We start from the raw sequence: 142,973 nt of genomic DNA, 5'->3' as shown, positions 1-142,973 counted from the left end.
GAAGAAAGGAGGCATTCGGATGTGTGTGGATCTCCGAGAGCCAAACAAGGCTGTCATTACAGACTGCTTCCCAATTCCACACATCGATGAGCTGTTGTCCACTCTGCGTGGAGCCGCAGTGTTTTCAACTATTGATCTGGGGAGTGCCTACCACCAGGTGCCTCTACATGAGGAAAGTAGGGACCTGACTGCTTTCATTACCCATGATGGACTCTTCCGCTACTGCCGGGTGCCCTATGGTCTCTCCTCTGCACCATCAGCATTCCAAAAGATGATGGCTACCATCCTGAAAGGTCTGCCAGGTGTGCAGAATTATCTGGATGACATAATTATTTACGGAGAAAACAGCTCTGTGCACAATGTTCGTCTGAAGCAAGTCCTTCACCGCCTGCAAGAGGCTGGCCTACGGCTGAATGAAGACAAGTGCTGCTTTAATCAGTCAAGTCTACGCTTCCTGGGCCACGTGGTGTCTGCAGAAGGCATCACTCCTGATAAAGAGCACATTGAAGCTGTTCTGAATGCCCCATCTCCGACAGATGCTGCTACCCTTCTACAAAATCTGAACCAATGCGGGCCTGTATCAGGAAAGACACTGACTTTCACTGGACGAGTGAGGCACAGAAAAGCTTTGAGGAAATTAAACTGCTGCTGGTGAACAGTACTGCCCTTGCTTTATTCGACCCTTCCCTGCATACAGTTGTGTCTACTGATGCCTCAGATTACGGATTGGGAGCTGTGTTCACCCAGATTCATCCTGATGGCGTGGAACGTACAGTATCTTTTGCCTCCCGGGCTCTCACCACAGTGGAACGCAAATACTCCACTGTAGAAAAGGAAGCACTGGGATGTGTTTGGGCAGTGGAAAAGTGGTGCACATACTTGTGGGGCCGAAAATTCACCCTGTGTACTGACCACCAAGCCCTCACAACGCTGCTGACTACTAAGGGCATTGGTCGAGCTGGAATGCGTATTGCGCGTTGGTCTGCCAGGCTCTTGACCTATGATTACCATGTGATCTACCGCCCAGGATCGGACAACTACACTGCTGACTGCCTGTCCCGTCTTCCCCTTCCTGGTGCTACTGATCCTTCCCTGGATGCTGAGCCAGAAATGGTCGCATACATCACTGATGCTCTGACTGCTTTGCCCATTACTGACTTTGAGGCTGCTGCTGCCTCTTGCCCGGAGATTTCTGCACTACGCGATCAGATTGCTCGTGGCTGGCCACACAAGACGAACATGGTGAGTCCACAAGTTGCCCCATACTTCCCCATACATCATGAACCATCAGTGGAAGACTCACTGGTGCTTCGGGGAACACGTCTGGTCGTGCCACTCACACTGCGTGCTACACTTGTGGCTCTTGCACATGAGACACATCAAGGAGTGGTGCGAACAAAGCAACGGCTGAGAGAATACTACTGGTGGCCAAAAATGGATGACCTTGTTCACTCTACGATCCAGTCATGTCAGCCATGCCAGTCCCATGACAAGACTGCAATGCCACGCCTAGGGGTTCTATGGGATGACGTGAAGAAGAAAAAGAGAAAGTGAGAGTTACGGCATGCGATGATGTGAAGCGATGCTAACAAAGAATTGTCAATTGAAATAGAATTCATGTTTACAGTGTCTTCATTCTAACCGTCCACCCTTACAACGTCCAACATGAACTGTTATTTGTAGGAGCCCTGAATGGATTTATGGGTATTTTGTAGGTCTTATGATGGTTTAAACACTGTGTTGTTGTTGTTTGTGTGATCACATACATGAGGGAATAAGTGGGTCAAATGGATGTGGACGTGAATGTTAATACAGGTGAAGTAGGGTCTCCTGCTCACCTGTGTGAAGGGGGGGGGTGAGCGGGGTCGCTGTTATTTTCTTGACTGAACGCTTTTTCCGCTCTAATCACTCTTATCGCTACACTACCTTCTGTGATCACTTCCATTATGAGTTTGTGCAGTTTCATGAGTTGTTCTTTTTGTTAATGAAGAGTTAAACGTATTCTTTAGTTGTGCAGTGATTTTTTCCTTGAAGCGCGTCTGACAAAGGAAGGCCCCGGCGTCAGCCTCTCAGAGACTCTTTGGTTTTTGAAGTCACTACCAGTTGTGTTTCTGAGGATTCATTTTATTCTTTAACAATTACAACGCCCTGAACTGAAAATGTGAATAAAGCTCAAACCTGAATATTTCATAAGAATCCCAGCACACATGAAGTGCAACAGGAATCAAAACAAGAAGCCAGATTTAATATTTAAACACGTGTCCTGACACCAGTGATCCTGGACATGAGGGTCAGACCGGGTGGATTAGAACTTCTACTTCACACCTGATGGGCTCTGAAACTGGTGTTCAGATCCTTCTACTGACAGCAGGTGGCGCTACATGCATGACCGCTCACCTGCTTCTTCTCTGGAAGACGGATCAGAACACACATGAATCAGGACTGTGTGTTTGTGTGCCTGTACCCTAAATAAGGGTGCATAATACTAACAAAAGCGGAAAAATATTTTCTAATAGAGGAATCTTTAATCTTCATAAAGCTTTGTTTTCTCAATTATACACTCTCACATTAAATCATTGACACATTTAAACCACACCATTGTTTAATTTTACCTGATTTTCAGTCAGTCTTGTGTGAACAAGCCTTCATTGGAAGCAATTTTCTTTTTTCATTGCGTCAATAAACCAAATATATCATGCATCAGCTGAACCCACAAATTTAAAAAATAAAAAATGGTATATCATTCTAACTGTACAAAGCACATGTTGGCTCTCTCCAAGTAAACATTTTGTAAATTGATGATGGAAATGGCCACAGAGATGGGAGCTTTGAGTGGAGGACAGAGAGGAGTACTAATTTTTCAGATTATTGCAACACAGAAGCTCACAAATACACTCAATTTCATTTTTAAATGAATGTTTATTTCATGATCTCTGGCTTTTAAAGGTTTCTACCCCACATGCATCCTTGGACAAGACACTGAACCCCAGATCATCCATCCATCCATCCATGGATCCATCAATCCATCTACTCATTTATCCTTCAACTGGTTTGTGGAGGGAACAGTATGAACAGTAAGGCCCAGGCTTCTCTCTCGCCATACACCTCCTCTAGGTCTTTCCCAGGCCAGCTGAGAGACATACTCTCTCATAGAGACATAGGCTTCCCCCCCAGCAGGATATGAACAGAACACCTCCCTGGAAACGTCCAGCAGGCATCTGAAACAGATACCAAGGTCACCTCAACTGGCCCCACTTGATGTGGAGGAACAGTTCTATGCCAAGCTCTTCTCTGGGGACTGAGCTCCTTACCTTATCTGTGAGGGTACAGCTAGCCAAATGGGCTCATTTGCTCATTTAGAATTTTTCAATCCAATCCAATAATAAATATTTTTAATCAGTCAAGTTTTAATTACAACAGGTGATGGCATGGATGCGTGAGGTCCTTGCAGACATTTGTTGCTTTCCTGAAGCACTTGGTGGTGTCGAACTGCTCCAGCACTGGGGGGTTTGGGCTCATTTAAAGCCCCACAGCTGAACCAGGGATTTTATCAAGTTAATGATGAGACTGTCGGACTGTCCAGCATTCAGAGAAAGGTTGTTCTCTGGGCAGCAGTCTACCAGGTTTTGTATCACTGCTCTATAGGACGAGTTGTTGCAGTTGGTCAGCCCAATCACATTGTGTAATCTGCAAATCTCACTGTGGTGTCCATGTCAGAAATGCTGGAACAGTCCTGGATGAACAGTGAGTACAGGATAGGGTATTTGATAATTCATGTGTGTGGAAGCGCACTTCCGGATGCTGTCAGCCAAAAGAATGCGTATATGGTATCACGTGGCTATTGTTTAAAAATCCGCAATGTAGTGAAGCCGTGTATCTTGAAGCACAAATACGCGAGAGATTACTGTAAATTATAAACATGCTTCATACTAATCAACACATGGTTTCTATTCTTTGTGGCCTAGACTACCATAACAGTAGTGAAATCTATGTTTAGCAATGTGGTTTCTCAGTACTGGACATGGCCAAAGTAAAAGAAATATTGAAATAGACCATAAAAATAAATTAAAATATGTCATTTAAGTCTCCAGTGTGCACACTTTTATACAACAAGCACAGCAGAGGCAACAACGATAGCAGTAACGCTGGAGATGATTACTCATTTCCAGAGCTGCTTCAGTGTCATCACGCATTTTGGTAGAAACTTGTTCGGTTATTTGCTTTGTTGCAACTAGTGTTAGTCGATCTGCATGGAATTTTTCAGTAACTTTGCTGGGATTTGATAGTGTCACATTCACATTTTCTTTTCCCTGGAGTTTTTTAATTTCACTAAGAATCCAAAGCTTAAGTTGTTGGAGCTCTTCGTGCTTCTCATTGTGTAAAAATCCTGTAAAATCCTTGCAAGGATCTCCTTCAAACATTGCATTCTCCAAAGGTCGTTTTTTTCTATGTAGCCATGTTCTATTGACAAATTCTTTGACCACATTGAGTCTTTTCTTCACATCTTTTCTCATCTCATGACCCCTGTGCATCATTTGAGCAATCTCTTTCTGGTCCATTTTAGTGTTCTTCCAGATGTCTTGAAAACTATCTGTATTTGATATTTGCGTTCCGGTAAAGTTATCTTGGTCTGCCATCAACCTGGACAGTGTTGCACATTTGATATCTGCCAATTTCCACTGATGTTCAAATTCTTCAGTCTGACTCATGGCATCTGAATATGTAATGTCTTTCTTACATTCAACCTCTTTAACTTTGTATTCAACATTTAGCTGCTGCTGCCATTCTTTTCCCTCAGTTTTAGTTTGTAATATTTGGTCAGCCTTTGTGATTATGCACATCGTCTGTCCTTTTGGAATAGCCTCTGGTAAAATATTAACTTGTTTCTTGATAGCAGAACCCATCAGATCAAAAACCATGTCATTGGCTCTACATAGAACATTTTCTGCTTGTATTTCATTCACTTTTCTATTTTTTGGTTTTTCTATAAAGAACATTTCATTCTTTTGAATTTCTATATCTTGTCTCAAACTGGTCATGTCTGATGAACTCCTGACACATTCTTTTTCTCCCTTACACACAGTGTAATCAGTCATGTTTTGTGTCTGTTCATCATGTCCTCTCATGTTTTTTGCAGAAACAGTACAAAGAAATAGTATGTCTTCAGCTCGATATATTAAATTGTCCATTTTGTTTTCAATATCGCCCCACAGTTTTTCATTCACTTCTAGGAATTTTACTTGAACAGTTTCTAGGAATTTAAATTTTGTCAAGAGGTGATTTTTTCTTGTCTTCCAATGAGAGCTTTCTCTTTCTACGATGTACTGTTTTTGTAAAAGCATTTTTCTATTGGCAAAATCACACTTCATTGGAGTGACTTTTTCCCTCCATATCCAGATGTTGTTCATGGCAGCCTCAATCTCTTCTATTTTTATGTGGAGGGACCTAATTAGATTAACACCAGTTTTCAGTTCTTGCTTGAAGAGCTGCATCTCATCCATTAGTTTTCTTTCTTTCTGTTTTAAAGTAAACATATTCTTGAAATTTTGAACATTGTTTTTTTGTCTAAATACTTGACGAATTACATGTTTCATGTTCATTTTTTCTATATTTTTCAAATAAAACAAACCACATTTTTGTTGTTCTACACTAACCAGGTCAGTATTTGCAATTTTTGAAGTTATCACTTTCTCATGTACTAGCTGACCTTGACAAAACATGTCTGTCTGTTTCTTGATGTCAGACGTAATCTGTTCCAGGTCAGTTTTTTGCTGATTCATCGTTCCATTTCCTCTTTCCAGATTAATTGGTTCTTGCTTTAACAAAGCATTTTGTCTTTCACAGTTCTGTCTTTCAATTTCCAACTTTTCCTTCCACTTCTTTTCCAAGTATTTTCTCTGGATGTCCATGTCTGACAGATCGTCCTGCAGTCTTTCCATCAGTCTATCGGAACTCGATCTCCGGTCTCTGTCTCCAACAAAGTCTTTCAACGCCTTCTCCAGGTCAACGCATAATCTCCCTACATCTTTGTTATGATGCTCAACCTTGTCTATTTTCTTAATTGTCCTGTACATCTTTTCACTCACATTTTTAAGACACTGTTTCTGATTAGACACGTCTACTGTCTTTCTCATCAACTGACCTTTCCTCCTCTTCAACTCAAACAGTCTTCCTTGCATTTTATATTTCTCATTCTTCAATGTTTCTCTTTCTTTTTCAAAGATCAATTGTGTCTCATTGAAATGTTCTCTTTCTCTGCTGAATTTCTGTGAGGCTGCTTCGGCCTCTTCTATCGTCTTCTCAAAGTCCACCAGTAAAATACCCAATGTTTGATTTAGACTTCTAAAGTTGTCTTCCTTCACTTGTTGATCTTTTCTATGTAAGGCAATCCAATTCTTGGCATTTTTAAGATTGTCCCTTTCTCTTTCAATTTGATGGCTCAGATTGCCAATATTTGTTTTCTCTGTCTTTATGTCCTGAAACAAGCCATTTGTCAGGTCTTTCAATGTTACAAGCTCAGTCTTTGTCGTTTCCAGCATGTGTCTTTGCGCCTGAACTTGACTAAATACGTCTTCGGTGTTGGTCTTCTCTGTCTTGATCATATCGAGCAGGCCACTTGCATGTTGCTGTGTTCTTAGTAACTCGGTGTTTGTCATTTCCAACTTCTGCATTTCCTCTTTTACACCTGCTTTAGCTTGATTTAACAAGTCAGTCTGTTTGTGGATGTCGGACATCATCTGTTCCAAGTCACACTTATGCTGCATCACCATCTCATTACCTCTATCCACATCCGCTCGATCTTGTTTCAACATAGCTTTCAGTTGTTCAACATTGTTTCTTTCAATTTCCAACTTTTCCTTCCACTTGTTTTCCAAGTATTTTCTCTGGATGTCCATGTCTGACAGATCGTCCTGCAGTCTTTCCATCAGTCTATCGGAACTCGATCTCCGGTCTCTGTCTCCAACAAAGTCTTTCAACGCCTTCTCCAGGTCAACGCATAATCTCCCTACATCTTTGTTATAATGCTCAACCTTTTCTATTTTCTTAATTGTCCTGTACATCTTTTCACTCACATTTTTAAGACACTGTTTCTGATTAGACACGTCTACTGTCTTTCTCATCAACTGACCTTTCCTCCTCTTCAACTCAAACAGTCTTCCTTGCATTTTATATTTCTCATTCTTCAATGTTTCTCTTTCTTTTTCAAAGATCAATTGTGTCTCATTGAAATGTTCTCTTTCTCTGCTGAATTTCTGTGAGGCTGCTTCGGCCTCTTCTATCGTCTTCTCAAAGTCCACCAGTAAAATACCCAATGTTTGATTTAGACTTCTAAAGTTGTCTTCCTTCACTTGTTGATCTTTTCTATGTAAGGCAATCCAATTCTTGGCATTTTTAAGATTGTACCTTTCTCTTTCAATTTGATGGCTCAGATTGTCAATATTTGTTTTCTCTGTCTTTATGTCCTGAAACAAGCCATTTGTCAGGTCTTTCAATGTTACAAGCTCAGTCTTTGTCGTTTCCAGCATGTGTCTTTGCGCCTGAACTTGACTAAATACGTCTTCGGTGTTGGTCTTCTCTGTCTTGATCATATCGAGCAGGCCACTTGCATGTTGCTGTGTTCTTAGTAACTCGGTGTTTGTCATTTCCAACTTCTGCATTTCCTCTTTTACAACTGCTTTAGCTTGATTTAACAAGTCAGTCTGTTTGTGGATGTCGGACATCATCTGTTCCAAGTCACACTTATGCTGGATCACCATCTCATTACCTCTATCCACATCCGCTCGATCTTGTTTCAACATAGCTTTCAGTTGTTCAACATTGTTTCTTTCAATTTCCAACTTTTCCTTCCACTTCTTTTCCAAGTATTTTCTCTGGATGTCCATGTCTGACAGATCGTCCTGCAGTCTTTCCATCAGTCTATCGGAACTCGATCTCCGTTCTCTGTCTCCAACAAAGTCTTTCAACGCCTTCTCCAGGTCAACGCATAATCTCCCTACATCTTTGTTATAATGCTCAACCTTGTCTATTTTCTTAATTGTCCTGTACATCTTTTCACTCACATTTTTAAGACACTGTTTCTGATTAGACACGTCTACTGTCTTTCTCATCAACTGACCTTTCCTCCTCTTCAACTCAAACAGTCTTCCTTGCATTTTATATTTCTCATTCTTCAATGTTTCTCTTTCTTTTTCAAAGATCAATTGTGTCTCATTGAAATGTTCTCTTTCTCTGCTGAATTTCTGTGAGGCTGCTTCAGCCTCTTCTATCGTCTTCTCAAAGTCCACCAGTAAAATACCCAATGTTTGATTTAGACTTCTAAAGTTGTCTTCCTTCACTTGTTGATCTTTTCTATGTAAGGCAATCCAATTCTTGGCATTTTTAAGATTGTCCCTTTCTCTTTCAATTTGATGGCTCAGATTGTCAATATTTGTTTTCTCTGTCTTTATGTCCTGAAACAAGCCATTTGTCAGGTCTTTCAATGTTACAAGCTCAGTCTTTGTCGTTTCCAGCATGTGTCTTTGCGCCTGAACTTGACTAAATACGTCTTCGGTGTTGGTCTTCTCTGTCTTGATCATATCGAGCAGGCCACTTGCATGTTGCTGTGTTCTTAGTAACTCGGTGTTTGTCATTTCCAACTTCTGCATTTCCTCTTTTACACCTGCTTTAGCTTGATTTAACAAGTCAGTCTGTTTGTGGATGTCGGACATCATCTGTTCCAAGTCACACTTATGCTGCATCACCATCTCATTACCTCTATCCACATCCGCTCGATCTTGTTTCAACATAGCTTTCAGTTGTTCAACATTGTTTCTTTCAATTTCCAACTTTTCCTTCCACTTGTTTTCCAAGTATTTTCTCTGGATGTCCATGTCTGACAGATCGTCCTGCAGTCTTTCCATCAGTCTATCGGAACTCGATCTCCGGTCTCTGTCTCCAACAAAGTCTTTCAACGCCTTCTCCAGGTCAACGCATAATCTCCCTACATCTTTGTTATAATGCTCAACCTTTTCTATTTTCTTAATTGTCCTGTACATCTTTTCACTCACATTTTTAAGACACTGTTTCTGATTAGACACGTCTACTGTCTTTCTCATCAACTGACCTTTCCTCCTCTTCAACTCAAACAGTCTTCCTTGCATTTTATATTTCTCATTCTTCAATGTTTCTCTTTCTTTTTCAAAGATCAATTGTGTCTCATTGAAATGTTCTCTTTCTCTGCTGAATTTCTGTGAGGCTGCTTCGGCCTCTTCTATCGTCTTCTCAAAGTCCACCAGTAAAATACCCAATGTTTGATTTAGACTTCTAAAGTTGTCTTCCTTCACTTGTTGATCTTTTCTATGTAAGGCAATCCAATTCTTGGCATTTTTAAGATTGTACCTTTCTCTTTCAATTTGATGGCTCAGATTGTCAATATTTGTTTTCTCTGTCTTTATGTCCTGAAACAAGCCATTTGTCAGGTCTTTCAATGTTACAAGCTCAGTCTTTGTCGTTTCCAGCATGTGTCTTTGCGCCTGAACTTGACTAAATACGTCTTCGGTGTTGGTCTTCTCTGTCTTGATCATATCGAGCAGGCCACTTGCATGTTGCTGTGTTCTTAGTAACTCGGTGTTTGTCATTTCCAACTTCTGCATTTCCTCTTTTACAACTGCTTTAGCTTGATTTAACAAGTCAGTCTGTTTGTGGATGTCGGACATCATCTGTTCCAAGTCACACTTATGCTGGATCACCATCTCATTACCTCTATCCACATCCGCTCGATCTTGTTTCAACATAGCTTTCAGTTGTTCAACATTGTTTCTTTCAATTTCCAACTTTTCCTTCCACTTCTTTTCCAAGTATTTTCTCTGGATGTCCATGTCTGACAGATCGTCCTGCAGTCTTTCCATCAGTCTATCGGAACTCGATCTCCGTTCTCTGTCTCCAACAAAGTCTTTCAACGCCTTCTCCAGGTCAACGCATAATCTCCCTACATCTTTGTTATAATGCTCAACCTTGTCTATTTTCTTAATTGTCCTGTACATCTTTTCACTCACATTTTTAAGACACTGTTTCTGATTAGACACGTCTACTGTCTTTCTCATCAACTGACCTTTCCTCCTCTTCAACTCAAACAGTCTTCCTTGCATTTTATATTTCTCATTCTTCAATGTTTCTCTTTCTTTTTCAAAGATCAATTGTGTCTCATTGAAATGTTCTCTTTCTCTGCTGAATTTCTGTGAGGCTGCTTCAGCCTCTTCTATCGTCTTCTCAAAGTCCACCAGTAAAATACCCAATGTTTGATTTAGACTTCTAAAGTTGTCTTCCTTCACTTGTTGATCTTTTCTATGTAAGGCAATCCAATTCTTGGCATTTTTAAGATTGTCCCTTTCTCTTTCAATTTGATGGCTCAGATTGTCAATATTTGTTTTCTCTGTCTTTATGTCCTGAAACAAGCCATTTGTCAGGTCTTTCAATGTTACAAGCTCAGTCTTTGTCGTTTCCAGCATGTGTCTTTGCGCCTGAACTTGACTAAATACGTCTTCGGTGTTGGTCTTCTCTGTCTTGATCATATCGAGCAGGCCACTTGCATGTTGCTGTGTTCTTAGTAACTCGGTGTTTGTCATTTCCAACTTCTGCATTTCCTCTTTTACACCTGCTTTAGCTTGATTTAACAAGTCAGTCTGTTTGTGGATGTCGGACATCATCTGTTCCAAGTCACACTTATGCTGCATCACCATCTCATTACCTCTATCCACATCCGCTCGATCTTGTTTCAACATAGCTTTCAGTTGTTCAACATTGTTTCTTTCAATTTCCAACTTTTCCTTCCACTTCTTTTCCAAGTATTTTCTCTGGATGTCCATGTCTGACAGATCGTCCTGCAGTCTTTCCATCAGTCTATCGGAACTCGATCTCCGGTCTCTGTCTCCAACAAAGTCTTTCAACGCCTTCTCCAGGTCAACGCATAATCTCCCTACATCTTTGTTATAATGCTCAACCTTGTCTATTTTCTTAATTGTCCTGTACATCTTTTCACTCACATTTTTAAGACACTGTTTCTGATTAGACACGTCTTCTGTCTTTCTCATCAACTGACCTTTCCTCCTCTTCAACTCAAACAGTCTTCCTTGCATTTTATATTTCTCATTCTTCAATGTTTCTCTTTCTTTTTCAAAGATCAATTGTGTCTCATTGAAATGTTCTCTTTCTCTGCTGAATTTCTGTGAGGCTGCTTCGGCCTCTTCTATCGTCTTCTCAAAGTCCACCAGTAAAATACCCAATGTTTGATTTAGACTTCTAAAGTTGTCTTCCTTCACTTGTTGATCTTTTCTATGTAAGGCAATCCAATTCTTGGCATTTTTAAGATTGTCCCTTTCTCTTTCAATTTGATGGCTCAGATTGTCAATATTTGTTTTCTCTGTCTTTATGTCCTGAAACAAGCCATTTGTCAGGTCTTTCAATGTTACAAGCTCAGTCTTTGTCGTTTCCAGCATGTGTCTTTGCGCCTGAACTTGACTAAATACGTCTTCGGTGTTGGTCTTCTCTGTCTTGATCATATCGAGCAGGCCACTTGCATGTTGCTGTGTTCTTAGTAACTCGGTGTTTGTCATTTCCAACTTCTGCATTTCCTCTTTTACACCTGCTTTAGCTTGATTTAACAAGTCAGTCTGTTTGTGGATGTCGGACATCATCTGTTCCAAGTCACACTTATGCTGCATCACCATCTCAGAACCTCTATCCACATCCGCTCGATCTTGTTTCAACATAGCGTTCAGTTGTTCAACATTGTTTCTTTCAATTTCCAACTTTTCCTTCCACTTCTTTTCCAAGTATTTTCTCTGGATGTCCATGTCTGACAGATCGTCCTGCAGTCTTTCCATCAGTCTATCGGAACTCGATCTCCGGTCTCTGTCTCCAACAAAGTCTTTCAACGCCTTCTCCAGGTCAACGCATAATCTCCCTACATCTTTGTTATAATGCTCAACCTTGTCTATTTTCTTAATTGTCCTGTACATCTTTTCACTCACATTTTTAAGACACTGTTTCTGATTAGACACGTCTACTGTCTTTCTCATCAACTGACCTTTCCTCCTCTTCAACTCAAACAGTCTTCCTTGCATTTTATATTTCTCATTCTTCAATGTTTCTCTTTCTTTTTCAAAGATCAATTGTGTCTCATTGAAATGTTCTCTTTCTCTGCTGAATTTCTGTGAGGCTGCTTCGGCCTCTTCTATCGTCTTCTCAAAGTCCACCAGAAAAATACCCAATGTTTGATTTAGACTTCTAAAGTTGTCTTCCTTCACTTGTTGATCTTTTCTATGTAAGGCAATCCAATTCTTGGCATTTTTAAGATTGTCCCTTTCTCTTTCAATTTGATGGCTCAGATTGTCAATATTTGTTTTCTCTGTCTTTATGTCCTGAAACAAGCCATTTGTCAGGTCTTTCAATGTTACAAGCTCAGTCTTTGTCGTTTCCAGCATGTGTCTTTGCGCCTGAACTTGACTAAATACGTCTTCGGTGTTGGTCTTCTCTGTCTTGATCATATCGAGCAGGCCACTTGCATGTTGCTGTGTTCTTAGTAACTCGGTGTTTGTCATTTCCAACTTCTGCATTTCCTCTTTTACACCTGCTTTAGCTTGATTTAACAAGTCAGTCTGTTTGTGGATGTCGGACATCATCTGTTCCAAGTCACACTTATGCTGGATCACCATCTCATTACCTCTATCCACATCCGCTCGATCTTGTTTCAACATAGCGTTCAGTTGTTCAACATTGTTTCTTTCAATTTCCAACTTTTCCTTCCACTTCTTTTCCAAGTATTTTCTCTGGATGTCCATGTCTGACAGATCGTCCTGCAGTCTTTCCATCAGTCTATCGGAACTCGATCTCCGGTCTCTGTCTCCAACAAAGTCTTTCAACGCCTTCTCCAGGTCAACGCATAATCTCCCTACATCTTTGTTATGATGCTCAACCTTGTCTATTTTCTTAATTGTCCTGTACATCTTTTCACTCACATTTTTAAGACACTGTTTCTGATTAGACACGTCTACTGTCTTTCTCATCAACTGACCTTTCCTCCTCTTCAACTCAAACAGTCTTCCTTGCATTTTATATTTCTCATTCTTCAATGTTTCTCTTTCTTTTTCAAAGATCAATTGTGTCTCATTGAAATGTTCTCTTTCTCTGCTGAATTTCTGTGAGGCTGCTTCGGCCTCTTCTATCGTCTTCTCAAAGTCCACCAGTAAAATACCCAATGTTTGATTTAGACTTCTAAAGTTGTCTTCCTTCACTTGTTGATCTTTTCTATGTAAGGCAATCCAATTCTTGGCATTTTTAAGATTGTCCCTTTCTCTTTCAATTTGATGGCTCAGATTGCCAATATTTGTTTTCTCTGTCTTTATGTCCTGAAACAAGCCATTTGTCAGGTCGTTCAATGTTACAAGCTCAGTCTTTGTCGTTTCCAGCATGTGTCTTTGCACCTGAACTTGACTAAATACGTCTTCGGTGTTGGTCTTCTCTGTCTTGATCATATCGAGCAGGCCACTTGCATGTTGCTGTGTTCTTAGTAACTCGGTGTTTGTCATTTCCAACTTCTGCATTTCCTCTTTTACACCTGCTTTAGCTTGATTTAACAAGTCAGTCTGTTTGTGGATGTCGGACATCATCTGTTCCAAGTCACACTTATGCTGCATCACCATCTCATTACCTCTATCCACATCCGCTCGATCTTGTTTCAACATAGCGTTCAGTTGTTCAACATTGTTTCTTTCAATTTCCAACTTTTCCTTCCACTTCTTTTCCAAGTATTTTCTCTGGATGTCCATGTCTGACAGATCGTCCTGCAGTCTTTCCATCAGTCTATCGGAACTCGATCTCCGGTCTCTGTCTCCAACAAAGTCTTTCAACGCCTTCTCCAGGTCAACGCATAATCTCCCTACATCTTTGTTATGATGCTCAACCTTGTCTATTTTCTTAATTGTCCTGTACATCTTTTCACTCACATTTTTAAGACACTGTTTCTGATTAGACACGTCTACTGTCTTTCTCATCAACTGACCTTTCCTCCTCTTCAACTCAAACAGTCTTCCTTGCATTTTATATTTCTCATTCTTCAATGTTTCTCTTTCTTTTTCAAAGATCAATTGTGTCTCATTGAAATGTTCTCTTTCTCTGCTGAATTTCTGTGAGGCTGCTTCGGCCTCTTCTATCGTCTTCTCAAAGTCCACCAGTAAAATACCCAATGTTTGATTTAGACTTCTAAAGTTGTCTTCCTTCACTTGTTGATCTTTTCTATGTAAGGCAATCCAATTCTTGGCATTTTTAAGATTGTCCCTTTCTCTTTCAATTTGATGGCTCAGATTGTCAATATTTGTTTTCTCTGTCTTTATGTCCTGAAACAAGCCATTTGTCAGGTCTTTCAATGTTACAAGCTCAGTCTTTGTCGTTTCCAGCATGTGTCTTTGCGCCTGAACTTGACTAAATACGTCTTCGGTGTTGGTCTTCTCTGTCTTGATCATATCGAGCAGGCCACTTGCATGTTGCTGTGTTCTTAGTAACTCGGTGTTTGTCATTTCCAACTTCTGCATTGCCTCTTTTACACCTGTTTTAGCTTGATTTAACAAGTCAGTCTGTTTGTGGATGTCGGTCATCATCTGTTCCAAGTCACACTTATGCTGGATCACCATCTCATTACCTCTATCCACATCCGCTCGATCTTGTTTCAACATAGCGTTCAGTTGTTCAACATTGTTTCTTTCAATTTCCAACTTTTCCTTCCACTTCTTTTCCAAGTATTTTCTCTGGATGTCCATGTCTGACAGATCGTCCTGCAGTCTTTCCATCAGTCTATCGGAAATCGATCTCCGTTCTCTGTCTCCAACAAAGTCTTTCAACGCCTTCTCCAGGTCAACGCATAATCTCCCTACATCTTTGTTATAATGCTCAACCTTGTCTATTTTCTTAATTGTCCTGTACATCTTTTCACTCACATTTTTAAGACACTGTTTCTGATTAGACACGTCTTCTGTCTTTCTCATCAACTGACCTTTCCTCCTCTTCAACTCAAACAGTCTTCCTTGCATTTTATATTTCTCATTCTTCAATGTTTCTCTTTCTTTTTCAAAGATCAATTGTGTCTCATTGAAATGTTCTCTTTCTCTGCTGAATTTCTGTGAGGCTGCTTCGGCCTCTTCTATCGTCTTCTCAAAGTCCACCAGTAAAATACCCAATGTTTGATTTAGACTTCTAAAGTTGTCTTCCTTCACTTGTTGATCTTTTCTATGTAAGGCAATCCAATTCTTGGCATTTTTAAGATTGTCCCTTTCTCTTTCAATTTGATGGCTCAGATTGCCAATATTTGTTTTCTCTGTCTTTATGTCCTGAAACAAGCCATTTGTCAGGTCGTTCAATGTTACAAGCTCAGTCTTTGTCGTTTCCAGCATGTGTCTTTGCACCTGAACTTGACTAAATACGTCTTCGGTGTTGGTCTTCTCTGTCTTGATCATATCGAGCAGGCCACTTGCATGTTGCTGTGTTCTTAGTAACTCGGTGTTTGTCATTTCCAACTTCTGCATTTCCTCTTTTACAACTGCTTTAGCTTGATTTAACAAGTCAGTCTGTTTGTGGATGTCAGACATCATCTGTTCCAAGTCACACTTATGCTGCATCACCATCTCAGAACCTCTATCCACATCCGCTCGATCTTGTTTCAACATAGCGTTCAGTTGTTCAACATTGTTTCTTTCAATTTCCAACTTTTCCTTCCACTTCTTTTCCAAGTATTTTCTCTGGATGTCCATGTCTGACAGATCGTCCTGCAGTCTTTCCATCAGTCTATCGGAACTCGATCTCCGGTCTCTGTCTCCAACAAAGTCTTTCAACGCCTTCTCCAGGTCAACGCATAATCTCCCTACATCTTTGTTATAATGCTCAACCTTGTCTATTTTCTTAATTGTCCTGTACATCTTTTCACTCACATTTTTAAGACACTGTTTCTGATTAGACACGTCTTCTGTCTTTCTCATCAACTGACCTTTCCTCCTCTTCAACTCAAACAGTCTTCCTTGCATTTTATATTTCTCATTCTTCAATGTTTCTCTTTCTTTTTCAAAGATCAATTGTGTCTCATTGAAATGTTCTCTTTCTCTGCTGAATTTCTGTGAGGCTGCTTCGGCCTCTTCTATCGTCTTCTCAAAGTCCACCAGTAAAATACCCAATGTTTGATTTAGACTTCTAAAGTTGTCTTCCTTCACTTGTTGATCTTTTCTATGTAAGGCAATCCAATTCTTGGCATTTTTAAGATTGTCCCTTTCTCTTTCAATTTGATGGCTCAGATTGCCAATATTTGTTTTCTCTGTCTTTATGTCCTGAAACAAGCCATTTGTCAGGTCTTTCAATGTTACAAGCTCAGTCTTTGTCGTTTCCAGCATGTGTCTTTGCACCTGAACTTGACTAAATACGTCTTCGGTGTTGGTCTTCTCTGTCTTGATCATATCGAGCAGGCCACTTGCATGTTGCTGTGTTCTTAGTAACTCGGTGTTTGTCATTTCCAACTTCTGCATTTCCTCTTTTACAACTGCTTTAGCTTGATTTAACAAGTCAGTCTGTTTGTGGATGTCGGACATCATCTGTTCCAAGTCACACTTATGCTGCATCACCATCTCAGAACCTCTATCCACATCCGCTCGATCTTGTTTCAACATAGCTTTCAGTTTTTCAACATTGTTTCTTTCAATTTCCAACTTTTCCTTCCACTTCTTTTCCAAGTATTTTCTCTGGATGTCCATGTCTGACAGATCGTCCTGCAGTCTTTCCATCAGTCTATCGGAACTCGATCTCCGGTCTCTGTCTCCAACAAAGTCTTTCAACGCCTTCTCCAGGTCAACGCATAATCTCCCTACATCTTTGTTATAATGCTCAACCTTGTCTATTTTCTTAATTGTCCTGTACATCTTTTCACTCACATTTTTAAGACACTGTTTCTGATTAGACACGTCTTCTGTCTTTCTCATCAACTGACCTTTCCTCCTCTTCAACTCAAACAGTCTTCCTTGCATTTTATATTTCTCATTCTTCAATGTTTCTCTTTCTTTTTCAAAGATCAATTGTGTCTCATTGAAATGTTCTCTTTCTCTGCTGAATTTCTGTGAGGCTGCTTCGGCCTCTTCTATCGTCTTCTCAAAGTCCACCAGTAAAATACCCAATGTTTGATTTAGACTTCTAAAGTTGTCTTCCTTCACTTGTTGATCTTTTCTATGTAAGGCAATCCAATTCTTGGCATTTTTAAGATTGTCCCTTTCTCTTTCAATTTGATGGCTCAGATTGTCAATATTTGTTTTCTCTGTCTTTATGTCCTGAAACAAGCCATTTGTCAGGTCTTTCAATGTTACAAGCTCAGTCTTTGTCGTTTCCAGCATGTGTCTTTGCGCCTGAACTTGACTAAATACGTCTTCGGTGTTGGTCTTCTCTGTCTTGATCATATCGAGCAGGCCACTTGCATGTTGCTGTGTTCTTAGTAACTCGGTGTTTGTCATTTCCAACTTCTGCATTTCCTCTTTTACACCTGCTTTAGCTTGATTTAACAAGTCAGTCTGTTTGTGGATGTCGGACATCATCTGTTCCAAGTCACACTTATGCTGCATCACCATCTCATTACCTCTATCCACATCCGCTCGATCTTGTTTCAACATAGCTTTCAGTTGTTCAACATTGTTTCTTTCAATTTCCAACTTTTCCTTCCACTTCTTTTCCAAGTATTTTCTCTGGATGTCCATGTCTGACAGATCGTCCTGCAGTCTTTCCATCAGTCTATCGGAACTCGATCTCCGGTCTCTGTCTCCAACAAAGTCTTTCAACGCCTTCTCCAGGTCAACGCATAATCTCCCTACATCTTTGTTATAATGCTCAACCTTGTCTATTTTCTTAATTGTCCTGTACATCTTTTCACTCACATTTTTAAGACACTGTTTCTGATTAGACACGTCTTCTGTCTTTCTCATCAACTGACCTTTCCTCCTCTTCAACTCAAACAGTCTTCCTTGCATTTTATATTTCTCATTCTTCAATGTTTCTCTTTCTTTTTCAAAGATCAATTGTGTCTCATTGAAATGTTCTCTTTCTCTGCTGAATTTCTGTGAGGCTGCTTCGGCCTCTTCTATCGTCTTCTCAAAGTCCACCAGTAAAATACCCAATGTTTGATTTAGACTTCTAAAGTTGTCTTCCTTCACTTGTTGATCTTTTCTATGTAAGGCAATCCAATTCTTGGCATTTTTAAGATTGTCCCTTTCTCTTTCAATTTGATGGCTCAGATTGTCAATATTTGTTTTCTCTGTCTTTATGTCCTGAAACAAGCCATTTGTCAGGTCTTTCAATGTTACAAGCTCAGTCTTTGTCGTTTCCAGCATGTGTCTTTGCGCCTGAACTTGACTAAATACGTCTTCGGTGTTGGTCTTCTCTGTCTTGATCATATCGAGCAGGCCACTTGCATGTTGCTGTGTTCTTAGTAACTCGGTGTTTGTCATTTCCAACTTCTGCATTTCCTCTTTTACACCTGCTTTAGCTTGATTTAACAAGTCAGTCTGTTTGTGGATGTCGGACATCATCTGTTCCAAGTCACACTTATGCTGCATCACCATCTCATTACCTCTATCCACATCCGCTCGATCTTGTTTCAACATAGCGTTCAGTTGTTCAACATTGTTTCTTTCAATTTCCAACTTTTCCTTCCACTTCTTTTCCAAGTATTTTCTCTGGATGTCCATGTCTGACAGATCGTCCTGCAGTCTTTCCATCAGTCTATCGGAACTCGATCTCCGGTCTCTGTCTCCAACAAAGTCTTTCAACGCCTTCTCCAGGTCAACGCATAATCTCCCTACATCTTTGTTATAATGCTCAACCTTGTCTATTTTCTTAATTGTCCTGTACATCTTTTCACTCACATTTTTAAGACACTGTTTCTGATTAGACACGTCTACTGTCTTTCTCATCAACTGACCTTTCCTCCTCTTCAACTCAAACAGTCTTCCTTGCATTTTATATTTCTCATTCTTCAATGTTTCTCTTTCTTTTTCAAAGATCAATTGTGTCTCATTGAAATGTTCTCTTTCTCTGCTGAATTTCTGTGAGGCTGCTTCGGCCTCTTCTATCGTCTTCTCAAAGTCCACCAGTAAAATACCCAATGTTTGATTTAGACTTCTAAAGTTGTCTTCCTTCACTTGTTGATCTTTTCTATGTAAGGCAATCCAATTCTTGGCATTTTTAAGATTGTCCCTTTCTCTTTCAATTTGATGGCTCAGATTGTCAATATTTGTTTTCTCTGTCTTTATGTCCTGAAACAAGCCATTTGTCAGGTCTTTCAATGTTACAAGCTCAGTCTTTGTCGTTTCCAGCATGTGTCTTTGCGCCTGAACTTGACTAAATACGTCTTCGGTGTTGGTCTTCTCTGTCTTGATCATATCGAGCAGGCCACTTGCATGTTGCTGTGTTCTTAGTAACTCGGTGTTTGTCATTTCCAACTTCTGCATTTCCTCTTTTACACCTGCTTTAGCTTGATTTAACAAGTCAGTCTGTTTGTGGATGTCGGACATCATCTGTTCCAAGTCACACTTATGCTGCATCACCATCTCATTACCTCTATCCACATCCGCTCGATCTTGTTTCAACATAGCTTTCAGTTGTTCAACATTGTTTCTTTCAATTTCCAACTTTTCCTTCCACTTCTTTTCCAAGTATTTTCTCTGGATGTCCATGTCTGACAGATCGTCCTGCAGTCTTTCCATCAGTCTATCGGAACTCGATCTCCGGTCTCTGTCTCCAACAAAGTCTTTCAACGCCTTCTCCAGGTCAACGCATAATCTCCCTACATCTTTGTTATAATGCTCAACCTTGTCTATTTTCTTAATTGTCCTGTACATCTTTTCACTCACATTTTTAAGACACTGTTTCTGATTAGACACGTCTTCTGTCTTTCTCATCAACTGACCTTTCCTCCTCTTCAACTCAAACAGTCTTCCTTGCATTTTATATTTCTCATTCTTCAATGTTTCTCTTTCTTTTTCAAAGATCAATTGTGTCTCATTGAAATGTTCTCTTTCTCTGCTGAATTTCTGTGAGGCTGCTTCGGCCTCTTCTATCGTCTTCTCAAAGTCCACCAGTAAAATACCCAATGTTTGATTTAGACTTCTAAAGTTGTCTTCCTTCACTTGTTGATCTTTTCTATGTAAGGCAATCCAATTCTTGGCATTTTTAAGATTGTCCCTTTCTCTTTCAATTTGATGGCTCAGATTGTCAATATTTGTTTTCTCTGTCTTTATGTCCTGAAACAAGCCATTTGTCAGGTCTTTCAATGTTACAAGCTCAGTCTTTGTCGTTTCCAGCATGTGTCTTTGCGCCTGAACTTGACTAAATACGTCTTCGGTGTTGGTCTTCTCTGTCTTGATCATATCGAGCAGGCCACTTGCATGTTGCTGTGTTCTTAGTAACTCGGTGTTTGTCATTTCCAACTTCTGCATTTCCTCTTTTACACCTGCTTTAGCTTGATTTAACAAGTCAGTCTGTTTGTGGATGTCGGACATCATCTGTTCCAAGTCACACTTATGCTGCATCACCATCTCATTACCTCTATCCACATCCGCTCGATCTTGTTTCAACATAGCGTTCAGTTGTTCAACATTGTTTCTTTCAATTTCCAACTTTTCCTTCCACTTCTTTTCCAAGTATTTTCTCTGGATGTCCATGTCTGACAGATCGTCCTGCAGTCTTTCCATCAGTCTATCGGAACTCGATCTCCGGTCTCTGTCTCCAACAAAGTCTTTCAACGCCTTCTCCAGGTCAACGCATAATCTCCCTACATCTTTGTTATAATGCTCAACCTTGTCTATTTTCTTAATTGTCCTGTACATCTTTTCACTCACATTTTTAAGACACTGTTTCTGATTAGACACGTCTACTGTCTTTCTCATCAACTGACCTTTCCTCCTCTTCAACTCAAACAGTCTTCCTTGCATTTTATATTTCTCATTCTTCAATGTTTCTCTTTCTTTTTCAAAGATCAATTGTGTCTCATTGAAATGTTCTCTTTCTCTGCTGAATTTCTGTGAGGCTGCTTCGGCCTCTTCTATCGTCTTCTCAAAGTCCACCAGTAAAATACCCAATGTTTGATTTAGACTTCTAAAGTTGTCTTCCTTCACTTGTTGATCTTTTCTATGTAAGGCAATCCAATTCTTGGCATTTTTAAGATTGTCCCTTTCTCTTTCAATTTGATGGCTCAGATTGTCAATATTTGTTTTCTCTGTCTTTATGTCCTGAAACAAGCCATTTGTCAGGTCTTTCAATGTTACAAGCTCAGTCTTTGTCGTTTCCAACATGTGTCTTTGCGCCTGAACTTGACTAAATACGTCTTCGGTGTTGGTCTTCTCTGTCTTGATCATATCGAGCAGGCCACTTGCATGTTGCTGTGTTCTTAGTAACTCGGTGTTTGTCATTTCCAACTTCTGCATTTCCTCTTTTACACCTGCTTTAGCTTGATTTAACAAGTCAGTCTGTTTGTGGATGTCGGACATCATCTGTTCCAAGTCACACTTATGCTGCATCACCATCTCAGAACCTCTATCCACATCCGCTCGATCTTGTTTCAACATAGCGTTCAGTTGTTCAACATTGTTTCTTTCAATTTCCAACTTTTCCTTCCACTTCTTTTCCAAGTATTTTCTCTGGATGTCCATGTCTGACAGATCGTCCTGCAGTCTTTCCATCAGTCTATCGGAACTCGATCTCCGGTCTCTGTCTCCAACAAAGTCTTTCAACGCCTTCTCCAGGTCAACGCATAATCTCCCTACATCTTTGTTATGATGCTCAACCTTGTCTATTTTCTTAATTGTCCTGTACATCTTTTCACTCACATTTTTAAGACACTGTTTCTGATTAGACACGTCTACTGTCTTTCTCATCAACTGACCTTTCCTCCTCTTCAACTCAAACAGTCTTCCTTGCATTTTATATTTCTCATTCTTCAATGTTTCTCTTTCTTTTTCAAAGATCAATTGTGTCTCATTGAAATGTTCTCTTTCTCTGCTGAATTTCTGTGAGGCTGCTTCGGCCTCTTCTATCGTCTTCTCAAAGTCCACCAGTAAAATACCCAATGTTTGATTTAGACTTCTAAAGTTGTCTTCCTTCACTTGTTGATCTTTTCTATGTAAGGCAATCCAATTCTTGGCATTTTTAAGATTGTCCCTTTCTCTTTCAATTTGATGGCTCAGATTGTCAATATTTGTTTTCTCTGTCTTTATGTCCTGAAACAAGCCATTTGTCAGGTCTTTCAATGTTACAAGCTCAGTCTTTGTCGTTTCCAGCATGTGTCTTTGCGCCTGAACTTGACTAAATACGTCTTCGGTGTTGGTCTTCTCTGTCTTGATCATATCGAGCAGGCCACTTGCATGTTGCTGTGTTCTTAGTAACTCGGTGTTTGTCATTTCCAACTTCTGCATTTCCTCTTTTACACCTGCTTTAGCTTGATTTAACAAGTCAGTCTGTTTGTGGATGTCGGACATCATCTGTTCCAAGTCACACTTATGCTGCATCACCATCTCATTACCTCTATCCACATCCGCTCGATCTTGTTTCAACATAGCTTTCAGTTGTTCAACATTGTTTCTTTCAATTTCCAACTTTTCCTTCCACTTCTTTTCCAAGTAATTTCTCTGGATGTCCATGTCTGACAGATCGTCCTGCAGTCTTTCCATCAGTCTATCGGAACTCGATCTCCGTTCTCTGTCTCCAACAAAGTCTTTCAACGCCTTCTCCAGGTCAACGCATAATCTCCCTACATCTTTGTTATGATGCTCAACCTTGTCTATTTTCTTAATTGTCCTGTACATCTTTTCACTCACATTTTTAAGACACTGTTTCTGATTAGACACGTCTACTGTCTTTCTCATCAACTGACCTTTCCTCCTCTTCAACTCAAACAGTCTTCCTTGCATTTTATATTTCTCATTCTTCAATGTTTCTCTTTCTTTTTCAAAGATCAATTGTGTCTCATTGAAATGTTCTCTTTCTCTGCTGAATTTCTGTGAGGCTGCTTCGGCCTCTTCTATCGTCTTCTCAAAGTCCACCAGTAAAATACCCAATGTTTGATTTAGACTTCTAAAGTTGTCTTCCTTCACTTGTTGATCTTTTCTATGTAAGGCAATCCAATTCTTGGCATTTTTAAGATTGTCCCTTTCTCTTTCAATTTGATGGCTCAGATTGTCAATATTTGTTTTCTCTGTCTTTATGTCCTGAAACAAGCCATTTGTCAGGTCTTTCAATGTTACAAGCTCAGTCTTTGTCGTTTCCAGCATGTGTCTTTGCGCCTGAACTTGACTAAATACGTCTTCGGTGTTGGTCTTCTCTGTCTTGATCATATCGAGCAGGCCACTTGCATGTTGCTGTGTTCTTAGTAACTCGGTGTTTGTCATTTCCAACTTCTGCATTTCCTCTTTTACACCTGCTTTAGCTTGATTTAACAAGTCAGTCTGTTTGTGGATGTCGGACATCATCTGTTCCAAGTCACACTTATGCTGCATCACCATCTCATTACCTCTATCCACATCCGCTCGATCTTGTTTCAACATAGCTTTCAGTTGTTCAACATTGTTTCTTTCAATTTCCAACTTTTCCTTCCACTTCTTTTCCAAGTATTTTCTCTGGATGTCCATGTCTGACAGATCGTCCTGCAGTCTTTCCATCAGTCTATCGGAACTCGATCTCCGGTCTCTGTCTCCAACAAAGTCTTTCAACGCCTTCTCCAGGTCAACGCATAATCTCCCTACATCTTTGTTATAATGCTCAACCTTGTCTATTTTCTTAATTGTCCTGTACATCTTTTCACTCACATTTTTAAGACACTGTTTCTGATTAGACACGTCTTCTGTCTTTCTCATCAACTGACCTTTCCTCCTCTTCAACTCAAACAGTCTTCCTTGCATTTTATATTTCTCATTCTTCAATGTTTCTCTTTCTTTTTCAAAGATCAATTGTGTCTCATTGAAATGTTCTCTTTCTCTGCTGAATTTCTGTGAGGCTGCTTCGGCCTCTTCTATCGTCTTCTCAAAGTCCACCAGTAAAATACCCAATGTTTGATTTAGACTTCTAAAGTTGTCTTCCTTCACTTGTTGATCTTTTCTATGTAAGGCAATCCAATTCTTGGCATTTTTAAGATTGTCCCTTTCTCTTTCAATTTGATGGCTCAGATTGTCAATACTTGTTTTCTCTGTCTTTATGTCCTGAAACAAGCCATTTGTCAGGTCTTTCAATGTTACAGGCTCCGTCTTTGTGGTTATGTACATGCATTTTTGCTGTTTATGTTTCATTGTGTATCTTTGTATTAACTGACTTTGATTTTGAATTGCAGTCCTCACCTTCTTCAGTTTGAGTTTAATTTCATTGATCTTGGCATATGTTGTATATAAATCCTTCTTTTGTTCCAGTTTTTTCATGTTTCGTGTTTTCCAATCCAAGTTTCTGTGCCATATAATTTCCATTTGTCTCTGGATGACAGCGTTTGAGAGATATTCATTTATTTTTTTAAATAGTTCAATGTAAGCCATATTTTCTTCATTTTCCATACGTCCCATCATTGTTCTTACAGAAGTGTTTAACGGAGTAAGTACTTTTATCGTTTGCTCCAAACTGTCCATTTTGTGTTTTATGTCATCAGATATGCTTTTTGCCACTTGTTTCATTTTTATTCTCACATTTTCTATGTTTTTAAATCCCATTAAAAGTTTTTTTTTTCTTATCATTAGCTCGTAGCTTTCACTTTCTATTTTATTCCTTTGTTTCAAAAGCATTTGTCTTTCATTTTCAAAGTTAGTTTTTATTAACATAAGTTCATCTTTCCATGCACTGATGCTATTCATGGCAGTTTCAGTCTCTTCTTTTTTTATGATAAGTTCCTTCCTTAGATTTTCCATTTTTTGTTTTTCAACCAGCACATTTTCATTAGTGGTTTTACGTTCACATTCATATATTTTTAGCCGTTTTCCCTTGGATCCTTTTTCTTTCTGTTTTAAGTACAGTTTTAAAATATTTTCTGTTTTTTTAGTATCAGATTGTGTTTTAAATATGTCATTTTTCTGCAATCTGTTTGTCAAATATTCATTCTCTCTCACCTGCTCATCATATTCTTCTTTCACTTTCAACATAACTACTTTTATCTCTTCATTTGTGGGTAATTTTTCCGTCATTTCACATATCAAATTCACCCCCCCCTTATTTTTATTCTCTACCTCTTTCTCACTCATGAGTAGGTCTGTTGGTTTTTCCGTGATTGTCTTTGTATCTGGTAATTCCATTTTTTTCTGTTTTATGATGCTCAGCTTGACTTTTTCATCGATCTCCTCCCAGATATTTGTAAGTGTCTCGTGTCTTCGAGTACCTTTGTAGAGTATCTTCTGAATGTCTCTTGCTTTTTCTTCCAACTCAAATTTCAAAATTTCGATGTCTCTTCTTTCTTTTCTTATAGCATCTAGCTTTATTTCAAGTTCCTGATTTTTTTTGTGTATGGTGTCCCACATGTAGACCATTGAATCCCTCTGAATCTCAGCTTTTGACGTAATCTTTTCAAAGTCCATCCACAACATATATTTTATTCGACTCATGTTTTCTCTGACTGAACTGCTCTCAGACTTTACTGCCTTTAGCTCCTGCATCTGTTTACCTAAATACGCATGTAGATTTTCTAGAAGTCCCACTCCTCCTCTAATTATTTCAAAATGTGAAAGGATTTTTTCTGTTATGCTCTGAAGATTTGCATTTAAATTACTGTTTTCAAATATATGTGTTCTTTCCTTTTCCTTCATTTTCTTCATTTCTTTTTTGGTCACATGCACTTGGTTATCAGAATCTGATGTCTGGTTTCGGCTACCTCCCCACAGGGAAGTTTCATGTAGGTATGTCTCAGCTTGTCGTTCTATTACTTTCCCTTGGTCACATTTTATTATCTGTTTTGTCATTTCAGTGTCTTCATTGGCTGTCTTCTCTTTCATTTGACCCCTGATCACTTTCTTCTGTTTAACTACATGGTTTTTGGAATCCAAACTACCCATTATTAGGTTAATGTAATCATTCTGTGTTTCATTTTCTGATTTAAGTCTGCTCATTTCATTTTCCATTTCTTCAATTTCTTTGCCTGTTCTGTTTTCTGTCTTTGTATTCCATTCAACATTGCTGTTCACTCTCTCAGTATTGTCAGATAATATATCACTTTGTTGCCCAATTTGTGTTTTACAGTTTTGAACTTCTAAGTGTTTTTTCGTGGACTTCATAGTAATATTGTCTATTTTTCCATTTCTCTTTCTAGTCTTAGACACTTCTTCTATGGCGTGTTTAACATTTGCCTTCTCCTGCGTACTAGTTTCAGTTTGTTGCTTCATTTTTGTTTTTAAAATATCTAATTCATCTCTCTCTCTTTCAATTTTCATTAGTTTCTGATCCAGTTTTCTTTGCTGTTTTTTAGCTGCAGTTTTCATCCATTTTATTTTTCGTAGTTTATCTTCCAGAATAACTTCTCTTTGGGTGATTACCTCTTTCACCATTTTCAAATGCTCTCGGAAATGCTTCATATCTCTTAGCATTCTTTTAATTTTGCTATCTTCATATTTGTACTTTTTGTCCATTTTACATTGTTCAGCCATGTTTTTGAGGTGTAGTTTTATTAACTGAAAGATTTCTTGTGTTCTATAAATTTCTAGTATGCAAAAATCAACACCTCTTCTTACATTTTTACAGAAACATCCATCCATATCTACGTCTTCTGACTGCAGTCTCTTCTTTTGCTTCTGGACATTGGTTTCTATTGAATCATGATTGAAATCTTTGGTGTTTGAAATAAAAATATCTTTGTATTCTACTTCCTTCAATAGTCCAGTCAGTCTGCCCTCCAGATTTTTAGGATCCTTTATTGTATTTTTTAAATCGATTTCAGTCTCTGGTCTGTGATTCTGCAGAAAATTGATTTCAAAAATGTGTCTTTCAATCTCTTGACATGTCTGCTCCATGTGTTTCTTAAGAGACATTATTTGCTGACTTATTTTCTCCTCCTCCTTTACAGTTGACAGCAGGCGTTGCACTCTTACATTTTCTTTCATATTTGCTTCCATTTCTGTTGAATCATCATTTGCTAATACTTCTTTATGAATTTCTGTCTGTATCTGAAATGACACATCCCTTTTTTCCTTAATATCCTGTAAAAAAACGAGTTGTTTCTTGTGTAGAAACTCTTGTTCTTTCATTATATCACTTTGTGGCTGGTCCTTTAATGTTACACGGTGTTGCTTGATTTCTGTTCCTCCAATGTGAGAGAAAACGTCTGACCCTTGAGTTTTGTCCCCTTGTTTTTCTTTTGGTGGTTCTTGATGCCGACTTGACTTCACATAAAGAGAACATTTAATTGCAGACTTTGTCGTAATCCATTGGCTGAGCAAAGCTTTCGTGGATCCTAGCTTATCCTTTACAAAAACAGACAAATTAAAATCATTACAAGTAGAAGCTAAAAACAATGCCCATCCAAACACTTACCCATACTTGCCACAATTTTTTTATTCATGATTTTAAAAACTGCCCAATGATTTGAAATATAAAAAGAGAAAATTATCTTTCAAACATGAGTACTTATTCAGAGAATTAGGTTCCTGCGGAGTAGCAGAAGTATTATTCAGTTTCTAACTAATAACAGGCATACAGTGAAATGCTGTTAGATGCATTTTTTGCATTGAGAAAATGTTTCTATTTTAAGGTAGAGTGATTGCCGCTTCAGTAGAAAATCCTGTAAATGTACAAGTTGGTTCAGCAATTTGGTGGTACCTGTACTGTTAGTCCTCTACTCATACATGTGAGTCTGGTATGAGTATGGACAAGTTGGGAGGGATGGTGGAGATCCATCTGCTAGAACAAACTGGTGACAGCGAGGGGCAGAGGTCAGCTCAGCCCCCCGGCCAGTCGAATAAAAGTGAGAATTTGTTTTTATTCTAAGCCAATGGAAAAAAGTGTAGAGTATGTAATTACCATTCCCACCCGACCATTTCCTCATGTGGTCGGTAACTAGTATCACAGTATTTCACTTCACCTGCTATTGTCTTGCCATTGAAAGCATTCTTATGTTTCAACTGGACAACTTAATACTTCACATGAATGTGATTCAAGTAATGTGTCAAATATGAATAGAAGTCACACTGTGTCAGGTGTAAGCTGTATTTTAGAACTTAAGTCATAAAATGAAAAGAAATTCTATGGAATTGAATGTTGGACTATGAAAATAACAATGAAGGACTTATGTATTCATTTTGCTTTGCTTAAAAAGTTATTTTTGTCACTTCTCAACATAGATTAAGATTAATCTGTTTTGTTACTTTGTAAATGTTGGTGATGGGGAGAGCTTCATGTTGGATGTCTCTTCCAGTCTACCAGTTCTCTTCTCTGACCAGTTATTTCTCCCAGGCCATCCTATTCTGATGCCTAAATCAAGCCCTCATTAGAGAGGGCTTTGGGACAAGGAAACTGTCTCTGTAGGCTCTTTGTAGGACAAGTACTTTCCCACTATCTTAGGGTGATCACGACACAACATGTCACACAGCCAATCGCTTGCTGTCTCTCTCTCTCTACCATCAGACAAACTACTCACAAACTGCACACAGCAATTGGCCAGCTGCCTTACTGTCTCCAGCAAAAGAGATGCCCTTACCACACACAGTATAGCCACAAATACCCCAGGAAATCAATCAGAACAACAGAAGAAAAGAGCAATCCTCATCAAGTCTTTAACGTTCCACACAGGTCACTTCTTCTTCTTTTCCTTTCGGCTTTTCCCTTCAGGGGTCGCCACAGCGAATCAATTTCCTCCATCTAGCCCTGTCCTTTGAATCCTCTTCTCTCACACCAACTATCTTCATGTCTTCCCTCATTACATCCATAAATCTCCTCTTTGGTCTTCCTCTGGGCCTCCTGCCTGGCAGTTCAAAACTCAGCATCCTTCTACCAATATATTCACTATCTCTCCTCTGGACATGTCCAAACCATCTCAGTCTGGCCTCTCTGACTTTATCTCCAGAACCTCTAACATGTGCTGTCCCTCTGATGTACTCATTCCTGATCCTATCCTTCCTGGTCACTCCCAGAGAGAACCTCAGCATCTTCATCTCTGCTACCTCCAGCTCTTTCTCCTGTCTTTTCTTCAGTGACACTGTCTCTAGACCAAACAACATCTCTGGTCTCACCACAGTTTTGTACACCTTTCCTTTCATTTTAGCTGAAACTCTTCTATCACACATCACACCTGACACTTTCCTCCACCCGTTCCATCCTGCCTGGACACGCTTCTTCACCTCTTTTCCACACTCTCCATTGCTCTGGACTGTTGACCCTAAGTACTTATAATCCTCCACCTTCTTGATCTCTTCTCCCTCTAACCTCACTCTTCCACTTGGGTCCCTCTCATTCACACACATGTACTCTGTCTTACTGCGGCTAACCCTCATTCCTCTCCTTTCCAGGACAAACCTCCACCTCTCTAGCTTCTCCTCCACCTGTTCCCTGCTCTCACTACAGATCACAATGTCATCTGCAAACATCATAGTCCATGGTGATTCCTGTCTAACCTCGTCTGTCAGCCTGTCCATCACCATAGCAACAAGAAGGGGCTCAGAGCTGATCCCTGATGCAGTCCCACCTCCACTTTGTACTCCTCTGTCACACCTACAGCACACCTCACCACTGTCTTACAGTCCTCATACATGTCCTGCACCGCTCTAACATACTTCTCTGCCACTCCAGACTTCCTCATACAATACCACAGTTCCTCTCTGGGCACCCTGTCATAAGCTTTCTCCAGATCTACAAAAACACAATGCAGCTCCCTCTGGCCTTCTCTGTACTTCTCTATCAACATCCTCAGAGCAAATACTGCATCTGTAGTACTCTTTTTTGGCATGAAACCATACTGCTGCTCACAAATGCTCACTTCTGCCCTTGGTCTAGCTTCCACTACTCTCTCCCATAATTTCATTGCATGGCTCATCAGCTTTATTCCTCTGTAGTTGCCACAACTCTGCACATCTCCCTTGTTCTTAAAAATGGGCACCAGCACACTTCTCCTCCATTCCTCAGGCATCTTCTCACTATCTAAGATCCTGTTGAACAACCCAGTCAGAAATTCTACTGCCACCTCTCCTAGACACTTCCATACCTCTACAGGTATATCATCAGGACCAACTGCCTTTCCAGTCTTCATCCTCTTCAATGCCCTCCTCACTTCATCCTGACTAATCTTTGCTACATCCTGGTCCACAACAGTCACCTCTTCTAGTCTTTGTTCTCTCTCATTTTCCACGTTCATCAACTCTTCAAAGTACTCTTTCCATCTTCCCATCACACTACTGGCACCTGTCAATAGACTTCCATCCCTATCCTTAATCACCCTAACCTGCTGCACGTCCTTCCCATCTCTGTCTCTCTGTCTTGCCAACCGGTATAGATCAGTCTCTCCCTCCTTACTGTCCAACCTAGCATACAAGTCATCATAAGCTTCTTGTTTGGCCTTTGCTACCTCTACCTTCACCTTACGCTGCATCTCCCTGTACTCCTGTCTACTCTCCTCAGTCCTCTCAGTGTCCCACTTCCTCTTAGCTAACCTCTTTCTCTGTATGCACTCCTGTACCTCCTCATTCCACCACCAAGTCTCCTTATCTACTCTCCTTCCAGATGACACACCAAGTACTCTCCTACCTGTCTCCCTGATCACATTAGCTGTAGTTGTCCAGTCATCTGGAAGCACCTCCTGACCACCCAGAGCCTGTCTTAACTCCTTCCTAAAAGTCATGCAACACTCTTCCTTTTTCAGCTTCCACCATTTCGTCTTCTGCTCTGCCTTTGCCCTCTTGATCTTTCTCACCACCAGAGTCATCCTACACACCACCATCCTATGCTGTTTGGCTACACTCTCACCTACCACTACTTTACAGTCACTGATCTCCTTCAGGTTACACCGTCTACACAAGCTGTAGTCTACCTGTGTACTCCTACCTCCACTCTTATAGGTCACCCTATGTTCCTGCCTCGCCTGGAAGAAAGTATTCACTACAGCCATTTCCATCCTTTTTGCAAAGTCAACTACCATCTGTCCTTCTGTGTTCCTCTCCTGGATACCAAACCTGCCCATCACATCCTCATCACCTCTGTTTCCTGCACCAACATGTCCATTGAAGTCTGCTCCAATGACAACTCTCTCACTTCTAGGCATGCTCTGCATCACCTCATCAAAGTCCGACCAGAATTTCTCCTTCTCCTCCAGCTCACATCCTACCTGTGGAGCATACCCACTAACAACAATGAACATCACACCTTCTATTTCTAGCTTCAGACTCATCACTCTATCCGATACTCTTTTTACCTCCAGGACATTCCTAACAAACTCCTCCTTCAAGATAACTCCTACTCCATTTCTCTTCCCATCTATACCATGATAGAACAACTTGAACCCTGCTCCTAAACTTCTAGCCTTGCTACCTTTCCACCTGGTCTCCTGGACACACAGTATGCCTACCTTCCTTCTCTGCATCATGTCAACCAACTCTCTACCTTTTCCTGTCATAGTTCCAACATTCAACGTCCCTACTCTTAGTCCTATACTCTTGGTGTTCCTCTTCTCTTTCTTCGAGCGAACGCACTCATCCTTGGCTTTGAACCAGGATTGATAGTCAGAGCTGATTTATTGCCCCATTTTTAGAAATCTTGTTCATGTTCTGCTCTTTTCGGTGTTGCTGCCTTTGGACCTAGAAGACCTCTGCTTTGTTTGCTGAACTGTTTAGAGTCCTTCTCCTGCCAAGCCAAGTGAATCTTGCAAACTCCTTTGTTCCACTTCCTGTGTTTTCCTCCGCCTGTCTCTGTGCCAAGCTCTGCTCGTTTTTATAACTCCTGGATTTTTGCCTCAACCCTGATTGTTCCTCTGGTGCTCTCAACCCTGTAACTGTCATTGACTGTCATTCTGTTGTTAGTCCACAGCCCTTCTCAGTGACACACACACACACAATCTGCCATTACCAGAGGGTTCGGGAAGCATTTCCAGCATCACCAAACAGAAGCATCTCCATTACAAACTGTATTTAACTTGTTTCAAGAGATTTCAACAAATGCCCATTGACACAGTTTTATCCATAGTGGAATTTGTCTTTGCTCCAATTCATCAGTCTATTCCAATAAAAATCCATGTTCTGACAGGTAAATGCTTTCTCATCATTGACATGAAGTCAAATAATTTTGATCTGTGGAACTCAGATTAGGACTCCCCACCAGCGATTGAGAACTGAAGAAGATTCTTGGATGAGACATGTAATTTCTGAAACTTTCCTGCAAGTCCAGAGTACTTTATCCAACTCAGACATACAAAGGGACCCAGTTTAAGCATCGTTGAATACCATCAAAATATCTCTGCTCACTTTTTGATGCTCTAGTTCCTAATCATCCCTTCATAAAAACTGAATTTGTGCTTTTATACATTGATAAATCATTTTGCAAATTTGTAGTATTTGGTTACCTGCTGTTTTCAAAGATTAAATTTATAAACGTCTTTTCTGGGGTAATAAAATACATTGAATTAAAAAAATGCACACATAAAGATTTAGTATTAATTTACGCTCTTTGTAGTTTAAAAATTAATATTAATAAAATGACTTCTCAGCTGATAAAGTGTATTAATGACTCAAGTTCTACAAGAAAATGCAAAAAATGGGATTAAATTTACTTACCATGTGTTTTTTTATTTCTTCCTTATTTTCGTTCATCGTCCTTTGGCCCCTGAACATCTCTTGCTGGGTGTTCTTCATCTCTGCAGCAGCTTTTTCAATGTTTGTTTTAATCTTATCCATAGTTACAATTGCAGTTATGGTATTTTTTAATATTTCTTTTTGTTCTAACTCTCTTTGTTGTGACTTTAGCTTCAGTATTTTCATCTCATCCCACTCAGACACAGGTGCTCGGCCATCCAACTGCACCTGTGTCTGTTTCTTGGTTTGGAAATTCATGACCTTGTTTTGGTCCACAGCATCCCTGCTTCTCATCTCTGGATGTTCGATCACTGTACACAGCATCTTCCTGATTTCTTTTATTTCTAGGCTCACACTCCTCATGTCAGTGTTCACTTTGCTGACTTCTTCACTTTTATTTCCTCTGTGCTGTAATATTTCCCCAGTTTTGTCGGCGTACTGAAAAATGTTCTTTTCATCAATCCTCTCTGCCATGACGTTCTTTACCTGCTCTGGCCTCCGCGCCTTGGTCGTCTGTTTCTGATGTATATTTTGTTTACTATGTTTAATCTCAATCATCATCTTGCCAATTGCTTCTTTATGGCCCCTGCTCAGTCCGGTCAATTCTAACACGTCATGTTTCATCAGCTCATTCTCAGTTTTCATCACTTCCATCTCTTTGGTTGTCCTCAGTAAAGAGCTATCCAGCTCCTGCTTTTGCCTCTGAATATTTTCCATTATGCTCTTCATTGTAGCCGTCTCTGCTTCATTTAACTGCCAGTCTCTTCCCATGCTTTCTGTCTTTGTCTGCATTTTGGCAGTAATTCTATCTTTTCCCTCTCTCTGAGCCTGGACTTCATCTTGGGTTTCCTTCTGATTAATAGTTTCTGTTTGGCCAGTCTCTGGCTTTGGTTCATGTCTATTGGTCAAAGTCACCTCCAGTGGTTGTTCCCCATCTTCCAGGACATTCCACAGTTTCTCACCTTGAAAAGGTTTTAGTTTAATGTTGACAAAGGTTTTTTTTTCTTCCTCACCTTTTCTGGTTTCAGGCTGTGGAATGCCAACATTCTGTACTGCAGTTTGAGTGTTTAACCACCTCTGCATCCTGCCCATGTTGAAATTCATATTGTGTTTAATGAGCTCAATTTGGCCCCTGTGGTTTATAATAACTTCTTCATTTCTCCTTATTTGTGACATGATTTTTCCCATTTGCTCGTTTGTCTGCTTAGTTTCAAGCATAATATTCTTATTTTTGCTCATTATAGTCATCAAACTATCAGTCATCAGCTTCTCCACTATCCTCTGCATTTGCTGTGTATGCTCTATTTGTATCTCAATGTCTTGTGATTTTATCTTATCACATTTCTGTTGATGTTTAATAATCAATCTGTCTCGTCTTCTAAGAGCGTCCATATCTTGGTTTATTTCAGCAAACATTTTCTGAGGTTGATATTCTTCTTGTGTGGCTTTGTTTTTATTCTCTAGTTTTTCAGTCACATCCTCTAACTGGAATGTCATTCTTTGTAAGTATGGGTGCTGCTTATTTGTTGTAGCTGTCAGTATGTCCGTATCCTCCTTTTGCTGCTGTGTCTTTCTCTTTATGTACTTAATTTCATCTCTGGCTCTCTGTGTTACTCCCTGCAGTTTTTCAATTTCAATCATTATTTGATACATCAAATGTCTTTGCTTTTTAACTATGTCTCTTTTCTTCTTCATATCCTTTGTTTCCTTGTCTTTTAATTGCTTTGTGCTCTCCATTGTCCAGGTTTGTTCTGTTTGGGTCTTCTTGCAGTTCTTGTTTTGGCAGTGTTGGTCATGAAAAGGTACCGTTTTGTCACTTCCCCATCTTATACTGCAGGTGGTGCTAAAACCAGAGAAACAAACAAATAACAGTCCAAACATAACCAACCTACACATCTACATGACTTCTCTGCTGTCCTCGTAAGCTGGTATGGGGTTATGTTAACATAAACTTAAAATAAACTTACCCAATCTGGATTTTTTTTCAGATACCTGAAAAACACCTGACACCTGAAATGTTTTAAAATATGTCACCTTTTAACTTGTTAACTGTAAATATTTCAATGAAATAGAATGTAACCTAATTTAACAATTATTATTAGCAGCAGTATTTCTAGTATTTTTGGTATTTAAAAGGATTTATTTTATATGCACTGTATTCTATTGTAGTGGAATGACTTTTTATCAAACCATTATAATTAGATCCGTCTCATATAAAGTATTGTGCAAAGAAACCTATTAAAGAACGTATTCTGAAGGTTGTGTTTGTGTCTGCATACAGTCAGTTTGATCTTATGAAAGTGTCTCAGGTCTTACAGAAGGGGGGGGGGTCATTGGAGAAAAAAGAGTTGATAAATATAAACAAAGTAGTGGAGTTTGGCAAAATTTGAAATCATGCTTCCCATGTAATAACCATTTTAAAATACACATTTGCAAAGCAAAGAAACTTAATGAATGATAAAATAAATGAGTCTCTTGATCCATGTTTTAATGTTGCAAATTGAAAACGTAAGATAAAAGTTTAGATCAAATGGAATTCAGAAATCATAAAGATTGACACACGTAATTATACTCTTTACTGAAAACACTATCAAAAATGCAATTTCTAAATACAATCTGAAATATGTCAGAGAATTAATCGAAAATAACATTTTAAAAAATTTTCTTACCTCAATTTCCTTTTAACTTAAGATGTACGCAAAAGCACACCATATGATATGTTAGACTGAAACTCCAAGATATTGAAGCATATTGCAGTGACTTTCAAGAAAGAGTCCGATGCAAGTCTGTTTGGATGTTGGATTGTATTGATCTGCTGCAATGGAAGTGTTTAAATATCGTAAATTCTTCTCCGTCGAGGCATTTGTTGACCTCAAGATGTGGCTGTTAGATACGTATGACAGTAAACGAGCGTGTGATTTGATGATAAATGATGTTGGGTGGCGAATGTGTCTGCTCTGTGTGCATGGTGTCCACTGATAAGAGGGGTGTTTGACACTTGTGCTTCCACCCCACCCAAAAGACCCCACCCCATCCATTCAGGAGACCAATCTGGTGTCAGTTAAACGCAGCGAGGACTGCTCAGACGTTTGCACAGAGGAAACCAAACAGCCCCTGAACAGGAACACGACCCAACACAGAAGAGCCTCAGGCTGATTATCCTGATGAGGCACAGGTGTGGAGATGAGTCTCCGCCCACAAGCTCGGCCCCGCCCCCTTTTACACACAACAGGGCAAGACAAACACAGTACCCCGCCCCTTAGAAGTACCCCTCACAGTACCCCCCTGTCATTCATCTGATCTATCTATCTATCTATCTATCTATCTATCTATCTATCTATCTATCTATCTATCTATCTATCTATCTATCTATCTATCTATCTATCTATCTACAGTGCCTTGCAAAAGTGTTGCCCCCCCCCCCGAATTTTTGACATTTTGCCACATTTCAGGCTTCAAACTTAAAGATAACAAACTGAAAATATTTTTCATGAATCAACAACATGTGAGACACAATCATGAAGTGGAACCAAATTTATCCAACATTTATATCGTGTTTACAGATTAAAAACCTAAAAGTAAGACGTGTGAATGTGAGACCAAATGACTCACAGGTCCCTCTGTTTGTCGATGTTGTCATTTAGGTCAACACTGGATCATCAGAAGTCATCAGGGAACTTCTGGAGTCAGTTAGCTGAGCTTGAGAGAACAGGGGCTAATACTTGTGCACATCCTACTTTTCAGTTTTTTATCTGTAAACACGATATAAATGTTGAATAAATTTGGTTCCACTTCACGATTGTGTCTCACATGTTGTTGATTCGTGAAAAATATTTTCAGTTTGTTATCTTTAAGTTTGAAGCCTGAAATGTAGCAAAATGTCAAAAAAATTTATCCATCCATCCATCCATCCGTCTGTCCGTCCATCCGTCCGTCCGTCCGTCCGTCCGTCTGTCTGTCTGTCTATCTGTCTCTAACGACACAGACACACACACAGACACACTCACACACGTATGTATGTATGTATATATGTATGTATATATGTATGTATGTATGTATGTATGTATGTATGGAGGCACCGGTTGGAAGCCCCAGCATCTGCAGCCCTCTTGGGGCAGAAGTCAGTGTCGACTGAATTGTGGATTGGAGGGCATATGGCCGCCTAAAAAACTTTGCCAAATATGAACATTCATCTAAAATGGAAAGAAGGACGACGCGCTGTGGCGCCCCCCAGCGGGACAAACTGAAAGGAAGGTTGTTATCATAGAAGTCCTCTGTGTTCAGAGCAATCCTCCTGGAGCGGACTGGAATCATACAGTCGACTTTATGAGGAAATTCATACAGGATGTATAAGACACAAGCTTTAATCACAAGTCCAAATACAATACTGCAATATGTACACGTGTAAAAACACTTTATGAATAAATCAACAAAGGAACACATTCGGGAAAGATATAAACAATTATATTGGGTAGTGTACAATTACATCAAACACATTTATTGCTGTCACTGTATGAAATATTTAAAATGACAGAATAACATTGAGGCACAACAGTGCAGTTAGATTAATCACAATATGAAAATGGAGATTATATTAATAAATTAAATAGTAAGTCCAATTATTCTATTCATATACCACACCATTATATTTCATGCCAAGAAAACTACAGGAATTCCTGTTAGCTTATATAATCACAAGAATGTAAAATTATTTCTATTATTGATATTAAATCTACACAGAAAAATGTTCTCATTCTCCAAAGTTCTGATTTCAATTGAGTGTTTTTACATTTCCTGCAATTCACAGGGAGTTTTACATCATGCAGTGAAGGGTTGTTCTTCATAATATTTATAATCAATCACAAACCCTGCAATATGAAGCTGTGCTGTTGAGGTTTAGATTTAAGTTGTGAGCATCCCCTTCAGGTTTGTTTAAATTTTCATGACCAGTTAGCACACAAATGTAGTGTATCGTCACCTCTGATGCAAATTATATGGATGCATGAGAACTATTCTAATCATTTAACTTTTATTTGTCCGTACAATTTTGACAAACAGAGAGACTACTTTTGTTGGGTCCACAGGAAGTTGGTTGAAGCACTCAGTTGAAGGCAGGGTTGTTTCCTGCAGGCAGTCTGCTGACAGAAAGGATCCTGCCTTTGAGGAGGGTGAGGGAGAAGAGGAAGAAGCAAACGGTCATGACGCCCAGGATGATGACTCCAGAGAGGAGGGCACTTGTCACTGTGTTCATCTGAAACACTGGAAGTTTCCCCTGTGCTGGAGCAGCACAAAGACAAAAAGAATTAAACCTTCTGATATTCAACTGAACTTTGTTCACATTTGCTCTTAAATCATACCAAAAACAGAAACAGCTGTTTCTAATTCATTGTAGCTTTATGTATCACATTTATTTAGTTTCTTTGAATGTCTGTCCGTCTTGTTTCTAGATAAGAAAATGTAAGGGTTAATCTAATTGCAATCAACAATGCAATATCTGAAGTCAATGCTGCAAATTTATTAAGGGGTATCTAACATAATTTCAGTGTCAGAATTAGGATCATGATGTAAGTTGATTTTCAACCCCATATATATTCATGTCTGTCTTTGGTGTTGATCAATTATTCATTCATTTATTGTCTATACCCGCTTCTTCTGCTGTTGCGGGTTGAGGAGGTGCTGGAGCCTATCCCAGCCAACTGGGGGTGTGAGGCAGACTATACTCCAGGTGCAATGCCAGGCTAGATTAATAAATGAAATTAATTTATCTTTTTTGGCTGCTTATCTGAAGTAAAGCTCACAGGTTTTTGCCAGAGCTTTTCCCAGCTGGCTAGAAGCAGGGTCAACCCCGGATGAGACAGACGACCACTCACAAACACGCACCTACGGACCGTGTGGGATTGAGCATTACACCCACATTACATATTTTTGGACTCGGGAGGAAGCCAGACAACCTGGAGAGAACCTCATGCATACACCAGAACACATGCCAACTCAGAGAGAAACCAAAGCAGGAGCCTGATTGTTGAGACACAACAGTGTTGCCCATAAATCAAATTGTTATCTTTAATTACCTTGAAAAGAAAATGTTTGATGACACATTTTTTGTGAATACATTTAATTTGTTTTGGATCCATACTATTCCTGACTACACTAATTACCTGAACAGCTGCACTGGTTCAATGGGCTTGTTGTTGGTGTATTTATAGCAAAATCATCCAACTCCATAGGGATAAATAATTTAGCCTGAATTACCTTTGTACTGATTTGAATTTAATATGTTTGTTTTTCCACCACACTCCTAATGGGATGTCTCGTTCAGAACCAGAATTCAAGGAAATGAATTTTACATTTCCTTCAATGTCTCATTTCATTTTCTGCCTTTTTTTTTTAAATTTGAACTCTGTGAAAGGACGTGTACAAGACGTGCTACAAATCAGTATGTAGTTTCTGGTCATGCCAGCTATGAATGTATAGTTCTTAATCACTTCATGAAGAATTCATGAATTTATGTGTTTAATCATGGGCAGTGAGTTTACAGTGGATTCATCTATGAAGCCTAAAGGAAGTTGTTTTTTTTAATACCTATGAATATTTGCCTTATTTCTCCATTCGCTCTAAGGACCTAATCCACTGTTACCTTGCTGGCGACCACAGAGTCACATTCTGCACTTGCTCTAATCAAATAAAGAAAGTTTGCTCATACCATATTTAACTTAAATCAAATGTTTTTGCCTCTCATTTCAAGGTAGAAACTGTTGATGTCGGGTTAGGGTTACAGAGCAAGTTAAAAAGTAATTTAAGTGCAGTTGCCCAAATGCCTGAAATCCCTGTGAAATATCGCAGCATGTTAACAGTCAGTCAAAAAGATTATGTGTGACACTTCCCTCCAATTTAAAGGCTTTTGCTATTTCAAACAAAAAGGCAATACAGTGATCCCTCGTGCCTCGTGGTTAATGTGTTCTCAGACCACCCTCGAAAAACGAAATTCTGCGATATAGTGACCAAATCTTTATTTTATTATTTATGGTAATTTAAAGATTTTTACTAAACATCCCCATACTGATATTAAACCACCTTACATCTGTATTACATTTTCCCACACTCTTTAAAACACTTTTGGATTCAATAAATAAAAGTTGCAGGAGGAACCATGAGTCTCCGAACACAGCGCACACACGGATGCTGTCAGCCAATAGCATGCATGTACAGTATCATGTGATTACCTGCTAAAAATCTGCGATGTAGTGAAGCCGTGCATCTTGAAGCGTGAATATGCGGGGGATTACTGTCTCTCATTCAAATTGTTATGTATTATGGAGAAAAGTAAAGGCTTACCCAGCTGAGAATTGTTGGTTGGGATTTCATCTGTGAAATAGAAAAAAAAAATTGACGTGTAACTTCATGTATTCATTGACATATTCATTCATTTTCTGGAATAAGACTCTGAGGTCACATTAAAACAGTGAAGTGTGTGTCATTATACTGTACCTCTGCGAGTGATGATAGGACCAGCAGTCAGGACCGCATTCCCAGAGGTGCTGCCTGATTCTTTTCTCCCTGAGATATCTCGTTTCTTCTTGCTTCCACAGATCTAAGAAAAATATATATGGAAATATGTGCACAGCAAAAACCCATAATTATACTATGACACCACTGAAGGCTAATTCAGGGTGTCCCTTTAGCTGTTGATAAGAGTGGAGTAGAGTAGAACTTTATTGATCCTTTAAGGAGGTTCCGTATTGGAAATTAACTTCTCCGTCGCACAAAACACAGAAAAAGCACACAGAAAGCACCAGCACATAGAGTGTAGCACCAACACCTAGTACCAAGTGAGTTTTGGGGGTTTTTTTGCAGATTAAATGCATTGAATTCAATGATAGCAGCCAGACTACACTTCAAAAAAAGTTAATTTATTCTAAAATGCTAATGGAAGTATAAAAATGTAGTTGAAGTGCAAAGATAATTTAGGAGGGAGTCCCTTCCTCACAACAAGCTGCACAGACTCCCTGTCTTCAGTGAAACGTTGCCAGGACTCTGTATAGGTTCTCAGTCATCCAGGTCATGGTTATCCAAAGCTGTTTAAGTCAATCCACTGGACGTTAAAAACCTTCTTGAAGACGTTTTGTCTCTCATCCAGGGATGAAACGTCTTCAAGAACATTCTTAACGTCCAGTGTATTGACTTAAACAGCTTTGGGTTCCCAGGACTCTTTCTTCCTTTGTGGGGCTTCTTGATGTCCATGGGCTTCCAGAATGCTTCTTGTGGATGTTCTGAACATAGAGATGAACTCTATCTCTTCATTCCTAATTCGAGTGACGGTAACTCATTTCAGTGAGGTTTTTTAAACTTCCTCCTAAATTGTCTTTACACTTCTACTGCATTTTCATACTAGCAGTAGAATTTATTGTATCATCGACTTCAGTGCATTTAGTCTGCAAGAAAACCACAAACACTTTAGTGAATTAAATAATTAAATTAAAAAACAATTTAGTGATCAGCTGCTAAAGGGTGCTTACATTGTTCTAGGAACATCCCAAAAATAATATCTAATACACTATAATATAATATATCCCATTAGATCTGTAGATTTTTTTAAATGCAAGGTTAAAGGCAAGACTTTAATTAATTATATACTATATTATATTTCCTAGCAATTCCACTTGCACTTCCACTATATACAGTATATAGGAAATGAGCTACAGTACCCACTTACACACACTTATACACACTTATAACAGCACTTGAGGAAAAGTATTTACAGTAATCCCCCGCATATTCACGCTTCGACATGAGCGGCTTCACTACATCGCAGATTTTTAGTAGGTAGCCACATGATACCTTACGCACATGCTATTGGCTGACAGCATCTGTGTGTGCGCTGTGTTCCGAGACTCACAGTTCCTCATGCAACTTTTATTTAATCTAAAAGTTTTTCCAACAGTCTGTGATAACCAGTGTTGTTCTGGTGTGTGTGTGTGTGTGTGTGTGTGTGTGTGTGTGTGTGTGTGTGTGTGTGTGTGTGTGTGTGTGTGTGTGTGTGTGTGTGTGTGTGTGTGTGTGTGTGTGTGTGTTGGTGAGACTGAGAAGTGGGTGTGGCAGCGAGAGTGAGAGGATGAGCGGGAGATCGCTGTCAGTTCCTATTTGTTCCTGTTTGTTTATTTGCTGGACGTTCAAGGAACATCGTGTTCGTCATCTTTGCCAACCATAAGAGACACCGGGGGGGTTACAAGTCTATCAGAGTGTGGGAAAAGGTAATACAGATAGAAGTTGGTTTAATATCAGTATGGGGAGGGTTCAGAAACGTTTAAATTACCGTGAATGATAAAATAAATACTTGGTTGCTATATAGCGGAATTTCGTCTTTTGCGGGTGGTCCTGGAACACATTAACCACGAGGAACGAAGGATCACTGTATTTTTTATGTAACAGGTGAAGGCCTCACTGGCATGAGCATTGGACAATCATCTGCTCGACACAGCTTGGTGACACAGTGCAGGAATACTGTGGACATCTTCTGGTTCTTGTGTTTCACGAAGCGGAATACTTCAAAGGCAAAACGACCCATTTGGCTCTTCCCATTTTCAAAGACGGTCGTCTGGGGATCCTTTTCACAGCTGGTATGGAAATAAAAAGAACGCACTGTTTAAAAGGAAATATGTCAAAATCAGGTATTTCTTTTATTTGAGTTACCTGAAGAAAAGATCATAGCGGAGGTCATCATTAGGGTTTCCAGAAGGCGTGGTGTAACAGTAGTCCATTAGAACGTTCCACCTTGTTAACAAAGGAAATCAGGGGTCAGTGTCTTTAGTGAACAAATAGTTACTCCCTTTTTCTCCGGGTTATCTGGCTTGCTCTCGTCTCCAGATTAACCCCGGTGAAGTGTCTCACGCTAATGTTACCCATTAGTAAACAAAGGCTCAGTGAAACTTGCATTTCAACGACCCCCTCTGACACCCCCTGGCACCCCCATTTACCATTGTTGAGGTTCCAGACGGGTATCGACTATGTTCATTGGAATATGAATAGCACTGACCACACCTCACTGGGTTAATAAGCTGAGAGAAGACCAACACCACTAGAACTGAAGAAGCCTCTTGACTGAGACGTGAAACGTCTTCAAGAAACTTTCTTAAAGTCCAGTGGATTGATTTAAGAAGACCGTTGTGGTTTGCAGTATAAACAGGGAAATACGTCACATATAAAATTCACACCTCTCAAGTTATTATTAATAAGAAAAAAATAAGTTCTTGTTTGTTTAGATGTTTCTGATATATCGTGTCATTTCAGATCCCATCCTACCTTGTTCCACTTACAATCAGTTCATCCCCTGTACCTGCCTTCCCTTGACTCACCTATTTATCCTGCCTGGTGTTTGACTAGTGATGGTGAAATGAAGCTTCATGAGGCTTTGAACCATTTCAGGCAAGTGGTTCGAGTAATGGTTCATTTCTTGATGCTTCATGTGCACATGAAGCCACCTGCTGGCCTTGGATACAATTACAGGCAGCTGTTATGTCTTCATGTGTTATTCATTCCAATATCTGTTTTGGCTCTTGGAAATAAGCATGTTAGTATGTCATAAGTATGTCATATAACAAAAAATTGTATGACCAAATAATTAATTGACAAATGTAGTGTATGTATATATATGTATATATACAATTTCCTCAGGGATTAATAAAGTATCTATCTCTATCTCTATCTCTCTCTCTCTCTCTCTCTCTCTCTCTCTCTCTCTCTCTCTCTCTCTCTCTCTCTCTCTCTCTCTCTAATATATATATATATATATATATATATATATATATATATACACATATATATATATATATATACATATATACACACACACACACACACACACACACACATGTACTGTATATATAACATTGCTCTTGTCTCCACCTTCTTGATCTCTTCTCCCTCTAACCTCACTCTTCCACTTGGGTCCCTCTCATTCACACACATGTACTCTGTCTTACTGCAGCTAACCTTCATTCCTCTCCTTTCCAGGACAAACCTCCACCTCTCTAGCTTCTCCTCCACCTGTTCCCTGCTCTCACTGCAGATCACAATGTCATCTGCAAACATCATAGTCCATGGAGATTCCTGTCTAACCTCGTCTGTCAGCCTGTCCATCACCATAGCAACTAGAAGGGGCTCAGAGCTGATCCCTGATGCAGTCCCACCTCCACCTTGAACTCCTCTGTCACACCTACACACACCTCACCACTGTCTTACAGTCCTCATACATGTCCTGCACCGCTCTAACATACTTCTCTGCCACTCCAGACTTCCTCATACAATACCACAGTTCCTCTCTGGACACCCTGTCATCAGCTTTCTCCAGATCTACAAAAACACAATGCAGCTCCCTCTGGCCTTCTCTGTACTTCTCTATCAACATCCTCAAAGCAAATACTGCATCTGTAGTACTCTGTTTTGGCATGAAACCATACTGCTGCTCACAAATGTTCACTTCTGCCCTTAGTCTAGCTTCCACTACTCTCTCCCATAACTTCATTGTATGGCTCATCAGCTTTATTCCTCTGTAGTTGCCACAACTCTGCACATCTCCCTTGTTCTTAAAAATGGGCACCAGCACACTTCTCCTCCATTCCTCAAGCATCTTCTCACTATCTAAGATCCTGTTGAACAACCCAGTCAGAAATTCTACTGCCACCTCTCCTAGACACTTCCAAACCTCTACAGTTATATCATCAGGACCGACTGCCTTTCCACTCTTCATCCTCTTCAGTGCCCTCCTCACCTCATCCTGACTAATCTTTGCTACTTCCTGGTCCACAACAGTCACCTCTTCTAGTCTTTGTTCTCTCTCATTTTCCACGTTCATCAACTCTTCAAAGTACTCTTTCCATCTTCCCATCACACCACTGACACCTGTCAATAGACTTCCATCCCTATCCTTAATCACCCTAACCTGCTGCACATCCTTCCCATCTCTGTCTCTCTGTCTTGCCAACCTGTATAGATCAGTCTCTCCCTCCTTACTGTCCAACCTAGCATACAAGTCATCATAAGCTTCTTGTTTGGCCTTTGCTACTTCTACCTTCACCTTACGCTGCATCTCCCTGTACTCCTGTCTACTCTCCTCAGTCCTCTCAGTGTCCCACTTCCTCTTAGCTAACCTCTTTCTCTGAATACACTCCTGTACCTCCTCATTCCACCACCAAGTCTCCTTATCTACTTTCCTTCCAGATGACACACCAAGTACTCTCCTACCTGTCTCCCTGATCACATTAGCTGTAGTTGTCCAGTCATCTGGAAGCACCTCCTGACCACCCAGAGCATGTCTTAACTCCTTCCTAAAAGTCATGCAACACTCTTCCTTTTTCAGCTTCCACCATTTTGTCTTCTGCTCTGCCTTTGTCCTCTTGATCTTCCTCACCACCAGAGTCATCTTACACACCACCATCCTATGCTGTTTGGCTACACTCTCACCTACCACTACTTTACAGTCACTGATCTCCTTCAGGTTACACCGTCTACACAAGCTGTAGTCTACCTGTGTGCTCCTACCGCCACTCTTATAGGTCACCCTATGTTCCTGCCTCTTCTGGAAGAAAGTATTCACTACAGCCATTTACATCCTTTTTGCAAAGTCAACTACCATCTGTCCTTCTGCGTTCCTCTCCTGGATACCAAACCTGCCCATCACCTCCTCATCACCTCTGTTTCCTGCACCAACATGTCCATTGAAGTCTGCTCCAATGACAACTCTCTCACTTCTAGGTATGCTCTGCATCACTTCATCAAAGTCCAACCAGAATTTCTCCTTCTCCTCCAGCTCACATCCTACCTGTGGAGCATACCCACTAACAACATTGAACATCACACCTTCTATTTCTAGCTTCAGACTCATCACTCTATCTGACACTCTTTTTACCTCCAGGACATTCCTAACAATCTCCTCCTTCAAGACAACTCCTACTCCATTTCTCTTCCCATCTACACCATGGTAGAACAACTTGAACCCTGCTCCTAAACTTCTAGCCTTGCTACCTTTCCACCTGGTTTCCTGGACACACAGTATGTCTACCTTCCTCCTCTGCATCATGTCAACCAACTCTCTACCTTTTCCTGTCATAGTTCCAACATTCAGCGTCCCTACTCTCAGTCCTATACTCTTGGTGTTCCTCTTCTCTCTCTTCCTACGAACACATTTTCCTCCTCTCCTTCTTCAACCAACAGTAGTCCAATTTCCACCGGCACCCTGTAGGTCAACATTAACGATGGCGGTCGTTGTTAACCCGGGCCTCGACCGATCCGGTATGGAAGTCATAGGTTTGATTTGCATCTTTGATTTGGCAAAAGTTTTACGTTGGATGCCCTTCCTGATGCAACCCTCTGTATTTATCCGGGCTTGGGACCGGCACAATAAGACACTGGCTTGTGCCCTCTTGCGGCTACATTGTTATTCTTTTTAACAACTATACAATGGAAACAGGTGTTTGTTAGATCAGATCAGTTCAGTGGGTGTTTCACATTGAATACCTCCTATCCAAGTTAGTAGCTTTTACAGCAGCAAACACACGTGTCTTCAGGGTTAGTCCTGCCATGGGGATGGAGAGCTGTTGAATATATGATGAGTCCTGTACATAAAGATAATACTTTAGTTTATAGCCATTTGGTCAGTTTCACCATAGTTCATGAATTTCTCACGTCCCATTTGCTTTACTTTGAAATTACTTCAGTTAGTGTAAGGTCTGGAATAAATTTGAGGTAAATGAAGTATAGTAGTCTTCAATCGCAAGACTAAGAGTAATTGGATGTCTACCTTAGTTGCATGTAAGGGCTCATGGTATGTTCCTAATAGCATTTGTGTATTATCATTCTCATTCTAGAATGCAAGATTTGGATTTGTGTTGCAGTAGAACCTCTTATGCTGTTGGATGCATGATGACTAAGTAAAGAATTAATGTATAGTTTTAATCCCAATGCAATACCCCCCCCCCCAAAAAAAGAAATTGTAATTAAAAACTTTACCACTGATGTGAGCGTACATTGTAAAGCAGTAGATTCAATGTGCTGATGAAGGTACCATTGCTATCCTTCACTGAGATTGCAGCTGCTGACCTGTAATAAAGATGGAAAAAGATTAAAGGTTCCAGAACTATTCTTAAATGTGTACAACCAATACAACGCTGATCTCTGAAAAGTAGTAAGACAGCATAAACTGTCAAAAAATAGAATACAAGAAATACAATCCAATGATTTCTAGATTGTTTGACTCGAACTCAAATGAAGTCAGTATAAAGTGGTGTTCCAACTTGCCTAAACATTGTTTTTGTTGTTTAAAGAATGCCGTCCATTCAAAATTTAGCACACATCATACTCCAAAAGAGGTGAAACAAATGTTTCTATTTTATCATTTTAAATATTTGGCTTTTTTTAAACTTTTTTCAGTTTTTCAAATGTGTGGTTGTAATTTCCAGACGTTTCCATCTTTTAAAATGAGAAAATTCTGTAAGCATTCTTAATGTGCAAAATACTAATAGTAAAAAAAACATGCAAAGTTGTATCCCTTAGTATCTATTTATGTTCAAAATATTTATACATTATTTTGAATATAATGTGGATGTTCTGGACATGATGAAAAGCTTCAGCATTAAATTCTGCAGAAAAATTATTCAGGTCTATTTCACCTCAATATTGAGTTTTTTTTATTAAGCTCTGCTATATTTATTGGTTCTGTTTTTAAGTTTCAGTGAAACATTCATTCATTGTCATGTACCGCCGCTGTATCCGGCATAGCGGGTCATGGGGAGCTGGAGCCTATCCCAGCTGGCACAGGGCTTGAGGCGGGGGACACTCCGGGCACGACGCCAGTGCACCGCGGAGCCACACACAAAGACATACAAACACACACACACACACTCACTCCTACGTGCAACTTGGGACCGGCCAATCAACCTGAAGCACATGTTTTTGGAGGTGGGAGGAAGCCGGAGAACCCGGAGAGAACCCACGCAGACACGGGGAGAGCATGCGAACTCCGCACAGAGCGGGACTCGAACCCGGACCCGCCCTGTTGTGAGGCGACAGCGCTAACCACCGCGCCACTGTGCTGCCCTTCAGTGAAACATGATAAAATAGTATGTCTCCGAATCCATAATAGAGCTGTAAATAACACATAAATATTTTGTTTATGTTTTGTCATTCTTGGGGAAAATTTACAGTTTGTAATGTATTACAATGTAATGTATTAATTTTATGTCAGAGGAATTATTTTTTGTGGTCACAATTGGCATGGTAAACAAATGTAGATATACAAAAAAAACGTCAGATTTAGAAACAAACATAGCGGTAGACCAGCACCTACCATATTTAGCAAAAGCTAAACAGCCAAAAAACAAAAAAAACAAAACCCCATAGCATCTTGCTTTGTTTCAGGCCATGCAGTTTATTTTAGGTAGTCATGTCATTACATCCTACTAAACTTTTGCCATCCCATTTTTGGAGCATATCAATGTGACATTTTCAAAGCTAAAAACGGTACAATTATTTGCACGGATATTAGTTTAGTGTCTGTATGTCCAACAGAGCACATTCAGAACAACTTAAGAAGAAATAATGATGTAAAGAAGACTTACGAGGCCAGTTGTGTGTTGTTCACCAGGTATTCCAGTGGATAACTGCAGCTGAACTTATAGAGCAAACCTGGGAGGTAGCTGATAACCGTGGGTGGATCTGGTGTATCAATATATCCTGATATGTTTCCAATCTGCACCAATGACAAATTTCCATAGGCATTTGGTCCTTGAGCTGTTGAAACCTGTAGAGACCAACAGCAGTGTGGTTAACTCTTCTCCTGGTCCCAAGAAAAAAAAAGTTTTACTTTAAATTTTTCAATTATCATCCTCAGAGGCCTGTTTGATCCGTCAGCAAACCCTTTACTGCAATCCATTTCCACATATTAGAAACAGGAAATTTCATCACCACGACAGAAGTCATTTCAATGAGAGCTTGCTGAAACTTTTTCTACAAACTAATTGCAGTTTTCCAACTTCAGTTTCCTCTCCACTGTTTACTAAATACATATTATATTAAATATTAAGAATAATTTCAGGTTATTGCCAGCTTTAAAAACAATGCAATGCCTCTTTTTTCAGTCACAATAAAATCCCAAAGGCCCCTCTTTGAGGCAGATTATACTTTAATGATATCCAAAAGCTCTTAATTTTTCAAATTATCTTGACAGCAACATTAGCTTCTTAAGCACTGTAAAACTTCCATCTACCCATTTTCGTGAAGACAAGATGACCAAAATTATCAGCTTTGAGGGTCACAGGTGCTGTACAACATAAGCCAGTAAATTATTCGCTGCTCATCAGGAGAAATAATTATTTGTAGAATCTTTGGGAGCAATATACGGTTTAGGACCGTTGGTAATAGAACACAACACATAGACTGTAGGACCAGAGAGAACAGCTAACTCGCTAAAGGGTGACTGACTAATCCTCATCCTAACTTAATTTCTTAAGCTGCAGTTGTGCTACATCGTGTTGAGCAAATGGCAATTTTTGTGTTCTTCTTACCACCAGTGAACTGCCACAGGCCTCCATTGTGGCGAGGCTGATACTAAAGATTACAACGGTGGGAAAGGTGTTGTTATTTATGAATCCACGGCAGTGAGCATCTCCATGGCGACCATTCAAGGCCAAGTCAGTGTCAGTATAGCCAGAAAAGAGGACAGGGCAGAAGTTGAGTTTGAGCGTGATGGTCTGCACCCCACAGTAGACACTGATATCCCTCTCTGCTGCAAGGCACACACACAAACAGGTATTTACACATGTAAACATGAGCCCCAATGTATGTTTGTACATTGGGGCTCATGTATCAAAATACATTTTTGTATGTTTAAAAAAATAAATGTTATTGTCTCTTCACTGGAATATGTACTTTTTCTGTAATTATCTAACTTTATGCCAAAAAGATTCTGTCAAAGAAGACAAGGAGAAATGTGATTCTGCTTGAGTTTCCTCACCGGGGAATCGACTGTGAAAGTTGCCATCACAATTGTAACCATTGAACTGCGCTCCAACAGATAAAGCCTCACTTAACAGAAGAATCAAAAGTATATATTCCATTTCAGCACCTGGAACAGAGCAGTTCTTGCACTTAGTGCAACAAATTCATATTATGCTCTCATCTGTTTTTAAAGGTGGGGGAAAAACAATGAGAAATCAAAGACAAGTAATTTTGGAGAAGAGACTTCAATTATCAAAAGAGTAAAATTTGTGTTACTGAAAAACACGACAAAAGTCACATCTGCAGCTTTGGAATCAAAGCTAAAAGAAACTGCCGTGATAAGCATGGTGATTTTATAAAGTCCAGTGGGTTTCTTTGTATATACAGCTATTGCATGAGCGTACCCAAGGCTGTTTCATCCTGACAGTCTCAGGTACAACAGGCAGACGACTGAACGACAAGAGGGGCTTACCCTGGTTCCTGGAGGCCAGTAAGTCAGCGGTTCTCCATAAGCTCGGGACAGGCGATGGAATGATCTGCACAGCATACCTACCAGACAACTGCAAACAAGTCTCAGGAGCAGGGGGGTAAAAGGGATCGAACACATAAGAGATTCATTATTTGAACATGTCAACAAAAAAGAGCTGTCTAGAGTGAACATGGGAAAGTCCATCAAATTTGAATGTGTTATACAAATCCATTCATATTTGCAGAAACATGAGTAGCTTTTGAAGTTTCCCACTCATATCCTTTCGGTCCAATACGGTTGTGTTACTGCCCACAAATGATCTGATGCCACATGAGGTCCACCAGCAGAGGAAGGGGGGTGGGAATTATCTTTTCATCGCTGCTGTGGCCCTGGCCTGCTGACTGAGCCGTTTCTTTTTTCCTCTGCTAGTCAGAAAGTCCACTGTCCACCACATGGGCCCTCGGCCCGGGAATACACACCTTCCCTGCTTTGTCTGCACCTGCCCTCCGTCAGCACAACAGCAGGCGAGCTGCTTGGTGTGGCTGTCAGCAGCTAAACCTCTCCTACCTGACTCTGTCAACTTTTAGAAAGTCAGAATATTTAAAGAAATAAAAAGTTCTTACATTTTCAAGGGATTTACCAGTCCTCACTGTGCTATCATTCATATAGACCACTGGGTGTGTGAAGGACCACAGTGTGAAACAGGATTGAAAGCTATTTTGTTAAATGAAACGAGTCCTGTCAGATTGTCAATTAATGGCAGCGACAGTTTTGAGTTAGGTTTCACTTTATTCTTATCAGTTGACCCTAACCCCACGGAAAAGAAAAGAGACTTTTTCACCATTTTGTATGAAAAATTCTTCCACATTTTTTGCCCCACAGGACTGTCATCAGGGTAGCCTCAGGTTTGCCTCAGTGGCAGCATCCCAAGAAGAAGAAGAAGTATACTTTATTGATCCCCGCAAGGGGAAATTACAAAGTCACTCGGTTAGTTAACAGTATACAGGCCCCCTGAACACAGCACACAAGGAGGCCTGTAAGCATGCAGTTAATACAATCACATCAAACTACACACACTGGGATGCAGAGTGACGGGCAGCGGCTTCGGAACGCGCCCCAATTTGAGCAGCTTGTAGAGGGGACGGCGCCTTGCTCAAGGACGCCTCGGCAGTGGCTGGGAGGTGAGCTGACACCTCCCACTATCAGCTCACACTCCTGGTGACATCATGGCGGGAGCGGGACTCGATCCGCTGATGGCTGGGGCGATCCGTCTACAAGACATGTGCCACTGCCGCGCCCCCAACATGTTGCTGTAAGCTTTATCGACAGCTCACAATTGGTTACAAGTAGAATAACTGATCAGTTCCTCAAACTCTAGAAGCCACCACAATTTTTCAAATTCATTGTTCAGTTCTTCATGTAACCTTTGTGATCCATCAGCTGAGCACCTTTGCAGCTCAGCTTTTCCATTGTATTCCTTCACTGGTATAATTAATCTTAAGGGAAGATTTGTCAGAAATTCAGTACTGAACAAGACCTTATTGTTTCTAAGATATGTTCTCATCACAAAGTGGGATCACAAGAAGCTTCATTTCACCCCAGTCTGATAACAATCTAGAGAACCTAATTTCTAATATCAAGTAATACGTCAAATAAAAAGATCATTAGAAGCCTGGTCACACTTAAAGACACCATGTTAGAGTTTTTCAAGAACAGCCAAATTAACACATTCTATAGAATAATTGCTCCTCCTGTCCAAATGAAAAGAGCCATTCTGATTAATGAGACAGGAAAACCACAGTCCTCATCGTGTGTAGAATGCTTCTCTAATAAGAATGCATTTTACACTCTCAACCGTCTGGAGCAATGAAGAGAACCTCGGTGGGAGAAAACTTTGCCTCTGGAGACAACCAATAACAACAAAGCTTGTGTGACATCACATTGAGATTGCTAATATACAGCAAAACTATACATCTTAATGCCAGATTGTTGATCTGCTGTAGTTTAGTTCACAGAAGCTCAGTCGCTGCTACTCTGGAGTAAGATGAGTGTGTGGCGGGTTACTACTTTCTGTAAGTTTTCATTTGTGGCCCCTATTGGGACAAGTGGTACATAAAGTGAATTATAAGTGGTGTATCATAAAGAAATAGAGATTTTTTTAAATTATTATCTCATTTTTGTGCAGTGGCAAGGGTATTATGTACTCTACATATCCTGTCGGTTTGCTGTGTTAAGTACATGACAGTTCAAATCTGTGCATAGATCACATAGCTGACTGGTTGGCCACTCTCACCAAACAAGCATGTGAATTTTCTGTTGTGTAGCACTCTCAGTTTACACAGAATGATGAACCCACAAAGGAACTCTGTGCTGATGAAAAGCGTCTTGACACTGCCAAACTTGCATCTCTGTTGGACAGTTTCTGCTACGACATTTATCCTTTTACCTGTTAAATGCAGTTCTTCCTCCAGTGACCCAGTGTTTGCTCAAAGGGTCATTCTCAGTCTGTCATGGTTTGGATTTCCATTTGATTTTCTTGCTAGGAGATCGATGTTCTTCAAAATGTACATTTGTATGTTTTGAAAGTGAATAATAAATAAAACATAGATAGATAGATAGATAGATAGATAGATAGATAGATAGATAGATAGATAGATAGATAGATAGATAGATAGATAGATAGATAGATAGATAGATAGATAGATAGATAGATAGATAGATAGATAGATAGATAGGGTCACTTGAATAGGGTCACTAAAAATATACATATTTCAAGACTATTGGGTAAGCTGAGAAGAAGAAAAAAAATCCAAGGATGTTAAATTTGCAATAAAATTAACAAGACAAACTGCCATCATATTGAATTTTCTTCTGCAGTTTGATTGGCACACAAATAATTTTACATCTCTGACTGAGTAAAAGGGTAAGTCTCACAGCTTTTGTTACTAAAATGTCATCACTTTGTTCACATGAAAGTAGCCGAGTCTTTGGTTGCATCATTTTCACTGTCCCTCAGAGAGTATCCCTGTATACGCTTGTTCTCCCTGTTCACATAGCCATTATATACATGACAAGGACGTTCTGAGGATGCATTCTTTGCCTGAGACTTATAGCTGTTACACGGAAAGAATAAAACACAATAGCAGGAAGTCATTACGATGGATTAAATACGCCATGGCAGATGAAGTTGAATCACTGCTTTTGTAACTCATTGCATAAGGATAATATATTTCTATTAGTTTGTTAAACTAATGCCAACTAAGTTTGTTATCCTGGAATGTTTGTCATTAATTTTTATTCATCAAATAATCCCAAAAATTAGTTACTGATATTTTGATTGATTTTCGGTTTACTTCAATTTCTTGAGTTGCCCACGGTTGAAATATTTTAGTGTATTTCATCAAATCATTCAATTCAATTTGTGATTAATAAAATAAATACATGAAATAAAAGAATTGATAATTGCTGTATTTTAATAATAACATCAGAAACACGTTCTTCATGCTAAAATAAGTGAACAGGATTTATGGTGCTGTACAATTTGTTTCTGTCATGATAGAGAACTCAGTTCAAGCTATAGTTGGTGATTCTTTATTGAAACAGAGAACTGCACAAAAACAAACAAACTATTCTGTGGCTTTTTTTTTCTTTTACCAGAATAATGTGATCCAGTTATTGAAAAGTGATGCACAATCATGAAAATTAAAAGCTTATTGTACTGGCCCCTGCATACAAAACTTTCTGCAAATTTGGATCAATGTTTTCCTATTGACCAATTTCTTTTGTCTCCTTCAGCTGAGACAATATTATTGTCTTCTTTATCTGTAAATAAAGGATTAGGGTTAGGGTTAGGGTTAGTGACACCGGGTGTGTTGATTGGACAGTTGCAGCGGGAGTGGATAATTGACAACAGATGTGTAAGTGGGACAGAAAAGGCGGCTAAAAATTAATGGTTCATACAAAAATATATTAAAAGTATTTGGGGGTTCATACGTAACCCCACTCGTGAAAGAGTGGGGTGGTGATACAAAAACTGCAATTTCTTGGAAATAATTTATTATGTTTTAAAAATGGAAATGGCCTCATGTCACAAACATATTTTATGAGGAATACCTGGAATATGAATACATTACAAGCTTATATTTTAAAGCTGTTGATGAAAAACAACCCATGGGGTCATGCCTGACCCCACATGTGCATCTAAGGGTTAAAGTCCGCCACTTGGGGCAAAGACTCTGAAGGGGGAACACCACCCTTTTCTGGTCCAGAACCACGGCCTCGGATCTAGAGGTGCTGATCCTCATCCCGTTGGCGTCACACTCAGCTGCTAACTGTCCCAGTGCACGCTGAAGGTCCACGTTTGATGAGGCCAACAGGACAACATCGTCTGCAAAAAGCAGAGATGAAATCCTTTTGTCTCCAAACCGGACTCCCTCCGGATCTTGGCTGCGCCTAGAAATTCTGTCCGTAAAGATCATGAACAGAACCAGTTATAGAGGGCAGCCCTGCCAGAGTCCAACGTGCACCTGGAACAGGTCTGACTTACTGCCAGCAATGTGAACCAAGCTCTGGTTTCAGTCATACAGGGACCGGACGGCCCTCAGCAAAGGGCCCTGGACCCCATACTCCTGAGGAACACAATCGAATGCCTTCTCCAGATCCACAAATCACATGTGGACTGGTTGGGCAAACTCCCACGAACTCTTGAGCACCCCACCAGGATGAAAACCGCATTGTTCCTACTTAGTCTGTGGTTTGACCATCAGTCTAATCCTCCTCTCCAGGACCCGCGAATAGTTTCCCCGGGGGGCTGAGGAGTGTTATTACCCTACAATGGGAACACGCTCTCTTGTCCCCCTTTGTGGAGATATTGATTGTTTGTGATAATCAGTAACTCTGATGTGATTTTTGAGAATAATAAGGACTTCATGCTCCACATCATGTTGTGATCATTCACAGCTGTTACACAAAAACCTGAAGCAGTGAATTGTTGAGGACGTTGTGAGACTCAGCAGCTGATCATCATGATCGACTTGAGTTTCCTGACAGAAGAGGAGCAGGAGAGCATCCTGGTGGTTCTGAACAGAGACGCTGAGCTAAAGAACACTGAAGAGCAGCGTGTCCGGTGAGTTCCTCTCAAAAGTTCCTCTCTTTTTCTTTTATGCTTTTTCTTGGGGGGGGGGGTAGAGGTGTAGCAGCAATACTTCACTCATAGACTAGACTAGTTTGATCTGTCCTGTAGAAACACACAACTATGTCTTGTTTATGACTCTGTCCTGATTGATATATGAAATGGACATGTCATTAACATGACGCAGAAATTCTATGTGCTTTATTTGCTACATACAAGCTATTTGTGCAGTTCAAAAATGTTTTTGCAGAACAGAAGGGTCATACACTGAATACTGGAGGGTGATCCCTTATTAAGGGGATGCATCAATGACAGAGAAAACTAAAGGGTGAAATCCCTCAGGAGAAAATGTGATTCATGGAAAAATGGTTGGTCTCAGTGATTTGTACCTCTAGTTCACTAAGTAGTTAAGAATCCCTTTTTGTTCTTATACAACAGATAATCTGGAATTTGTGCTAAAAAAATTCTTCTAATTTAATTCAGGGTTGTAACTACATTCTGAGTTAATCACAAATTTCGACAGGATTCTGTCCCATCACATAGACGTCTTGTTGTTTGTTTTTGTTGAAAGCCTACTGAATTCTTCAGTTTTAAAATGCAGTTAGTATTGTGAATAGTGATATGAGAACGTATTTCATTCATGTGTCCACTCAGGAATCTACAACAAACTGTCAGTGACAGAGACCGGCTGAGGTACATGACTGGAGAATGGTTCTATGAGACCAAGCAGCTTCGCCATCAGGATCGTATCCACGGTTCTGACATCATCAGGGCCTCCATGAAACACACACACAAACCTCAGGGTATTGGTGAGTGTGCTTTATCTGGCATTGGTCCTTTTTGTCAACTGTATCATATATAGTACAGAAATAGAAACGTGTCAGTTGACTTGTATAAAAGTATAGTTGGCTCTTTTCTAAAACTTTCTATTTTGAAAGGTCTCGGTGTATTCTATTGTATCATGTGACCCTTTTAAAACCAATAGTGTGTTAAAAGTGATCCGTGTCCTTAGAATCCTATTTTTTAAAGTCTTGTTTCTGTTAAGGTTGGGATCATTTTAAAAACCATCCAAGACCAAAGGGGTCACTGGGTGCTCAGACTTCTTCAATTGTTGTTCCTGAATGAAAAAGTGATTATTTCAACAGAGCGTTGTAGATATACAAAGATGTGAAGATGACTTTAAGAGGGGTTTTTTTCTTAACACTGGATTTATTACTCACATCGAATGCTCCAATTTACAGTAAATGGACTGGGCTGCTATAGCAAATTTATACTACATAGAAAACCTTTCACACTACCATTCAAACAGGGATGATATTTGTATATCAAATGTATCACCTGCTCATTTGCAGTGGAACCATTCATATACCGATGTAACTTTATTAATTCCTTAGGGAGGTTCCGCCAGGGGAATTGTCATTTTTGTTTATTTTAATATGTGTTATTGGGTTTTATGTTGTAATGAAAACCAATATTATGAATTGTTGAAGTCTCATAGCTCACAATGGTTGTCTTTTTCTTTTGTGTGCCCCAGTGGAACTCTCTCAGATAGGGCCTGAGAAATCTGGTTTTATCAGCAGTGAAGCTCATGGAGTGTTTGTTCCAGCTGTCCTCTGTGGAGTCCTTCAGAAGAACCAAGTCAACACTGAAATGTGAGTATAGAGAAGAAAGACATCAGATGAAGCCAATTATCACATTTATGTTGAACTACTCCAGTATTGCACATAGATACAGATCTGATTTACTTTTCATTTATGATGCTTGATTTTATTTTATTTTTTAGTTTGCTATATTTAGTCACAAACTTTCATTGGGAATTATTTTTCACATGATACAGGACACAAATACAAGACATAAGCAGTGGATGGACACACATTTTGTGTGCCAGTGTGTATTTCAGGAAGCAAATTGCTTATTTATTCACCTACATGTACTATAGTGGGCTCTGGGTAAACACACAATACTCGCTAATAGAATAAATTTATAACTGGTTTGGCTCTACTCATGGCTTTTATTGACCACAAGAGACATTATGAATGCCACCATTATTGTCCTTTAAATGTACTGATTGGTGTTAAAAAGAATGAACATGAACATTCAGTCATTATCCGTTAACACCCATCGCCACTGGAATGTCAGGTATATTTTTTAATATACTAAACATTTCCAGTATTTAACAGCAACACTGCAGCATTCTCCTAAAGACCTCAACAGGATAGGAGAATAACTTTTTTTTATGTGCTCAATTATAGCCTTTAAATTGTCACTTTAAACCACTAGCATCTGAGGAAGGTGTACAATCTGAAATTATATATACATATAAAAATGTCCCTCCCACCCTTGTGGGGTGGTATCTGTGTGTCATCCTCAAGCTCGGGTCCTCTACCAGAGGCCCGGGAGTCTGAGGGTTCTGTCAGTATCTTAGCTGTTCCTAGGACTGCGCTCTTCTGGACTGAGGCTTCAGATGTTGTTCCAGGAATCTGCTGGAGCCACTCTTCCAGTTTGGGGGTCACTGCCCCAAGTGCTCCTACTACCACGGGGACCACATTAACCTTGACCTTCCACATCTGTTCCAGCTGTTCTTTCAACCCTTGGTACTTCTCAATATTTTCGTGTTCCTTCTTCCTGATGTTGGCGTCAGCTGGAATCGCCACATCTATCACCACTGCTCTCTTCTGCTCTTTGTCCATCACCACAATGTCCGGTTTGTTAGCCAGCAGCTGTTTGTCGGTCTGGAAGCTGAAGTCACACAGGATCTTAGCCTTGTCGTTCTCAACCACCTTCGGTGGTATGTCCCATTGGGATTTGGGTACTTCTAGTCCATACCGGGTACAGATGTTCCTGTACACTATCACAGCTACTTGGTTGTGCCCTTCAATGTATGCTGAGCTGGCGAGCATCTTACACCCTGCTACCACATGCTGGACTGACTCTGGGGCTTCTTTACATAGAACATACAGTATATATATATATATATATATATATATATATATATATATATATATATATATATATATATATATATATATATATAGAGAGAGAGAGAGAGAGAGAGAGAGAGAGAGAGAGAGAGAGAATATCTCATGTCTGGCAGTGCATACTGCCAGACATGATCTATGTATGTAATAATGTACAGTAGTGTAAACATACACAGAATGGGGTTAATTTGCAAAACAATGAAGTCTCATATTGAATAATAATTATTGAATCCAAACAATTACAAAAACATGCAGACAATTTTAAAAATGGAGTAATAGTTGAAAATCTTATTTTGTTGCTCACAATACTCTTAAAGTAAATGTCTTCTGCTGCTTGAAGTTTGACTGTAAATATTTTGAAAGCAAGCTTTTGAGTCTGTTTTGATCGTCATCACATGATTCACTAGTGTATGGACCTAAGAGTTTTACAAACTATACATGGATTCTGTGTAACACTAGTAATCGTCTTACAAGGTCAAGTCTCACAGGTTCTTGTTTTCCACTTATTCTGAAATGTGAACACACTTCAAAATGTTCTGCACTGCTTTTAGTTGTGAGTATTTTAATTTCCTATCAGGTATCAAAAGCAGAACCTTTATGAAATGCCACAAGATATGTGTACACCACATTTACTGTCACCTTCAAAGGTAAGATCCTTTATTGAGTCAATAACTCATTAAAACATCTGAGGGTTCACTGTATTCCAGGTGTTATATGTACTAATCTTGTTTTTTTAAAGCAAAGGAAAAACCCATTCAACATTGAGATCAGTGTGACTCCTACAGAGGACAGAACATTTCTGGTTGGAGCAGCGGATCAAAGCCAGACAAACAGCCAGGGAGAGTCTTACAACATTGGTGCGTATCGTTTTTAAAAAAATTAAATTAAAATATCATTAAATCTAGTTTCAAGTCCATTAACCTAATACGCCTTGTTATGTTTTGAATTGAGTGCTTGATGGACAAATCAAGAACTAAAGAACTAAAGCCATTTGTAATGTAACAGAGAAAATCCAACTGGAGTCTTCATTTCTGGCGATATTTCTCAGTATTTTATTCCAGACACTGAAATGAGCCGGTGAACTGGGTCCACAGATTTCCCAGCGCTTGTCGATGTAATGTGAGGTCCAAACAGATAAAGCTGCCAGACTTACTGAAGGATTACAGAGAAATACATTCCAAAGCTTTAATCTTTACTGCATGACTTGTGACAGCAGGAAATATTTAACTGGCTCTCTGGAAACAATGTTCTTGTTAGAGAAATTATGTGTGTAATAGAAAACAACCGACACCAAACTGTCATCTGACACAATGGAAACATGGTCAGTTGATCATCTTGTTTTTGTATGTACTTAAATCCATGTCCACATTGTACATATATGATTATATTAGGGCTAAAATACTATCATAATAATGTGCAAATTTTGATCAACAATTAAACTTAGTTTTCTGATCAACTGATCAACTTTGACTTACGTACATACCATAAACTGAGTTCCAATCCCATTTTCAGACAACGATTGAAGATTATGATACGATTAAAGACAAAGAATATTTAGATGACAGGAAATTGAACAACATGAACTGGCTTACCCAGCCTGGCAATTGAACTTTTCTAGTCTACAGTAGTTCTTCTGGATCACTGAAGACTGTTTAAACAGAAAGTAAATTCTGTATCGTCACACTGACATAACTTTGAATCAAGGGAAGCATCTAATGAATTCTTCAGTTTCCCTAAACTGAAAACTTCCCTGATTATCTTTTTTCTGCTCTTTTACATTCTTTGTTATTATCTGGTGCTCACTCTTAACACTCTCTACATATGCATCTTTTTCATTGTGTCATTACTATAAGAAACCCTAATATACAAGGGAGTGAAAACAGCAAGTTTTTACTTGTTTTATCATAAATTAATGGTCTGAACTGGCACTATTCTTCTTCTTTTCCTTTGTGCTTTTCCCTTTAGGGTTCTCCACAGCCAATCAGTGTCCTCCATCTAACCCTGTCTTCTCATCCTCTTCTCTCACACCAACTACCTTCATGTCGTCTTTCACTACATCCATAAACCTCCTCTTTGGTCTTCCTCTAGGCCTCCTGCCTGGCAGTTCAAAACTCAGCATCCTTCTACCAATATATTCACTATCTCTCCTCTGGACATGTCCAAACCATCTCAGTCTGGCCTCTCTGACTTTATCTCCAGAACCTCTAACATGTGCTGTCCCTCTGATGTACTCATTCCTGATCCTATCCATCCTGGTCACTCCCAGAGAGAACCTCAGCATCTTCATCTCTGCTACCTCCAGCTCTGTCTCCTGTCTTTTCCTCAGGGACACTGTCTCTAGACCAAACAACATCGCTGGTCTCACCACAGTTTTGTACACAGATTACAAGTAAATGATGTAATTCTTTTTAACATCAGTGTGTCACATCTATTTATATTACAACTGATATGCACTAGAATTCTAAACTTTCAAATCTAATGCTTATAGTTACCTTAAAATATTATTTTCTGAAACAGGTTATTCTTACAAAAGATGAGTATAATCACACTTTGTAGTGTTAAGCAAATAGAATTTGCTTGACTGATCTTACAGGTGGTTTCTGTCTTTGCAGATGTCTCTGAGCACTGGTGTTTAGGAATCTTAAACCCTGCGGTGTCTGCACTTGTCTCTCCCGAGAAGGACTCAGGTAAGCCTGTTCACTTAGAGACAAATCCTGAAGAAGGCTGTTTTTTGACAGCCTCAGATTGGCCAGCTGGACACAGTCTTCATCAGCTGCCGGAACAAAACACTCTCATTCCTGTTAAAGCCAGTTTAGACACCAAGGCATCAACTGATGGCAGCTCAAAGGGTTCATATCATACTGTTTCACGAAAACCCGAACAAAGACTGGTTGACATTTCAACTAGACAGAAGGATAAACCCATAGAACAGAGTCCAGAGGGAATTAAGCAGAAAGAAACACAAAACTGCCTGGATCTCTCCCAAGAAGATGCAGCTACAAATGAGCACAAACCTGCAAGTGTCAATCAAGAACTTATGATGTTTGAGATGATGCTGATAAGAAAATTACAACTTCAAAGATTGCAAAACATAACTTTTAAAGAAGCAATGACCCCAGTTGATGCAGACACACAAGAGGAAACAGATGGAAGGGGTGTTCCAGAGACATTGTCCAGTAGGAGAGCTATCTTAGAGACAGACAACAGTGGTCCCAAAATATTATTTACCTTGGAAGGGACAAGCACCAAATGCGTCAATGAGACAGGATTTGAATCCTCATATGACCCTCAGATTAATTCTGATTTGGATTATATAAACGACTTACATCAGATGGTAATGACAGCAACTGCTGACACATCCAAAGAAAGTAATGTACCACAGACTGACCAGAGCCTCGTCATGTATGAAGAAGATGGTACATATAGAGCAGACCCTGTCATCATCTATGATGAGACAGATGACTGTTTAATGGAATCCATGGAAGTGGTTCAGAAATCTGTCTCTCCTGTGTCTTTGGCTGCTTTGTTCAACACCCAAAAACGACATTGGAATACGCCGGTTCTGCTTCCCGTGCCCGTGTACAGTCCTCAGGACAATAGGCCAGCCAGGATCCACGAATTAAAGAATTTCAATGAGAACAAACATACTGAGCCCAAGGCAACTGATACAAAAATCAAAGAAACTTCAATCTGTTCAGCATTTACTAAGAAAATGACAGCCCCTCAGTCTGATGTGAGATCAACCTTGGAAAGCAAGGACAAATCTGAACCAGTTGTTCCAACATCTCAGCAAGAAAACCAGTCTAATGTTGTCTTGAAGTCATTACAGGCTTTTGTAACTCAGAGTCCAGACAGGATGCGAATGAGTTGTGCTACTTTTGGGGATGCGCAGTCAGCACATTACCAGGTCAAAGCTGATTCAGAAGCTCTTGAAATGATGCTCAGTTCTAATGAATCCCACATTCCAAGATTAGAAGATCTTGATAATGAAATCAGGAGAAGTCCATCGAAGACTTGCCACCCAAGAGTCCTACCACGAGAATCCTCCTGTCAAAAAACATCCAGATTGGAAGGCTCTCTTTTGAAGGCATTTCCAATAGACATTGAGCCCCAAGTTAACGTGACTGAGGAGCCTCAGGCCAAGTTGATACCAGTTCAAAGAGAGATGAGAAGTTTTTTCAAAGAGGCAAAGCTTACAGAAACTACACCCTGCACAATCAACCGCTCCTGTCTTCTTCCTTCAGACTCTGTTAACAATGGGACTTGTGTTTGTGGTATGAATTGTTCCAACCCTGCTCTTTCAGTACAATCTATAAAACCCCCAGAGAAGATGGCCAGATCTTATGGTCCTCAGGACCTTCAACATGACCTCGGGTCACATGGATGGGGTTATATTCCCGCTGGTCATCAAGAGCAAGCTGTTGCAGCAGAGAGTGATTTAGTATGTGGACCACACAATATCCTCAGAGAGTTTGTTGAAAGTCAGAGTAACCGTTTCATCGAACAGAATGTTCCCAGGTTCTGTTCTTCAGCTGCACAAAATAAAGGAGTAACCTGCAGCCAAGACACATCAAATAAAGCATTGTCTCTACTTCACCACAGCTCAAACAGTGAGTACTTATTTTATATATATATATATATATATATATATATATATATATATATATATATATATATATATATATATATATATATATATATAACTGAAATGAGGTGTGTGTGTGTGTGTGTGTGTGTGTGTGTGTGTGTGTGTGTGTGTGTGTGTGTGTGTGTGTGTGTGTGTGTGTGTGTGTGTGTGTGTGTGTGTGTGTGTGGGTGTGTGTGTGTGGGTGTGTGTGTGTGTGGGTGTGTGTGTGTGTGGGTGGGTATGGGTGGGTGTTTGTTTTCAGATTTATTTCAGTGAGACTTCTTTGGATGCCTTTTTTTTACATTTTAATATTGTTACCCGCCATCACTTTTTATTAATTCAGAAAAAGAGTTGTAAAAGTTTCAAAGTCATGTCTTTCAGTTTTTCCCTCCCCCCCAGGCGTGACGTTTAGTACCTCAGAGCAGAAGAAAACCAGCCTGTCGGTGCCTGTTCTTCAGCAGTTTGAGGTGAATCAGCCTGAACAGACTCATGTATGATATCCAGAGTTTTGTATGTTTGCACCTCAGTGACATGATACATCTAATGACTTATCTACGTAGGTAACCAATTACTGATAAGGATGATGGTGATAAATGGTTTGCTGGTACACGTGATTTCTCTTCTTGCATTCATATTGTGAACTACTGTATGATAAATACTTCATTCTGTTTTCAGACAGACAGTGACAGAAACTTTGAGACAAGCTTGGGCTTCAGAAGAAACACAGGCAGCTCTGTGTCTAACATCAGCGTTTCCTCTGGGATGGCCTCCATGTCATCAGTAGGTCCAAATGAAGACAGTACTTGGACTGGCTCCAGGGTGGGGCCCCGGTTGGGCCGTACCGGGTGATGTCACGGTCCTTGATATTTTTGCTCTCATAGGGGTTTTTGTACTGCTCTTATTAGTCTGTCCCGTCACCCAGGACCTGTTTGCCAAGAGAGGACCATTAAGCACCTGGGGGGGTTTGAGTGCCCAAACCCCCCCACCACAATAAGGTGGCAGTTCAAGAGGGAGATATCGTCAAGATGATCCACTAATTTATAAAATTAGCTATTTAGATGTAGAAATACTGAAGAATGGGAAAAGGAATTGTGTGACATTGTGTGGTAACATTGGGTATAGATGTTTGTAGCTACCATGCACTTGGCTTCAACAAAAGCACATAATTAAGAGCATTATGTCAATCATCTAATCGTGACAATAAATTAATATTATCATACCATCAGTATAATCCATTTCTTGCTGTTTTCTGTGTGATTTGAGTAGGACAGTGGGAGCATCAGCAGCATTTACCCTGCAGACTGTGGGGACCCTGAAGTCCAGGGAAGTATCCAGTTTGCTATGAACTACATCCAGAAACATGCAGAGTTTCACATCTTTGTGGTGAACTGCAGGAATCTGCTTTTGGCCGACACCAAGAAAAATCATTCTGACCCGTAAGTTCTTGTTACCATGTTATCAATGATACTTGTGTCGAAAGGCTTGACAAGTGTGATCTCATCACTGAATCTGATTCCATTCTAATTTGTCATATATTTGGCTCTTCGTCATATTTGCAAAATTTCTAATATTTTTTGGGTCCTATTTAGACAACCCACATTTTGGTCTGTTCAGCATGTTTTGTTTTGTGTTTAGCAAAAAGCATTGTGAGGACCCTTCAGTCTGCAAGGGATTATTATTCCACACATAATAACAGATAGATAGGTAGGTAGGTAGGTAGGTAGGTAGGTAGGTAGGTAGGTAGGTAGGTAGGTAGGTAGGTAGGTAGGTAGGTAGATAGATAGATAGATAGATAGATAGATAGATAGATAGATAGATAGATAGATAGATAGATAGATAGATAGATAGATAGATAGATAGATAGATAGATAGATAGATAGATAGATAGATAGATAGATAGATAGATAGATAGATAGATAGATAGATAGATAGATAGATAGATAGATAGATGCAATTTCCTCCGGGATTAATTATGCAATTTCCTCCGGGATTAATAAAGTATCTATCTATCTATCTATCTATCTATCTATCTAGATAGATAGATAGATAGATAGATAGATAGATAGATACTGTATTGATCTCAGGGGAAATTGCATAAATCCACTCTCAGGCATACATAATGAATAAATACTGGATAAACACCAGAAGAAGAAGAAGAAGAAGAAGATACACTTTATTGATCCCCTAGGGGAAATTACATTTGTCACTCAGGTGTACAGGAGAAGATTTCCTTGCAGATTAACTGCAAATACATCAGGCATGTACCTGCAGGTACACGTCCCTCAGATTTCACCCAGTTGACTTGAGATTGGTTAGTACTATCTCAACCAGAAAAAAAGATAAGTTATCCTAAGAGTTTTCACCGCCTGGGGGGAGTGGCCATGCATCAAATATTAATGTTTTGCCATGAAACAAGAAGTTGTCTTAACTCTACTACCTGTCATAACCACATGTTCTACCACATGTAGGTTGAATCTCACAACATTGGGCTATAGCAATAACGACACCTTGCGACAACAGGACATGCTATAACTTCCATTTTGATACAGTAAACTTAACCCCAACCCTAACCCATCAACAACATACTTGGTGTAACTGGATCAAGGTCAGCCAGATCAGAGTATTGACTTTCCAATACATCGTAGATGTTCCTCATTGTAGGCTGATGGTAAGTTATAGACTGTTTTTGTCAGGGAGGCAGTTCCACTGGAGGCCAGGTGTCAGTTCTTTGGGGTCTCCATTCTCTGAGGCTGATTTGGTTGCAATGACATCATGGGGAATACATGAATAAAGTGACTGTGGCTGTGGGGTGGGCTGTCCAGTGGGGACAGGAGCCTGGACAGGAACTGACGGGTCAGAAGCGAAGAGTATGAAGTGCTTCAGTAATACTACACTTAACACAGGTCCCTGACGTAATATCTGAAGTCGAGGGTTAAACTAAACATTTGAGTTCTGGAGCAGCAAACGACAGGGGAGAGGTTGGGGGGAGAAACCATCGCAAGCAAAAGTGATAACAAGTGCTAACCGGTGCGCTACCAATCTAATCAAAAACTAAAGAGATTTAAAAAGAGACACCGGACAACGATTGCCTTGACGATTTAAAGATCCTACTATTTTCTGTTATGTCGTCCCCTGAGGTCTGTAGCTCGGAAAATCCTCTTAGGACCGGGAAAGGTTCCAACATCTTATAAATGGCAAGAAATAAAATATTTTTTCTAAAAACTATTTTTACAAAGGAATGTGGTGAGCAGACGATAATGCATGACATTAACTTAGACTTTATTTCCTTGTCAGTGACATAACCTATGACATCAGCACACCTGTCCACACCTCATTTTAAGACCATCATTCTAAAATAGGATAGAGTTCTCAATGTGCCGGTTTACAATTCTAACGTCCTCCCATGGTCTGTCTACAGGTATGTGAAATGTTACCTTCTCCCTGACAAAACAAAGTTGGGAAAGAGAAAAACCACTGTAAAAAAGAAAACTGTAAATCCCACCTACAATGAAATAATCAGAGTAAGAATTTCATATTAATTATTTTACAGATTTGAGGAATGTATCCCTGTTTTAACATTTTTGCTGTCCTCTTTTCTTTCCATAGTTTAAAATAATGATGGAAGACCTAAAAATTCAGACTTTGAATATGTCTGTGTGGCATAATGACCCTTTTCGACGGAACTGTTTCCTGGGTGAAGTGGACGTGGACATGTCTGAGTGGGACTTCAGCAACACACTAATTAACGAATATGCATTAAAAGCGAGGGTAAAATCTAAACTTACTATTATACATATTGTTGATTACTGATATGAAGTGATACTGAGACTTAATCAGATCATTCTGACAGGTTTCAGGACAAACCCCATCTTCCACACGTCTGACTGACAGCAGAGGACAAATGAGCCTCGCCCTCAGATTCCTGTTACAGACATCCCATAGTGAGCTGAATGTCTTTTTATTTTTGTACTTACACAGCATCATTTTTATTTATTATGATATAACTGCATCCACAGATAAGTCTCACAGGGAGACCGGTGAGGTGCAGATTTGGATCAAAGACTGTAAGAATCTTCCTCCGGTTAGGGGAGTTCTTATCGACCCGTTTGTGAAATGGTGAGATGTTCTAAAGCTGTTTATTTTGTGTTTTCATAGTTTTTCATCAGATCCATCCAAACACATACACGTCTTTCTATCCCTTCTACCTTTTCTTTTGCTGCAGCATCATACTCCCTGACAAAAGCAGAAAGAATCGACAGAAGACACGAGTGGTGAAGAGGACGGCCAACCCCATGTTCAACCACACCATGGTGTACGACGGCTTCCGCCCAGAGGACTTAAGGGAGGCCTGTGTGGAGATCACGGTGTGGGACCACGACCGGGTGAACCACCACTACATCGGGGGGCTGAGGATCGGACCAGGAACCGGTGAGGTGCTGCTCTCATTCTAGCCCGTGAAACTTTAAATACGTATTTTGTCCAGAGGCCTGAGGGGGCAGCAGGTCACTGGGCGGGGGGGTACCGACACACACCACAGGATGGAGAGTGGACCCGGAGCTGAAGAGGTGACAGGACACTGGACACTGCAGAGATGCCCTTGAGAAAGGCATCAAACCCATATTTTTTTCACAGAGCGCCACCACATGGCTGAACCTTAATTTAATCTCACCACCATTTCTGCTCCATTGGCCTGAAAATACATAAATATAGCGATTAAAAATATGAATGAAAAAATAATGTCTGTTAAATATAGAAAATAAATTCTTGTTCCTTTGATATATGAAAGGTTGCCCCTCACTTTAAACGTATTATATTTTAACATCATTAGACACTTTAAATCAGACCTCGTGCAAACTTTAGTAGAGAATATTTAACAAAGAAACAGAAAATATCATTAGACAGGCGTCAACAGAGATGGATTACAGATCGCTTCACAATGATTATTAACTCAGAAAAATAGAATAAAAGCCGGTGAGGAACTTCCAGTGTGTAGTTCTGAGCCAGGTCGTTACCACACACACACACACACACACACACACACACACACACACACACACATGCAGGAAAGAGTTGGTCGGTTAGGGAGGAGCACTGAGTTTATGTTGAGACCTGAACACATTAGTTTTTCTCTTTGATAAACTCATTCCAGCCTGATCTCCAAGTGAGCAGCTGTTTTGTGGAGAAGCTGCTTCAAAAAGCGAAACATAATCAATTACAAAACACTGGAAACACTTATTTTTTGAATAAAGTTTTTTTTTAAATGAATGTGATACTGTCACGTTAATCAAGGTACAGACTAGACATTCAGCATTAATCAACTTTAGAAATAAAATGAATGCCAGAGTATTGGGAGATAATCACTGTTTTTTAGTGTTGTATTAATGTCTCTATTTTTTGACCCTGGAACCAGGATTACAGTAATCCCTCGTTATTCACGGCTAATGCGTTCCAGGATTACTGCAGTGTGGGCAACAAACCAGACATTTTATCATTTATCAGTCTCAACAGACCAGATGTTACCTTCACATATTCAACATTCAGTTTAGAATCTGTAACATCCTCGAAATGCTGTGTCTTTCTCTGCAGGAAGGAGTTATGGGATGGATGTGCTTTGGATGGATTCGACTACAGATGAAGCAAATTTATGGCAGAAAATGTTCCAGTGTGCTGGTGAATGGGTGGAGGGGGTTTTACCCCTGAGAATGTTATTGATGGCAAAATTCATGACCGACTAAGATCACGTCACGTGTGTGATAAATATGTAGAAACATTATGGAAACACACAACATGATGACCTGTGTGTGTGTGTGTGTGTGTGTGTGTGTGTGTGTGTGTGTGTGTGTGTGTGTGTGTGTGTGTGTGTGTGTGTGTGTGTGTGTGTGTGTGTGTGTGTGTGTGTGTGTGTGTGGTTGACTTCGAGATTACTGTTTAGATTTGTGTTTCCTGTTTAATATTTTAATCAATTCTTGTCACTGATCGTCTTGATTCAAACTTTGCTCATGATTTCAGGAAATTTTTTGAAGGATTTTCAATACAATTTAGAATACTGTATAAGCAGAAAGCAGCAAGTTTAATTTAGTTTCCTTCAGTTGAATTTAGTGTGGTACAGTGTAATGTAGTGTACTTCAGCTTGTTATTGTACTTCAGTAAATTGGGTGTAAGTTACTGCGTACAAAATACATTAGTCAAAGAGGTCAAAAGGCTCTTCACAACGGATTAGGCTCTAAGATAATTTCAATCTGCGGTCTCTGGGCTGGTAAACATATAGACACAAAAAACGCATGAGCTACATAAGAAAAAAACCATAACAACAATAATATATAACTCAATCAATCCATCCAAATTATCCAGTTCAGATAAAAAGACACAACTCTGGGCAGAATTTTAGATTTACAGGGAGAATATTCCATTCTGCTCCATGAGGATATGGCAAATTTATGTCTTCTAAACACAAATTTGCTGGCATCTGAAATTTGCTTATAGTGTCAATGTGTAGGACAAACAGGGATCGGACTTCCTTTATGGTAATGATTTGTCCCATGAACAGTTTGTCGCTGGAATGCTTTGAATCTGTGTAATTGTCAGTCAGTCAGTCATCTTCAGATCACCACCACTGTATCCGCCGCAGCGGGTCACGGGGAGCCGGAGCCCATCTCAGCGGCATAGGGCGTGAGTCGGGGGACACTCCGGGCACAACGCCAGTGCACCGTGGCTGTGTAATTGTGTGTTATGTTTATGGCATTTTATTTAAATTGGTTTCCGTTGGCAGGAAAATATTGCCTCCTTGTGGATAATAATATCTCTCTCCCTCACACTAAGATATATGATTAATATGAATATTATAGTATTATTGTGGTTCTGTTAAATAAAGTGTGCAGTCTTGAACTACATTTTTTTGTTGTGCTGTGGTTGTGATTTGGTGCTATTAGCTGTAAATATGCCTGGATTGAAACAGAAAGGACCTACTGCACGGACAAAGGAAGACCATCCTGTGTGGTGAATGACTGACTTCATACATTAATCTGTGATGTTAATTTGTTTTCATTTCAGGGTTAGGGAAGGTATTTTTATGTTGATGCTGCTCGATGGCCTCATCCTGTCATCCTGCAGCAGCTGGATGGCAGGAACCCTAACCCTAACCCTAACCCTAACCCCTAACCCTAACCCTAACCCTAACCCCTAACCCCTAACCCTAACCCCTAACCCTAACCCCTAACCCTAACCCTAACCCTAACCCTAACCCTAACCCCTAACCCTAACCCCTAACCCCTAACCCTAACCCTAACCCTAACCCTAACCCTAACCCCTAACCCTAACCCTAACCCTAACCCCTAACCCTAACCCTAACCCTAACCCCTAACCCTAACCCCTAACCCCTAACCCCTAACCCCTAACCCTAACCCTAACCCTAACCCTAACCCCTAACCCTAACCCTAACCCTAACCCTAACCCTAACCCTAACCCCTAACCCCTAACCCCTAACCCCTAACCCTAACCCTAACCCTAACCCTAACCCCTAACCCTAACCCTAACCCCTAACCCTAACCCTAACCCCTAACCCCTAACCCTAACCCCTAACCCCTAACCCTAACCCTAACCCTAACCCTAACCCTAAACCCCTAACCCTAACCCTAACCCTAACCCCCAACACTAACCCTCCTTCCTGCCATCCTGCAGCAGCTGGGGTAATAGTTCCTCTAACTGCCCACCAGAGTCTGCTACTAGAACACAAATGACTAAATGACCAACGAGGAATCCTCCAACAAAATGTAGATTCAACAACATCCAAAACAAAACGTGAATTCTCTTTTGTTTGTTTGTTTGTTTGTTTGTTTGTTTGTTTGTTTGTTTGTTTGTTTGTTTTTATCTTGCTAGTTTCCGTCTGGCAAAGCAGAACAGTTTTATTTTGAAAACCGTTAACGGAAGTAGTTCCTGATGACGGGGCGCTTGTCTTCCGGTCTCAGGTGTCGGCGCTGCTATCAGCTCAGGTGCTAACGGTCCCGTTGACGTCTGCTTCTGAACAGGTGTGTGTTTGATGCGGGTTCCTGACGGGTCTCCTGTCCGGTCAGAACAATGAAAACACCCGGAAACACCTGAGAACCGTTTCCGGTCACACTCCAGCAGGTAGAGCCAGAGAACATCCTGTCGTTTGGTCTTTAGCATGAATCATGTTTGACACCTTGTCTCGGTTCACCTGCTGAAGCAAGGCAGCGGCTTCATGAAGGTGTTCCTGTTGGATCAACGAACATCCCATCGACACTAACACAGGTTTCTGAACATGTTCCTGTATTTTTTCTACTTGGACATTAATTGTGTGTCTGGGGTGGAGGAGCAAAATTTAGACCTGATGGACCCCCAGCAGAATGAATGGACCCCCCAGCAGGATGAAAGGTGTGGGCCAGCCCTGATAACACCTTATTAAACCAGAGCAGGTCTGATAGAGAACTTCACTGCCCGACTGAACCCCCACCAGGAGGCTGTTGGGAGGACCAGTCCTGATAGAACATTACCAGACCAGAGCAGGGCTGACAGAGACCTTCTCTGCTGGCTGGAACCAGCAGACTGGTACCTGTTGTTGGTCCAGCAGGAACCAGTCATGACAGGTGTGTGTGTTTGCGTCTCTCTGGCTGAATGAGGGTTGTTCTCTGAGCTGGTCCTCCATCTCCTGCAGCTGCTAATGTGGTAGAACACCCCCCTCCATTCTACCCCAGACCAGCACCCCCCACTGATGAACCCCACTGGTTCCTCCTCTCTGGGCTCTGGATGAACTGAGTCCATCAGAATCCTGATGTCAGAGGAGAAGCTGTGTTGGAACCAGAACCTGAACCAGAACCAGAACCTGAACCAGAACCTGTCAGACCTGAACCTGAACCTGAACCCTAACCCAGACATGCCGATCAGAACCAAAGGTGAGTTCTTGTCTGAGCCAATGGGAGCACGTTCACCTCAGACACACCTCCTGTGACATCATGCATTGTGACCACAGTATAGTGATCAGTTCAACACTGAAGAATCAGTCTTTATTTGTCATGCTGACACACGCTTTCACATTTGACAGCACGAAATACGTCTCTGAAGGTCCCAGTAAGCCCAGTCGATAAATAAGTTAAGAAAAACTAGAAAGTTAAAAATGTAAGATGAATAAGAAAAGAGAACAAAGAAAAGTTAACATGTAAAATATATAAGTTTAAAGTGTCTGAACAGCAAAATTTAGTCATGACGCAGCAGCTTAAGTGTGTGGTGCTCCATCTATTGCCCCTGATAGATAGATAGATAGATAGATAGATAGATAGATAGATACATACATACATACATACATACATACATACATACATACATACATACATACATACATACATACATACATACATACATACATACATACATAGATAGATAGATACTTTATTAATCCCGGAGGAAATTGCATATATCCACTGCTCAGACATTACATAACAAATAATCCTGGATAAACACCAGGAGAAAAAGAAACACTGACGTCACAGGACATACCACAAGACATACATTACACTAACAGACACATGCAGCACTAACAGGACTTATATACTAAACTATAACTAAAATATAAACAGTATAAAATTTAAAAAATATTACAGTATTAAAATATAAACAGTATAAATTTAAATTAAATTAAATCCATTCAACCCCGTGCTGACCTCGCCACCTCCCCCCCGCTCCTCCTGAGAGAAGCACCATATTGCACTGAATCCCCGTGTGTCTGTGGTGACCCTCGGGGCGTCGTGAGGGTGACTACAGAGCACCACAGGAGTTCAGCTGTCTAACAGCCTCTGGGAAGAAGCTGTTCCTCAGCCTGGTGGTCCTGGTGGTCCTGGTGGTCCTGCTCCGGAGGCTCCGTAGTCTCCTGCCTGAGGGGAGGGGTTGGAACAGACAGTGTGCTGGGTGGGTGGGGTCTGTCATGATGTGGGTGGCCCTCCTTCTACACCTACTCGTGTAGAAGCATTATGGGTATAAAGATATTACATCAATAAATCAATAACTGACTGAAAGGAACTTTAAAACATCCGACTCGTGTCGTGTCTCCATCCTTTAAGAGCAGTAACTGGAGCTGTGTGTGTGTGTGTGTGTGTGTGTGTGTGTGTGTGTGTGTGTGTGTGTGTGTGTGTGTGTGTGTGTGTGTGTGTGTGTGTGTACATATATGTAGTTTCACTGCTGGGTCGGGTCCTACCTTGTATTGTTTCTAAGCTACAGAACACGTGCTGACTACCTCTTTACATGCGTGTCTCTGCAGACGCGGCCCGGGCGTCTCTGCTGCTGGAGGATTATTGTTCTAATCTGAGGAGCCCAGAGGAGCAGCAGCTCAAAACCTCTATTCAGAAAATAGTGGAAATATTCCAGAGCAGCTTGTTTGAGGCTCTTCTTGGTGAGTCAGTTATAGCCAGTCCCCTTCAGTATAACACCATTTCATCGCTCTACTCAGTAACTGTCAGTGGAATTAATGGCGTCCCTCACACGGTGGTGGAACTGAGACTGAGTTAAATTTGTGTTATTTTTTGATTTCCTCCAATCGTTGACCGTGACTGAACTCCTTTTGTTTGCTGTGGAGTCACATTTGTCGGTGACCAAACATTATTTCTGGTCTCCACTCCGTCTGTCCTCGACCTCCTTGTGATGTCACAGAAACACGTCATCCACCCTAACCCTAACCCCTCACAGTGGATCCATCCATAATGTCTCACCATCAGTGTGCACTGATGGTGAACAGTAGAGCTGAGCAGTTCAGACACACACCAATACATATTCCTGAAATAGACGTAATCATCTTACAGTATTAGATCTTGTCTAATCTAGCCGTTGGTGGGGGGGGTCCCAGCTGAAGCTCAGCACAGCACATCGGAGTTACCCAATCAGCATCGTCCTACCCTTGTTGGCATCATAGAAGGTCTTGCTGATGTATTCAAACTTCAGCTTCATGCTTTGACTCACAGGGAAACGGCCGTTTCCTTACAATAGAGCCCCGATAGACATTAAGAAGAGGGAAATGACATAAACTTGATTATAATGTTACTGATTATTTTTTGAAAACAGATGTTTAAACAAGAACGACTTACCTTAAATGACCCGTACCTTTATTTTATTTTGTTATGTGTTGTTTTATGTCTTCTTACTGTTTCTGGTAATTCTTAGGGAATACAGTAATCCCTCCTTACTCACTGTCAATGTGTTCCAGGATGACCCGTGAAAAAAGAAATTCTGCGGTATGGTGACAAACTATTTTATTATTTACGGTAATTTAAACGTTTACGAACCGATATTTAATCTGTGTACAGAACCTAACCTCTGGCAGAGACACTTGATAACAAACTGAGAAGTTTCCAACGTTTGATGGAATTCTTTATGTATCATCCATCAGATGTTTCCTGATTGATGATACTGTTAACTGTATATAATTTATAATATCTATACCTCCACAGATATCCAGGAGTTCTATGAGGTCACTCTGCTAAACACACAGAAGAGCTGTGAGCAAAAGCTGCAGGAGGTCAGACTCATGGCAGACAAGTGGAAGAAGAATGTTGATCTGAAGGATTCAGAGCGAACACACTTCACCTGTCAGGTGGAGGAGGTGGGTTTGTGACACAGAACACACCTGGACTGGGAAGACCTATCAGCGGGAAGCGCTGTCGCCGCACAGCAAGGTGGTTCCGGGCTCGAGTCCTGCTCTGTGTGGAGTTTTCATTTTCTCTCCATGTCTGGGGGGGTTCTCTCCAGGTTCTCCATCTTTCCCCCACCTTCCTCCCAGAAACATGCGCATCAGGGTAATTGGCGTAGGAGTGTGTGTGTGTGTGTGTGTGTGTGTGTGTGTGTGTGTGTGTGTGTGTGTGTGTGTGTGTGTGTTTGCATCTCTGTGGCTTAGCAGTGCACTGGTGTCACGCCCGGAGTTTCCCCTCCTCACCCCCTGAGCCAGCTGGGATAGACTCCAGCCCCCCCGACAGTGGATGAAGTGGTTGTGACGATGAATGAATGAATGAATAAATCTGTTTTACTTGCAGGTTTTTATGATAAACTGAACTCTGAGAAACCTGAAATATGGACGTCTTTTCTGACCGAAGGTGTCAGCAGAACAAAACCAGCACCTAGATATGACATCACCAACAAGCGGGGTACACCCCTGAGGAGTCACCAGCTCATCACAAGGACACACATAGAGAAACATCCAGCTCACATTTACACCGATGCAGTTCAGCAGGTCCACTTCACCTAACCTGAGAGGTTTTGAAGGTGGGAGGAAGCTGGAGAACCCAGAGGGAACCACACACACTGAGGAGAAGTTACCACTGCACAGAAAGGCTGCAGGAACACAACAGTGTGACCCCAGACCCCACCATGATGTCTGTGATCCCTACAAGCTGTAAAAAATCACACATTTCTGGAATACTGGAAATGACAAACTGAAATATATTCTCACACTTGTGTTTTAACACAAGTCCTGGTCAGATAGACGTGCTGAATCTAGTTCCATCACACCTGATGGGTTATGAGTCAGTCCACAGAGTAGTTGTGTGTCAGTCTGTCTCTCAATGGCCAAACCTTTTCTGTTGTCTGTTGTCCATTCAGCCTCAGCAGTTCCAGTACGAAGAGAACAACTCACCACCTCCAGACCAGCAGCTCACCAGTGGTCAGACGTGTGCCCTGGAGCTGGTGCACGTGTACCAGAAGAACCTTTATGAGGTGGAGAACGTTCATGGCTACGTGTCACATTCCCACATCCCTCCTCTGAAGGTTTGCATCTGCACCGCTCTCCTTTAACTCTACACTGGTTGTAAATGAAGCTTTACACTGTCACCCCATTTGTAAAGTTTATATGCTGTATAAAATGTCAATAACTTCTTAAAATTGTTTCAGTTTTTTAAAATCACAACAATGGCATCAAATTCAAGAGTTGGGAGGAGGGGGGCAATGAAAAGCGCAATTCAAATCTCATTTCAACAATTGATATGTGTCTTTGTGCTATCTATGTTATCAGAAAGGTATGGTAAAGAGCAACATATGGAACTCAAACTATAAATGGGTGTTTTGTCTTCTGATGGTCCTCAGATAAATTAAAGATATATTGTTCTACTGAACACAAATAATTGATAGGTTATATGATTGAATTCAGACTGATTTTGAGATTGGATTTTTCTGGTGAAACAGTATAGGAACTGCTATATATATACAGTGTGTGTATATATGTGTGTGTGTGTGTGTGTGTGTGTGTGTGTGTGTGTATACACACACACACACAGTGGTACAGTGTTGTACAGTGGCAGTAGTAGAAGTACTACTACTAATACTAGTACTGCTGCCAGTAATAGAAGTTTGATTGACAAGCTGGCACAAATTGCTCTGTTATCCTCTACCTATTGTTCTTTTCAGGTGTTATTACTCAGTAAAAAGCTACAGCGAGTTTGATTTTGCACGTATGATCTTATCTTTCATTTCTTACCTGCAGCCTGCATTGGTTACCCATTTTGATCTTGCATACCCAGGTGTGACCACAGGAAACCTTATGGCAAGTTGTATCTCTTTCTTTATCACAAGGGACACGCAATCTTGTAATTTTTGTTATTACTCCTCCTGGTTTTTTTTAAAGATCCTCTTTATTGATCCTCATATCCTTCTATAAGTCTTCTGAATGTGGATTTTAAATTATTATCTAAAGTTCTGGCTTTGTGCATTGAGACTGTTGTGGCCATTGTAGTGGACCCAGATCAGACTGGCTTTGTTCAGAACAGACACTCTTTGTCTAACGTAAGGCGACTTTTTAACATTATTCTGTGTATAGTAGCCCATCCATTGGTACTCGTCATTCCTTTGGACGCGGAAAAGGCTTCTGATGGTGTGGAATGGTCATACCTGTTCTACACGATCGAAAAATTTGGCCTGGGAGATAATTTTTCATCCCCTCAAGAAGTACATTCTACTCTTCCCCCTTTTTGTACACACAGTCCATACTGAATGACCAGTCCAGTTTGCAGTGTAACTGCAGTCCCTGGTACTTGTATTTTCCTAAGACCTCCCTGCCCTTGGTGACCAGTGGCTGTGGAGATGGGGTGGCCACTGGAAATTTGTCTCGGAGACATTGAACTGGAGGTCGTTCCGTTAGCACCACTTCACGAAGTCAGCCACCTGCACCCCCCCTCCTCACTTTCCCTGATACATTCCACAATCGGTGTCATTGGAGTACTCCTGCATGTGGAATGTATCCCAGTTGTAGCTGAAGTCCGTGGTGTAGAGGGTGAAGAGTAGGGGAGGGAGCACGGTCCCCTGTGGTACCCCCATGGTGTACCGTGGTATGCTTCCTATAATGTACTCAGCTCCTTTTACTTCCTCTCCCTCTCCTTCTAGTTACATTCTTTTATTACTTAATATTATTGATTTACTTTCTAATTACAAAAATGAATATTTCAGTTTTTCTGCCCAGTTGTTAATGCAGGCTGTGGGAATCTGGTTATTATTAATCAATAATTGTTGATAATCAAAATAGCTGGAAATATCTGGGGGTTGAATTGAGGGTTCATGGTTGATTTAGTGTCAATTTTGGGATCTCTGGAGATGTTTGAAAGATTCAGAACTGCTGCTATGGACAATAATCAGGTAAGATGTAGGTAGTGTCAGCTGTAGGATAATGGTATAGAGACATAAGTGGACAGGTTCAGTGACTCGGTATCATGACCATGGCTGATGATTTGTACTTTTATGTTGTTCTCCTGCCTGTGGTTCATGCTACCCTTGTTCATTGTTGAAAACAGTCAGACAGAAACCAGGCATTATACTGTCTTACCTTTTTCTCCCCTCCTCTGTCTGCCATACAGGCCAGCCCTTCCCCAATGATTGTCAACACAGACACCTTGGAGTCAGTTCCTTATGTGAGTTTTTTTGCATGTTGAGTTGCTTCTATCTCAGGGTACTGCTGTAATGTAAAAAACAAAACAAAACAGGTAATGCTTCAACTAAAACTTCATTTCTGTTCCTCAGGTCAATGGCACAGAAACTAAATTTGAGTTTGAGGTAATAACATTAGAGCGGGTGAGTTCCTGTGTGTGTGTGTGTGTGTGTGTGTGTGTGTGTGTGTGTGTGTGTGTGTGTGTGTGTGTGTGTGTGTGTGTGTGTGTGTGTGTGTGTGTGTGTGTGTGTGTGTGTGCGCGCGCCCGTGCTGCCTCCTGTTGTCTCTGGGTCTACATGGCTCTCGGCGCCCCCTGGTGGCCCTTCAGGTGATGGCTTCTGGATGCTCCTGGCTGGGGGGTTGGGGGTACTCTGCTAGCGTGGCCCTGCTAGGTTCTGGTAGCCTCTCTAGGCATTGGTTTCATCACACATGCATGTTGGTTCAGGGCCTCCAGAGAACCGTTTGGTCCGTCAGAACGTGACGAGTCTCTCTCCAGACATCACACCCATCTCAGGCCCTCTATCCTCCTTCTGCACTGTTCTCCTCTGGTAGTCTACTCCTCTGGACAGGTTGTGTCTGTTATTGACTGATGTTCATGTTTCTTGACCACAGGGTAACTCAGGTGGGGGCTTTAGCGTTGTTGGTGGGACAGATAACTCACACACCGGTGATGACCCCGGCATCTTCATCACCAAAATCACACATGGAGGAGCTGCAGCAGAGGATGGACGACTGAGGTCAGTCACGCCAGCACAGTATTGAACACCGACAGAATTAAAGCTTTCAGAGTTGACAGGAACACGTGTTTTGTTCCATGTAATGTGTGAACATCCACCAGAGACGGTCAGCTGAAGCTCTTTCCTCCACTGCTGCCCTCATTGGTGGACTCGAACAGACATGTCACAACTCTGTGGGGTTTACGCTATACATAATATCCTGTAGCTTTATTGTTCTCTGCGTTTAGGCATTTGTGACATATTTTCCAGCAGCAGGGCTACACGTGAGTTTTATTCATTTGTCAGTAAGAAGTAGTTAGCACATGGGCTACATGAGAGTCTCCAGATTGGATGGATTCCACTGAATAAACAGATTCTGTCTCCTGTGGTTTCTCTGGTCCTTCTCTGGTTCTTGCCTCTCTCCTTTCTTCTCTCTTCACATCCTTCCTAGTCTAACCGCAATTTATTGTCATCTTATGAAATGATCCAGTCATAAAATCGAAAATTTGATGAAGCAACCCACAAATAACTCATGTTTAATGTTTACACATCTCACACAGAGGGGGCAAAGTCCCTAACCAACCCCACCTGTCCACCTAACCACAGCTTTTTGTGACTACAGTAATCCCTCAGGCAATCACGCATCAACACTCGTGACTTCACCTCCTTGTAGATTTTTGGTAGGCAGTCATGTGATACCGTACTCACATTCTATTGGCTGACAAAATCCTGAAGTGCGCTACGTTCTGTGAGTCTCTGACTTCCGTGAGACACTAAAGTGCTTTAAACAGTCTATCAGAGTGTTTTAAAGGTAATACAGATTGAAGGAAATGTTTAAATTACCGTAAATAATATCAATAGTTCGTCGCTCTATCGCAGAATTCGTTAATTGCTTGTGGTTCCTGGAACGCATTAACCACGTGGAAGGAGGGATTACTGCTTTCTATTATTTTCTGTATTTTTAATGAACTAATTTTCCAAACTCAAGTGAACGTCCAGTGAATCCTTTGAATCAACAATGTGAATGAGTCTGAATGACTCTTAGAGAGGATGGATGGACGGATGGATGTATTGATACATTTTAAATCAGTTTAACGTTTTGGGATTTGGTGTTCTGGGTTCTTTCTTTAATTTTAAAGCAAGAAATTGCCTTCAAAATGTTTTACCTTCTGCACTATGAGATTAAAATTAACATTCTATGTTCTCTATGAATGTAGCTGTAGTGTCTCATAATAATAATAGTTTTAGTTCTATTATTGTAAATATTTGATCTGGAGTCATGATGTTTATAATGCTGGTTCAAATGCACTGGAACACAGAAACGGTATTTATGGTGATTAAACATGCAGGACAGGAGTCCAAAGAATTGCTGTTCTCAACCACTTTTATCTGTGAATGTAGGTCACTAGTGACCGTGGTGCACTGGTGTCGCATCCAGAGTGTGCCCTGCCTCGTACCCCAAGTCCACTGGGATTGGCTCCAGTAACCCCGCGACCCACGACAGCAGACGAGGAGATGAATGAATGAGTTAATAATGACTGATGCGTTCTGTATTCCAGAGTTAATAACTGTTCTCCAGATGAATGATGCTAATGAATGAATGAATGAGTTAATAATAACTGTGTTCTCTGGGTGAATGATGCTGATGAATGAATGAAATGAATGGATGAATGAGTTAGTAATGACTGTTCTTCGGGTGAATGATGCTGATGAAATAATGAATGAAATGAATGAGTTAGTAATGACTGTTCTCTGGGTGAATGATGCTGGTGTGTGTGACGTTTCTCAGTCAGGCAACTGAAGCGCTGAGAGCTGCAGGTTCTTCCGTCCGGTTACACGTACGGTGCCAAAGACCAGTGCTGGAGACCATCGTAGAGATTAAACTCACCAAAGGACCACAAGGTAGGCTCTGACACACGCACACATACACACATACACACACACACACACAGACACATACACGCACGCACACACACACACACACACACACACACACACACAAGACATTTATATTTTAAGTTTAGAATAGGAACCAAAACAGATTAATTTTCTTTGACCGTGTTTATAGTTTAGTTGATCTGTAATTGGGAGATTTTATTCCTATTTAATAAAAAATGTTCATGAGTGCATGAGAAGATTCAGGGCTGGTCCATCAGGGAACTGATCTGAGATGTGGTTGGACCTTGAAATTAATGTCGCTGCAGTGTTCCTCAACTGTTTTAGAAAGAAGAAAATATTTAAGTCATATACTGTATGTCACATAAAGACTAAACAGCTGTTTTCATTCATGCACACACACACACACACACACACACACACACACACAGGGCTTGGCTTCAGTGTTGCCGGTGGAGTTGGAAACCAACACATCCCAGGAGACGACAGCATCTATGTCACCAGAATCACTGATGGGGGTGCGGCGTACAAGGACGGCCGTCTGCAGACAGGAGACAGGCTGTTAATGGTGAGTACAGACAGACAGGAGACAGGCTGTTAATGGTGAGTACAGACAGACAGGAGACAGACTGTTAATGGTGAGTACAGACAGGATCTCCGTTTGATTAGCAGAACCTTTCATAAAGGAAATACTAGGTTTGTATTTCAAATACATTTTCACTAGTTGTAATAAGTAAAAATACAACCATGGTTCCAGTTGTTGATATTCACTTAGTAAACACGACGTTTATTCAGTTTAACTGACTTTTATTTCTCCACAGCAGCAACCGACATGCAAACAGGTTTCCTCTAAAGACCATAGTAACTCAACTCATGCGCTCGCTGCACATGCGCACCACACATGAAATGCCGTAAAGGAGAACTACATGGAACTGTCGTAAAGTGTGCAATATAGAACAACACATGTTAACACCAGTGACCCTCTGGAAATGTTGGAATACTGAAGAGACAAACCAATAATTGAAACCAGAAGAGTTTAGTTAGTGAATAAACGATCTTTAACCCGAAGAATATGTAAGTGTATCCAACAAATTCAATTTCATCTTCATTCTCCTTTTCTTTCTTTCCTTGATGGCCACACGTTTTCTCTTTAACTTTTTGATTTTCTTAATAAAGAAAGGAATAGGTTTCATAACTAATCTCATAACAGAGGCTCGTGTCAGAGCACTATTTTAAGTGTATTTTTTTATGCTTTTATAAAGAAGACAGATCTCCTTGTTTCCAGTAAACACAAAGTCTTTATTTTGCTGGAAAGAGTAGAGTAGAACTTTATTGATCCTTATCCTTCTTAAATTGTCTTCCCCTGCATAAACATTATTTTTCTTATACATTTTGCTCAGCTTTTGTGACAGTTTTTAATTTTTTATATTATTTTTTCTAATACTACTAGATACTTTTAGTATTAATAAAAATAATATAGCTGCTATGGCTGCAAACAGTTATTTGATTCTGTAATGCCATAAAACTGATGTTGCAATCTTTCACTAAGCTAATTTGGGTGATGAAAACATGTTTAACAGGTAGGTCTGAATAAATTCTGTAGGTGTGTGTTATGTTCTGTCATGACATAGTGATGACTTTCAGCCAATTTGGTGCATTTTATATATATAACAGCAGTACTATAGTAATATACTATAGCTATTAATCAGGTCATGTTTTCATTTATCATTCTTCTTACATAAAGGTATATCTCACTGACTCACTGTGAACCACAGACTAACCCTAGTGCAGCAGCAGTATTACAGTGTTAGTATTTCAGTATTACAGTGTTATAGTGTTAGTATTACAGTGTTAGTGTTAGTATTAGTGTTGCAGTGTTCGTATTAGTGTTACAGTGTTAGTATTGCAGTGTTACAGTGTTAGTATTACAGTATTGCAGTGTTCGTGTTAGTATTACAGTGTTAGTATTGCAGTGTTACAGTGTTAGTATTACAGTGTGACGGTGTTAGTATTACGGTGTTAGTATTACAGTGTTACAGTGTTAGTATTGCAGTGTTAGTGTTACACTGTTAGTATTACAGTGTCACAGTGTTAGTATTACAGTGTGACAGTGTTAGTGTTACGGTGTTAGTATTACAGTGTTACAGTGTTAGTATTACAGTGTTAGTATTACAGTGTCACAGTGTTAGTATTACAATGTTACAGTGTTAGTATTACAGTGTGGCAGTGTTCATGTTAGTGTTACAGTGTTAGTGTCAGTGTTACAATGTTAGTGTTACAATGTTAGTGTTACAATGTTAGTGTTACAGTGTTAGTGTTACAGTGTGACAGTGTTAGTATTAGTGTGACAGTGTTATTACTACAGTGTTAGTGTTAGTATTACAGTATAACAGTGTTAGTATTACAGTGTGACAGTGTTAGTGTTTTAATGTTAGTGTTACGGTGTTAGTATTACAGTGTTACAGTGTTAGTATTATAGTGTGACAGTCTTAGTATTACAGTGTTAGTATTACAGTATTACAGTGTTAGTATTACAGTGTTAGTGTTAGAATTACAGTGTGACAGTGTTAGTGTTACAGTGTGACAGTGTTAGTATTAGTGTGACAGTGTTATTACTACAGTGTTCGTGTTAGTATTACAGTATAACAGTGTTAGTATTACAGTGTGACAGTGTCAGTATTATAGTGTGACAGTGTTAGTGTTTTAATGTTAGTGTTACGGTGTTAGTATTATAGTGTTAGTATTACAGTATTACAGTGTTAGTATTACAGTGTTACAGTGTTAGAATTACAGTGTGACAGTCTTAGTATTACAGTGTTAGTATTACAGTGTTACAGTGTTAGAATTACAGTGTGACAGTGTCAGTATTTTAGTGTTACGGTGTTTGTATTACAGTGTTAAAGTGTTAGTATTATAGTGTGAGACTCTTAGTATTACAGTCTTAGTGTTACAGTGTTAGTGTTAGAATTACAGTGTGACAGTGTTAGTATTATAGTGTGAGTGTTAGTATTACAGTGTTAGTGTTAGTATTACAGTGTGACAGTGTTAGTATTACAGTGTTAGTATTACAGTGTGACAGTGTTAGTATTACAGTGTGACAGTGTTAGTATTACAGTGTTAGTATTACAGTGTGACAGTGTTACTATTACAGTGTGACAGTGTTAGTATTACAGTGTGACAGTGTTAGTATTACAGTGTGACAGTGAGCGTTGCCTTAAGGAGGCATCTCTCTTAATGTAATTACCTCGTCACCCTCACACCATCTGTCCTACCCCAGTCCTCTGGGGGCAAACACGTGAGACTCCTTTGAAGTGAGCGGGAGGAAACCTCCAGTCCGTCTGTTTCTGTTGGACGAGTAGCTCCACATCAGTGTGTCTGACCCACAGGTGAACACCTATAGTCTGGAGGACGTGTCTCATCTAGAGGCTGTGGCCGTCCTGAAGAACACGTCGGATGTGGTCTACCTGAAGGTGGGGAAGCCCACAGGTGTGAACCAATCAGAGCCCTATGGACCTCCTGATGTCACACACAGTGAGTACTGGGAACCAGTAAGTGAGTTACTAATGTATTTATTAAACGTTTTTTAGATCCACTGACTGTCCTCCTGTCGCTCCACAGCGTTTCCTCCAGCCATGGAAGATCACATCCCTTCACTCATCAAAAATGAAACGCTGGCTCACCAGTCTGGGGCCCCCCCAGCCTCCCCTGGGGGTCACTCCCCTCTCTCTCAGCTCTTCCCTGGGGGAAACAACATCAACAGGTTGGATGGTTTTTCCTTCTTACGCTGAATTCCTGCTGGGACCCAGAGTGTGTATGTGTGTGTGTGTGTGTGTGTGTGTGTGTGTGTGTGTGTGTGTGTGTGTGTGTGTGTGTGTGTGTGTGTGTATTGTGCTCCATCCTGTCTGCTGTGTGTTGATGATGAACTGAATAAATAATGTATTTGATGCTTGAGAGATTTTTACACATTTTTGATATCTGAGTAACGTAGTTTAAGTCTTAAATGTTTAACTTTCAGTTTGTGAAGAGAACAAAAATCCTGTTTGAAGCAATGAATCCACATAGAAAAGGATTTTATGTTAGATGAAGCCCGTCAGTAAAGTCACGTGTAGGGAAATGTTAGCAGTGAAACTGGAAGCTGATTTTAGAGGAGAGCTCCATGTTAAGCTGGTAGTGGAGGATTAGTCCACCGTTCTGTTTGAGTTAAGAGGTTTACTTTTACTGCTGTTGGTACGAGGGAGTCCCTAATAACCTCTGAGATATACTACTACAAAAAATATCCAGAGTGCATACCATGCATATTGGAGTGATTGGAGAATATAAACTGAATAAAAACTGTTACAAATAAACAGAGACATGATTAAACATTATAGAATAAAATGATCCCTATAAAAAGCCAGCAAGACGATGGGGTTTAGTGTATTCAACCCTTAAACTTCATATCTAGTTTGTAATAACACTGAAAAATAAATCAGATAATAGAGTATTGGACAAAAAACTAGTGATGCAATTTAACAGTTATCAGCATTTAAATACAAAACATATATGGTATTGAAATAGTTATGTAGATTTATAAAAATTAAAATTCTAATATTTTCAGAGACCAGATTTTAGATTTTTATAAACTGAGTGATAATTTTCTGAATTCAAACGAGGCTTAAACATTTGTATTAAACATTTAATACATTATTTACTTGCTAGTTTTTACTTATGTATGAGTGATGCATATGTGAGAGTATTTGGATGTGTGAATGTGTGAATCTGTGTAAGTGGATGGCATATCCAAATGAGCCATGAAATACGTTGTAGACTCTTCTGCCGGTCTTGACCAGGAAGTGGCAAGAAGGGTGTGTTATGAACCTTATCAAGTGTGTGAAAACTGCAGCACATAAAGTGTAAGAGTACCAATGAATTACTGTTTCAGATGAACCCAATCTGAGATAAAACTACACACACCTACATAATTATGCTGACTGCAGTACATTTACAGATAGGAGTTTGCTAATGGATCACTGCATGCATTTAGAAACATGACCAGCAGATGGCAGTATGCGGCTCACATTCAAGAGCGTTACTGTGGTTCTATTTTTGCGTACCTGCACAGGTAGTTATTATCATGGTGGTGTTTTTCAGTGAAGTGCAGCTACTTCTGACTTTAAGGACATGATGATTATTGTGTTGTTAATCTGTACATGCGGTATCTATTGCTTCGTCTGTCCACTCCTGGAAGAGGGGTCCCTCCTCTGCAGTCTTCCTGAGGTTTCTCCCATCCATTTTTTCCCCTGTTAAAAGGGTTTCTGGGGGGAGTTGTTCCTTATCCGATGCGAGGGTCGCACTGCTTGCAGTGCACAAAGGTCAGAGGGATATCGTCCATGTGCAGATTGTAAAGCCCTTTGAGACATTGCTTGTGAATCTGGGCTATATAAAAATAAATAAACTTGAAACTTGAAACTTGATGGTGGTCGGCTGTCTGCTTTTAAATAACAACTATAGATAGAAATTAAAATTGATTGTCCACAATAATGGGTGGCGCAGTGGTTAGCGCTGCTGCCTCACAATACGGCGGACCCGAGTTCAAGTCCCGCTCTGTGCGGAGTTCTCATGCTCTCCCCATGTCTGGGGGGGTTCTCTCCGGGTTCTCCGGCTTCCTCCCGCCTCCAAAAGCATGTGCTTCAGGTTGATTGGCCGTTCCAAATTGCCCGTAGGAGTGAGTGTGTGTGTGCATGGTTGTATGTCTTTGTGTGTGGCTCCGCGGTGCACTGGCGTCATGCCCGGAGTGTCCCCCGCCTCATGCCCTGTGCCACCGAGATAGGCTCCGGCTCCCCGTGACCCGCTGCGGCGGATACAGAGGTGGTGATCTGAAGATGAAGATGACTGTCCACCATAATCACATTGTGGGGTTCACTCCATATTTTAACGTACACAATGCCAAATATATTCATCTGTTTGTAAAGTCTGCGTACGAGTCAGTACCAGGAAAAATAGCAATAGAGCGCCTTATAGTTCGTGTTTCTACACATCCCTTGCAGGTGTGTGTGTGTGTGTGTGTGTGTGTGTGTGTGTGTGTGTGTGTGTGTGTGTGTGTGTGTGTTAGCATGTGACAGACTTGAATTGGGGACGAGGGCTCCACACTGGTGAAGTGGAGCACCGTGTCCCGGTGGATCTCCATCCGTCGCTGCTGAGGACCGTCTCTGTCCTCCATCACGGGGCTGAAGATGCTGAAAGCCGCCGACTCCTCGGAGCTGATGTTCTATCTGAATTATCTGTACAGGGAACCCAGGAAGGTCGTGCTCCACAAAGGCACCACGGGCCTGGGCTTCAACATCGTGGGCGGTGAGGATGGCGAGGGCATCTTCGTCTCCTTCATCCTGGCAGGAGGGCCTGCTGACCTGAGCGGGGAGCTGAGGCGAGGCGACCAGATCTTATCAGTAAGTAACGAACTCCTGATCTACGTGTTGGAACACTCAGTGGGAATGAAAGAATGTGTTTTGTGTCCTGTGTGGACTGAGAGAAGAGCAGTCATACTTTAATCTGCTCAACTTTAGCAAAATAAAAATCATTTCATCAGGAATCCAAAAGCGTTACAAACTAACTGGAAGTAGACGCTGTGTTTTGATAAGATCACGTTTTAGATGATGAAATATTAATGTGTGTGCTTCCAGCCTATTAATAGTCTAACGTAATGGTCTGATTGGCCTAGATTCATTTATAGGACAACCACTAACAGCCTGGTGTGTTCCTACCCTGTCAGTGTGTGTGTGTGTGTGTGTGTGTGTGTGTGTGTGTGTGTTTATCATCTTTGTGAGTGTTTTTCATCCTGTGGATGATCCACACAGGTGAACGGTGTGGATCTGCGAGGAGCCTCACATGAACAAGCCGCTGCAGCGCTGAAAGGAGCTGGACAGACTGTCGCCATCATGACCCAGTACAGACCAGAAGGTCAGATCACACCTGTACCTGTACCGACACCAGTCAGCAGGGGGCAGTGCCCCCCCCCCCCCCGGGGATTCAAACCCCGTGTGTGTGTGTGTGTGTGTGTGTGTGTGTGTGTGTGTGTGTGTGTGTGTGTGTTTTACAGGGAACTGTCCACAACATATGTACGCATGTCTAACATATAATGTATGGTCTGGAGTGTAAAGATCATTTCCCCATGGGGGATGATTTCTATTTGTTTGTTTGTTTAGAGTACGGGCGTTTTGAGTCCAGAATCCATGACCTGCGGGAACACGTGATGAACTACAGTGTGAGCTCTGGTTCAGGGTCCCTGCGCACCAATCAGAAGAGGTCTCTCTATGTGAGGTAGGTTGTCACTGGGACACACCTGTAGTCACCGGGACACACCTGCAGTAACTGGGGCACACCTGTAGTCACTGGGACACACCTATGGTCACTTGTACACACCTGTGGTCACTGGGATAGACCTGTAGTCACTGGGACACACCTGTAGTCACTGGAACACACCTGTAGTCACTGGGACACACCTGTAGTCACTGGAACACACCTGTAGTCACTGGCACACACCTGTAGTCACTGGAACACACCTGTAGTCACTGGAACACACTTGTAGTCACTGGGACACACCTGTGGTCACTGGGACAAACCTGTGGTCACTGGGACACACCTGTGGTCACTGGGACACACCTGTGGTCACTGGGACACACCTGTGGTCACTGGGACACACCTGTGCTGGGCTTGCACTAGGAGCTAGTATGACTAAGCCACTGTGGCTCAGTGTAAAAGAATTGAGTAAGCCACAAAAAGCCACATTCTGTGTCCGAGACAGTGGCGCATTGTGCGGACGACCGACGCTGGTCGCAGGAGGGGCGTGTGGGGGAGTCCGGGGGGCCTCCCCCAGGAAATGTTTTCGAAAATGGGGTTGTTTTCCTGCATTCTGAGGACAAAATCTTCTGTTCAGTTTACCTACAAAAATACTCTAAAGTCAACAGTTGAAGCTGAACTCTCTTTATTTCTGTCCTACTTTATGCAGGAATGAATGTGAGATTCAACAACTGAAAACTTGCATTCACTCTGAAGATACAGTCATAAAAAATATTACTCAATGTTTACTGTAAGTTTTACTTAGACTAGAAGACATTTCAACTTTGACCACCACCAACACCATTGGTATCTTCTTCTTTTCATTCCGTTTTATTTAGTGTTTTATTTGTAGGCTACCAAGGTGGTTTTTGCACCTACGGCTGCTGGTTTAGGCTTTTTTAGTTGATAATATATCTCTCTGAAGCCATAATTCATGCTTTGTCTCAGTGTGGTTTGCTGGATTTTTATATCAGCAAAGAACACCTGAATTAGCCACACTGGAAACACTTCTTTTCCTTTCGGCTTTTCCCTTCAGGGGTCACCACAGCGAATCAATTGCCTTCATCTAGCCCTGTCCTTTGAATCCTCTTCTCTCACACCAACTACCTTCATGTCGTCTTTCACTACATCCATAAACCTCCTCTTTGGTCTTCCTCTAGGCCTCCTGCCTGGCAGTTCAAAACTCGGCATCCTTCTACCAATATATTCACTATCTCTCCTCTGGACATGTCCAAACCATCTCAGTCTGGCCTCTCTGACTTTATCTCCAGAACCTCTAACATGTGCTGTCCCTCTGATGTACTCATTCCTGATCCTATCCATCCTGGTCACTCCCAGAGAGAACCTCAGCATCTTCATCTCTGCTACCTCCAGCTCTGTCTCCTGTCTTTTCCTCAGTGACACTCTCTCTAGACCAAACAACATCGCTGGTCTCACCACAGTTTTGTACACCTTTCCTTCCATTTTAGCTGAAACTCTTCTATCACACATCACACCTGACACTTTCCTCCACCCGTTCCATCCTGCCTGGACACGCTTCTTCACCTCTTTTCCACACTCTCCATTGCTCTGGACTGTTGACCCTAAGTACTTCAAATCCTCCACCTTCTTGATCTCTTCTCCCTCTAACCTCACTCTTCCACTTGGGTCCCTCTCATTCACACACATGTACTCTGTCTTACTGCGGCTAACCTTCATTCCTCTCCTTTCCAGGACAAACCTCCACCTCTCTAGCTTCTCCTCCACCTCCTCATACACGTCCTGTACCGCTCTACCATACTTCTCTGCCACTCCAGACTTCCTCATACAATACCACAGTTCCTCTCTGGACACCCTGTCATCAGCTTTCTCCAGATCTACAAAAACACAATGCAGCTCCCTCTGGCCTTCTCTGTACTTCTCTATCAACATCCTCAAAGCAAATACTGCATCTGTAGTACTCTTTTTTGGCATGAAACCATACTGCTGCTCACAAACGCTCACTTCTGCCCTTAGTCTAGCTTCCACTACTCTCTCCCATAACTTCATTGTGTGGCTCATCAGCTTTATTCCTCTGTAGTTGCCACAAGTCTGCACATCTCCCTTGTTCTTAAAAATGGGCACCAGCACATTTCTCCTCCATTCCTCAGGCATCTTCTCACTATCTAAGATCCTGTTGAACAACCCAGTCAGAAACTCTACTGCCACCTCTCCTAGACACTTCCAAACCTCTACAGGTATATCATCAGGACCGACTGCCTTTCCACTCTTCATCCTCTTCAGTGCCCTCCTCACTTCATCCTGACTGATCTTTGCTACTTCCTGGTCCACAACAGTCACCTCTTCTAGTCTTTGTTCTCTCTCATTTTCCACGTTCATCAACTCTTCAAAGTACTCTTTCCATCTTCCCATCACACTACTGGCACCTGTCAATAGACTTCCATCCCTATCCTTAATCACCCTAACCTGCTGCACGTCCTTCCCATCTCTGTCTCTCTGTCTTGCCAACTGGTATAGATCAGTCTCTCCCTCCTTACTGTCCAACCTAGCATACAAGTCATCATAAGCTTCTTGTTTGGCCTTTGCTACCTCTACCTTCACCTTACGCTGCATCTCCCTGTACTCCTGTCTACTCTCCTCAGTCCTCTCAGTGTCCCACTTCTTCTTAGCTAACCTCTTTCTCTGCATGCACTCCTGTACCTCCTCATTCCACCACCAAGTCTCCTTATCTACCTTCCTTCCAGATGACACACCAAGTACTCTCCTACCTGTCTCCCTGATCACATTAGCTGTAGTTGTCCAGCCATCTGGAAGCAGCTCCTGACCACCCAGAGCCTGTCTTAACTCCTTCCTAAAAGTCATGCAACACTCTTCCTTTCTCAGCTTCCACCATTTCGTCTTCTGCTCTGCCTTTGTCCTCTTCATCTTCCTCACCACCAGAGTCATCCTACACACCACCATCCTATGCTGTTTGGCTACACTCTCACCTACCACTACTTTACAGTCACTGATCTCCTTCAGGTTACACCGTCTACACAAGATGTAGTCTACCTGTGTGCTCCTACCTCCACTCTTATAGGTCACCCTATGTTCCTGCCTCTCCTGGAAGAAAGTATTCACTACAGCCATTTCTATCCTTTTTGCAAAGTCAACCACCATCTGTCCTTCTGCGTTCCTCTCTTGGATACCAAACCTGCCCATCACCTCCTCATCACCTCTGTTTCCTGCACCAACATGTCCATTGAAGTCTGCTCCAATGACAACTCTCTCACTCCTAGGTATGCTCTGCATCACTTCATCAAAGTCCAGCCAGAATTTCTCCTTCTCCTCCAGCTCACATCCTACCTGTGGAGCATACCCACTAACAACATTGAACATCACACCTTCTATTTCTAGCTTTAGACTCATCACTCTATCTGACACTCTTTTTACCTCCAGGACATTCCTAACAAACTCCTCCTTCAAGATGACTCCTACTCCATTTCTCTTCCCATCTACACCATGATAGAACAACATGAACCCTGCTCCTAAACTTCTAGCCTTGCTACCTTTCCACCTGGTCTCCTGGACACACAGTATGTCTACCTTCCTCCTCTGCATCATGTCAACCAACTCTCTACCTTTTCCTGTCATAGTTCCAACATTCAACGTCCCTACTCTTAGTCCTATACTCTTGGTGCTCCTCTTCTCTTTCTTCGAGCGAACACACTTTCCTCCTCTCCTTCTTCGACCAACAGTAATCCAATTTCCACCGGCACCCTGTGATGGCGGTCGTTGGGGCCTCGACTGATCCGGTATGGAAGTCATAGGTTTGATTTGCATCTTTGATTTGGCAAAAGTTTTACACCGGATGCCCTTCCTGACGCAACCCTCTGTATTTATCCGGGCTTGGGACCGGCACAATAAGACACTGGCTTGGATATTCTTGCGGCTACATTGGCATGGTATGCCATAGTTTATTTATTTAATTCAATAACATGATTTTTCATTTCAATTTAAAAAGACATCTAAAACATCAAGCGAGGTGAAAACACATTTACATCATCGCTGGTTATTCCTGCTGGTCAGAGGGAACAAAAGTCTAAGACTACTAACAAGTATTGATAATATCTTTAATTGACCTTCTGATCGGTCTGTCTCCACTACCCCCCCCTCTCAGCATTCACCATTTGTTTATTAATGAGGACTTTAACACAAACTCTACTAGAAACACTGGATTCTTTTGATCGATGGTCCTCTCATTGTCTTACACCAATTCACGGGTTCAGCTTGGAAAAAAATAATCTTTTGTTTTTCATTGGACGAGAGGAGGTCATGACCCGAGTGCATATTTAATGATCGGGAGCGTTCAGGTCAGTTCGGCTATTTCCGTCGGCATGCGGAAATGGCGGCTCTAGCGCCACTTGCTAGTGGTAATAGCGAGCGGCGCTCGCTAGCAACAAAGTTTTAAGTTCTAGCCTTTTTTCCGTAAAAATAAGAACGCCACTGTGGCTACACGGTCTAGAAACATTGTAACCAATCCTGCATTTACTTCGCCTATGGCGAAGTGGCGAATGGCTAGAGCAAGACCAGCTGTGGTCACTGGGACACACCTGTAGTCACTGGGACACACCTGTAGTCACTGGGACACACCTGTGGTCACTGGGACACACCTGTAGTCACTGGTACACACCTGTAGTGACTGGGACACACCTGTAGTCACTGGGACACACCTGTGGTCACTGGGACACACCTGTAGTCACTGGGACACACCTGTAGTCACTGGGACACACCTGTAGTCACTGGGACACACCTGTAGTCACTGGGACACACCTGTGGTCACTGGGACACACCTGTAGTCACTGGGACACACCTGTAGTCACTGGGACACACCTGTAGTCACTGGGACACACCTGTAGTCACTGGGATAGACCTGGTTCTGACAGGTGGCTGAGCGTGAGCGGTTACTATAGTGACGTGTTAAACATGAATGAGTGAACATGAGACGGTTACCATAGTAACGTGTTAAACAGGTGAATGAGTGAACATGAGATGGTTACCATAGTGATGTGTTAAACAGGTGAATGAGTGAACATGAGATGGTTACCATAGTAACGTGTTAAACAGGTGAATGAGTGAACATGAGATGGTTACCATAGTAACGTGTTAAACAGATGAATGCATGTGTTGCACTGAACAGGACTCTGTTCGACTACGAGAGGTCAAAGGACAGTGGCCTCCCCAGCCAGGGCCTCAGCTTCAGGTACGGGGACATCCTCCATGTGATCAACGCCTCTGATGATGAGTGGTGGCAGGCCCGGCGTGTCACCCCCCATGGGGAGAGCGAGGAGATGGGGGTCATCCCCAGCAGGAGACGGTGAGTAACGGACAGGTACCTGATTTTATTCTAGAACATTCTAGATTCCAGTTAATCATGTGTCAGCGCTTGAATGTCTGTGTTTGAGACTGTACTGATGGTCCTGAACTCACACACACACACGCACGCATGCACACACACACACACACACACACACACACACACACATATAACCAGTCTGTATAGCGTGGAAAGATAATTTCCCCAGGGGGACAATAAAGCGTCGTCTCATCTGGTTTTACGTTGTGTTCAGTGGGGTCAGGGGTCATTGGAGTAAACGGCTGACGACATTCTTCTCTGGTCAGGGTGGAGAGGAAAGAACGGGCTCGTCTGAAGACGGTGAAGTTTGATGCCAAGCCAGGATCTTTGGATTATAAAGGGGTAAGTGACTCAGAGAAATCCAGATTACCTAATCCACATCAATGCATTAATCTGAAGGAATATTATGGCACGGATGGTGATCTGTATACCGTCTGTGTAGTAATAAACAGATGTTGGTAGTTTTGCTCTGCTGATGTTTATTCACGAATTATGTGAAGGGTTTTCCTGACGTGTCTGACTTGTCCAGCAGTAATTTCATTAAAGGTAGAATATTCTATCATCTGTAAACCTGAAGCCTCCACAGTGGGTTCTGGACGTGTTCTATAATAACAAATAGGCTTTAATCATCTCACCCCCTACTGTTATATGGAGCCATCGGATTAACTGTACAAATATTCCACAGCAGTACTCATCAGATGATGGGGTTAGGTCTCATCCTTGCAACTCTTCTCTCGTCATGACGACTGTTGTTCTGTCAGAGCCTGATCCATCTCATTAAATGAGTTCCTTCAGGAAGTAGTGATGCTGTGAAATCGAGTCAATCCCCACACAGAACCTTACGACTTTATCAAGATCACCAAAATGGATTTGTTAGTTTGTCCGATCGTGATGAGTCTGCAGTGAAGGGACTGAAAACGTCTCTGATGCAGCAATAGCTGATCAATAAGTACTGGGTTTAAAAGATTAACACGTCTGATGATTCATTCATTCATTCATTTTCACAACCACTTCATCCGCTGTCACTGGAGCTGGAGTCTATCCTTGGCTAAAATTTTATAAGATTTCAAATTACCCACAGTAAAATCATTTTCCATCAAACCATTTTTTCACTTTTATATCATCAAAATAAAAAAATATCCAAAATGTTTTTACATTTACAATAATATGAAACAAAAAAGGGCGGCACGGCGGCCAGTGGGTGGCGCTGTCTCCACACAGTAAGGCGGTTCCGGGTTTGAGTCCCGCTCTGTGTGGAGTTAGCATGTTCTCCCCGTGTCTGGGGGGGTTCTCTCTGGGTTCTCCAGCTTCCTCCCCCCCTCCAGAAACATGACCTTCAGGTTGATTGGCCGTTCCAGTTGACCGTGTGTGTGTGTGTGTGTGTGTGTGTGTGTGTGTGTGTGTGTGTGTGTGTGTGTGTGTGTGTGTGTGTGTGTGTGTGTGTGTGTGTGTGTGTGTGTGTGTCTGCGTTGCACTGGCGTCACGCCCGGAGTGTCCCCCGCCTAAACGCCCCAAGCCCGCAGGGATAGGCTACACCCCCCCCTTCCCCCTACAGCAGATGAAACGATTGAAAATGAATGAATAAAACAGAAAAACAATCCCAACAACAGGAATAAATAAAATGTAAAATAATAAAATAAAATAAAATACAATGATGATCAAATTCTTTGTATATTATTTTCACCATGAGATCTTCTTGCTGTCCCGGTTCCCAGAGCGTTTCGTGTCTGATGAGGGAATCTGTTCCCACACTTTCTCTCCATCCACAGTCACTCACTGACAAACACAAAAAGACTTTGGTCTTTACTCGAACGTTCCCGTTCCTCAGGAGCAGAGAGGGTGAGCAGGATGGAGGGGATTCACACCGTAAGTAACGGACGAACACGCAGTCGGGCTGGGGGGTACGTACAGCTGATGGGGGTCAGTTGTGTTTCAGGGTCAGAGGTCACTTGTTCTTTCCTGGTTTCTGTTAGATGCAGGCAGAGACATTCTGGCTCAAAGGCGCCCCCTGGTGGACACTTTGTATGACCCAATTTTTTTCCAGACAGGATATCAGCATGTCCCACTAAACAGCAGATTGTCATGATGTTTGGTTCCCCCTGCTGGCTGGGCAGGGTGGGAACAGCTTTGTGTCAAACCCCTTGCTTATGCTGCAGCTCTCCTCCATCTTTTTTCTGTTCCGCTGCTTCTGGACGACCAAAGGACGTCCTGGCAGCTGCAGATGATGGGTATGGAACCAAGACATTCAGTAAGTCGGTCTGGGAGCGACGTGCCACCCCTCCCTTTCTCTGACACATGCATGCGCCTGCTGCATCAGCTGCGCCTGCTGCATCTGCTGCATCAGCTGCGCCTGCTGCATCTGGTACTCATCTTGAATGATAACGGTGGTACTGGAGGTGAAGCAGGTTCACTCAGTACGGTGTTTGTTTTATGTTAAAAGACGCCACCAGGGAAGTCAATACATCTCATTAATCACAATTAACAAATTATTCTTTGTATGTTTATTTTTAATTGTATGCTTAATGGAGCCATAGAAGTAAAGTAGGGATATGATATTATTTGCTTTTTGTCAATAAGGCTTGATTTAGATTTTTTAAGGACGATATTTTTCCTGTGTTCTGAACTCAAAGTGTTTTTAGAATAACGGGTTGATGTTAATGACACCTGTTGGGTCGTCAATACTGCTGCACCACCTGACACCCCCCTTGACATGGTTCACATTAATGCATGTTTGCATGACACTCGCATTAACAATGTTTTGTCTGCTTTTACATCAGTGTGAAGTCTGATCATGCACAATTTTAATTTTTTTCAGCTTTGTAGTTTTCACTATTTATTAATTATGAGATTAAACACATCAGATAATTTGTGAGATTTTTACCTGCATATTTAGTTAAGTAAAATATTATTTTAGGACCCTTACATAGCTTGTAGGAAAAATATGTGTGTGGGGGGGGGTCTGGTTTTGAATGCTCTGTTTTCCGCATCAATCTTTTTTAGTGATAAATCACAACAAAGATGTGATCAAATCCTCCCTGCATGTTCTGTCAGTGTTCTGCCTAAATAACGCAGTACTACTCTGTGTATCACACCAGGAAGTCAAGAGGACAGAATTATCTCCTACGAACCTGTATTACGCCAACAAAGTAAGTATTCAATGAGTTCATCACAATCACGATACTGTGATTAACAGTATCCGAAGTACAGCAACTTATAAGAAACGACGGACGGACAGGCAGACAGACGGACAGGCAGACAGACGGACAGGCAGACAGACGGACGGACAGGCAGACAGATGAAGGTAGGGGGGTAGACAGGTGGATAGACAGGTGGGTGTTCTTCATATACCTGAGCTGACGTCCATCAAAGAACCTCTAAGGTAGTGGTGTGTGCTTCTTCTTCTACAGTTGACTATGCCAGACCAATCATAATCCTCGGACCAATGAAAGACCGGATCAATGATGACCTGATATCAGAGTTCCCTGACAAATTTGGGTCATGTGTGCCCCGTAAGTAGAACACAGAAACTGGACAGTTATCTTGAATTATTAAGTGGAAGTACATTCCAAAGTATAAATACATGCTATATAATTATATGCACTATAGTTGTATATAATTGTGAAACTGTTCGTCCTCCTCTAAACTGACGTCTAATGTTCTGACATTGAGTGCAATAAAGATTGAATGACTTCTTTCAGCCTTTTTCTGACCTGATGATCTCAGCCTCCTTCTGACCCTTAACAGGTTCTTCACGGCTGTAGTGTGAACAGGTTCTGAACAGGTTCTTAATAGGTTCTGAACAGGTTCTTCACGGCTGTAGTGTGAAATCTTTTGTTCAAATCAGCTTTAATTTTGCATGTTTTCATTTACACATCTCCTTTACTTCACTGTAAACCTTATAAAGCTGCCAACAGTTCAGGGCACCACGGTGAGTCCATTAAAAAAAAGTGGTTATGGTCTAGATAGGTTTTGAAGTGCTTTGTCCCCGTTAGTGGTGAACTCTGACCCTTTAGCACTACTGTACATGAGTCGTGAACTGTTTCATTAGTAATAGCACTGCTCTTACCTGTGTCAGAATATGCATCTTAAGCTTTCTTTTTTCGTTAAAGATATCCATTATACCCACTGTTCAGCTGTGATCCTATTCCTGTTAAAATTAAATTCATAGTGAACAATGGTGAGCATGTGCTTCTGATAAATAGTCAAAAGTGTGGGATATTTAGCGTCCTGGTTCTCCATTTGTTGTTAGTATGCAGATTTCTTTACAATCACTGAATGGTGTGAATGGATGTCTTTAAGGTAAACAGGCTTTAAAGGTAAACAGTCGTGAAAAAATCACCGACCTCACCTTTATTTGATGTTAGTGATTAAAACATCATGAACAATCCAAAGCATACATTTAATAGCCTCTGATAGTAATGGTGCAGATTGTAATCAACTTCATTCACTATACTACAGTATACAGTACTATACTACTAAACTAATATACAGTACTATACAGTACTATACCATACCATACTATACTTATACTATAATATACTACACTATACTATACTACATCTATACTATACTATAATATACCATACTATACTATACCACTGATGTTGCAAGGGATGTGAATCAGTCCTGTGTGCACCACAGACACCACTCGGCCCCGGCGGGACTATGAGGTGGATGGACGTGACTACCACTTTGTGACGTCCAGAGAGCAGATGGAGAAGGACATCCAGGAGCACCAGTTCATCGAGGCTGGGCAGTACAATGACAACCTGTATGGAACAAGTGTCCTGTCTGTCAGACGTGTGGCTGAAAGGGTAAGGCTGTTAATGTGTTTCTGACAGCTGCACACAGGCAAACGTGTCCTGTACATTATACAACTCCTGCTTTTAACCAGAGGAAAGCAAGAAATGTGTCTGTATCTGGACCGACCTCTGACCTAATGCTGTTTAAATTTCAGCCACATTACATTTAAGATTTCAAATACCTTTAAACCCGGATCGATTACAGTTTATTTGCTTGTGAGTGGAATAATTTTTTATGCCTTTTTCAGGGTAAACACTGTATTATGGATGTGTCTGGAAATGCCATCAAGCGACTTCAAGTAGCTCATCTCTATCCCATCGCAATCTTTATAAAACCCAAATCTATTGATTCGTTAATGTGAGTATTCATTTTGTCAAGACAAGGACAAAACATTTAACACTGATTTTAAAATGTTTACAACACAGTATGATTAAGTTAGACTCAACTGTTAGAACTGCAGATTAACAATAAAGGTTTGTATAACTTTTATTCCACATGAGGTAATTTTATTCAGGACTTTTGTTCACATTAAAGTTGTAATGACATTTAGGGACAGTTTTATTTTTATGTCCTCTCAGGAACATGAATAAGAGACTGACAGAGGAACAGGCCAAGAAGACGTTTGACAGGACTCTAAAGCTGGAGCAGGAATTTGGTGAATTCTTCTCAGGTATGACATTAAAGTAGAAAAGCAAACATTGTGTATTCAGGTTGGACCCACTGGCCAACCGTCATAATATCAAGGCAACTGTGGAGTAAAAGTTCTGACACCTTAATGAGCCCAGTTTAAACACTGAAAGACTTCATATCAGATATATTATTACTTTGTTCTGCAGCTCTGGTTGAAGGAGACACCTTAGAAGACATTTATAACCACTGCAAAGAGGTCATAGAGGAACATTCAGGGCCGTTCATCTGGATCCCCTCAAAGGAGAAGCTTTAACTTCATCACCGCGGAGACCCTGGACTGCTACCAACTAGTAATACCATGTATGGCTATTAATAGTTTTCATAAATAATTATTGTGAATACGTATTGTCGTTATTCTTTGTTTTATTTTGTCTTTTCTTTTGTTTAGTTAGTTTTTCACTCAATCTGAATGCTCTGAACTTACACTAGTGTGTATGTTTGGGAATTTGGCTCCTTTACATGAAGCCTTTGTAAATATATTGATTTTTTTTTTAATGTATGACCTAAATAAATTGGGGTGGCTAAATAGCGATCAGGAGGTGGCAAACACAGGTTAATCTTCCTGCTAGACTGACGTAAGGATTTTAGCTGCAACACCCCCACCTTTCCTTCAAACCACAACCGGAAAATAACTTTATGAAGTTTACTGTTACATTTGTCCGTCGCGGTGACGCTGCTGTGTCTTTGTCTGTTTACTGCTGTATGCATCAATTTAGAACATTTTAGGATGTAGGATGGACTGGAATTACTAACTATGATTTTAATGGGAGGCCTCTATTGTTGGAGATGTAGTTCTATATTTGGTATTTAAATCGCTGGTGGTCACAAAAGAACAAAATTATTTATTATTTGAAATATAACTGAATAAAGTTATTGAGTAGATTTTATTTGATTGATGCATGTTTTTACTGTTCTGGGGTGATAGTTATACAGCAGTGGGGGGTGGGGGGTCAGGGCCAACAAGGCCTTCTCTGGTCTAACACCAGAAATCAGGTTCATATTCATGATACAAAATAATTAGATTTTAATGCATTTTCCTTAAAATATATATTTAAATATAGTTACAGAAATCCTTGCTTATTCATTCTTCCAGATGCACGGCTTCACTATATCGCTGATTTTTAGCAGATAGTCATGTGATACAATACGCGCGTTCTGTTGGCTGACAGCGTCTTTAATTCGGTGCACCCTCGTGAAGTCACGAAGGGCACACTGAATTTAGTTCATTTTCCTCCTTACCAAGAGGTATTAACATTGTCCTTGGCATTGAACTACAGTATAACATCCCCACCCGTCAAACTGCTTGCTGTGGAACCTCTGTCATTGTCTGCCCCCTGCTGGTGGATTAGTTTAATGACAAGCTGACCCGTTGAGTCCTGACATGGAGGTTTATCAGCAGGAGAGCATCAGGCTGCAAGAACCGCTGCAATCAGGTTGTGTTTCAGAAATCACCATTTTCACAACCTATAGATTACTTATGAAGGTTCAAATCTGTCAATAAATCTAATTACTATTATTGATTCAATCACCACTAAAGAAGGATAGTTTCTTTTAGTGATCACGTTTAAAGTAATTTTTTGACTGTTGACTGTGGGACTGGTGTAAAATAACCAAAGTGGGTCTTGGATGTAATAACAGAAACTTGCACGTATAAAAAGTTGTACGCACAAGTTAGAATGAAGATGGTTTTATTAAGTAACTGGTGGAATGATTTTTTACTCCACTTCTTGGATGGGACAGGAAGCAGCACAAGTAGACATGTTTAGAACACACACACACACACACACACACACACACACACACACACACACACACACTAACACACACACAACAGGTAAAAATGGTAGTCTTATCATAATAAATTTATTCTGCAAATACATTGTACAGTAGTGAATCCACATCTACATTTTATATACAAACTATGATTTGATTTGGCAGGTAAATATTTGTACCTTTGTCCTGTCTTTAATCCTCTCACCACACATAACTAAAATGTTATAAATAATCTGTCTCTGATCAGCATTAAAGACATTAATTCTACCACTGTTTATTTGCTCCTATGTCTATCTGTATTTCTTTAAAAGATGTCAGTGGCTGGTGAGGACATATTGTGTTGAATCAGATCTTAGATTTTAAGTTGGAGTGTTTCACACGCTGGATCACCTTTTTCACTTTGTCAAAAACTGCACGTTACACAAACAAAAGGCAGATCGAAACACAAATAGCCATGAATAATTCACACACAAGTCGTACTGACTAAAACCATGTATTTGGAGGAGAGTAATATGTACTGGGTAGCAGTTTGGCAAAGGAGACGATGAGATCATGCAGATTAAGAGTCATCAAAATTAATTCATAAATCAGTAAAAGATAAGTTTCATGTGCATAAAAATTATATAGGGATCCACTGCTGAATATATTTATTACGTTAGGACTACCCTTATTACCCGTGTGTGTGTGTGTGTGTGTGTGTGTGTGTGTGTGTGTGTGTGTGTGTGTGGTTAAACAAAGATCCCGTTAAATTTGAAATAATATTTTTGACATTTTACAGTTTTTCAGAAATGATAACTGATCATTGGATCAATACTTTTGTCCCTCAGGTTTCTGTTGCGTTGTGAGTGTTCCTGTCTGTATTTGGAGCTGAATGTTTCTTCAGGCCTTCAGAGGAAGGGTTATTCTCATGCCTACGTTTTAGAACAGTTTTCCTGGTTCCTCCAGTCTGATATCATTCATTCACAGACACACAGAGACCAGCTGGTTGTCTCTAGTTAACTAATGTGTGACGGTCTTTATAACAGTCTATATAACAGTCTATATGACAGCATTACATTTTCTGCACTGGGTGTGTAAACTTAACAAACGTCATCATGTTTTATCCACCAGGGAAACACTGAAGGACATTTTTGCACATTTTTTTGTCAAACCTCGTAGCACAGAGGGGTGATTACCGCACAAAATGTTTCTTTCCTGTTTGTCGGGGTCGTGTTTCAGGTCATTGTTGTCCAAACTTATACAAACTAGATAACAGAACCTGTGATTACACTTTGTTATGTAGCTCTCCAAAAGAAATTTTACCTCTTGATGTTTATTACAGATGAACAAAATTCAGGAGGCCAAAATAGACTTTCATTCTGACCTTTTGTTGTGGGATCGGATTAGATTGTAAAGAAAATGAGTTTTCTTTTGTGGGCGACCTGCTAGAGACAAATCACCCAACAGTATGTCCCCAGAACCATTTAAAAACCAAGGATCCAGAATGTGGCTCCACAGCCTGAGGATCCTGATGTCAGTCTAAGAGAAACGTAACATCATAGTGGTTTAATTATTTTACTGTTAATATACCCAATTATTTTATTATCAGTGCTGGTAATCTTTTTATTTTACAATCATGCAACATTTACCAGATTGCATAATGAATGGTTATCATTGTGACTATCTAGGTCACATGTGTCAAACTCAAGGCCCGGTGCCAAATGTGGCCCTCCACATCATTTAATGTGGCCCTCGAGAGCATAAAAGGTCAGTGTGTCTGAAAAAGATCAAAAGTGTGCTTTGACCAAAAACTACATTTCCCACAATGCAGTAGTTCAGCCCATTTTAACTCTGACTAAACGTTGTGAACAGAGTTAATGTCCTAACTTGTGTCCTAACTTATTTTTCTTTATTGATTGATAGTTTGATCCTTGATTGATGGAGTTCTGTGGGTTTAATAACCTGACAAATGAAAAGGATTTATGTTAGAACAGAGAAACAAACAAACATGTTTTTTCTGTCTAACTGTAATGTTTGGAACTAGAATCAGTCAGAAATTCAGTTATTCAACATTAGTTACATTACACTGAGTTACATTTAGTTACATTTATTAGTTACATTAAGGAGTAGTTACATTTAGTTACATTTATTAGTTACATTAAGGAGTAGTTACATTTAGTTACATTTATTAGTTACATTAAGGAGTAGTTACATTTAGTTACATTACACTGAGTTACATTTAGTTACATTTATTAGTTACATTAAGGAGTAGTTACATTTAGTTACATTACACTGAGTTACATTTAGTTACATTTATTAGTTACATCTGGCCCTTTGAGGACAGTAATGATGCTGATGTGACCCCTGGTGAAAATGAGTTTGACCCCCGTGATCCAGGTATTCAGTGTTCGAGCCTTGATCAGTGACTGAGCCACTGAACCAGCAGGATGCTGGGACAGATGACACAAACTGGTATTGAACCAGTCCTCCTGCCTCCAGGACAGAGCAGCTCAGATGATTAAATAACAAATGCATCACAGACACAAACATGAACGTTAAGATGCTGTAGATCCTACAGAAACATGTCTTTTCCTCCGTGTGTTCGGTGTGTTGGACGTTAACGTTTGCTGATGACGCCCTCCTGCCGGCGGCCGCTGATTGGTCGCTGCGCCTGTCCGTCAGCAGGGGCTCCACTCAGCTCCTCTCCCCGGTGATGTCCGCCGGTCAGACGGATGAAGTGTTGACGAGCCTTGGCTGGAGCCTCCTGAGATCCACGGGACTCCCTGCGGGGCGCTGCGGGGTGCTGCGGGGCGCTGCGGGGCTCCTGACAGGTAGGGGCCGTCAACAGTCGTTCCATCGGGAGGTAACGTTCGGTCCGCTCCCCCCATCAGGAGCACAGACACCCAGGAAGCTCCACCAGTCCAGCCGGGAGGGGGGCAGCGGCTGGCCGGTGGTCGGTGCTCCTGGAGCCTCGTCTCCCGGTGACATCTGACTGCCGGCCGGGGGGGCAGATGAAGTTAATCGGGGGGGTTAGGACAGGCCATTCCGGCAGCACTCTGCAGACTGGGGGGGGGGGGGGGCTGGCCCTTTCTGCCACCTCCAGACGAACTGGGGGGGTTTTCATGAGTCGATGTGACTGAACAAGTGTGTGAACGTGTGGGGGGGCCGCGCTGGGGGCTCGTTCCGGCGGCTGGATGCCGTTCGGTGTGTCGCCCTGGCGGACAGGAACGTCCATCACCGAGCAAGTGCTGCGTTTCTGAACCGCCGTCAAGTTACACACAGGGGCACACCGACTTCCGGTTGAGATTGTCACAATAAAAGCACGGTATATACTATACTGCGTGTTCAACGTCTTGTTTCATTTTATCGGTACCATGATAATTAAAAAAAATATATACATACAAACAGAGTTTATTTGTAGATATTTTTGTTTAGTTATAAAAATGATCTTAACTATACATATGGCCTGTATTTGTGTCATACGTACCAATGTGCTTCTAACTGAACAGATCAACATGAAGTATTGATGCATTAGAACAGTATGGATACAGGGCAGTTCAGGGAATCATTGGAGAGAGAAATGTCAGTGTTTAATTTATTTGTGTGGGGTCCATCAGATGTAAAGTCCACCCAAAATGTTTGATAAAACTTTCTAATATTTCCTACATTTCCCAGTTTGGGATAAATAAAGTATATCTATCTAATAAATATAATATGTATTATAATATATTATTAGATATATTAATATATTAGATATATCTAATAATATATTATTAGATGTAATATAGTAGATATAATGGACCCTTATCTATTATATTCATAGGTATATCAGTTTTGTATATAATTTATTGGGAAATAAAGCATTTTGTCCAGGAGGCCATGTTTTCATCCACGTTTTCTGATAGGTTGTTTATCCACAGGACTATGAACATTTAAAGAACGTCAGAGCTCAATAAATGTTGGAGCAGATCTGCCTGAAAGAACACATCCAGGTAATAACCTTTATTTATCTGTGTGTGTGATGAGGTGAGGGCGGCACGGTGGCAGTGGTTAGCGCTGTTGCCTCACAACACGGCGGGTCCGGGTTCGAATCCCGCTCTGTGCGGAGTTCGCATTCTCTCCCTGCGTGGGTTCTCTCCGGGTTCTCCGGCTTCCTCCCACCTCCAGTCCCAAATTGCCCGTAGGAGTGAGTGTGTGTGTGCATGGTTGTATGTCTTTGTGTGTGGCTCTGTGGTGCACTGGCGTCGTGCCCGGAGTGTCCCCCGCCTCACGCCCTATGCCAGCTGAGTTGGGCTCCAGCTCCCCGTGACCCGCTGCAGCGGATTAAGCGGCAGAAAATGAATGAATGAATGTGATGAGGTGTCGTATCTCTACAGTCACACCTGCTCTGTTCGTGTCTGTCCCTGGTTTCTCTACTGAACTTTACATTTTCGGGTTATTGCAGTATTTATAATATTCATGTCAGTCAGTAATGCCCCCAAATCTGAACGTGAAGAACAAGAAGGGAAAAGGTTTTATTTTGGTGACACTCGGTGTACTTCCGGGTGTGTGTGTGACATCTGTGTGTATTGACACCAGTATCTCTAACGACCAGTGCGAACTGTTATGATGTGTCAATAAGTTAAAAGGTGCCAGGCACCAGAGATGTGTGCCCCCCCGGACCCGGAGCAGGATTCTAGAGGTACGTGTGGACCCTGGGGGCCCCTGGGGGCCCCTGAGGGCCGGTGGTGACAGAGAAGCTGAGCTTTGAACTTGTGTCTGAACCTCCAGTCAGTTCGTGTTGGACATGATGTCCGCCTGCTGGGCTCCTGTCGAGTCCCAGAACGGCACCGGGACCGGGACCGGGACCGGGACCGGGACGGGAATAGTTACAGTAACAGTCCTCCATTTTCACTGCTGTGCGTGTGTGTGTGTGTGTGTGTGTCTATGTGTGTGTGTGTGTGTGTGTGTGTGTGTGTGTGTCTATGTGTGTGTGTGTGTGTGTGTGTGTGTGTGTGTGTGTGTGTGTGTGTGTGTGTGTGTGAGTTCAGTCAGGAGCTCAGATCCGTGTCAGGAACGTGTCAGTCACTGATCACGTCCTCCTGATCGAAGCCGATCAGCTTCAGTCCGATCGAACCGATCGAACCGAGCGGGTTTCCTCTCCCGGTCGGTCCAGCAGCTCCTCCGGTGTTCGGAACCATCGCGTCCGGCTAGCAGGCGGAGGCTAGCGGCTAACTAGCTTCTGTAGTCCTGGGGGGGGGGCGACCGGAACCGACCGGACCGGAGAGACGAACCGGATCAGAATCACTCCTTAATCAATCAATCACCCCCCCCCCGTGTTGTGTTTGTAGGTCATCATCACTGCATGACAGCCTGAGCAGCTTCATCCTCATCCTCATCTTCATCACTCAGCCGCAGCTCCATATAGTTCCTGTAAGTATCTGATCAATACCGTCAATCAGTCATTCATTCATTGATCAGAATTCATTGATCACGGTGAACATCTGGAGCAGCTGGGGGGTGAACCCCCCCCCCCCTCCCACCACCAGGTCCGACAGGAGAGGCTTGTGTCAGACATTTAACACCAATAATTCACCATTCCTCCTGTTTCATTAAAGGTAGCATGTTGGTATAGTAATAATAATACACCTTCATTACAGGTATAGTATTAATAACACCTTCATTACAGTATAGTAACAATAACACCTTCATTACAGTATAGTAATAATAACACCTTCATTACAGGTATAGTATTAATAACACCTTCATTACAGTATAGTAACAATAACACCTTCATTACAGTATAGTAACAATAACACCTTCATTACAGTATAGTAACAATAACACTTTCATTACAGTATAGTAACAATAACACCTTCATTACAGTATAGTAACAATAACACCTTCATTACAGTATAGTAATAATAACACCTTCATTACAGTATAGTAATAATAACACCTTCATTACAGTATAGTAACAATAACACCTTAATTACAGGTATAGTAACAATAGCACCTTCATTACAGTATAGTAACAATAACACCTTCATTACAGTATAGTAACAATAACACCTTAATTACAGGTATAGTAACAATAGCACCTTCATTACAGTATAGTAACAATAACACCTTCATTACAGGTATAGTAACATTAAAACCTCCATTACAGTATAGTAACAATAACACCTCCATTACAGTATAGTAACAATATCATCTCCATTACAGTATAGTAACAATAACACCTTCATTAAGACAACTACAGGTCTTAATTTGCCAGGTTGCATCACAGTGACGTATGTTCCTATACCTGTGTATTAATTTAAAGTAAAACTGTGACTGTTGGTCTGAATTCACCAAACCAACCCGAGTGTCTGAGGGATCCATTCGAAAAGGGATGAAATGATGAAATGAGTTATTTTCCACCCATTGTTTAAAGAACTGAAAAGGAACACGTTTATTAAGGCCACCCCCTCCATGTTTATAACAAGTGTGTTTTGTAGGACCACTGCACCTGAAACGTGTGGAATACAGTTTAAACTGAATCTCATCCACTTGTTTGTCTGCAGCAGTGAGGAGGAGAAAATAATGGACCTCAGTAAAAATAAAAGAAAATCTTTCTGTTCATGCTGTGAACTTATGTTCAAGTTTACAGCATGAGCAGCTCCCACCAGTGCTGCATTCTACTGATTAATGTGGCTCATCTAGGATTTTTCTAATAATGCTACACAACATTGTTCAGTTTGTGGTAATAAATATAAATGTTGATGAAAATAATGTTTCATTTAGGTTTGTCTGTTTTAGAGGAAAAGACAAACAGAAATCACATTGTATCTCCAGTAAAGATGTTAATGGTGAATATGATTCAGGTAAATGGCAGTTATTAACCCTAAGTTATTAACCCTTCAGGGGTCGCCTCATACATGATAGTCCTCATACATGTCCTGCACCGCTCTAACATACTTCTCTGCCACTCCAGACTTCCTCATACAATACCACAGTTCCTCTCTGGACACCCTGTCATCAGCTTTCTCCAGATCTACAAAAACACAATGCAGCTCCCTCTGGCCTTCTCTGTACTTCTCTATCAACATCCTCAAAGCAAATACTGCATCTGTAGTACTCTGTTTTGGCATGAAACCATACTGCTGCTCACAAATGTTCACTTCTGCCCTTAGTCTAGCTTCCACTACTCTCTCCCATAACTTCATTGTATGGCTCATCAGCTTTATTCCTCTGTAGTTGCCACAACTCTGCACATCTCCCTTGTTCTTAAAAATGGGCACCAGCACACTTCTCCTCCATTCCTCAGGCATCTTCTCACTATCTAAGATCCTGTTGAACAACCCAGTCAGAAACTCTACTGCCACCTCTCCTAGACACTTCCAAACCTCTACAGGTATATCATCAGGACCGACTGCCTTTCCACTCTTCATCCTCTTCAATGCCCTCCTCACTTCATCCTGACTAATCTTTACTACTTCCTGGTCCACAACAGTCACCTCTTCTAGTCTTTGTTCTCTCTCATTTTCCACGTTCATCAACTCTTCAAAGTACTCTTTCCATCTTCCCATCACACTACTGGCACCTGTCAATAGACTTCCATCCCTATCCTTAATCACCCTAACCTGCTGCACGTCCTTCCCATCTCTATCTCTCTGTCTTGCCAACCGGTATAGATCAGTCTCTCCCTCCTTACTGTCCAACCTAGCATACAAGTCATCATAAGCTTCTTGTTTGGCCTTTGCTACCTCTACCTTCACCTTACGCTGCATCTCCCTGTACTCCTGTCTACTCTCCTCAGTCCTCTCAGTGTCCCACTTCTTCTTAGCTAACCTCTTTCTCTGTATACACTCCTGTACCTCCTCATTCCACCACCAAGTCTCCTTATCTACTTTCCTTCCAGATGACACACCAAGTACTCTCCTACCTGTCTCCCTGATCACATTAGCTGTAGTTGTCCAGTCATCTGGAAGCACCTCCTGACCACCCAGAGCCTGTCTTAACTCCTTCCTAAAAGTCATGCAACACTCTTCCTTTTTCAGCTTCCACCATTTCATCTTCTGCTCTGTCTTTGTCCTCTTGATCTTCCTCACCACCAGGGTCATCCTACACACCACCATCCTATGCTGTTTGGCTACACTCTCACCTACCACTACTTTACAGTCACTGATCTCCTTCAGGTTACACCGTCTACACAAGATGTGTGTACCTGTGTACTCCTACCTCCACTCTTATAGGTCACCCTATGTTCCTGCCTCTTCTGGAAGAAAGTATTCACTACAGCCATTTCCATCCTTTTTGCAAAGTCAACTACCATCTGTCCTTCTGCGTTCCTCTCCTGGATACCAAACCTGCCCATCACCTCCTCATCACCTCTGTTTCCTGCACCAACATGTCCATTGAAGTCTGCTCCAATGACAACTCTCTCACTTCTAGGTATGCTCTGCATCATTTCATCAAAGTCCAACCAGAATTTCTCCTTCTCCTCCAGCTCACATCCTACCTGTGGAGCATACCCACTAACAACATTGAACATCACACCTTCTATTTCTAGCTTCAGACTCATCACTCCATCTGACACTCTTCTTACCTCCAGGACATTCCTAACAAACTCCTCCTTCAAGATAACTCCTCCTCCATTTCTCTTCCCATCTACACCATGATAGAACAACTTGAACCCTGCTCCTAAACTTCTAGCCTTGCTACCTTTCCACCTGGTCTCCTGGACACACAGTATGTCTACCTTCCTCCTCTGCATCATGTCAACCAACTGTCTACCTTTTCCTGTCATAGTTCCAACATTCAGCGTCCCTACTCTAAGTCCTACAGTCTTGTTGTTCCTCTTCTCTCTCTTCCTACGAACACACTTTCCTCCTCTCCTTCTTCATCTAATATTAACCCTACAGTTACTAACCCTACAGTTATTAACCCGACAGTTATTAACCCAACAGTTATTAACCCAACAGTTATTAACCCTACAGTTATTAACCCTACAATTATAGACCTTACAGTTATTAACCCTACAGTTATTAACCCTACAATTATAGACCTTACAGTTATTAACCCTACAGTTATTAACCCTACAGCTATTAACCCTACAGTTATTAACCCCACAATTATTGACCTTACAGTTATTAACCCTACAGTTATTAACCCTACAGTTATTAACCCTACAATTATTGACCTTACAGTTATTAACCCTACAGTTATTAACCCAACAGTTATTAACCCTACAGTTATTAACCCTACAGTTATTAACCCTACAGTTATTAACCCTACAGTTATTAACCCTACAGTTATTAACCCTACAGTTATTAACCCCACAATTATTGACCTTACATTTACTAACCCTACAGTTATTAACCCAACAGTTATTAACCCTACAGTTATTAACCCAACAGTTATTAACCCTACAGTTATTGACCCAACAGTTATTAACCCTACAGTTATTAACCCTACAGTTATTAACCCTTCAATTATTGACCTTACAGTTAATAACCCTACAGTTATTAACCCTACAATTATTGACCTTACAGTTATTAACCCTACAGTTATTAACCCTACAGTTATTAACCCTACAGTTATTAACCCCACAATTACTGACCTTACAGTTATTAACCCAACAGTTATTAACCCTACAGTTATTAACCCTACAGTTATTAACCCCACAATTACTGACCTTACAGTTATTAACCCAACAGTTATTAACCCTACAGTTATTAACCCTTCAATTATTGACCTTACAGTTAATAACCCTACAGTTATTAACCCTACAATTATTGACCCTACAGTTATTAACCCTACAGTTATTAACCCTTCAATTATTGACCTTACATTTACTAACCCTACAGTTATTAACCCTACAGTTATTAACCCTACAGTTATTAACCCAACAGTTATTAACCCTACAGTTATTGACCTTACAGTTACTAACCCTACAGTTATTAACCCCACAATTATTGACCTTACAGTTATTAACCCAACAGTTATTAACCCAACAGTTATTAACCCTTCAATTATTGACCTTACAGTTATTAACCCTACAGTTATTAACCCTACAGTTATTAACCCTTCAATTATTGACCTTACATTTACTAACCCTACAGTTATTAACCCTACAGTTATTAACCCTTCAATTATTGACCTTACAGTTATTAACCCTACAGTTATTGACCTTACAGTTATTAACCCTTCAATTATTGACCTTACAGTTATTAACCCACACATCTCATCTAAACAAGATGGTGTAAAGTTATGTCATTGTATTAAAACCCAATGATATTGAGCATCCACCAGTCATATTGTCATTTGAGTAACAAAATAAGAGTCACATTACTGTACAGTTTTATGGTGTTTGTGGATCATGACAACTGCACCCATTTTGAGAATTAATCTGTAATTAGAATTTGATTCTACTAGATTCCATGTTTCCCTTCAGCTGGAAGTCGTTCCATCTGCAGGGACTTTACTTCACATGATTAGTAGTTAATTGACATTACTTGAAATTACAAACCACTATATTTTAATATAAGGGGGCGGGGAAACAATGTGAGGTTGTCAGTCATATTTTCTTGACGTTGTCCTCTGGTGTCTCTAACCTGAGCGTCATCATTGTGTGGGTGCAGTTCTACCATGAAGGGTGGAGGAAGTCGTAAAGAACCACCTGTTGCAGGGGAGGTAACCGGCAAGCGTCCCAAGCGTAAATGTTTGCAGTGGCACCCCCTTCTCTCCAAAAAGGCTCTGGATTTCTCTGAGGAGGAAGAAGAGGAGGATGAAGAAGAGCAGGGGAAGGTGACTGTTGGCTTGACCCGTGTTTACAGATAAATCAGCTGGAGAGAAAGCATGTAGTTGACTGATGAACCTCTTGTTAACAGCCGGAGCTCTGTTACCAGGGTCAGAGGTCAGAGGTTCAGTGCCGAAGCACTACAGAAGAAGTTGAGGAAGAGTCCAATGAGCACCGGGCCCGGCGGCCAATGAACGCCTTCCTCCTGTTCTGCAAACGCCACCGTTCACTGGTGCGGCAGGAACACCCCCGCCTGGACAACCGCGGTGCCACCAAGATCCTCGCCGACTGGTGGGCCGTGCTGGAGGCCACAGAGAAGCAGAAATACACCGACATGGCCAAGGAGGTGAGACCCACACCTGTCTGACGTCAGGGTGGGTGTGATCTATCCCCTCATCTACAGCACTGGTGGTTATAAAAAGAAAAAAAATAATGAAAAAATATAAAACACTTTGGGAAGAACACCTTCAGTTGAGTGGGGCGGGGGGGTACGAAAGGACGGTTTGTCATCAGTTTAATAGACAAACATTTTAATGTGAACTTAGGGTCTTTGAGCATTTGTTTGTAACCGTCTTGATTGCTGACGGTCTTCCAGTACAAGGAGGCGTTCATGAAGGCTAACCCAGGATACAGGTGGTGTCCCACCACCAGCAAGCCCCTGAAGAGTCCTTCCTGCCCGCCAGTCAGCAGCCCTCGCAAAAGGGTTTGGTCTTTCCCTTCCAACATGAACAAGGACTCCTCCACTGCCAGAAAAGTGCCCCAAAGTGACAGCACCCCTCAGCTGAACTTTGCTATGGCAGGTGAGATGTTGGTGAGGTGACAAAGTGAACAAAAGTGTAGAATTGTTTCACTATCAGCGTTTCTCTTTAGATCCTACAAAAATGGGAGGTCTCAGCATGTTGTTGTTAGCAGGGGAACACGCCCTCACCAACAGAGAGGTAAGCTGCCGTTTTAAAATCCTTTTCACTCAATCTCCTATTTTCATTGACTTTCTATGTAAACCAATCAATAGCAACTAAAAAGCTGTGGTGTGAGCACCGCTATAAATATAAATGAACTATATACCGTTACAGTTGTGACCTCCCTAGATGACAGACTTGTCAACATAACCCAGCATTCATTCATTCACACATTTATACACAAGTCAGAGAACCTTCCCTGGAAGGAGCATCTGCTCATTAAGAAAGGTTCTCAATTCTGAACTAATTGGATCGCTGCTCAGGAACTTTTCACAGGACACTTGGGGGTGTAGATTAGAGTCAAACCTCCATTCTGATAAGTGGATGACAGCGTTACCCCCCCCCCAGAATGCACCACCCGTCCGATAGCCTCACAGACCTGTGGCTGCTTTTAATGTCACCTGTACAGTTTTTACGTTATGCCTTTGAATCTTTCATGCTTGTAACAGTGTGACTGACACCAGTGTTGTTCACATCCATAGGTTTCCAGCACCAAACCCAGTTTACCTGACACAGCCAGTGGGGGGCACTCCTGTCCAGGACACCAACAAAAGGTTCAAAAGGTACGTCTGAAAAGCAGCTACTGTTGTGTTGACCAATCAGAAAGACATCTGTCCACCCATCCATCCATCCATCATCCATCCATTCATCCATCCACCCACCCATCCATCCACCCATCATCCATCCAACCTGCCATCCATCCAACCAGCCATCCATCATCCATTCATCATCCATCCACCCACCCATCCATCCACCCATCATCCATCCAACCTGCCATCCATCCAATATCCATCCAACCAGCCATCCATCATCCATGCATCCATCCATCATCCATCCACCCACCCATCCATCCATCATCATCCATCCATCATTCATCCATCCATCCATCATCCATCCGTCCATCCTTCATCCATCCATCATCATCCATCCGTCCATCATCCATCCATCATCCATCCATCCATCCATCATCCATCCATTTTATGAACATTTTACAGTTTCTCCAATATGATTATCTGAATGGTAATTAGCTGAACAAAGTGTAACAAAGGTTTATTATTGATGCTTCACAGCCAAACTGACTGGTTTAACTCTTCTGATCTGCAGATATTGTCTGGATCAATATGTAACAGAGTGCCTGACAGAACTGAATCCAGGGTCACGTCTGCCGTTTCCCCACCATCAGAGGTATGTGGGACTGACTATCAGCTGGTGATGTGATCACTACTGGAACTGAAATATATGCGTCTCATACCGCAGGGTGTCCAAGTAGAAGTTCTCTGATTGGAGTATATTATTACGTGGAAAACCTTCTATGATGGAACTAATAATGGACCGGACCAGAACACACGCTGACCAATCAGACCCGTTGTGTCCCGGTCACATGGAGGATTTGGTTTAGTGGAGTTAGTACAGCAAACAGTAAAGGCCCTTGTAAGAACTACACTTTAGTACTGCCAGCTGCTAACTGCTAGTAGCTGCTAACTGCTAGTAGCTGCTAACTGCTAGCTGCTTTTTAAGTCTCCAGACTGACTCACATTGCCAGAATAACTGTGTTGTCAGTCCCTTTCCCTTTCCTGTATGTGTTCGTGGACACGGATGTGGACGTGATGCTGACCTGACCTCAGATGCTGTCTCAGCAGAAGAACCACATGACCTCATCACATCTCTGTCATGGTGTTATATAGCATGAATTTAAAATTATATCTACTAGTGTAGACTCACCAGAGACATAAGGACATAACACACATGGAGTTGAGCAACTATGAGATGTTCATAAAAGCCCGAAAACTTTCCCCTATTTGACTTTTCTAAAGCTTCTTTTTCTGTTGAGGTGATGTTGCTTACATTTAAGTTTCTTGAATATGACTTTATGTGTAGTAAATGTGTCCCCCCAGTGTGTGTGTGGGGGGGGGGGGTTGTTTGGCTACCATCCTCAGTCCAGTGAGTTGCAGGTGAATTGATGGTTTAAGTTACCATTGGTTTAATTGTGATTATAGTGAATGGTTACTGGTCACTAGAGGTGTCCAGCCACACCCGACCCCTCCCCCAGTGAAAAGTGACCTGGACCCAATCAGTGTTTATAGATTAGGGTTAGGGTTGACCGCTTGGGTTATTGCTTCGGTGCTGTTGCTATACCAACATTTTCCAGAGGGTGTCACTGTTTTGCCTCATGTTATATCAAATTCATTTATGGCTCCGATGCCACATCTGGTTTCATCCACGTGCTCTTAGTGTGACAACAGAAGTGTTAGTTAGCACAGAGTGTTGATAGCTATCTTCTGTTAATTGTTAGAGTGGACCCAGACTTAGCTTAACTCTGTTTGTGGTTCCGGCCTGAGGATTAGTTCAGCCTGAAACAGAATTTGCTACAGGAACGAGATACGGCTAAATAATGATATAATCTAAGACCAAACAGGGTGAAACACACAACAGGTGACAAAGGTTTGTGCTGTTTGTTCACAGCCGTGCCTCTCTGTGGGACCTGAGCTCAAACCATGCAGAGAGTCTGCTCTCTTCCAGCTGGCTGAGGTAAGTGACAGCTGGAACACACTTTATCTTAAATATAGGTTTGCATTTAATACCATCACAGTGACCTGACTAGTCTGCAGCAGCTTTAACGTTCATCCTTAGGACTGAGGTGTACGGGTGTTGAAATGTGACCAATATGGACAATGTTCCCATGTTCATGAGTGTGTTCTCAACATGCAACAGAGAAGAGGAACAGCTAAAACAGCTGAAAGCACAGACTGGGTTTGCATATTTTACTATAGGAAAGCCTTTTGGCTTTTTTCTTCTTTCCATTTTCCACTTTACAGTAATCCCTCGTTCCGCGCGATTAATGCGTTCCAGAATCACCAGCAAAAATGAAATTCCACAATAAAGCGACAAAATATTTATCTTATTATTTACAGTAATTTAAACGTTTCTGAACACCCCCCACACACCCCATACTGATATTAAAACACCTTCTATCTGTATTACCTTTAAAACACTCTGATAGACTGTTTAAAACACTTAAGTGTCTCACAGAAGTCATAGACTCACGGAATGTATCGCACTTCAGGATGTCGTCAGCCAACAGAATGCGAGTACGGTGTCACATGACTACCTACTAAAAATCCACAATGAGGTGCAGTTGCAATCATTGCGCGAGGGTGCACAAAAGTGCTTTAAACTTTTGTGCTGACTCCCTGCTCAGTCCGAAAGCACGACGTGGGCCCAGCCTGCGGTGGACTCACCACCCCCCAAGGAAACTGTAGGGGACGGGTGCAGTGTGGATTGGGTGGCAGTCGTCAGTATGGGGCTCGATGACCCAAACCCAGACAGAGTCTAGCTCTAGGGACATGGATGTCACCTCGCTGGGGGGAAAGGAGCCAGAGCTTGGAGTTGGAGTTCACCACAGTGAACGAGAGGGTCGCGTCCCTGCGCCTTCGGGTTGGGGACAGGTGTCTCACTGTTGTTTCGACCTACGGGTCAAATGGCAGTGCGGAATACCCGGCCTTCTTGGAGTCCCTGGGAGGGGTACTGGATAGTGCTCCGACTGGGGACTCCATTGTTCTCCTCGGGGACTTCAAAGCTCATGTGGGCAATGACAGTGAGACCTGGAAGGGGGGGATTGGGATGAACGGCCTCTCCGATTTGAACACGAGTGGTGTTCGGTCAACCGATCACCCCCTGGTGGTGAGCTGGATCCGCTGGCAGAGCAGGGGGCCGGACAGACTCGGCAGGCCCAAACGTGTTTTGAGAGTCTGCTGGAAACGTCTGGCAGAACCCTCTGTCAGTGAGGTCTTCATCTCCCACCTCCGGGAGAGCCAACACTGTTTACAGTAGAGGAGCAGGAGGAGTAGAAGGAGGAGACCTCGAGGAAGACCTAGGAGGGACTATGTCTCTGGGCTGGCCTGGGAACGCCTCCCTCCGGAGGAGCTGGAGGAGGTGTCTGGGGAGAGGGAAGTATAGGCATCCCTCCTGAGACTGTTGCCCCCGCAACCCGGCCCTGGATAAGAGGAAGATGATGGATGGATGGATGGATGGATGGATGGATGGATGGATGGATGGATGGATGGATGCCAATCAGTTTCGACAGACATAAGCTATAGACAAGAAATACACGTGTATTGTTAGGAAGACAGATCAATTGCTTAATTGGGGGCGGCAGTGTCTCAGCGGTAGAGCAATCGTCTTGAAGACAGGAACGCCCCACCATCGGGGGTTCAAATCCCGGTCCCGCCAGAACATCCAACCGAGTGTGAGTCAACGGTGGGAGGTGTCAGCTCACCTCCCAGCCATTTCCGAGGCGCCCTTGAGCAAGGTGCTGTCCCCCCTACAAGCTGCTCAGTTTGGGGCGCGTTACAGAAGCCGCTGCCCGTCACCCTGCCTCCTGATGTGTGTAGTTTAATGTGTACCTGTATGTACTAACTGCATTCTTACAGGCCCCCTTGTGTGCTGTGTTCAGGGGGCCTGTATACTGTACTAACCATTTAATTTCTCTTGCAGGATAAATAAAGTATACTTCTTCTTCTTCTAAATAATGTTTTTTTTATTTGTTCAGATGTGCTTAGCCTCTGAAGCTGGACAGATAGAAACGGTTCAGTCTCATCCAGAGGACAGCCCCCCCAAGGCCTGTCTCCAGCCATCTCCTCTGGTACCAATGATCAAAGAAGAAAAAGTGGACATTGATGCCTGTCCTCACCCCATCCATACATCAGCCATCTCACCTGTGCTCTCCTGTGCTACTTCTACCTCTGCTGATACCATCCAATCCCAGCTGAGCAGCCAGACCATCAGCAGCCAGACAGTCAGCAGCCAGACTGTCAGCAGCCAGACTGCATGTGTTGAATACAAGAGCGAGAAGAAAGAAACTGAGAAGTTAACTAATAAGGAGGACATGCCTTCCTCAGCAAAGAAGATCCTGAAGAAATGTAACCATGCAGAGCCAAACATTGACCCTGTGTTCAGTACAATCGAGGCTGTGGCCAAAGGGGCCTGGAAAGACTCAGAGGAGCAGAAGAAGAAGATCCAGACCAGCGCTAGTGGTGGGAATTCAAGAGTACCCAAAAAGAAGAGTAAGACCAAAGTCAAGACTTTAGGGAAAGAAAAAGAGGATTTCACAGAAGACAGCAGCAGACGGTGTGAGCAGGACAGTTTCTCTGAGATAGACATGATGGAGGAGACTGACATCAGCCTCAAGACAGAAACAGAAGAAACTAATGCAGGAAGTACTGATCTTCAGGACAACGCAGCCAAATGCCATTCCCCCTGCAGTCCCTTACTAGTTACGTTCAAAGAGAAGGACCAGCTGAAGGACAGGTCCAGTGATGGGACATGTGAGACCAACACGGAGAGCCGTGGCTCCAGGAAGTCAGAGCGGAGCTGCAAAGGGGCCCTGTATAAAACCCTCGTCTCTGAGGGAATGCTGACTTCACTGAGGGCCAACATAGACCGAGGTACCAACGCAAAGTCTCGTTTGTATAAAATAGTTAATGCACGTTCGTGAACGAGATTTCTTGATAGCCTGTGTGCATGTTTGTAGGTAAAAGAGGCGTGTTCCGTGCTCCTGAACACGACACAAACTGGAGCGACGACAGCTGGACAGTTTCTCAGCTGGGAGCGAATAACCCCAAGAAGCTGAAGAAGTCCAAGTCCAAAGATGAATCCTCACAGGCGTCAGTCTCCTCCTACTCTTCATATACTTACATACATGCGTGTGTGTGTGTGTGTGTGTGTGTGTGTGTGTGTGTGTGTGTGTGTGTGTGTGTGTGTGTGTGTGTGTGTGTGTGTGTGTGTGTGTGTGTCTGTGTTTGTGTGTGTGTGAGTGTATGTGAGTGTGTGTGTTTGTGTGAGTGTGAGTGTGAGTGTTGCGCACACATATAATATGTACATTTCAGTGTACTAAACAAAGTCATGATACAATGCAGCTAAAAGATCTCATACAGAACGTTTGGACTCTTCTGACTGAAGCTGCTTCACTGATGGTTTTGAAAATGAAGCTCAACATTTGAAGTAATCCTCACAATAATTTGTCTTCAACTCCTGAACCTCCCCTGTCAGACTAGGGAAGCTGGAGGAGGAGTTTGAAAGGAAGTTTAACAGCCTGCCACAGTACAGCCCAGTTACATTTGATAAAAAGGGGACTGCTGTGACAAAGAAGAAGAAGACTGACTGCTCCACCGTCCAAGAGGACATCTCAAAATCCACAAAAGGTAAGGATAGAAAGAAAAATATCTCGCACTTATAGCTCCTGATCTAATCCATGGCCCACTTTGCTCCTTTTTTAGAGTCATGTGAAGTCACTAGAACCAGTTCTCTCTTTGACTCCATAACAGCATTGCCATGCTCTTTCTTTCTTTGTTTTTTTGCTCTATCAGGGCCATCTCCATCTCAGAAAAAGACTTCATTCCACAAGATTGTTAGGAAGCACAAACACAAAAAGGAGAAGCCAGGTGCATTGGAGAAAGGTGAACTGGAATGTTGATGTTTTACACGTTAAACAGTTGTTAGCAGAGGTGTCACTAGATCGTGTAAAAGATTTCATGACAGCATGACAGGGGCATTCGTAGCATAATATAACACAATATAACATAATATAACACACTCACACACTTCTTACACTGTCATGTTTTTTAAAAATATGGGACTTGGATCAAATGTTCTCTTTACATTGTGTGTGCATTGTGTTCCTGATGGTTCAGGAGAGCATCACATTCACATTATTCAACACATGGAATGGTGAAGTGTGATTCTGTATGGATTATTACAGCATACTATGAATGTGAGCTGACACTAGTTCACTGGTTTCTGAAGCATGTTTGGAGAGTGTAGGCATATTTACAGAATTATAAATGATCATTGCTGATCTTCATTATAAATCAGTTGTAATGTATACATTTGATAGTTAATCTATCCATCCATCTATCCTGGGTCTGCGCCAAGGTCTCCTCCCAGCTGGACGTAATAGGAACACCTCCCAGGGTGTTTAAGTACTACACTTAAATATTCCTGTGCTCAACATCTGGATTTGTATTATAAGAAAATAAATCCATAAGAACCATGTGTAGTGAGGTGTTGGGTCCTGTGTGCAAAGGGTTTACTGCCATCACTTCCAGTGACACTGAACACATGAATAAACCCAGTGTTCATGTTACATCACTAAACTCCACTGTGACTCTTCCCTCCCCAGCAGTGGTGCAGAGTGATTCCAGCATCCTGGATTCAGCTTCATGTGCCCCCATTACCACAATGTGCCCCGATGGACAGGGCGCCGCTAGCATGGAGATGCTAGTTGGTAGCCAGAAGAGGAAAGCTAGAAAGACCAAGATCACACACTTAGTGCGTACAGCTGATGGCAGCGTGTCTCCAGTGGAGGGTGAGTGAAGAACATGTGATGAATGACAACGTGTGTTTAAATCAAACCTGTTTAAGTCAAACCTGTTTTAATCAAACCTGATTAAATCAAACCTGTTTCAATCAAAACTGTTCGAATCAAACCTGTTTAATAAAACCTGTTAAATCAAAACTGTTTGAATCAAACCTGTTTAATAAAACCTGTTTAAATCAAAACTGTTTAAATTAAACCTGTTTGGGTGGACCAGTCTTTGTCGGGGGTGTTACCGTCTTAATACACAGGGACCTGGTGTTTGTTGAAGATCCTCCTCATCTCTTTCAGCATTCCAGACACACATGGGATCACTACCATTACACTTGTTCTCCTTCTCTTCCGTCACTGGGCTCTTTTTAATATTGATGTGATTGAACATCTTTTCTGTAGCATGTCTCAACTTTTTTTGATGGTCAGTTGTTTGTGTCATGCTGTTAACTCTTGTTCTTTATTTATTAGTCTTTTTGAAGCAAATGAAACTCCAACGCTCTGCTATCATCATGTCAATGCTTATCGTTAACGTTACACTTTGTTTTTGCAGTGGACAAATCGAGGGACCTTAACCAGGAACAGGACAAGAAGCCATTATCCCAACAAAGTTTATGCAATGACACAGGGTGCTGCAGTGACCCCCCAGCAGAGGTCAGCACTGAGCCCCAGGAGCTACCAGCGTTCTTCAGCCTGGCAGCCCTTGCCGAGGTGGCTGCCATGGAGAACGTTCACAGGTAGGTTACACTACACGTTCACGTGTGTGTGTGTGTGGGGGGGTCAATTAATCAGAAAAATCAATTAGAACACACACACAGCAACACTTGCAGCCCTGTAAAGTATTAATTATTATACTAATAATTGTTGACATTTAAAGTCTCTTTAACGGTTTGTTTCAGAGGTCAGAGGAACTTGGCTGAGGGTCAGAAAACGGACCTGACCCCGACTCCGGTCCTCATTTCCTGCGCCGATCAGTGAAACCTCCTGATGAGCCACTGGGCAGCAGGGCTTTGGTTCTTCAGTGGTGACCCCCACATCAGTGGTGACCTCCACATTGAAGGGGGTCTTGATCAGGAAGCTTTGGGGCACCTTCACCTTGTGGTTTTGCTGGAGCTGGGGTTCATTGTGGAGCTCAGACCCCTCTCCTCCTCTTTGCCCCTCACTATCTCAGTGTTTTTCTCAGAACCTTTCTTTGGTCAGGGGGGAGGACGCCTTGATGAAGTTCTCACACTTCCCCATAGATCCTCTTGTAGGTCCTGTAGAAGAAACAAGCCTCCCCCTGGTGCATGGTTCCGCTCTAGAGGTGCTGTCATGGGTTTATTGTGCTCCATTATTAAGGTCTTAACATCTAATAATGAGTTTTATGTGGGGACAACCCAACACTGCATTGGTTTTATAGATGAACACAGCTTTCTGTTACCTGTTTACCTCACACACATGCCTACTGAAGAGCGCCACCTCTGGTAGAATACCTCTGTATTTAAATAACTCCTCCCTTCATTCCCACAAGCTTCAGCCCAAATTGACTTTAACCAGGGTAAACAATAAGAATGGATCGACTTCTATTACCAACTAGTTGCTTTGTGTTTCTGTGTGGTGCATTAATGTAGAGAATTACAAGGAAATTACACTACTAATGTAGTGACCACACAGAAAGTGTTTCAGTATTTACATGTTTTTTTTAATGCTACTGTAAGACAGTGTGTGTTGGTAGACTGAGTGTGTTAAAGTAAACCTTTACTGACCCTGAACCTAACGTGAGCAGACCTGAGCAGGTGTGTTCTTCAGCTTCAGTAGTGATTCACAGTGTTGCTATCAGGCTTCTGGAGTCGTAGGTCAGCTTTAAAAAGTGATTTGAATATAGCCTTAACCCCCCCACCTGATTCCCCTCCCGCAATCAGCTTATTGCTAAATGCTATCACAGTTGTAGAGTCAGCATAACGTTTGAATATTAAATACAGATCTAATCACGACTGAGTAGGAACCAGAAAGATTTGTTCTATGTGCGACTTTTTCCTGTTATAGGTGTTATTTGTTGTGTTGTGTAAACTCCACACTAACCAGTAGGTGGACTTTAAGTTGCTAATTGAGGAATAACGCAATGCCTTGTCTCCACTGGTTGGTGTTTTACACCAAACACGTTACTGAATGGAGCCGTGAGCTCCAACACGAAGCATCAGGGCTCTACTGAATGATTAGAGTTCTAAAGTCAGAGTCTCCTGTTGGTGTAGGGCGTTTCGAGTTGGTGTAGGGCGTGTCCAGTTGGTGTAGGGCGTGTCCAGCTCTGTAACAGGATGTCATGTTGGTCCAGGACAGTAGGCAGTATGGGTGCATTCAGTCTGTGAACTATCATCACATGTTTTACTGTCATATGAATCAGACTAATCAAATTTCCCTCTTCCATTGGCTTTAAAAGCCAGGTGCACGTCCACCAGTGATTTGTCAGCATGGTGCTTAGGAACCGCTATGGGGTCGTGTCCAGTGGACCGCTGATCCACTGTCCCAGTAACACCAGCAAACCTGACAGCAGGTGTTTCATGATAGTGAAGCTGACCCGTGCTGCTGACCATACCTCACTGAGGACCAAACATGGACAGACGTGTGTCTGAGCTGCGTGGGTACTGACCATAAAACAACCAGACCCCAGAGAAACTGGCTTCACGTTTACGCTGCAGGTTGTGCTCCGTGACCTGAGCAGAATCCTGTCAGGCTAAAGGACGTCTGTCCTTCTTTTGATCGCTTTATACCACGTCTGAAAAATTAAAAAAAAACAGTTGGTTTTTAGTTTTTATGTTATGTGTTGGAATAGACCACTCTGTACTGTGTCCAATGGAGACAAGGCATTTAAGTGTTTTCTCAACTTTGTTTTCTATCAGCCTTTTGAGATTTTATTGCCAAGTCCCGCTCTGCTCAGAGGCCACACGTGATTACTGAGTGGATTTTTTTAAGTAATTATAGTTGGACGTAACTTTGTCTTATTTCTTTTTGTCTTTGTTTTGTCAGAATCATTCCAACGCCTCCTGCATGGCCATATTTGTGTTTACGGTGTTCAGCTGTAGTCATGAGGCCAAACTAAGGTGGATGCAGCTCAGCTGCAGGCGTGTCGTCTTCCCAGGGGGAGGTGCTGCCCACCTCCCTCACTAGAACCCAGCTGTTTCTTTGTGTAGACCAATACTTTATTTTGACTTTTTAGACTCGATTAAATCTATTATAGTGTTCTATTTTCTATTTGATCTATTTGATTTTTGTTCTGTTGAGTTGTGTTCAGGCTGAGGTCACAGGATGTAGACGCTGTCTGGAACAGTCTTTCTGGAACACACAGTGTTTCTGGACACACAGAGTGTTTCTGGACACACAGTGTTTCTGGACACACAGAGTGTTTCTGGACACACAGAGTGTTTCTGGACACAGAGTGTTTCTGGACACACAGTGTTTCTGGACACACAGAGTGTTTCTGGACACACAGTGTTTCTGGACACACAGAGTGTTTCTGGACACACAGAGTGTTTCTGGACACAGAGTGTTTCTGGACACACAGAGTGTTTCTGGACACACAGTGTTTCTGGACACACAGAGTGTTTCTGGACACACAGAGTGTTTCTGGACACACAGAGTGTTTCTGGACACACACAGTGTTTCTGGACACACAGAGTGTTTCTGGACACACAGAGTGTTTCTGGACACACAGAGTGTTTCTGGACACACAGTGTTTCTGGACACACAGAGTGTTTCTGGACACACAGAGTGTTTCTGGACACACACAGTGTTTCTGGACACACAGAGTGTTTCTGGACACACAGAGTGTTTCTGGACACACAGAGTGTTTCTGGACACAGAGTGTTTCTGGACACACAGAGTGTTTCTGGACACACAGTGTTTCTGGACACACAGAGTGTTTCTGGACACACAGAGTGTTTCTGGACACACAGAGTGTTTCTGGACACACAGAGTGTTTCTGGACACACAGAGTGTTTCTGGACACAGAGTGTTTCTGGACACACAGAGTGTTTCTGGACACACAGAGTGTTTCTGGACACACAGAGTGTTTCTGGACACAGAGTGTTTCTGGACACACAGAGTGTTTCTGGACACACAGAGTGTTTCTGGACACACAGAGTGTTTCTGGACACAGAGTGTTTCTGGAACATAGCCGCTGCATCTTCCTGTCAGACCTTTCCTACTATATGACTTTACGACATAGTAATAATGTTTGGCTTCTATTGGCCTTTGTACAATACTGCAGTACATGCAACAAATCTGTAATTCCTCAACTTTCAAGTTTTCTTAAATATCTAATCACATATATTTGTTAGTGAACCACAGTTTGGTGATCTTAGAGATTCTAGCAAATGCTATCTATTTTTTTTTAGATATGAAAAACGTTACGTTGAGAATGATGTCATCCAAGCTGTATAGTTCTTCCACTGATGGACATTAATGTGCTTTGCAAGACAGAGAAATTGTCTTCCCCAAAACAGATATATATATTTGCAAGTTTGCTAGAGTTTATTGACATTTGCCAAAGAAAAGGTAAAAGTAGAATGGAAATCTTTTTTTTTCTTCTGTTAAAAAAGTAGTATAGCAGTTTTACTGCATCCTCTAGGTCTTCAGGTAACAATATCAGCACAATTCATCACACGTGTCTAACGGAGTTATTCGTCTTTCAGCCCACAGATGGAACAAAATGCAAACAAACGACACCAATTAATGTCTCTTTAAATACAGTATTTGCACCTTAAGTACCAAACCAAAATAATCATGGTGTTTGAAGAAATCTCTACCACTCGTGTGTGTGTGTGTGTGTGTGTGTGTGTGTGTGTGTGTCTGTGTGTGTATGTGTGTGTGTGTGTGTGTGTGTGTGTGTGTGTGTGTGTGTGTGTGTGTGTGTCTGTGTGTGTATGTGTGTGTGTGTGTGTGTGTGTGTGTGTGTGTGTGTGCGCATATCTAACTATACACGTACACACATATACTGTGCATATATGCATACATTTGTATGTGTATATGAATGTATATATAGATATATATACACATAAATACGTATATGTATGTGTATATATTTGTATATTTCAATATATGTGGGGATATGTGTATATATATGTGTATACAGTATATGTATGTGTATATATATGTACTGTATATGTGTATATTTGTATGTATGTATAAATATATATATATACAGTATTTTTTTTTTTTTTTATATATATGCACACACAGACACACACATATACATACAGTATATATACACATACACACACACCCATACATATATATGTGTGTGTGGGTGTCTGTGTATACACACACACACACACACAGTCCATGGGAAATCCACACATGTTACGGTCATTTCCTTCACTTTTTCTATCTAGAAAACGCTTCTATATTAGTTAACTAAATAATATAATACCCTTTTGTGCTAGTACTGTCTTCTTGAATGTAATCATTTTGTACCTGTATTTTTCTAATTCAGTCTTGATTGTACTAAATGTATGCTATAATGATATACTGTTCCTTTGGTAGTCCATTACAATCAATAGCTCTGATTACAGGATAGCTGCTGTGCCATGAACTCTGGAAACGTGTGAAGGTTCACGTCCACACGACTGAATCACCAGGAGACCAATAAGAGAGAGAACCTGTAGCTTCCCTCGATTTGCTTCTTGTTTTTGAGTAACAGCTGTCTGTTGAGGAACATGACAGAGAACAATTGGATGCTTAAGTTTAAATTTATTTATTACTGTTCCTTTTTGTAGGTATAGCTGAATTAAAGATAATAACTATATGACTGAATATGCATCCATTTATACATGAGCGTGTATAAAATGATCTACCCTTTACTGGAGTGTAGATGCCTTCCTTTTTGAAGAAGAGTTTCTATCGGTCTCTTTCCTCTGATCGTTTGTACAACATGTTAATTTAAGTGCAGATCACCATCAAGACAGGTTTGTGTTGGTTTGGACAGCCCAGTTGTTGAATGCAGTCTTGCCTTACTGGAAACCCTGCTTAGTAGGGGATCCATTAATACCAGTCCACTCCTTCGTAACCCTTCATACCCACAACTCTTATGTCATTACACTGTTTGCTGATACAATTATTAATCCTTTTACATTTTGTGCTGACGCAAATATTACTTCTTGAACACTCATTAAAATTCTATCTACTACCTTTGTGTGAAAAGTTTTTCCTTGGATAAATTTTCCTCATTTAATATGTGAACCACCAGATTTGCTATCAGGAAAGTTTTTCCATCCCGCTTCAAAGACGTGATGTAATGTCAGTGTCCGTCCGTCCGTTAGTCCACCAAATATCTTCACAACCGTTGCTGATAGAAGGATGAAACAAAAAGCACATGACTCAGGCAGCAAAGGGGATGAAAATGAGAGGATGACCTTGACCTTGAGAAAACTAGGTCAAGGTCAGAGTTCAACTGTTGTACATTCAGGAACTGGATAAGATGGAAAGACAAGGGAGAAGGCCAGTGTGAGTAAGACCATAGATCAAAGATAGTGCTTTGATCAATGACAGTAGGTCAGAGCACTAGCTTTGAATTTTGATCTATGAAAGTAGGTCAGGGTAACACTTTTGATTCAGGGGTGTCATGTGATGTTGCACTCTGTGACTGCCTTGGTTCTTGTTAATATCTACTACTTTCAGGGACCTTGGTGTTACAGTGATGAGACTGACACAAGGAGGATGGGGGTGGGGGGGCCTGTTGGGGGTCAGAGTTCAACTTGGTGGTGGATCTAGGTCAGACATGCACAGCTGTTCTGTATCACGACATTCTGAATGAAGACAGGATGAGACGGGTCCATATGTCCGGTTCCGACACACACAGGTGCTGGAATGAAGGCTTAGGGTTAGGCTTAGGGTTCAAGGTTAGGCTTAGGGTTAGGGTTCAAGGTTAGGCTTAGGGTTCGAGGTTAGGCTTAGGGTTAGGGTTCAAGGTTAGGCTTAGGGTTAGGGTTCAAGGTTAGGCTTAGGGTTCAAGGTTAGGCTTAGGGTTAGGGTTCAAGGTTAGGCTTAGGGTTCGAGGTTAGGCTTAGGGTTAGAGGTTAGGGTTAGGGTTTGAGGTTAGGGGTTAGGGTTCGAGGTTAGGGTTAGGGTCGAGGTTAGGGTTAGGGGTTAGGGTTAGGGGTTAGGGTTCTTCCACTGCAGGAACGCGGCCATCTTCCTGAGGCTGGAGCAAGGCGGAGTCATGTGACAAGAACATCACATGACGTTCTTCGTCCTCCCTCCACCAATGAAAGACCGTTCATTCATTCATTTTCTTACCGCTTTATCCGCTGTCCCTGGTGGGGACTTGAGGTCTGACCCAGCTGACTGAGGGCGTGAGGCGGGGGGAACTCTGGGCACAACGCCAGTGCACCGCAGACCTACAGACACACACAGTCAATTTGGAACGGCCAATTGCCCTAAGCCCTAATCCTAACCTCTAACCCTGAGTTAGAGGATAGGGGTTAATTTAGGGTTAGAGGTTAGAGGTTAGGGGCAGTGAGGAGCAGTGATTAGGGTGATGCTGGTCTCCCGCTAGCGGTGGTCCAGTGTGTAGCGCTGTCCCCACACAGCAAGGTGGTTCCGGGTTCGAGTCCCGCTCTGTGTGGAGTTCTCTGTGTGTTCTCCCAGTGTCTGGGGGGGTGCTCTGCGGGTTCTCCGGCTCCCCCCCAGGAACATGAACTTCACAGTAATTGGCCGTTCAAAATTGACTGTGTGTGTGTGTGTGTGTGTGTGTGTGTGTGTGTGTGTGTGTGTGTGTGTGTGTGTGTGTGTGTGTGTGTGTGTGTGTGTGTGTGTGTGTGTGTGTGTGTGTGTGTGTGTGTGTGTGTGTGTGTGTGTGTCTGTAGGTCTGCGGTGCACTGGCGTCGCGCCCAGAGTTCCCCCCGCCTCACGCCCTCAGTCAGCTGGGTCAGACCTCAAGTCCCCACCAGGGACAGCGGATAAAGCGGTAAGAAAATGAATGAATGAACGGTCTTTCATTGGTGGAGGGAGGAGGAAGAACGTCATGTGACGTTCTTGTCACATGACTCCGCCTCGCTCCAGCCTCAGGAAGATGGCCGCGTTCCTGCAGTGGAGGAGGTTCGTGTTCTTTGACAGAGACGTGGTCAGGGATCCGGTGGACACCGGGAAAAACTTCGATCTACCGGCCGGAATCTCCACCTGTGACTCCGGCCGGGGTCACGTGGTTCTGGGTGATATCCTTTAAGAGCTACGGGATCATTAGCTGGTGGAGCTAGCTAGTGGTTATCAGCTAATGGAGCTACTAGTGATGATTAGCTAGTGGAGCTGCTGACACAGTGCTAGCTGGAGTTAGCATCCCTTCCGTATCCGGAACAGGAGCCGAGAGCCGAGACTGGACCGAGACCCGAGACTGGACCGAGACCCGAGACTGGACCGAGACCCGAAACCTGACCTGTTGACCACTGACTGGTAGGCTAACGATAAAGCTAATGCTAACGCTAACGTTGAGGCTAACCGTCTCGTCCCTACATTAAAGCCCTTCAGTAGAACATCAGCTGTTATCAGTCTGGTAACGAATGCAGGAGAGAAAATAATAATAATATGATCTAATGACAAAATGATGTAATAATAATACTATTATTGTTATTATTATTATCTAATAAAGGGCCCCGAGCAGGCAGCTGACGGTGTTCTCAGGTATGGATGTTGTGTCAAAGCGATGCTGCTATTAACCCTTTAACCTCCTAAATATGACGTCATACTATCTGGGGGTTTGGGTTAGGGGTTAGCATGACTTCATTCATGTTTAGGAGGGTTAGGGTTAGGGGTTAGCATGACTTCATGTTTAGGAGGGTCAGGGTTAGGGTTAGGGGTTAGCATGACTTCATTCATGTTTAGGAGGGTTAGGGTTAGGGGTTAGCATGACTTCATTCATGTTTAGGAGGGTTAGGGTTTGGGTTAGGGGTTAGCATGACTTCATTCATGTTTAGGAGGGTCATCTAGTAACCAGATGACCCAACTCGCCTCCAGTGAATGAATGTGACCAAATAGGTTAAATAAAAGGTCAAACACGACAAAAACAAACTACATAAAAAGCTTTTAAATCACTTAAAATACAACTAAAAGCCAAATTCTCCTTCAAGACAATTTGGCTCTTAGATAGTATTTACTAGAATTGCGTTATTAAAGTTTAGTGAAAGGATTCTTTTAAACTGTGGAATGGCCGCTTGTGAAATCTCACAATAGATATATATTACCTTCATTGTATCAGTATCTGTTTTTATAGTTAGAGTGAGAAATTCGTACAATCATCCTTAACCCTCAGGCCGTCACATATTGATGGTAAAATCTGGCTGTTAACACGTTCCCTGCAGCTGACATCGTTTCAGGCCTACAAGCTTCAGGTGACGCACCTGTACCAGCTGAAGCAGCACAGCATCCTGGTGTCAGTGGGGGAGGATGAGCCTGGAATCAACCCTCTGGTGTGTGTACACATCTCCGGCTGGAAACAGAGTCACACCGGTGTTTGAATCCATTTGAATTCATAAATGTCTGGGTTTTGTTTTTGTCAGGTGAAGGTCTGGAACCTGGACAAGAGGGACAGTGGAAATCCACTCTGCACCAGGATTTTTCCTGCAATCCCTGGAAACAAACCCACTGAAGTTACGTGCCTGAGTGTCCACGAAAACCTCAACTTCATGGCCATTGGTGAGATGGAGACGCTCTGCAGGCTGGCTGACCAGAGGCTATGTGACTAACGTGATGAAGGTATCTTCTCCCTGTTGGACATGACTGTAGGTTTCACCGATGGCAGCGTGGTTCTGACCAAAGGGGACATCACCAGAGATCGTCACAGTAAGACTCTGACTCTGCACGAGGGAACCATTCCCGTCACCGGCCTCGCCTTTCGCCAGGTGGCAAAGGTCACACACCTGTTTGTTGCCACTCTGGAGAAAGTCTACGTAAGACCTGCACCCCCCCCCCCAGTCTCCTTCAGTTTATCTGTTGAGTTGGTAACTGTGTGACGTTCCTCCTCTTCCTCAGTGCTACACCCTGTCCATCAAGGAGTATCCTCACGTGGAGCTGGACACTCACGGCTGTGCTCTGCGCTGCTCCTCCCTGGCAGACCCCTCCCAGGACTCCCAGTTCATTGTTGCTGGAGATGACTGTGTGTACCTGTACCAGCCTGATGAGCGGGGGCCCTGCTTCGCCTTCGACGGGCAGAAGCTGCTGGCCCACTGGCACCGGGGGTATCTGTTTCTACTCATCAAGGACCCAAAGTCACCCAACAAGTACGGAGAATAAAAACAAGTGTGTGTTCAGTGGGGTGGATATAAAATAATGATGGAGCAAGTTAACAGGGTGGAGGCACCCCCTGAGATGGTGGTGACGGTGGTTTTCATTAGACGGTCAAACATGCCCAGAGTCCACAGCGCTGCTCCAGACCCAACCCTCACCTCCAGCTCCTCAGAGTTCCACAGTGACCAGACCCGACCTTCTGTGGTGACCTTGCTGTGTGTATTGTGAGGACACTTTGGTTGAGATGAGCAAAAAGAGATTGAAGAGAATGAAATTAGATGTAGATGCTACACCTAGGCTGCAGATTACTGCAGATTACTTCTTGTGTAGGAAATAAACTTCGATTCTCATTTGTTCTCCTGAAGCAGTAGAAATTGCCTCTTGTGTCGATTATTATAGGTAACTTTGTTACCTACTAATAATCGATTGGCTCTGTCGTTAACATCACATTCACTTTTTCATTCTCCACATTTGGATGTGTGGAAAAACAGTGTTAATGAACTAATTATCTTCTGTCATGTCAGGAGATAATAATAAAGATAAGCAGCTGTGACTCACGAACGCAGTGTGTCACACACACACACACACACACACAAACACAAGCCAGCAGCATCAGCCACACTGGGGTGCAGCAGTACTTGTTTAGCTGGTTGCTGTCCAGTCAGAGCAGAGACCGTGTGTTCTGGGTCTCTGACGATAGCGGAGTCATCAGCATAGAGTTCAGCTTTTCATACGTGATGACTGTATGTAAACAACTAGCCCAACTGATTTCATTGACGGACTAAAACGTTTCTATCCCACATTTAGTTCAGTGGTTACTGGAGTCACCCCAGTGAAACCAGTCTGTCTGTCTCTGCTCAGGGCCGCCTTTGGGAGCAGGGAGAACTCCTCATCGGAGAAACAACTCCTGACTGTCTACGACCTGGACAACAAGTTCATCGCCTACAGCTCCACCTTTGACGACGTCATTGACGTGGTGGCAGAGTGGGGCTCCTTCTACATCCTGACCAGAGATGGAAAGATGTTTGTTCTCCAGGAGAAGGACACTCAGACCAAACTGGAGGTGAGTCCACAGGGCAGTCATGAGAACCAGTGCTCAGGCGGTGGTCTGTTCTGGATCAGGTAACTAAGAACACCGGATCAGGTAGTGGGATTACTGGTTTGCTTTTTCCAGATGCTGTTTAAGAAGAACCTGTTTGTGATGGCTATAAACCTGGCTAAGAGTCAGCACCTGGATAGTGATGGGCTGTCTGAGATCTTCAGGCAGTACGGGGACCACCTTTACCTCAAGGGAGACCACGACGGTGCCATCCAGCAGTACATCCGGTACATCATTAGTAGACACTCCCTGACCCTAACCCATCCAGCAGTTCATCATTAGTAGACACTCCCTTACCCTAACCCACCTACTAACCCTACCTTCAGCTGGTCAGAGATGAGTATCACAGCTATGCTAACTTTTAAATCATTTTATAGTAACCATGGCAACTGACTGGCCTTTGGAAAGTGGTCTGCTGGTCGGTCTCTTTTGATTGGCTGATGCATGGCTGTTTTCCCACAGGACCATTGGGAAACTGGAGCCGTCTTATGTCATTAGGAAGTTCCTTGATGCTCAGAGGATCCACAACCTCACTGCGTACCTGCAGGCCCTGCACAGACAGTCACTGGCCAACGCAGACCACACCACACTGCTGCTCAACTGTTACACCAAGCTGAAGGACAGCTCCAAGCTGGAGGAGTTCATTAAGGTAGATAACCGAGTTCTAACAGTGGGTCAAATGCTAAGGGAAAGGGACTCGGAGTCAATTTTAACCTTCTTTGATGAGTCATGAAGTTGTTGCCCTCAGACAGCAGATGGGCCTTCTTTCATGGGTGGGTCATTTAGCACTATTGTCCTACTACTCTGTATGTGAACAGAGCAGTGAAAGTGAGGTCCACTTTGACGTGGAGATCGCCATCAAGGTTCTTCGGCAGGCTGGCTACCACAGTCACGCCGTCTTCCTGGCAGAGAAACACATGCATCATGAATGGTACCTGAAGATCCAGCTGGAAGATCTCAAGGTAAATGTCCTCCAGGTGATGCAGAGGTAGAACAAAGAATATCCTCAAACCTCCACCTTTAGTATCTAATAAAGTTTTGGTTTTCTCCAGAGAATGTTTTACTATCTGAGAACAGAAATCATCTGTGGGAAACATACAGTTGTGTTCAGAATAATAGCAGTCGGTTTCAAAAATTGAGTAAAGCCCAAAATCCTTATAATTGTCTTTATTCCCATACATTGGGAACACTGCACATTATATTCTAAATCAAAACATGAAGAAAAAAGCAGAAATTCTTTAATAACTTTACAAAAAATGAAGAAAATGAACACTGGGCTGTTCAAAAAAATAGCAGTGTCTGCATTTTACTTTACAAACTCAAATATTTACTGTATAAACTGAAAACTGCATTTCTTGGTTTTGCCTCAGAAACAGTATTTTTGATGTCACCCCACAAGTTTTCTATCGGATTAAGGTCCGGTGATTGGGCTGGTCACTGCAGGACTTTAATTTTGTTGGTCTGGAACCAAGAAGCTGCTGGCTTACTGGTGTGTTTGGGGTCGTTGTCTTGTTGAAACACCCATTTCAAGGGCATTTCCTCTTCAGCATAGGGCAGAGTGTACTGTGGCTTGAATTCATTGTTGGGGGGTCATCTGACAAACTGTCTGTGGCCCTTAGACCCAAAGAGAACAATCTTACTCTCATCCGTCCACAAAATGTTTCTCCGTTTCTCTTTTGGCCAGCCAATGTGTTCTTTGGCAAATTGTATTCTCTTCATCACACGTCTTTTTCTTAACAGTGGGACTTTGCGGGGGTTTAACAGTGGGACTTTGCGGGGGCTTCTTGCTGATGGATTCGCTTCACACAGGTGTCTTCTAATTGTCACAGTACTCACAGGTAACTTCAGACTGTCTGTGATCATCCTGGAGCTGATCATTGGCTGAGTTTTCACCATTCTGGCTCTTCCTCCATCCATTCCAATGGTAGTCTTCCACGTCTCTCTGGTTTTGCTTCCATTTTTAAAGCACTGGAGATAATTTTAGCCGAGCAGACCATCATTTTCTGTACTTCTTTATACCCTTTCCCTTCATTAATCAACATTTTAATCAGAGTCTGTTTTTCTTCTGAACAATGTCTGGAACGACCCATTTTTCTCAGGTTTTCAGAGAGAAACACATGAGCACCATGTGCTGGTTCATCCTGAAATCAGGGCCACCTGGTTGACACCTGGTCTTTCACAGATTGAATGACTTCACTAACTGAACTCCACACTGCTATTTTTTTGAACACACCCCTTCAATTCATTATTCAATGACACAGACTCGGGAGCATACATATCATGAATGTTGGCTCTGTTGGTTTTCTATGACCCTACTACAGCAACTGGTAAATAATTTGCCGTGCAGTGATATAATTTCTACCAAAAACAGGTTATTCATGTTGGACTGCTATTATTTTGAACACAACTGTATGACGTGTGTCTAGAAGGTAAAGAAAAGGGGATCAATTTATTTGTAGCTTTGTTCTCTAATGATATGAAATGTTAAAGTTTGTTGAGACAGAACTGGGGTGCCTACACACTGTCATGTCTTTGCAAACACCTGAATGGTTCTGACCCCTGAATCTCAATCAGGGTGGAGTTCTTCAGTGTTTCTGAGCATAATGTTCATCCAGACATCTTAAATGGGATATTTTTCATGATCTCTTGTTGTTTCCCTCCAGAACTATCAGGAAGGGTTGCGTTACATCGGACGTCTGCCTTTTGACCAAGCTGAGAGCAACATGAAGCGCTACGGCAAGACTCTGATGCACCACGTTCCTGAAGGCACCACGCTGCTGCTGAAGGGCTTGTGCACCAACTACCAGCCCAGTGGAGACGCTGACAGAGCCAGCCTGGACCGAGGGCGGGTCAGTAAGGTCAGGGACTCTGAACGATCGCTTCACTCAGTGGCTGCCTATAGACGTAAAGGACAGCCTGAGAGATCCATGAGGACGATCAGAACACAAACCGTCTGAAACTAAATCTCTTGTCACATTTCAGGCCAACTCTGAGGAGTTCATCCCAATATTTGCCAACCACCCCCGGGAGCTCAAAGCCTTCCTGGAACACATGATCGAGGTGGACCCCCACTCCCCCCAGGGGGTGTACGACACACTGCTGGAACTCCGGCTGCAGGACTGGGCACACGAACAGGACCCTGAGGTGAGTCAGAAGGAACTACCTGCGTGATGTGTGTGTGGTGTTCAGGAGACAAACATTAGAAACAAGCGCTGCTCTGCTTCTTGATTGGCAGAGAAAGAAGGTCCTGCAGGAGGAAGTCGTGTTCCTGCTGAGGATCGACAACACGGTGTTCGATAAAGCGCTGGTCCTCTGCCAGATGCACAACTTCAAGGAAGGCATCCTGTATCTGTATGAGAAGGGCAAACTGTAAGTGATGACGACACAATACATGGAAACATGTCAGCAGAGGAGCACAGCCTCACATCACATCTCCACGTTCTCCACCTCTGTCCTCCATGTTTAAAGTCAGGGACGAGCCCAGAGTCACAGGCAGGAACTCCTCAGGCCAGTCAGTGTTGTCTGTGATGATTCAGGAGCACTCCACACGGAATGGTTTTGTTCATCATGTTTGTGGAGCTTCACAGAGAAGTGTTGCAGTGTTGTGAGGTGGAGTAAATCCCCACTGAAAGTGTAGTTCCATGTGACAGAGACTCTGCTGTCTTTGACAGCCTCCAGCAGCAGTGAGCCAATGACAGTTTGGGTGGTGTGTTCAATAGATTCTGTCATGAGCCGTTCTTGACGTGCTAACACTGTTAGCTTGTAGCTGCCAGAGAAGATTTCACCTTTAACAGGTTGGATTAGCAGTTCTTTTCATCTTTTTGTGTTGTATGCCATTATTCATATGTTGTATGTCATTTTTCATATGTTGTATGTCATTATTCATATGTTGTATGTCATTTTTCATATGTTGTATGTCATTTTTCATATGTTGTATGTCATTATTCATGTTGTATGTCATTATTCATGTTGTATGTCATTATTCATGTTGTATGTCATCATTCATGTTGTATGTCATTATTCATGTTGTATGTCATTATTCATAGGTGAACCAATGACTTCGTGTTCAGCTCCTGAGTGTGGGAGCTTCATTCATTCTGTTTCTAGAGGATGGAACACACATAATCATCTGGTCTGAGGCGTCACTGCAGCTCCCAGCTGTGTTTTCTGCAGTGTGTGTTCCTGTTGAGATGGGTGTGATTGAACACGTGTGAACAGTGAACGTCACTAATGGTGAACTGGGTCTGGTGTGTTTCTCACAGCTATCAGCAGATCATGCACTACCACATGCAGAACGAGGAGTACGGTAAAGTGATCGAGGCCTGTCAGCGCTACGGGGACCAGGAGGGGTGTCTCTGGGAGCAGGCTCTGGGGTACTTCGCCAGGAAGGAAGAGGACTGTAAGGCTTACATCAGCGAGGTTCTCCACCACATCGACCAGAACAACCTGATGCCCCCCCTCCTGGGTGAGTGAGGCCGTGTTCCATTCTGATCACACAGGTCACCAGTAGACACGGCTGATGTCTCTCTAAACTAGTAGGGTGTTGTTAGCTTTGTGTTAAGCTGTCATTGTGTTTTTGTACCCCCCAGTGGTGCAGACACTGGCACACAACTCCACAGCTACGCTGTCCGTCATCAAGGACTACCTGATCAGCAAACTGCAGAGGGAGAGTCAGCAGATCGAGGACGACGGACGGAAGATCCGTCAGTACCGCGAAGAGACTGCTCACCTGCGCTCCGAGATCCAGGAGCTCCAAACCAGGTGGGTCACGTGACATTTGCTAAAAAAATCTACATTTACCAGGATTAACACACCACCGTTCACATGTTTAGTGTTCTCCATGAACACACTTTTATTTACCACCATGAGTTGTAAAATGAACAGAAAATACAGTGGAGGCTTTGACAACGTCAGAAATAATCATTTGAATCTGAAACAATTCTTTCCTTCAAACTTTTGTCAAAGAACCTCCACTTGCAGCATTGAAGACCTTTGACCTTTGAACTTCTGGCTGGTAATTTGTTGAGGTAATCTGTAGAAATTTCACCCATGCCTCTAGAAGCCCCTCTGGGGCAATTGTACTGTTGTAGGATGGAACTGACTCCAGTCATGGAGAGATAGCCTTCCTCATTCAACACCCCCTTTACCAGCACCAATGGAACCCCCCCAGACTGTCAGTTACCCCCACCAGCACCAAAGCAGCCCCAGACCATCAGTTACCCCACCATGCTTGTCAGGGGGCCTCAGACACGTCCTCACAGACGTTGGTCTGTGATCCAAACACCTCAGACTTTGATGACTCCGTCCTCCACTCTTCCTCCAGTGTTTCTCTGTTTCAGTCTGAGTTCTTTTGTCCAGATGAATTCTTTCTTCTCATTGGCCGGTCTCAGACGTGGCTTTTTTCTCTGCCCTGAAGGACAACATCCTGGAGTTGCCCCTTCAGCGCAGATGTTGACGCTGGTTCCTTTTGTTTCTGTTTGTCAAACCTGAGATTGTGATGTTCTCCTCTGGATCAGCTGTTCAGCGTCTCCAGCTCCTCCTCTACTGGTTAGAACCCGTGTTCTCTGAAGGGAGTCGTTCACACCGTTGTAGGAAATTTTCTTGGCAGTTTCTCACGTGGACCAGCCTTCATGTCGAGAACAAGAACAGACTGTTGGGTTTCATGTGAAAGTTCTTTCTGGTCATTTGGAGCGTTCACCGATGTGATGCTCCACAAACTGGAGGAAGGTCAGTTTTATAGCTTCTCTAAGCAGGCGGAGTGTTTTCAGTGGTGCTAAAATGAATGCACAAGGATCCATTAGCCTTCTGACGCAGTGAGAACACACATTTACAATTAGAACACAGGAGTGATGGCTGCTGGAAACGGGCCTCTATATACTGTGTCTGTGTAGATATTACACCAAAAACCAGACTTTTGCAGCTAAAATAATCACTTATCACATTAGTAATGTATGGAGTGTATTCCTGTTTAAAGTTATCTTCACAGTGCTTTTCTTTCAAAAATAAGGGAATTTCTAAGTGACTCCAAACTTTTGAACAGTAGTGTGTGTCAGTCCAAAGGGTTTTAGTGTAACTTCTACCAGCCTCTTCCTGCAGGTTTATCATCTTCACTTTGTGACTGTTATAGTTGCCTCTGTCTGTTACAGCCACTGTTGCCCCTGGGCCAGTAGTGGTGACAACAGATCAGTGTGTGTTACAGAAAACTTAACCCAATGTGTTCACACAGCGCCAAGATATTCCAGAAGACGAAGTGTAACATGTGCAACAGCCCCCTGGAGCTGCCGTCAGTCCACTTCCTGTGCAGCCACTCCTTCCACCAGCACTGCTTTGAAAGCTACGCTGACAGTGAAGCCGAATGCCCAACCTGCACGCCAGAAAACCGTAAAGTCATGGACATGCTGCGTGCACAGGACCAGAAACGCGACCTGCACGATCACTTTAACAGACAGGTAACAGAACTCCCCCTCTACACAGCAGAAACTCTGGAGAAGCTTTGCTGCTACATCCGGGTTTACGTTATACAATCACACATTGTTGAATTACACATAGTTCAGTGTCAGGACGTTATTCTCAGCATGTGCTCAATGTGAGGAGCAGCAGGCAGTCCTTATGTGCTGAGGGAGTAAATCGTTCAGTGTCTTTCGCAACACACCTGTAGTGTATGGAGAAACAAACAAACTGGGTTCGACCACAGCCTCCAGAGGGTGGATGATGTTCTGACCACCTAAACCACAGCTTAGATCCACCTGTAGGTTGTTGACTTACAGCGTCCCACCTGTTCTAGAGTCAGAGTTGTTTCAGAAATATCACACATGATGTGTTTTGTCTTCATGCTGCTGTCTCGCTCTGTTTTCTACAAGTTAACCTGATTAAAAGAATGTTTGAAATGCTGTCACTAATCTGTCTTTTCTTTAATGGTTGCAGCTACGCAGCTCCAACGACGGTTTCTCGGTGGTGGCTGACTATTTTGGTCGAGGAGTGTTCAACAAACTGACTCTGGTCACCGACCCCCCAGGCAGCAGAACAGGAAGTCTTGAGTTCAACCTGCAGAGAGACATTCTGATCAACACCAAGAGAAAATTCTAGAGACCTCTGCCTGAGATGAACGGCTCCATGAGTGCTGGTCTACTGGTGGTCCTGTGAGGGGACGACATGCATGAATATGTTCCTGGGGTGAATCATGATAGAATTGTGCTCTTGTGTATCAGTTAAATACTTATTGGGTCCTATTAATTATACCATGGACAATCTGTGTTTGCTTAACGTCACTATCTTGCACAATTACACAACCATCTGCCATCAAAGAAATTATTTCAAGTCTTTCAACTGGAATTTGTTGAAAATGTGAATAAAGTCTTAATTATATCTTTGCACGTCAGGATTGAAGTGTTATTTCCCAGTGCAGCCCTTAAAACATCACTTGTCACACAATAACTTAATGCTCCGCTTTCAGTCCATCTGTTCACATCCTCTGACTCAGTGTGTTGTAGAAGGGCTGAACACAGGAAGACAACCATACCGTTCACTAATACCGTGGAGTCACAGCGACTCACCTCTATGTGTTTCTGGTGGAGGGAGGAAACCCACCACATGACAGGGAACACATCACTGCCTCGACCAAGGAGGTGAAGCCATCAATGTTTGCAGGATCAACTAATGTATGGATTTGTAGAACAAATTGGTCTGAGGGTCAGGGAAGCTGCAGGGTGGAACCAGATTACAGACTGGTTTACCTGCTCTGACCAGCTGGTTTTAAACCAGGTTATTATAGAACAACCTGCTTATAGAATCAGTTACTCAAAACTTTTGTACAAAAAGAGAAAGGGAATAACTGGTTACTGTTATTTGGAGGCATATCACCCTCGATAAAGGAAAAGACAGTCCCCATCTCATCATATTCAAAACAGGTAAACACTGCAAGAAATGTTTGATTCAGACATGAAGTCATTTGCTGCAGCCAGTTTCAGAGCACAGTTCCCGGATTCTGCTCTGAAATTCTGAAGCTGTGAAACTTTGAAGCTTTGAAGCTCTGTTGCATCATCAGCTGGAGCAGCTTCATCTTCCTGATTCTCCATCCTGTTGTCACTGGATCAGTGCTGTTCCTTCACTGTGGTGACAAACATCTACAGTAGGTAAACGAACTGCTTTAATTTCCAGTTTGAAACTCATAAAACTACCTACTTATTTTATTTACAAGGATCCTTATTAACCACTTCGGGAACTACTGTGTATTTTTGTTATAACCGGTTCAGGAACGTAAAATCGGAAACGTTATAATACTGTTATAACACGGTTGGTTCAAAGACCTGCTCAGGACCCGTTTAATCGTTTTCGTGGATAATTTCGTGAAATCTTTAAGGCTCTAGTTTTCTCACTTTACCTGGAAATGTCGTCATTTCATCTGTGACCTCTGTCTGGACGTGGACCAATTGGAAAAGCCAGAAGTGGTGTACGACGTCACCCACCTCACGTGGACCAATCACGGCCGACTGCGTGAGGGGATGTGGGCGGGGCCGGAATTGACAATCACACCGGTTGTTGCACTAGTAGTCAAGACAAGAGTAGTTACCGGAAACGGAAACAAGTCGATGGGTAGTTTCAATAGAAGAGCGTGCATATTGAAACTATAGTATACATTATACTGTATATATACTGTACTTATATACACTGTATTTACACTGTATACACAGAATAAATATAGTTTATACATATATATACACACACGACTTCGGACACTGATAAATGACAGCCTTTATCGAGCTGTTCTGGTGCTTCTGACTGGTGTTTGTTTGGTGTTTGTTCGTCTGTTCACATTAGAGGAGTTTAAAATAACTGACTCAGAAGGATCCTCTCCAAACTCATGAATGTCTTTAAAGAAACAATAATCCTTTTCTTTTTTTCCCGGTTTAAATATTTGGTTGAAGTTTGAAGTTCCATTGTGTCGTGACGGCTGCTTGTCTTCGGGGTGTTTTATTCTGAAAAGTTAACCGGAAACAGTTGATGTGCTCGTCGCCGGCTTTGCGTCGGGCTGCCCCAGCAGCGCGTCGGTGGACCCAATGAGGAGACGCCGCGTTCCGGGCCTGACTGACAGAGAACCGGTGGGAAGTGGAATTAACGATCTATTTAACGTTAGAAGCACCGGGCTGTGAGTCAAAGCCGGGAGCGACTCTCCGTTTGTGGACATCAGTCTGTCGGTCCCGCTTCAGTCCCACTGCTGCCGGTAAGTCACGGTTCACCGCGGAGGCTCGGTTCCGGTGTGGAACACTGATGGTGGTGGAACACAGGTGTTACCGGAACCGGTCCGGAACGGATTGTTCGGTCAGAGCAGCACCAGGTTTTATTCTGAAGGGTCTGGGGGTATTCCACATGCCCCCCCCCCCCCAGTCGGGTTAGCAGACTGGTAACCAGTAACCAGACCATAACCAGTTTGGAGGGAAGTTCTCCTCATGTTGCTGTCCTGCTGTCCTCTGGGTGTTGAACACGTGACTCTCCTGTGTCACATGTTAACTTTAGTTTATTCATGTTAGCTTCAAACATCATGGTTGGTTTATCCTCCACTGAAGACACGTGTGTGAAGAATGTCCACATCTCTGCGGGATCAGCGGGAAAACCTCACGAGATGAGAAAACCTCATGAGATGAGAAAACCTCACGAGATGAGAAAACCTCACGAGATGAGAAAACCTCACAAGATGAGAAAACCTCATGAGATGAGAAACCTCATGAGATGAGAAAACCTCATGAGATGAGAAACCTCATGAGATGAGAAAACCTCACGAGATGAGAAAACCTCATGAGATGAGAAACCTCACGAGATGAGAAACCTCACGAGATGAGAAAACCTCACGAGATGAGAAACCTCACGAGATGAGAAAACCTCACGAGATGAGAAACCTCACGAGATGAGAAAACCTCACGAGATGAGCAAACCTCACAAGATGAGATACTGAAACTGGATCACTGCGTATAAAGTTTGAATCTGGATTACTGCTTATAATATGTTCTACTTTATTTTTGTGTTCATGCATGAATTTTGAGATTGTTTTTGCTGTTTTTACTCGTCTTTAGACATAATATAAAACAGGTTACAAATGTTGTTTTTCTCAACTCATTTATAAAGATGTACTATCTCCACTGGGGGGGAACAGATACACATCCTCGTCCTTTGTCCTTTTAGTTTCTTTTCATTCTTCAGTTTCATCCTCAGCTACAACCACATCACCATCATCTGCATCCTCATCTCCCTCAGCCTCATCTCCCTCAGCCTCATCTCCCTCAGCCTCATCTCCCTCAGCCTCATCTCCCTCAGCCTCATCTCCCTACATTAGCTAATCCTAATCTTAATCCTAACGGATACGTTGGGGGGGTCGGGGGGCATCAGGACAAATGAAGACTGTGTTCTTGTTCACAGCTCATCATGGGGGGCAGGAAGGCACTGCTGGCTGCTGTCTTCTGCCTGGTGTTGGCGGTGTTGCCCACCCCCACAGGTAAGATGACCCCTCCTGGTGAGACTGATCAGCTGGACCAATGAGGACCTCTGTGGCCCTTCAGCGTCTCTGGGGGCCCCCCAGGTGCCTGACTCCTAATGTGTGTGTTTGCAGTGTGTGTGGCCGTCATGTCGGTGGACCTGGGGAGTGAGTGGATGAAGATCGCCATCGTGAAGCCGGGGGTGCCAATGGAGATCGTTCTGAACAAGTAAGTGGAACTGGTTCTGGTGGAAGACTCAGAGGGACCAGGTCCAGGTTCAGGTCACCACTCCATCCCAGTGAGGCTCCTGACTCACCAGAGGTTGAGGGTAACAGTGAGGGGTAACAGCGACGGCCGTGGGGCCACGATGGTTAAAACCATCCAAGTCAGGGGGTTAAAACCTCCTGGAGGATCGCAGGTGTTCTTCAGGTGGAGCAACTCCTGATCCCTGAGGAGAGGTCCGACAATGGGAGGGGTCCTCCATCCACCAGGGGGCATAGCAGCAGCAAACCCAACTGAACCAATCGTTACGGTATTGATCACCAACTGAAGGCCAGACACTGGAGTCTGGACCTATCGGATTCAGTAGCTGCTGTCTGATGATTCGTTCACTAACCCCTGCATTTGGTACGACTTTGTCCACCAGATGTCCGAGAGCATTCAGGACCTTTTAAAGGACACAAACACCCAAAACACACACGTGCTCAGAGTTAGACGAGTATTGATCAGAACTGATCACCGTATCTGTTTCTCCAGGGAGTCTCGGAGGAAAACGCCCGTCGCCGTGTGTCTGAAGGAGAATGAACGACTGTTTGGTGATGGAGCCCTGGGAGTGGTGAGACCTCCTGAAAATAAAGATAAAAAATAATTAAAAATAAACCAGCTTTCAGCTAGAATCACATCTGATGTCCTTCAGTATCTTTGTCTGTTTAATGGACGTCAGACATGGACTTCATCGACAAACGTTCTCCACACGTCCCATTAATGGTGAGTCTCTGTCCATTCCAGTCTGTGAAGAACCCCAAATCAGTCTACAGACACCTCCAAAACCTTCTGGGCAAAAAGCATGACAGTGTGCAGGTGGAGCGCTACCAGAGGAGCTTCAGGGAGCACCGCCTGCAGGCCGACGCCCTCAGAGGCACCGCATACTTCAGCAACTCAGAGTGAGCTTCACCCTGCCCTCAGCGCCGTCATCAGTCTGGTGCCATGTGACTCAGATCGCTCTAACAGTCATCTCTAGTGTGTCATTTACACACGCTAGTGATGGAGACGCTCTGATTAAGGATAGGGATGGAAGTCTATTGACAGGTGCCAGTGGTGTGATGGGAAGATGGAAAGAGTACTTTGAAGAGTTGATGAACGTGGAAAATGAGAGAGAACAAAGACTAGAAGAGGTGACTGTTGTGGACCAGGATGTAGCAAAGATTAGTCAGGATGAAGTGAGGAGGGCATTGAAGAGGATGAAGAGTGGAAAGGCAGTCGGTCCTGATGATATACCTGTAGAGGTTTGGAAGTGTCTAGGAGAGGTGGCAGTAGAGTTTCTGACTGGGTTGTTCAACAGGATCTTAGATAGTGAGAAGATGCCTGAGGAATGGAGGAGAAGTGTGCTGGTGCCCATTTTTAAGAACAAGGGAGATGTGAAGAGTTGTGGCAAC

The 142,973-nt window shown here is 42.0% G+C and overlaps 6 protein-coding genes and 2 long non-coding RNA genes across 30 annotated transcripts in view; 6 read left to right on the top strand and 2 right to left on the bottom strand.

Annotated features, from left to right (window-relative positions):
• Positions 1-24,722: 24,722 nt before the first annotated feature.
• Positions 24,723-35,638, bottom strand: LOC137606707 (uncharacterized). The gene is made up of 3 exons (XR_011037904.1): positions 35,444-35,638; positions 32,757-34,617; positions 24,723-27,467 (listed from the first exon to the last, which is right to left on the bottom strand). It is a non-coding gene; the product is annotated as an uncharacterized lncRNA (long non-coding RNA).
• A 2,237-nt stretch (positions 35,639-37,875) lies between these two features.
• Positions 37,876-49,882, bottom strand: zpld1a (zona pellucida-like domain containing 1a). The gene is made up of 10 exons (XM_068330461.1): positions 49,780-49,882; positions 49,331-49,551; positions 48,386-48,567; positions 46,796-46,868; positions 46,287-46,384; positions 42,465-42,545; positions 42,217-42,388; positions 40,263-40,365; positions 40,110-40,139; positions 37,876-38,051 (listed from the first exon to the last, which is right to left on the bottom strand). The coding sequence occupies exons 1-10, from the start codon at positions 49,880-49,882 to the stop codon at positions 37,876-37,878; spliced, it is 1,239 nt and encodes a 412-aa protein (XP_068186562.1).
• Positions 49,883-55,054: 5,172 nt separating this feature from the next.
• On the top strand, positions 55,055-68,828 carry sytl2a (synaptotagmin-like 2a). 4 transcript variants are annotated; one of them, XM_068330330.1, is made up of 15 exons: positions 55,060-55,357; positions 56,018-56,172; positions 56,898-57,015; positions 58,919-58,988; positions 59,081-59,198; positions 60,954-62,951; positions 63,368-63,435; positions 63,644-63,787; positions 64,235-64,404; positions 66,387-66,489; positions 66,575-66,736; positions 66,819-66,909; positions 66,985-67,084; positions 67,191-67,396; positions 68,555-68,828. In XM_068330330.1, exons 1-15 carry the CDS (start codon positions 55,257-55,259, stop codon positions 68,701-68,703), a joined length of 3,753 nt encoding a protein of 1,250 aa, XP_068186431.1. In that variant the 5' UTR covers positions 55,060-55,256; the 3' UTR covers positions 68,704-68,828. The 4 variants fall into 4 exon arrangements, with proteins under 4 accessions (XP_068186433.1, XP_068186431.1, XP_068186432.1 ...); XM_068330331.1 differs by having other exon boundaries at positions 55,061-55,357; positions 63,644-63,748; XM_068330333.1 differs by lacking the exons at positions 55,060-55,357; positions 56,018-56,172; positions 56,898-57,015; ... (1 more) ...; positions 59,081-59,198; positions 60,954-62,951 and having other exon boundaries at positions 63,237-63,435.
• Positions 68,829-70,932: 2,104 nt separating this feature from the next.
• On the top strand, positions 70,933-99,006 carry dlg2 (discs, large homolog 2 (Drosophila)). Of its 12 annotated transcripts, none has more exons than XM_068330520.1 (26): positions 70,933-71,092; positions 71,640-71,877; positions 73,236-73,367; positions 74,419-74,570; positions 75,563-75,727; positions 76,440-76,499; positions 77,803-77,856; positions 77,966-77,998; positions 78,486-78,610; positions 80,379-80,491; positions 80,917-81,053; positions 83,872-84,016; positions 84,104-84,245; positions 86,754-86,910; positions 87,319-87,421; positions 87,667-87,781; positions 92,958-93,134; positions 93,440-93,515; positions 94,943-95,039; positions 96,269-96,319; positions 96,581-96,682; positions 97,078-97,101; positions 97,815-97,987; positions 98,224-98,333; positions 98,555-98,646; positions 98,813-99,006. In XM_068330520.1, the coding sequence occupies exons 2-26, from the start codon at positions 71,757-71,759 to the stop codon at positions 98,917-98,919; spliced, it is 2,763 nt and encodes a 920-aa protein (XP_068186621.1). In that variant the 5' UTR covers positions 70,933-71,092; positions 71,640-71,756; the 3' UTR covers positions 98,920-99,006. The 12 variants fall into 12 exon arrangements, 7 of the variants coding, with proteins under 7 accessions (XP_068186621.1, XP_068186620.1, XP_068186624.1 ...); XM_068330519.1 differs by having other exon boundaries at positions 70,933-71,571; XR_011037783.1 differs by lacking the exons at positions 98,224-98,333; positions 98,555-98,646; positions 98,813-99,006 and adding exons at positions 95,147-95,195; positions 95,376-95,421 and having other exon boundaries at positions 70,933-71,877; positions 97,815-97,931.
• LOC137605809 (uncharacterized) lies at positions 90,960-91,612 on the top strand. Its single transcript, XR_011037793.1, has 3 exons — positions 90,960-91,056; positions 91,217-91,353; positions 91,516-91,612. It is a non-coding gene; the product is annotated as an uncharacterized lncRNA (long non-coding RNA).
• A 3,700-nt stretch (positions 99,007-102,706) lies between the features above and the next one.
• On the top strand, positions 102,707-122,809 carry LOC137606723 (HMG box transcription factor BBX). Of its 5 annotated transcripts, XM_068332114.1 has the most exons (17): positions 102,707-103,249; positions 104,339-104,410; positions 105,749-105,830; positions 111,023-111,188; positions 111,272-111,526; positions 111,776-111,980; positions 112,051-112,118; positions 112,622-112,702; positions 113,244-113,324; positions 114,603-114,668; positions 116,689-117,583; positions 117,670-117,802; positions 118,188-118,339; positions 118,505-118,594; positions 119,317-119,502; positions 120,056-120,239; positions 120,402-122,809. In XM_068332114.1, the coding sequence occupies exons 4-17, from the start codon at positions 111,030-111,032 to the stop codon at positions 120,478-120,480; spliced, it is 2,634 nt and encodes an 877-aa protein (XP_068188215.1). In that variant the 5' UTR covers positions 102,707-103,249; positions 104,339-104,410; positions 105,749-105,830; positions 111,023-111,029; the 3' UTR covers positions 120,481-122,809. The 5 variants fall into 5 exon arrangements, with proteins under 5 accessions (XP_068188215.1, XP_068188216.1, XP_068188214.1 ...); XM_068332115.1 differs by lacking the exons at positions 102,707-103,249; positions 104,339-104,410 and adding an exon at positions 104,999-105,099; XM_068332113.1 differs by lacking the exons at positions 102,707-103,249; positions 104,339-104,410; positions 105,749-105,830 and adding an exon at positions 108,742-108,833 and having other exon boundaries at positions 119,320-119,502.
• Positions 122,810-127,531: 4,722 nt separating this feature from the next.
• Positions 127,532-138,217, top strand: vps11 (VPS11 core subunit of CORVET and HOPS complexes). Of its 3 annotated transcripts, XM_068330378.1 has the most exons (17): positions 127,702-127,923; positions 128,120-128,151; positions 128,829-128,936; positions 129,027-129,162; positions 129,253-129,416; positions 129,499-129,746; positions 130,615-130,816; positions 130,928-131,079; positions 131,315-131,501; positions 131,671-131,814; positions 133,516-133,710; positions 133,835-133,996; positions 134,088-134,221; positions 135,115-135,317; positions 135,442-135,613; positions 137,079-137,301; positions 137,777-138,217. In XM_068330378.1, the coding sequence occupies exons 4-17, from the start codon at positions 129,153-129,155 to the stop codon at positions 137,936-137,938; spliced, it is 2,358 nt and encodes a 785-aa protein (XP_068186479.1). In that variant the 5' UTR covers positions 127,702-127,923; positions 128,120-128,151; positions 128,829-128,936; positions 129,027-129,152; the 3' UTR covers positions 137,939-138,217. The 3 variants fall into 3 exon arrangements, with proteins under 3 accessions (XP_068186477.1, XP_068186479.1, XP_068186478.1); XM_068330376.1 differs by lacking the exons at positions 127,702-127,923; positions 128,120-128,151 and adding an exon at positions 127,532-127,692 and having other exon boundaries at positions 128,792-128,936; XM_068330377.1 differs by lacking the exon at positions 128,120-128,151.
• A 707-nt stretch (positions 138,218-138,924) lies between these two features.
• The window catches only part of hyou1 (hypoxia up-regulated 1), a 20,855-nt gene continuing 16,806 nt past the window's right edge, over positions 138,925-142,973 (top strand). For 2 of the 3 annotated variants that reach the window (XM_068330372.1, XM_068330374.1), the window contains exons 1-5: positions 139,872-140,072; positions 141,263-141,338; positions 141,453-141,546; positions 142,075-142,153; positions 142,327-142,481. In XM_068330372.1, the coding sequence (XP_068186473.1) occupies positions 141,269-141,338; positions 141,453-141,546; positions 142,075-142,153; positions 142,327-142,481 (398 nt within the window). In that variant the 5' untranslated portion in view covers positions 139,872-140,072; positions 141,263-141,268. Of the gene's footprint in view, positions 138,985-139,871; positions 140,073-141,262; positions 141,339-141,452; positions 141,547-142,074; positions 142,154-142,326; positions 142,482-142,973 lie in introns of those variants that run through there. The other variant, XM_068330373.1, reaches the window with a different exon arrangement.

The sequence above is a fragment of the Antennarius striatus genome, chromosome 13 (assembly GCF_040054535.1).
Source record: "Antennarius striatus isolate MH-2024 chromosome 13, ASM4005453v1, whole genome shotgun sequence".
Lineage (NCBI taxonomy): Eukaryota > Metazoa > Chordata > Actinopteri > Lophiiformes > Antennariidae > Antennarius > Antennarius striatus.
Note: the sequence above shows the minus strand (reverse complement) of the source record. Positions and strands in the feature narration are given on the sequence as shown.

Bases quoted from the DNA above. Each gene is read 5' to 3' on its own strand.
- zpld1a (XM_068330461.1), bottom strand. From the start codon at position 49,882: ATGGAATATATACTTTTGATTCTTCTGTTAAGTGAGGCTTTATCTGTT. The intron at 46,869-48,385 runs GTAAGTCTTCTT...TCTTTATTACAG, and splicing joins AACAACACACAACTGGCCTC to GTCAGCAGCTGCAATCTCAG. The intron at 38,052-40,109 runs GTAAGCCTTTAC...GTGCTGCTCCAG, and splicing joins AACCAACAATTCTCAGCTGG to CACAGGGGAAACTTCCAGTG.
- sytl2a (XM_068330330.1), top strand. From the start codon at position 55,257: ATGATCGACTTGAGTTTCCTGACAGAAGAGGAGCAGGAGAGCATCCTG. The intron at 57,016-58,918 runs GTGAGTATAGAG...ATTTCCTATCAG, and splicing joins AACCAAGTCAACACTGAAAT to GTATCAAAAGCAGAACCTTT. The intron at 66,490-66,574 runs GTAAGAATTTCA...TTCTTTCCATAG, and splicing joins CCTACAATGAAATAATCAGA to TTTAAAATAATGATGGAAGA.
- dlg2 (XM_068330520.1), top strand. From the start codon at position 71,757: ATGTCAGAGGAGAAGCTGTGTTGGAACCAGAACCTGAACCAGAACCAG. The intron at 95,040-96,268 runs GTAAGTAACGGA...GTATCACACCAG, and splicing joins GGATGGAGGGGATTCACACC to GAAGTCAAGAGGACAGAATT. The intron at 96,683-97,077 runs GTAAGTAGAACA...AACCTTATAAAG, and splicing joins ATTTGGGTCATGTGTGCCCC to CTGCCAACAGTTCAGGGCAC.
- LOC137606723 (XM_068332112.1), top strand. From the start codon at position 108,790: ATGTCCATTGAAGTCTGCTCCAATGACAACTCTCTCACTTCTAG. The intron at 111,189-111,271 runs GTGACTGTTGGC...TCTTGTTAACAG, and splicing joins ATGAAGAAGAGCAGGGGAAG to CCGGAGCTCTGTTACCAGGG. The intron at 118,340-118,504 runs GTAAGGATAGAA...TTGCTCTATCAG, and splicing joins CATCTCAAAATCCACAAAAG to GGCCATCTCCATCTCAGAAA.
- vps11 (XM_068330376.1), top strand. From the start codon at position 127,547: ATGGCCGCGTTCCTGCAGTGGAGGAGGTTCGTGTTCTTTGACAGAGAC. The intron at 133,997-134,087 runs GTGAGTCAGAAG...CTTGATTGGCAG, and splicing joins CACACGAACAGGACCCTGAG to AGAAAGAAGGTCCTGCAGGA. The intron at 135,318-135,441 runs GTGAGTGAGGCC...TGTACCCCCCAG, and splicing joins CCTGATGCCCCCCCTCCTGG to TGGTGCAGACACTGGCACAC.